This window comes from Theropithecus gelada, chromosome 9 (genome assembly GCF_003255815.1).
Source record: "Theropithecus gelada isolate Dixy chromosome 9, Tgel_1.0, whole genome shotgun sequence".
Classification (NCBI taxonomy): Eukaryota; Metazoa; Chordata; class Mammalia; order Primates; family Cercopithecidae; genus Theropithecus; species Theropithecus gelada.
In genome coordinates, this window is record NC_037677.1 from 24727798 (window position 1) to 24871976 (window position 144179).

Genomic DNA, 144179 nt, shown 5'->3' on the forward strand with positions numbered 1-144179 from the left:
ATTAAGAATGACTCAAATAATCTTTAATGAGTTGTAAATGGTGTTTTATACTTCGTATAATTCATTTGGTCATGCGCGAGTGTCTATGAATGGATGTGTTTTGCATATAGAAAAACATTCATATTAAATGCCATGGAGCAAATATTTGCCATGTGAGGAAAGGAACATTACTTGGTAAAGTGATGTTAGCAGGAAATTACTACCTGGATGAATACATTATGATTCGAAAGAAGTTTAGAGGTGTCTACTCCAGGTACAGAACAAGTCCTTCTTTAGTCTTAGACTCTTTTCAAGACTCTTGCTTGGCTATAGCTGACCCACAGAGGCCATGTCTGGCAGGAGAATGCTCTGGGAAGGAGGAGGCAAGAAAGCTAGAATGGTTAACTTAAATTATCATGCAAAGGAGCGCCTAGACTTTTGCTAGTGAGCTACAGGAGTCTAAACAATTATATCAGCTACATTGTAACAGTCATTCTGGAACTCACCTAGAGATAGGCTGTACAGAAAGGGAAAAACTGCAGGTTACCAGGATCTGGAAAAAGTTCAATCAGAAAGGAAAAGTTATAAAAATTTGGGGGAGACGGGATTCATCAATGGGCAGATGTGTGTAAAGAAATTAAGTAAATCATGATTATAACAAATGAGCGAAAAACCACTAGGACATAGGGAAACTTGTAGCATTGAAGACAGAGTGCTCTGTCTTAAGTAAGTAAATGTCAGGAGGGCCCACGGCTTAGTAAGAGCTTAGTGCCGTGGAGAAATCCTGAAACCATTCTCACTGCCGTCCTCACATTGCCCTGAAGACACAACCCACACTGTGCACCGTGGAGGGGAATGGAAACCATGAAATTGACCACATCAGCCACGCAGACTAATCGTTAGACTTTGAACCTGTGAATGTTCCTGTGATGGTCTCCAACTTTCTTATCTTTTTGTCATGGACCTTGTTTGCCTGCCTAGACTTAAAAATTGTAAATGATTAACTGGTAGAAACGAAATTCCTAGTCCTTTTGGTGGTTTCCCCAAACAGACACTTTCCCTTAACAGCCAATAGTGGGTTTGTGTTTGTGTGTGTGTGTGTGTGTGTTAGTAACTTATCTTCCAAATTGTTAAAATTGGTCCTTTTGGAAAAAGTATATTTATTTATTTAGCTCAAGGAATTGTTGTTATTGCTTCAGGGCAACACAGAACAGCATAGTCACAGTTCCTCAGCGCAATTACCACAGTCCTATTTGGAGCCTGATTTAGCAACCAGCGTGGAAGCCAAGGCAAAGAGAAAACCATGAGAAGATGCATCCCCTTGGGGAAGAAAAAAAGGACACATTTTAGACATTGTGAGAGGGAAAGAGACACTGTACTTCATATGGCTGGAAACCCTGGAGAACTGGAGCTATCACAATCATAGTGCCCCAAATGGGAACTGTCTGTATTACAGATTCTCTGAGGAGATAGCATGTTTTTGTAAATGTATGACAAGAAGCAGCAGCCCAACTAGAAGGGACATGTTGAACATCCCTAATCTGAAAGTCCACAATCTGAACTGCTCTAAAATCTGAAACTTTTTGAGCACCAATGTGACTCTACAAGTGGAAAATTAAGAATCATGTGATGAATTCTAGTCAAAACTCAGTCAGTACTTTGTTTCATGCACAAATTATTTAAAATGTTGTATAAAACTACCTCCAGCTTATGACATAAGGTGAATATAAATCATAATTAAATGTTGTGTTTAGATTTCGGTCCCATCCCTATTCCAAAATTTTAAAAAATCCAAAATCTGAAACACTTCAGCATTTCAAATAAGGAATGCTCAACCTGTGTTAAGCCATTTACTATGTCTTAATTAGACTTAGTAAATTAGCCAAAACAACCTCTTTGAAGCCACTGTTTAGGATATTACACCTTCCATATTATTTGAATTCCAAGCCTTTAAATTTTTTTGAATTAATTACTTTTTTGAATTAAGTACTTTGAATTAAATACTTAATTAAGTACTTTGAATTAAGTACTTAATTAAGTACTTTGAATTAAGTACCATAAGTACTTAATTTTTTACTTAGGTACTATAATATACTATAATACACTTAATTCAAAAAAATTAAGTACTATAAATACTTTGAATTAAGTATTAGAGCACAGAAAAACTTTCAACCATGCCCACTGTCTTAGCTCAGATTACCTAGCAGATCCTGAAATGAGGATTCTTATTCAAGTGATTTATTGGCTTGTACCCTGAGGAAAGGAAAATAAGGCCGGGCACAGTGGCTCATGCCTATAATCCCAACAGTTTGGGAGGCCAAGATGAGTGGATCACTTGAAGTCAGGAGTTTGAGACCAGCCTGACCAACATGGTGAAACCCCATCTCTAATAAAAATACAAAAATCAACCAGGCATGGTAGCACACGCCTGTAATCCCAGCTACTCGTGAGGCTGAAGTAGGAGAATCACTTGAACCCAGGAATCAGAGGTTTTAGTGAACTGAGATTGCACCACTGCACTCCAGCCTGTGCAACAGGGCAAGACTACATCTCAAAAAAGAAAGAAAGAAAGGACAATAAGAGAAAAGGGGAGGTTTGGGGTTGGGGAAGCTAAGCGAGAATGTAGTCTCAGATGGAGACCGCATGGGGACACCCTGGAGTACATTGCACCAGAGCTGCATCCTACCTCGAGGTGAAGGGGCTGCCTTGGGCTTGTCCAACGTCGGCCAAGGCCTGTAAGGGTGGGTGGGTGGGTTATGCAAGGCTCCTAGGTCTGACAGGATGAATGGAGAATGCTTTAGAACGGAGGCAGCTGTGAGTTGTTGGAAGATACAGGCTGATGAGCTGGCACATGGAGAGAATGTAAGTGGGGCGGCAACAGCCTCTACTGTATCAAGCAGCCGTCATTACGAAAGCATCAGGCTGTAAACCAAAAAGTGTCTGAGACAGGTCTCCATCAGTTTACAGGTTTATTTTGCCAAAGTTAAGGATGCACTGGGGAGACAGGTCTGTCCCTTTCTCCACAGATGAGTTTGAGGGTTTTAGTTTTAAAGGGGAAAAGCAGGCTAGAGGAAAAGCGGGGGGGCGGGGGGCATGGGAATCTACATGTTGCAAGAGAAAAGGAGCAGGTAGGGGAAGAACCAATGACACATTGCTCCTGTGCTCAGTAAATCGGTGCTTCTCACAAGATAAGATGAACATAGATTTGCTCCCTGTGGAGACAGTTAACCTTTTATCTGTAGCTGTCTACTTAGGAACAAAAGGGAAAGCAGCTTCTTGCATGACTCAGCTTTCAGCTTACTTTTTTCCTTTTGGGAGCATGAATTGGGGTCCTGGGTTTTTATTTTTCTTTCGTAAGTCTGTGCCCTGATGGTGGCTTGGCAGAAGAGCGGCTGAACATGATAGGAAGCTACTGTAGACATTCGCTAAAACCCGTTCCTATCTTACCAGGAAGTCCTTCCTGTCCTGGCAGTTTAGAAAATGAAGTTAAAGCCACAGTAAGATTCTCAGGGAGTCAGACAGCAGTAGGAGAGGTGCTTGCTAGGCTCTTCCAAGCTTAGTAACATCAAACAAGTTACTCACTTTCTCTTAACCTCGATTTCTCATTTGTAGATTAATAAATGTAAATACCTGTATTAGTAGAGATAATAACACTACCTTAGTATGTGGTAAGTACTAAGCAAGACCTTATATGTTAACGAGTTTAGCCCAGTACCTAGCACATAGTAAAGGCTCTATAATTAGGCGTTATTATTAATTTGGAAATCAACGTTTCCAATAATATTGGAATTATTGATTGATAATTGACCCAGGCCGGGCGTAGTAGCAGGTGCTTGTAATCCCAGCTACTCGGAAGTCTGAGGCAGGAGAATTGCTTGAACCTGGGAGGTGGAGGTTGCAGTGAGTGGTGGTTGGAGGCGCCACTGCACTCCAGCGTGAACAACAGAGCAAGACTCTGTCTCAAAAAAATAAAAATAAAAATAAAAAAGATAACTGATCCAAATTGAAAAGTGATGTCACATCAACAGGAACTCTATCAATGATACTAATACCTCCCATAGCGTATCTTTGGTATGATTCAGATTAGCATGCATTTTCGCATGTGTGGTCCCATTGTCCCCATTTTACAGCTGAGAAAACCAAGACTCAACTGAGAAAGCCCATCAGGAAAAGCCTCTGGCATCACAACCACATGGTAGGAGTCTCTTGAAGATCTCTCCTTCCTGCTGCTCACAAAGTTCCATCAGCTCCAAGGTGACAGATTTATCAGTTTTTCCAAAAGGTTGAGTGACATCTAAATTTCTTGTTGGAAAGTACTCCCCATACTTAGTATTTTATCCATCCTGAAATGAATGAATCACGAAATCACAAGGGAATGGCAATGTGTGATCATCACACCCTGAATGGCTTTCCCGAGGTTGAAATGTTGATTTATCTGTGTAGCGAGGGAGCCCAAGCTCCTCGCCCATCCTTACTCACATAAACTTCGCACATGGACTGGAGAGAATTATGTCTGTTAGTCTGAAAACCAGGATCCAAAAGCAGCAAGAAGCAGGAGGAGATTCAACCCAAATAACCTCTGCCTACTCTTCCAGCTCAGAAATTGGCCAAGTGCAAAAAAAAAAAAAAAAAACTAAAAATGTGAGCACACATTGCTTTGCAATGTGCCATTGAAGTCACAGCACAACCATTTGGAAAAAGTGAAATGGGTCCTCATTTTCTCTTTGTATGGCTAGTTCAAAGGCAAAAAAAATTTTTTTTTAATTTTTTTTCTTTTTAAGACTACATGAGAGTAAACAACAAATTTAGTTAACTGTTTTCCCCTACTGAAGTTGTGTGAGTGTCACACGGTCATTTGTGTAGTCAAAGCACAAATTAGTCCACATTGGGGGGTAATTTTTTTGAAAGTCACAACTTTCCTTTGCAATGTGTTCCTAAGCTCTACAATTTTCTCTTCCAGGAATTTGTTCCTCATATTGGACCTAGACCATTTCTCTCAAAATATTCTCTTACTTTGCTCTTAATTAAAGAAAGAGCACTACATTACTAGATACAATAGAATAATACACCTTCGCCTATGTGAAAATGCTGGTCTACTTCCTCAAACTTCTCCTGTGTCATTCAAATAACCTCCAATTCTGAACTTCTTCATCTCTTCCCCATACGTTACATATAGGTCACCCTCCTTTACTTCCAAAGCTCCATATAGTCCTGAGATTGTGTGCTCCAGGACTGGTGTGGTCTTTTCAGGTTCTTTATCAAAGATCTCCCACAGAGAGCCGGATTCAGGGCCACCTGGGTAGGGCCATTCAAGATATTTGGGAGACCCCAATCTCCTCTGAGTACAGTGGTTAAGATTGTGGTGGGGTAGGGGAACAGACAGATCCGGGTTTAAATCTCATTGCCATTTACTAGTCATTCCTACTTGGAACATCTCTATGCTCATGAAATTCGGCTAATAGTTGTGTCTATTTTATAAAATTGTTATGAAGGTGGAATGAGACAAAACTGTGAAATAATAGGCATTCAAGGCCGGGTATGGTAGCTCATGCCTGTAATCTCAGCACCTGGGAATGTTGAGGCAGGCAGATCACCTGAGGTCAGGAGATTGAGACCAGTCTGGCCAACATGGTGAAACCCCATCTCTATGAAAAATGCAAAAATTAGCCAGGCATGGTGGCAGGTGCCTGTAGTCCCGGTTACTCAGGAGGCTGAGGCCTGAGAATCACTTGAACCTAGGAGGTGGAGGTTGCAGTAAGCTGAGATCATGCCACTGCACTCTAGTCTGGGCAACAGAGCGAGACTCTGTTTCCAAAAAAAAAAAAAGTCAAACAGTAATATTACTGATAAAGTAAAGGTTAGTTATTGCTATTGCTATGACCTCATCTGCTGTTTGCCTCACTTCTATTGATGAATGAAATATTATAATATTTTGAGTTCATATATATTCCTTCCTAATCTTTCAATTTTCCCTTTTGAATGTGTTAATGTAATGAATGTCATTGACATTCTTGGGCTGAAAATATATTCTGTCTCCCTTGAGTCATTCAAAGAACCTTCTGGCTAGATCACACCTAGTCCAGAGTGTCTGAGCAGCACACGGAGGCTTTAGGACAGGTAGGAGACAAAGTCAGTCTTTTGAGGAAGCCACTCTTCTGATAGCTTTATAATTGATCCCTGGATCATGCTCTGAAAGAAGTCAAGAGTTCAGAGGGAAATTCAGCACACAGCAGGTATAATTTCAATTTAGAATAATAGAGTTCCCCAACGTTACTGGTAGAAGAAGTCTTAGAGTCCATCTTTCAACCCAGTGTACAAACTGGCTTCGCAGTGCCCTTGAAAAGTGATCATTCGGTTCAGTCAATTTTAGGTAGAATTTAGAAAGTTCTTCCATATTTTGAGCAAAAGCATTCTTTACCATGACTTCTATTCATCAGTTCTCACTCCACCCTTAACATCGTACATCTGCCTCACATCATCTCTCAGGGTTAAATCCCTCTGTTATGAGATAAATCTTTCACACTGAAAGCATCCATCAGGTCCATTCTACACCCTCTTCATCACACTCCAGATGATCATTTTTTCAAAGTAAAGATCCCCAATTCTTTTATTAAAGTTTAGAAAAACCTTTGCACTTAAAGTAATTGCTGTGAGTACATTGTCAGCAAGAAAAGGGTTATCAAAAATCTGATTCTCTACACATAATACACACAAATATTTATACAATACATGATCATATGTATGTACACACACAATTACACACACACATGATTACACACACACGATTGCACACACACACTTTTGGACCTGACCCCAACTACCGTTCTGTAGCAAAGAGCCTATAGTGGTTTCCCTCCATAGTCCTTTTGCTTTCTTGCTTTCTTACCCAGAAATTTACTTATTGAAAGAGAACTCAGATATTTGAGGATGAGAAATATAACAGAAGGCACCAAATATTGCCATTCTGTAGGTAACTTCCCATAAGTTGTGTCTCACATGGATGATAGCTTACTTGGATATGCCCAAAATTTCCAGGGTCAATGGAAGTCACCACACCATTGTCAAAGATCTCACCTTCCCCACTCCAACCCCCTCCCCCAAACCCTATTTAAAGCAAATAATCAAACAGGTAATTTAGGAGACTAGTATGGTTTTCTACAATTACAGGAAGACATTTGGCTGTGTGCCTTCCTTAGCTTGACAGATGTTACTGGCTTCAGGGAGGAAATTATTCCATGGAAAGAAATGACTAATGTATCTACTTTAGATATTAGGATGTCACATTAATATAGATAAGTATACTTTAGAAAAAAATAAACTAAAAAGAATCTATTATAGCCATAGTGGGCATTAGTAACAGGACACAGAGAGCAACAACAGAATGAAGTGTTTCTCGGTTGCAATGGGGAGTTTTTTATGTAGCGTTTACCTTAAAATCTCTTAAGGGATGAATAAATTAACTGGAAAGACCTAGATGGCATGTATAGTCATGATCCTAGTGTCTTGGATGGGCAGAGCATGTAACTCATACCCTGTAGAATAGAATGGTGACCAAACAGACCTAATTCATTTTGGATCTTTACACTGACTCATTTGGATTAATGTAAAGATGCACCGATATATTTCCGCCTAAAAGGTTGCACCATGTCGAATACTTAAAGCTTAAGGCTATTTTGATTCAGAATAAGTGGTAAGTAATTCACGCATTTGACTTTCTCATAGCTGCCACTATTTTATTCTCATAGGATTGCTTAATTTAAGAAAATTCTAGACTCTCAAGCATTACCTCCAGAGAAGTTGTTATAAATTCAAAACTAAAACATTATTCCTCAAGAAGAATTACAGGATCTTAAGGCAAATTTTCAGGCAGACCTTGACTATTAGGGTTTTCCTTCTTCTTATCTTCCTCTTCCTCCTCTTTTTTTTTTTTTTTTTTGAGACAGAGTCTTGCTCTGTCACCCAGGCTGGAGTACAGGGGCACTATGTCAGCTCACTACTATAGTCTATGCCTCCCAGGTTCAAGCAATTCTCCTATCTTAGCCTCCCGAGTAGCTTGGATTACAGGCGTTCTCCACCACACCCGGCTAATTTTTGTATGTTTAGTAGAGACAGGGTTTCACCATGTTGGTTGGCCAGGCTGGTCTCAAACTCCTAACCTCAAGTGATCTTCCTACCTCAGCCTCCCAAAGTGCTGGGATGACTGATGTGAGTCACTGAGCCTGGCCTCCTCCTTCTTTATAAACAAGGAATTTTTTAAACTAAGTCTATCTAATGCCAAAAAGGCAAGAATTGATATAACACAGTTGTTGTTTTGTTTGTTTGTTTGTTTTTTAGCACATTCTGTTTCTCTGGTTAAAAACATTGTAAGCCTGACATTCCCCTAGGATTTCTTAAAATTATTTCATTAAAAAATCACAGTAACATATAGTTGTGAGTGAGGCACCCTTATAAGATTAATTTCAGTATCCAGCTGCTCAGATACTTAATGTAATTTTATTCATTCTATTGTTGACACCGCATATTAGAAAGGAAAAGAAAAATGGAATTTCAGTGTAACAAGATTGAGAATATTATTACCTTATCAACATTATACAACATGAAATATTTTTAGGAACCTAATGGAGTTTATTGTGAGCTTGTCCTAAGCACCATGTGGTGCATATTTTTCAAATAATGAAAGACCTGCAGAAACCCCATAATGGCTTATTTTTGTCAGTGGGCCATGAATCCACTTAGTTATACACAGGTTTTTGCCAGGAATTTTAATCTCCTTAATGTGATCCACAAGGTGTGACCAATTGTCAAATTCATCATGAAGAACAAGAGCATACTTATAGTTTGTTAAAGCCAAGCAAAATTCTTAGGGTTAAATGTCAGTAAACCGTGTCTCTACATGGCCTCAAGTGAAGCCAAGATATAGCCAATGTTCTGTTCTTATGTCCAAGACAGAGAGCCAAATCAGATCAGTATCAAATCGATTCAAATCTATTTTGCTTGGAAGTATCACATTTTAGCTGCCTATCTTGGTCTTCGTTCTACCTGGTGCTGAAAAGAGGCATCCGTATTCTTAAAGCGTAGCTTCCATTCTATCTCAGATCCTTACTCAACTGATACAGAGAAAAATCCATAAAGGAATGAGGAAAAAGTATGTATGGGAGATAAATACTTGGAGTTACCTGGTTCTTTCCTAAGGTAATAGATGTCTCTCTGTATTTCCAAAAAAGCCTCAGGAAAAAAAGGAAAAACAATATTGCTAAATGTTTACTACAGTGCGGCCATTCTCTGATTTTGATAATAAAAATGGCAAGATCATTCTAGATGAGTAGATTAGATCTGTTTTTTACCTATTCACAAAATACAAAGTCTGTCTGCTTAGTGGAAAGATCCCCATTGTGTCCCGCACTGAGTGGAAAGGCTTGTTCCAGAGACAACATGGCTAGTTTCCTGGTTACATGGTCTGAAGACAGTTATGGCTTGCGAATATTCCCATTCAATCATCAATTGGCTACTGTAATTGGAAAAAGTAGTCTGGGCCTTGGATTTATTGGAGGTTTGACTATTCTCTGGAGGCTTTATAACATTTTTTTAGCATTTAATGAATAACACTGTGAGGTTAGAGATTTAGTTCAGCTCAAGATTTACCTGACTTTTGGTCTTAAAGCCGTTTTTTGTTAAAAGCCATTCCGGTTTTAAAACCAAAATGACCTCCTTGGCCATCCCTGTGTTTTCAGCAAGTAGACCTAAAATCCAACAATTTGATATGAATAATTTACAATTATCTCCATTTCCCAACAGCCAAGCAAAAGCCTCACAGAGTATGTCATCTTTCAATAAAACTGCCTACAAGTACATATATAAGTAAGGAACTGATCAAAAAGAGATACAGATCATTCGAAAACTAAAAAGCACACTTAGAAGAAGAGATAAGGATATTAAGACATAGCCTCAACATGCAATAAAGCCCAAATATTCATGGGAAACTGTTTCACAGCCCTTTATTTCTCATGTGGAATTGTCACGCAATGTTAGAGACAAACACCTCGTAGGCAAATCTCTTATCAAGTGGATGAATACAATTTACCACACTACTAACCTCTGCTGAAATAACTTTGGAGAAATACCACTGAAGTATTTCTTTCCATTTTTTGGTAGTCACAGAAGTGCTTCTATATATTAAGCAAAATTCTATCTGTAATTTCCAAATCAAACTCAGTTTTCTCCTCTTCCCCCCAGCTACCATTCAACCATCGGGCAGGATGGTAACTCTCAAAGGCCCCTCCCGAGGGGTCTCTGCTTGAAGACGTATATCCCCAGCTAATTTATGCATTTGTTCATTCATTCAACATTTCTTGAATATCTATTATATACTAGGTATTGGGGACATAAAACAAACAAGGCATAATTCTTGCCCTCAAGGAGCTAACAGGTGAAGATTAACACATAAAAAGAAATTAACCATAGAGTATGGTACATGCTTCCATAGAAGTTGGTCAGGCTTTTTGATGGCAGAATAGGGATTTAAGGAGGTGACCAGAGAAACCTCTAAGAAAGGAAGACACTTGAGATGAATTTTAATGATCAAGTGGAAGTTAACTAGGTGATTAATAATAAAAGCAAAAATGATCACATTTTTCTTGTGCAGGCACTGAGCTCCTTATAAACATAATCTTACTGCAGCCTCTACCTCCCAGGCTCAAGAGATCCTCCCACCTCAGCCTCTTGGGTAGCTGGGACCACAGGTGTGTGCCACCACAGCCAGGTAATTTTTCATTTTTTGTAAAGACAGGATCTCCCTATGTTGCCCAGGCTGGTCTCAAAGTCCTTGGCTCAAGCAATCCTCCTGCCTCGGCCTCTCAAAGTGGTGGGATTACAGGCCACTGTGCCCAGCCTTCTTGAAAGATCTTGAACAGTACAGGAGAAACTTGAGGATATTTATATGCTAAGGCTCTAGTTTATATATCTTTTATTTTCTTTGAGACCTGGTGTTGCCAGTTTGACCATTCCATTGAACAGGGGACTAAACAGCAGTTAGTGACAGGTAGTCACTACTCAGTAGGTTTCACCACTCATTAGCTGGTGAAAGTAAGACTTAACGAGCAGGCACAGAAACTGTCATTCACCTGTTGATGTCTAGTCCTGCTCTCTGATCCTGGACACTCTGGTAGGCACCTCGCACCAAAAATGCACATCAAAATGCACACTGCAATGGAGTGCCACCATATTTTAAAGACAGGACAACAGGGTCCTACATGCAGTATGAAAGAGGGGATGTAGGGGCCTCAGGAAACATGGGGCTCTATGGGAGTATTGTCTTTGACTTGCTGCATTCTTAAACCTTGTTCCAGCTGGGGTGGTAGGAAGCACACTCTTTCCAGCCAAACTCATCCCTTGAAAACTACCATTCCACCAGGGAAATTTTTACTTCCACCATCTCTTATGCTAATGAACACACCCTTCGTGGGGTAGATTTCAGTAACAATATTTGAAGTGCTAAGTAACTCCCTCCTATGTGTGGATCCCTAATTAGGATGTTTCAAATGCTAACTAACAACTCTTGGAATGTGGATGCCTGATTAGGGTACTTCAAATACCTCCTCCTTCTTCCCTCCTCCTAGGGTGTCGATTGCACCAAAGTATTTTAAAGTAAATCAGCACAGAGATGATGTCATCCCTACATAGGGCTTGCTAGTGAAAACAAGAGAAAAAAGTGTCCCTTTATGTGTGTGAGACACTCGTCACGAGGACAAGTAGAGACAAGCTTGGTGTGATGTGGCCCCAGTCGTTTCCTCTTCCTGAATGGGTGCGCAGATGATGAGTTAGTAAAGCATGAGTATCTGTCTGTATCCCTTCGTCTGAAAACCTACATGACACATGCTGGCTCTACCAACACCACCATTATCCCTCATGACTTTTCCATAGCTGAGCAGTGCTGACGTAGAGGATTCAAGGCGCAGACAGGCTGCCACCCTGAAAAATGAGAGCACTACCCGAAAAAAAGGCCCTGGGTGGTATCATGATGTTATGTGGCTGAGCTTGATATAGATGGCACATTTCCTGGGCTCTGCTTGGGAAAAGGGACTTATTCTGGGCTACAGAGAAGACCCTGGCACGCTGGGCAAGCTGACCGAGCCAGGATGCCTCCCCCTGAGCGAGATGTGGCCTGTCTGTATTTCGTTTAAGTGTGACACCTTCAACTCAACATCGCACTTCGGGGATAGTACAGAATCACTGAGGACCCTTAGGTGCCCCATAAAAGCTCTGGACCGAATACACAGAAAAAAAAAAACATGAAGAGCACATACACATATACATACTTTTGTACATAATTTCAGGAGGATTATGAACTCCCTCATCCCTTTCTAAAATATGTTTTTTTGGAAATAAAATCTCGATCTGTTGCCCAGGCTGGAGTGCAGTGATGCAATCTTGGCTCACTGCAACCTCTGCCTGTGGGTTCAAGTGATTCTCCTGCCTTGACCTCCAGAATAGCTGGTACTACAGGTGCTCGCCACCATGCCCGGCTAATTTTTGTATTTTTGTTAGTAGAGACAGGGTTTTACCATGTTGGCCAGAGTGGTCTTGAACTCCCGACCTCAAGTGATCCACCCGCTTCAGCCTCCCAAAGTGCTGGGATTACAGGCATGAGCCACCATGCCCAGTGCTTTCTGAAATATTATGTCTTTCAGTGCAATCTAAAATTATTTTCTTTGAGGGCAAAATATTGCAATAAAGTAAATAAATTTTTCATAATGTCAATTCATTTCAAATTGGGTTTTAGCTTAAAATAAAGAATTTTCTGGCCTTGGGAATGTCCAACAGTGGCCTAAATGGTCCTGATTTCCTTTTACTGAACCAAACTTGGGTCCACGCACCGGGCTCTGCAAAGCCGATACTGACATCAGGATTGTAGCAAGAGAAAGCGGGAGATTTATTGCAGGACACCAAGGAAGGAGAATTGACAGCACGTGGTTAAGATGTGAATTCCCTGACAGCTTACAGGTAAGGGACTTCAAAGGTAGAGAGGCAGTGGTGACAAGCAAAGCCATAAATTAATACATGAAGGTGACATATTGGTTTGACCTAAAAAGGGGGAACATCTCAAAATAGGTATCTAGGGGTAATAGGTAGATTCGAAGATATTTTATTGTATTTTATTGTATTATATTTTGAGATGAGTTTGGCTCTTTGTGCCCTGTCTGGAGTACAGTGATGTGATCTTGGCTCACTGCAACCTCTGCCTCCTGGGTTCAAGTGAGTCTCCTGCCTCAGCCTCCTGAGTAGCTAGGATAACAAAAGCATGCCACCACTCCTGGCTGCTTTTGTATTTTTAGTAGAAACGGGGTTTCACCCTGTTGGCCAGGTTGGTCTCAAACACCTGACCTCAGGTGATCCGCCCACCTTGGCCTCCCAAAGTGCTGGGATTACAGGGATGAGCCCATCACGCCCAGCCAGGTTCGAAGATTTTCTGATTTGAGATTGGTTAAGGAGCTGAAGCTTTCTCTAAAATTTTGAGGCCAGCAGAAAAGAATGTTAGCTCTGGCTCATGGGTGTGACCTCCTCCAGGACCCCTAGGAAGAAATTTAGAACAACGAATGGTGGTCAGAGTTCAGTCCTCAGCTTCCGTTTCTCTGAGGTCTATGTTCTAGCAGATGGTAGTTTCCATTCGGTGGCGTCTGGGTTTCTGAAAAACAGCTCAGGGACATATGTTAAGATGTCATCTTTAGCTTCTATAGTTTTTACAGTCACAAAACATTTTGTGACTCTAACTTCCTTGGGGATTGTTTTAAGCTATTCACTTTTTAAATGTTTTGTATTGTTTTTTTCATGATGTTTTCTGACAGAGGGTTGATATAATCTTTTTTAAAATTTTAAGTTCCCGGGTACATGTGCAGGATGTTCAGATTTACATCCTCAGCAAACCTTCTCCATTATCAAGTTGCTCATCTACTTCTCAAGGCTAGCTAGTTTCCTGGAACTTCCCTTGAATGAACTCAAAATTTTTCTTTCTTTCCTGGAACTTCGATTGAATGAACTCAACATTTTTCTTTCTTTCCATGCTTGGGAAGATTGTTGGGGTGACTGGCAGGCCCCTATAGGGGATCCCTGCTCTGTCTAACCTTGTTCCTGGTAATGTTTGGCTGAGGTTGTTGCTGCCTGGCAGGGATGTTAAGGAATAGATTCCTATACAGGGCGGGAGGATGGGAGAAGATGCCCTGCACATGGGCCTTTCAACTCTAAGAATCTATGAGCTTCCACTTTCAGGCACTCTTACAACCCCAGGGAAGGAGCATGCTAGAGAATCTTCCGGAGTCATGGAGAATATGAGTCCATCTCCCTACGGGTGGGTCAAAGGTTCTCTGAGGGTTAGGTCTGTACATTAGGATCAATTCCAACATCAAGTTCAGTAGCCTCTTCCTGTGGAAAGTAGAGTAGGGACTTGGGGATGGAACTCAAGGGCAGAGAGAGCAGAACATGGGCCTAGGGATCAGACTTCTTCCAGGTCTAAGAAGACACAGATGCGAAATTAGGGGCAGTTGAGATTTCAAGCAGAAGTGCGGTTTTCCCGTGGAATTTCTTTCTTCCTTACTACCTGTATTAATCTGTTTCTATGTTACTATAAAGAAATACCTGAGATGGGGTAATTTATAAAGAAAAGAGGTTGAATTGACTCACAGTTCTGAAGGCTGCACAGGAAGCATAGCGGCTTCTGATTCTGGGAAGGCCGCAGGAAGCTTCCAATAATGGCGGAAGGCAAAGGAGGAGTAAGTGTCCTACATGAAAGGAGCAGGAGTGAGAGAGGTGGGAGGGGCCACACACTTTAAGATCACCAAATCTCACGAGAACTCACTCACAGTTGCAAGGACAGTACCAAGGGGATGGTGCTAAAGCATTCACGAGAAATTCACCCCATGAACCAGTCACCTCCCACCAGGCCCCACCTCCAACACTGAGGATTACAATTCAGCATGAGATTTGGGTGGGGACACAGATGCAAACCATATCACCACCTCCTATACGAATCACCACCTCCTATACAAATCCCCAGCCCCAGACAGAGAGGAAGTCAGTGTAAAACGATTCTTATTTGAAGAATGAAAGGGCCAGGCGAGGTGGCTAATGGCTGTGATCCCAGCACTTTGGGAGGCCGAGGCGGATGGATCACCAAGGCCAACATGGTAAAAACCCCATCTCTACTAAAAATACAAAAATTAGCCAGGTATGGTGACAGCTGCCTGTAATCCCAGCTACTTGGGAGGCTGAGGCATGAGAATTGCTTGAACTCAGGAGGCAGAAGTTGCTGTGAGCCATGATTGCACCACTGCACTCCAGCCTGGGTGACAGAGTGAGACACTGTCTCCAAAAGAAATAAAATAAAATAAAATAAATCAAATATAATGGTAGCCTTCAGTGATTAAAAAAAAAATCCCTTCTTTGCTTGGAGCTCTGTTTCTTTGGTCACCCTCTCTTTATCCTGGCAAAATTTTACCCTTCCCTCCTTCTATGGGAGATAGGAGAGGTTGCAACCAGTTATCTGGGCCGCTCCTTCTATTTCTCTCCCCGTGGCAGCCTAGTCTGGTCCCCATAGTCTAGTCTAGTCCCTGTAGCCTCCTGGCTGAACTACAATAAGAATCTCTTAACCATTCTCTGCCTCTGTTTCTCCTTCCCACTAAGTTTCCATCATGCCATTCCACCTTGCCCTGTGAATCAACACCTCAATCTGAAATTCAAGAGCAATGACAGGTGCAGTGGCTCACACCTGCCATCCCAGCATTTTCGGAGGCTGTGGCGGGAGGATCTCTTGAACCCGGGAGTTCGAGACCAGCCTAGGCAACATAGGGAGACACCTATCTCTACAAAAATAAAAAATAAAATCCAAAAAACTTAAAAATAAAGTGCTCTTAACTGCAAGTACTGATTTTCAGTGCAATCTAAAATTATTTTATTAAGCTGTTTCGAACATGAGCTAGTTCATATAGAAGGAGCCAGGTAAATGACAAGCAGGAATTTCTTTATTTGAAAACATTGAGTGATTCTCCCCTTGCCACCACAGGTCTGCCATTGGTGATTCATATGTTCTCATTTCAGCCACGTTCTCTTTTGGACGAGGCTTTGTGGTCTACAGGAGTGGAGTCTATGTCTTTTACCCCTGTTGAATCCTCCACTTCATTTCTTATAAAGCTGAGCACTGAGACAGGTACTTTATAAAATCTTATTGACATGCACACAGTGGCTGAGGAAATCAGCTACTCTTTCAATGGCGGCATCCCCTTCAAACAATAATCAGTGTTCTTGAAGGCCGGTGACAAGACCACTCCAACCACCAAATATATGGCAAGAATCTTTCTGGGAAGAGCAAACAGATTTTGAGGGGGCTTGAAGATGGAGAACACTCCAGAATTACAGACTTTGCTCTCCAACCATCTGCGCATGTCTGACCTATTGAGCCGGTGTCACTTGTCCCTTGCAGAATGTGTCTGCCTTGTTCCACAATCTGCCCATGAACATTTAGTGAGTGTCTGTTATTGGCAGCTCCTGGTTAGGTAAAGTGGGAACAAAGATGGACATGGGAGAGCCCCGGTCCTCAAGTAATTCAAATCTGCTGGCAACTGAGTCACATCAGAGCAACTATGACACAATTTAATAATTGTCTACAGAGTGTGGTTTGGCACAAAGGGCTTCTCAATTGCCAGGGGGAACAGGAGAAAATCTCCAAGGGGAGAAATATTTGAATGGGGTTTTGATGCACAAGGAAGACCAAAGCAACACAGATTTAAGGGAGGAGCATTATAAGCACAGGGAATGACGTGTGAAAACACAGGGGCCAGGCATGCTGGCTCACAGCTGTGATCTCAGTGCTGTGGGAGGCCGAGATGGGAGGATGGCTTGAAGTCAGGAGTTTGTGACCAGCCTGGGCAACATAGTGAGACCCCATGTCTACAAAAATTTTTTTTAAACACTTAGTTGGGCATGGTGAACGCACCTGTAGTTTCAGCTACTCGGGAGACTAAGGCAAGAGGATTTCTTGAGTCCAGGAGTTTGAGGTTGCAGTGAGCTGTGATGACACCACTGCACTCCAGCCTGGGCAACAGAGCAAGACAATGACTCTTAAAAAAAAAAAAAAAAAAAAACAAGGCTGGGTGCCGTGGCTCACTCCTGTAATCCCAGCACTTTGGGAGGCTGAGGCAGGCAAATCACGAGGTCAGGAGATTGAGACCATCCTGGCCAACATGATGAAACCCCATCTCTACTAAAATACAAAAACATTAGCCGGGAGTGGTGGTGCACACCTGTAGTCCCAGCTGCTTGGGAGGCTGAGGCAGGAGAATAGCTTGAACCCGGGAGGTAGAGGTTGCAGTAAGCCGAGACTATGCCATTACACTCCAGCCTGGGCGATAAAGCAAGACTCCATCTCAAAAAAAAAGAGCACAGAGGAGTGGGAAGCAAGTGCCTGTGGTGCAGGGGTGGAGCATATGGTGGGAAGGGGAGGGAGGTGATGTGCAGGGGGATTTCCTCTCCTGGCCCTGCCTTTCCTGTCAATTTCGGGCAGCCCAGGTGACCAGGCCCTCTTCCACCACTGTGTGAGTCACCACCTGTCTCCTCCACCCAGGCCTGAGTGTGGCCGATCAAGGTACGTGCTGTTACTAGCATGTTCCTCCGAACACAGCGTCAACAATTAGTAATGAATGAGGCCAGACCCGCTGTGTCACCGGCTGCCGGAAAGCCAGCTCCAGAGGTGCCATCAGCCCCAGCTCACGGCCAGGGCTTCCTTCCCAGCCATGCCTGCAGACAGGCTCCTGCTCCAGGAAATAGGACCACATTCTTAGGAGGGACATGCGGAGGGGAAAAACAGAAAGAAAAACTGCAGGAGGAGGCTGACCCAAGGCTGCCCAGACAGGGAGTGGCTGTGAAAAAGTCCAAGGTTTTCCTCAAACATTCCACAACGGTCTATAGACACTGAAAAAGCAGGCATGTTTAACTTTTTCTCTCCCTTGAGAGAGAAACACGGGTGGAAAAGTGATAAGACAGCAACAAGTCCCACTTGCTCAAGAAGAGAAGGATTAGGCTTATAGGTAAGCAAGGAAGGAGTCCCTCCAAACAATGTCATGCGTGGGGTTCCAGGGAAATTTCTGTACAAAACCACATCAAACGTGAGGTCATCAAGCTGTTAGAAATGCCGAGATCCTGCTTTTAGACTGTGTAAAGTGACTAGTAAACGGCAGTTAGCTAGTAGTCGTTATCGTTATGTTATTTCTCTGTGCAAATACCCCCAAGAGACTCAGCCGGTTGCACACTTTCGCAGTCTGACTCAGCAAATATGTACTGAGTGCCTTCCATGTGCCAGCAACTATCCTACATATAAAGACCATAGCAGTGAATCGCTGGGGTTTCTAACGCACCCATTGATGACGCATCGGTCACACCTCAGACTGAAGAGACAGAGACGAAGGGAGAGAAGAACGTGCAGGCCTAGGTTTGGGGAAGGTGGGAAGTGCCTCTAGCTGCTGGAAGTCACCCACTACTGGGATGTCAGGTGGAGAAGGGCAGCCTGTAGGTTGGAGAGAGGAGAAGAAAGGGGTTGTTGGAAAATCTGAAGAGAAACATGTTGATTTTTCCCATTTTTGTTTGAGACTGGGTTTAGCCATAGCCAGCGTTTGGAAAACCACCTAGCTGCTCTGGTTATGCTGCCCAAAGGAAAAGTCACCCAAAGTTTGTAGATCACCAAAGTTTTTTCCTTTTTTTCCTGAAAATAGAAATGTCGGGGGTGGGGGGAGAACAGTAGGCTCAGGCAATGAGGAGCAGAAGGAGGGAGAGATTCAGTTTGTGTTGGGAGGTTCCACCTTGCCATCTGTGCACTGTTGCTCCTCCTTCCAGAGCCCATGAAGCAAAATGGAACAGAAGGAGCTACACCCAACAGAGCAGGTGGCTGGAGGAGCGGCACAGGAAAGCCTGGGAGAAAGCTGATTTTCTATTCGGATGTGTCTGGCAGCATCAACCATACAGCTGCAAACCAGGATCGATTTCAGAGCTCAGGGCCTGGCCACACGTGTCACACACCTATGAACTTCTCATGGAGACTGTTCACCAAGAAGCATGAAGACAGCGCAGGTGACTGGAGGTGGCCCCCCAGGTAGTACTGACATTCTTGTGCTCACAGGTTTTGCATCTGGGCAGCCAGCTTAATAGGGGGCCTTAGAGACATCCTTGTCTCATCTAAAGAAACATGAGGGCCAGGCGCGGTGGCTCATGCTTATAGTCCCAACACTTTGGGAGGCTGAGGCGGGAGGTTCACTTAGGGTCAGAAGTTCAAGATCAGCCTGGGAAACATGGTGAGATGTTGTTTCTACACACACAAAAAAGTGTTTTTAATTAGCTGGACATAGTGGCACACACCTGTAGTCCTAGTTACTCAGGAGGCAGAGGCAGGAGGATCGCTTGAGCATAGGAGTTCAAGGCTGCAGTCAGCTATGATTGTGCCACTGCACTCAAGCCTGGGCAACAGAGTGAGACCCTTTCTCTAAAAAAAAAAAAAAAAAAAAAAAAAAATGCGGGTTTTCTATCATCTTTCCCTATGCACTGCTTGTGGGGGGTCTACCCTGCCAACAGAGTGAATTCTCTAGCATTCAGTTTAGGTTCAAGCACCATTCAAACTTTATAATTGAAGATGACAGAAACTGGAAAAGTTCCCTCTCGGAAAATGGCATCGTCTTTTTGGTGTATTTATGCTTATGTGGAGAGTATGTGGGGAGAGGATAATGTACTTCTTCAGTTTATTTGTAACTAAGGGACTTTCAGGTATTATTTTTCTTCAGTAGACTTTACTTGTTGAGGATGAGAACTGTGTTTTCTGCTGCTGATCTATTTGAGAAATTAGAGCAGTGTGGATCAATTTCTGGTCGCGGTATTCTTTGGCTCCCTGTTGGAGTGTGTGTTATGAGAATGGAGACCAGCATTCCTCCTCCGGAGCCTGTTCCAGCCCAGCCAAATTCCCCGGGAGCCTGGCACCCGGTCTGCTTACACAACACATTTTTAGAGTCTGAGTCACCCTCGGGTTTTCTTCTTGGTATCACATTGAATTCAACTCCACAGCATCCCATTACCTTGGCCTCTCCTTGTACAGACAGGTCGGCTTCACAGGCTTCCCAAGCACCCCGCCTTCAGGAAGCAGAGAAGCCCAGGCAGATAAAAGGGTTGCATATATTAGACACCCACTCACCTGGGACAACCAGGGATTAGGAACAGCGATTATCATTCCCAACCCCAGAGAACGCACACAAGGCTGCCCGAGGCAACATGGTGAACCAACTCCAATTCATCCAGGAGGTTTTAGCCTCTCCTTATGTCAACACCAGCTGGCATAGTCTTCTATCCCCACTAAAATGTAATTTCTTTCCTTCTTTGTTTTTAGAGACTGATCTTGCACTGTCACCCAGGCTGGAGTACAGTGGCACCATGATAGCTCACTGCAGCTTCAAACTCCTGGGTTGTTCAAGCAATTTTCCCACCTTGGCCTCCCAAAGCTCCGGGATTACAGGCGTGAGCCACCATGCCTGGCCCTAAAATGTAATTTCATGCAACAAGTGCTTGCTAGCATTTTTTTTGGAGTGGGGAGGGCCCAGTGGGAGTAGCAGGCACTGGTCTGTGTGCTGGCGCTATGGTAATGAATGAAATAGGTGGGTGGGTCTGCTCCCTCATGGACGTATTGAAAGCTGCCTTGATGTTTGTTATTTTTACCATATGAATTTTTTCTTTATGCTATATACAGATCTCCGTACATAGTATAATACTATACTAAGAAAATTAGGGCAAGGTTGGGTGTGGTGGCTCATGCCTGTAATCCTAGCACTTTGGGAGGCTGAGGTGGGCGAACCACCTGAGGTCAGGAGTTGGAGACCAGCCTGGCAGACATGGTGAAACCCTGTCTCTACTAAAAATACAGAAATTAGACAGGTGTGGGTGCGGGTGCCTGTAATCCCAGATACTTGGGAGGCTGAGGCAGGAGAATCTTGAACCCGGGAGGCGGAGGTTGCAGTGACCAGAGATTGCGCCACTGCACTCCAGCCTGGGTGACTAAGCGAGACTGCTTCTCAAAAAAAAAAAAAAAGAGAGAAAGAAAGAAAGAAGAAAGAAAATTAAGACAAAACAAACATCAGTGAAGCATCCTCTTAAATAGAAAATTAGACTACAAAGGGGGAAACTACAATCTGAAGGTTGCGCCAGTGGGGAGGGAAGTGGGCATCTGGTTCTTGGAGCAATGGGTTTGTATCTGAGTTTCAGGTGGGCCCTAGGTCTCCCCCTCCTTACTTTTTTTTTTTCTTTTTAAGATGGAGTCTCACTCTGTCACCCAGATTGGAGTGCAGTGGCACAATTTCAGCTCACTGCAACCTCCACCTCCTGTGTTCAAGTGATTCTCCTGCCTCAGCCTCCCGAGTAGCTGGGACTACAGGCATGAGCCACTATATCCGGCTAATTTTTGTATTGTTCGTAGAGACAGGGTTTCTGTTGGCCAGGCTGATCTCGAACTCCTGACCTCAGGTGATCAGCTCACCTCGGCCTCCCAAAGTGCTGGGATTACAGGCATGAGCCACTGCACCCAGCCTCCCCCTCCTTACTAATTGGCCAGCTATAGGTCTCTCTCTTGTTGGCTATCTCTGTGTCATTTCTAATCAGTATGGGATAGATCAAGGGTGAGAACCAACTTTTGCTCTGTTTAAAATTGAATGAGGCTGGACCCAATGACTCATGCCTGTAATTCCAGTGCTTTGACAGTCCAAGGCAGAAGGATCACTTGAGGCCAGGAATTTGACACCAGTTTGAGAAACATAGCGAGACCCCCATATCTACAAAAAACAGAAAATTTAGTGAGCATGGTGGTGCATGCCTGTAGCCCCAGCTACTCGGGTGGCTGAGGCAGGAGGATCACTTGAACCCAAGAGTTCAAAGCTGCAGTGAGCTGAGATCATACCACTATATATGGGTGACAGAGTGAGACTCTGTTCCAAACCAAGCCAAAACAACAACAACAGAAACATCAAAAATTAAGCGATAGAGGACACGTAGAGGGAGGAAGGTGACAATAGCCATAAGACCTTCCTGAACCAGGAAGGAAACAGATTACTCGTGGACTCTGGGCATAAAGTGTTTCAACTGATAGGGGCTTCCTTCCTGCCACCCTCACCTCCGTCCACTCTTGGGGTTTGGCGTTACTGAGGCTGAGATAACAGAAGAGAGGCTTTTGTGATGTAACTTAAGACATTGTTTTATCATGATTTTATATATATATATAAAATTACTTTTGCACCACCATGCCTACATATTTATATATGTAAATACTAGGTAAAGTTTGCATTGTGAGATTTCCAGTGATCTGAAATAAATATCTAACTGCCCCTTCTCCAAGATTCCCTGGGCAGGGTCACTCAAACACAGGTGCAGGTTGCCTCTTAGACAAAAATGCTGGTCAAGAGGGCAAGAGGAATGGGGCACTAAAATTCAGCTACCAACACTATTGAGAGACAATGCCCTTTTCTGTACGTGCTTGACTGTTGAGTAAGGCCATTTCCTTACCCCACAGAGGTAGTGGTACAAGGGTGATAATTTTGACATGGCAGACTTAGCAGCAATAGCCTGATACTGACTTTTCCAGAATCTAGGAGTCTAGAAGCATTATGGAGCCAATTCATCCATTCAATAAAATGTTATTGTTTTCCAATAGTGGGTCACCAAGCTAATACTAGTGTCCTTAATCTCCCCAGCATTCATAGAAAAGAACTGAAGAGCGATTTAAAGGCATTGTGTGTACGTGTGTGTGTGTGTACCACAAGTGCAGAGGGTTGAGCTGATTACATATCTCAGTCCCTCACAGAGTGTTAGCTGTAAACCACACAAGGCATCACTGTGTTTTGATTTCTTCTGTCTCATTACTTCACTCCCATTCCCCTTCCCTTTCCAGGCAGCCATTTTGATGACTTTAGTTTGTATCTTTGTGGATGTATACCATCTTGCAAAAATATGTGTTACTTTGGACAAATCAATTCTAAATTTATATACATTATGTATTATATGTCTCATTTTCTTTTTATTTTTTCTCACCAACTGCTATTACTTGAGTCTTTAGAGGAGGAGAGATTTATTTCCAAGTAAAATGTGTCTTTCTGACCTTGGAGAAGAATGCTTTGACAGCAACTTTGATCTGGAGAGAGATGAGACCAGTTCTGCTCCAGCTATGACACCTGTCCACAGAGAGGTGCTCAGTGGGTATTGATTCCAGAACCTACCTGGATCACTTCCATAATGGCCACTCTTGGCAACATCCTAGCTGCAGGTGCCTGTCTCATTTAGACCAGGTCCTAGTGCTGAGTTTTGACTTTTCGGCACTTTGCCATTAATACACAGAACAAATAGCCCCTCTGTATTGACACCCAATGATATCACACAGGCCACTAGCCTTTGGGGACACCAGTCATTTCCTAAGAGTACATTAGGCACTAATGTTTCAGTATGTCTTGCAGTCCTTTACTCTTATTTTTATTAGAATTCTAGCCCTTCCAAAAATCGACTGCTGGCTTTCCAGGTATATTTCCCTCGAAATAACACCTGTCAATCACCTTATCTTCGTACCTACTTACAATTACTAAACACTAAGTACGTTCTCCCAACTCGAGACTTAACATCTGTACATTCTCTTTACCAAATGATTCCATAGTGATAACTGATGAAGTTCTACCTTTTTAAAGCCTTCTCAAATCCCTAATTTTCTCAAAATATGAATGTGTCTTCCTGCATGCTCATAAGAGATGTTCCTAGTCCCTCTATAGAAATTTACATGACTGACCTGCATTGGAATTGATTCTGTGTGTGCTGTTTCCTTCCCATTGAGCTGAGAACTTCTGGGGTATAAGGCAGGTATTGTCATCTCTGTATCTAGCCTATAATGCATGGCATATGAGTGACATAAGTGCTTCACAAAGGCACTGCTCATTGCAGAGCATGGGCTTTGATTTCCAACAGACCTGGATTCAAATTCTGACTCTATCACTAACAGGGTGAACTCAGGCTAGCTGATTAACCTTCCTGAGCCTCAGTTTTCTCATGTGTAAAATGGAGATAACAATATCCTGAAGGAGATAAAGAGAGTCAGGAATACAGTAGATACTCCAAATGGCCCTTATAATGACAATGATGGTGATGACCATGACAATGACAATGGTGCGACATTCTTACCCACTTCTGAGTATAAGCAATACAGTGCAACCCATGGCAGCAGAAAACGATTGCAGAAGAATTTCATAGTCCTCTTCATACCTGGCATGCTGGAGTTGCTTCAGTTGCTGGCTTGAATTTCTGTAATGGAAAAGTAGACATTTGGTTGGTGCCTCAGGGATAAACAGATGCATTGTAACATTTTAAGAGTCTTCAGTAAAAGTATAAAGACCAGCTGAAAAGATTCACAATGGAGCTTCACCATGTCCTTTCAGCCGTCACTATAAAGGAATAGAAGGTATCCCAAATTTAAAAAATCGAAGATAATTTTTTGATCATTGCCATTTCTGTAGAATCTTCTGATTGTTGAAATTATCGTTCCAACTTCGACCAAATTTAGAGAGTCATCTGATGGGCAGTCCCTTTTTTTGTGGCAATTTGTTTCCTCCCTGAATGATGTATGAGAATTTCATGTCTGTGGAGAGAGACTATACTACAGGGGAGCAACTTGGCATGTTTGGGAAGTATAGGCCTTTCACAGAGCATTGGGTTAGGGCTATGCCTGAGCCCAGAATGCAGGCCTTTAGCCAGGAAGGAAAGTGGATAATACCAGTGAAAACTAGGACCTTTTTTTTTTTTTTCTAGAAGTGGCCTCTACAGTAAATCACCCTTTATTTCTTCTGCCTGCTCAACTTTTGCATGCAAGCAAAATCAGTGTAAAATAAACTTGATACTTGGCATTTAAATTGAAATTAAGTCACAAGAGGGCAAGGAGAGAGGAGTGAGAAGGAAGGGCCATCACTGATTCTTGGTGATTTTAATGGGGGAATATGGTGGCATCATTGTGGGATATTTTAACAAAGTGACCACAGAACTTGGAATTAAAAGATTTAGATGTGAGTTCTGGCTCCTTCACTTAATAGCCAAGAGATCTTGAGATATTTACTCATCACTCAGAACCTCTGTTCCCCACCTCTAAAATGGAGAAAAAGAATAACCCAGCCAGGCGCAGTGGCTCACGCCTGCAATCTCAACACTTGGGGAAACCAAGGCAGGCAGATCTCTTGAGCTCAGGAGTTTGAGATCTGTTTGTCAACATGGTGAGACCCTGTCTCTACAAAAATACAAAAATTAGCCGGGCATTGTGGCATGCACCTGTGGTCCCAGCTACTAGGGGGGCTGAGGTGGGACCTGAGCTGGGACCTGAGCCTAGTAGGTCGAGGCTGCAGTGAGCTGTGATGGCGCCACTGCACTCTAGCCTGTGTGACAGAGTGAGACCCAGTCTCAGAAAAAAATAAAATAAAATGAATCACCCACATCATAGAAATGCTAGGGAATTAAATGAGGTGAGAAATAAGAGAGCACCTTCTGTATGAAGAAGGAAGGAAGGAAGGAAGGAAGGAAGGAAGGAAGGAAGGAAGGAAGGAAGGAAGGAAGGAAGGAAGGAAGGAAGGAATTAAATGAGGTGAGAAATAAGAGAGCACCTTCTGTATGAAAAAGGAAGGAAGGAAGAAAGAAGGAAGAAGAAAGAAAAGAGAAAGAAAGGAAGAAAGAAAAGAGAAAAAGCACTATTCTATTTATTTATTTATTTGAGACAGAGTTTCATTCTTGTTGCCCAGGCTGGAATGCAATGGCATGATCTCCACTCACTGCAACTTCTGCCTCGCGGGTTCCAGTGATTCTCCTGCCTCAACCTCCTAAATAGCTGAGATTACAGGCATCCACCACCATGCCCAGCTAATTTTTTGTATTTTTAGTAGAGATGGGGTTTCACCATGTTGGCTAGGCTGGTCTCAAACTCCTGACCTCAAGTGATCTGCCCACCGCAGCCTCCCAAAGTGTTGGGATTATACAGGCGTAAGCCACCATGCCCAGCCAGTACCATTCAATTTAAAGCAACTTTTTATCCCCAACCTTTCTACAATGAGCATGTGTTACGTTTGCAGTCAGGAAAAGTTATATTCAGAAGTTAATATATGTGTGGCTTGGAGTTACCCAACCAGTAGTGACAATATAAAGGAATGCAGAATGATAAGCACCGATGTCAGGACATGACCACTGGTATAAGCAAGCAGCTGAGATTGAGAAGGATGCTTGGGGGCTCCAACCATATTGGTAAAGTTTACTTTCTCAAGCTGGGTGGTAGGTGCATGAGTATTTTTTTAAATTATTTTTTATGCCTTTTCATGTGTCTTAAATATTTTAGCATAAATTTAAAAAAAATCAGTGCTGGGTAAAAAGATGTATGTACAAGAATGCTCACTGCAGGGTTATTTACAGAATTTGAAATATTTCAAACAACCTGAGTGACCAAGAATGGAAAATTCATTGAATAAATTATGGTACAGTAAAAAACCCAAAGGTAATATTGTTAATATTACCATTATTGTCCTATGAACCTGAAGTCACCTACTTTCATTGAGCTAGCTGCTGCATCTAACTATTTATGATAGAAAATTAGTGCCCATAGAAAGACAAATAGGGCAGGGCCTGACATAAGCAAAATCTAAAACAGTGAACTCCTAGGAGCAGAGTAGAATAATGAGCACTGGAGGCTGGAAAGTGGGGGAAATGGGGAGATATTAGTCAAAGGGTGCAGTTTCAGTTAGACAGGAGGAATATGTTTTCTGAGATTGATTGCATAGATTGAGACTATAGTTAATAACAATGTATTGTATATTTCATTTGCTAAGAGAATAAATTTCAAATGTTCTCACCACAAAAAGGGAGAAGTATTTGGAGTGATGGATTATGTTAATTACTTGATTTAGCCATTCCACCTTGTGTATATATATTGTAATGTCACTTTGTGCTGCATAAATATATATAATTATAATGTCAATTGACAATAAAATTTTAAAAAATAAAAAAGGTGCCTAACTGAAAAATAGTTTCCTCCCATTTTATTTCCTCCAGTACTTTTTTTTTTTTTGGAGACAAGCTGGGCACGGTGGCTCACGCCTGTAATCCCAGCACTTTGGGAGGCCAAGGTGGATGGATCACCTGCGGTCAGGAGTTCAAGATCAGCCCAACCAACATGGTGAAACACTGTCTCTACTAAAAACACAAAATTAGCCAGGCATGGTGGCACATGTCTGTAATTCCAGCTACTCAGGAGGCTGAGGTAGGAAAATCACTTGAACCCAGGAGGTGGAGGTTGCAGTGAACTGAGATTGTGCCATTGCACTCCAGCCTGGGCAACAAGAACAAAACTCTGTTTAAAAAAAAAAAAAAAGAGAGAGAGAGAGAGAGAGACAGAGTCTCACTTTCTGTAACTCAGACTGGAGTGCAGTGGCATGATCATAGCTCACTGCAGCCTCGAACTCCTGAGCTCAAAGCAATCCTCCTGCCTCAGCCCCCTAAGTAGCTGAGACTACAGGTGCTCAGAACCACACCTGGCTAAATTTTTATAAAAAATCTGTAGAGATGAGTTCTCACTATGTTTCCCAGGCTGGTCTCAAACTGCTGGCTTCAAGCGATTCTCCCACCTTGGCCTGGGATTGCAGGCATGAACCACTGAGTCCCGCCTCTAGTACTTTATTAAATCCATGATTAGTGAAAATGTATTCACTAGGTGACTATTCCTGAGGATTTAGAAATGTTCAGTCAACATTATATATCTTGCCATAATATATAAGAATATTTAATACTTAAACAAGAATACGTTAATGAAGGAAAAATTTGAAAGGCCCGAATGAGGCCATCTCTTATTGTGATCCATAAAACGCAGTGTTGAGCATACTAACCTCTTTACTTGCCAGACGGCCAGGGCTAGCTTTCGGGTTACTTTTCGTTTGCTTTGTCTTATCAAATTGCTCAACTAAGGTAATCATTTCTCACTTATTAGCATAAAATGCCCTTCACCTTTTTTGAAACTTAAGTAGGGCACATATATATTGTTTGATAATCTGACTTAACTCCACTTATTTGTAGTTCTCATAGCTGTTCCCTTGTTCTTTTTGACAGCATTACCTCCTTTTAAGAAATTCTCCACAAACCACAGTATCTAATCCTGGGTTTGACTGTCTCTTCTGCACATGCCTGTCACCCCAGCTCCTTGTCATGACACTAACACGTTTCTCAGGATGAAACATGATATGGTTTGGCTGAGTCCCCACCCAAATCTCAAATTGTAACTCCCATAGTTCCCACGTGTCATAGAAGGGACCCAGTGGGAGGTAATTGAATCATGCTGTTCTTGTGACAGTGAATAAGTCTCATGAGATCTGATGGTTTTATAAAGGGCAGTTCCCCTGCACATGCTCTCTCTCTTGCCTGCCACCATGCAAGATGTGACTTTGCTTCTCCTTTGGCTTCTGCCATGATTGTGAGGCCTCCCTAGCCATGTGGAACTGTGAGTCAATTAAACTTCTTTCCTTTATAAATGACCCAGTCTTGCATATGTCTTTATTAGCAGAGTGAGAAGACTAATACAAAATGGTTTCTCTTACTACTTGATATGGTTTGGATGCTCGTCCCCTCCAAATTTCATGTTGAAATATGATCCCCAGTGGTGGGAGGTGATTGGATCATGAGGGCAGATCCCTCCTGAGTGGTTTGGCACCACCCCCTTGGTGATAAGTGAGTTCTTGCTCAGTTAGTTCACACCAGATCTGGATGTTTAAAAGCCTGGGACATTCCCCTGCCCTCTTGCTCCTGCTCTCATCATGTGACGTGCCTCCTCCTTCATCGTCCACCTTGATTGGAAGCTTCCTGTGGCCCTCAGCAGAAGCAGATGCTGACACTATGCTGCTTGTACAGCCTGTAGAACCATGAGCCAATTTAACCTCTTTTCTTTATAAATTACCCAGTCTCAGGTATTCCTATATAGCAGTGCAAAAATGGTCTAATACACTACTCTCTCCCGGGTACACTTACTCTTCCTTTTTTAAATTTTAATTATTGAAGTCTTGTTTTTTTTTTTTTTTGAGATGGAGTCTCACTCTGTCAGGCTGTAGTGCAGTGGCATGATCTCGACTCACTGCAACATCCACTGCCCAGGTTCAAGTGATTCTCCTGCTTCAGCCTCCTGAGTAGCTGGGATTATAGGTGTGTGCCACCACACCTGGCTAATTTCTGTATTTTTAGTAGAGAGGAAGTTTCACCATGTTGGCCAGGCTGGTGTTGAACCCCTGACCTCAGGTGATCCACCTGCCTCAGCCTCCCAAAGTGCTGGGATTACAGGCATGAACCACTGTGCTCGACCGAAGTCTTATTTTGATACAAACATTACTTTTTCTATTTCCCCAACTTAATTAGTAGAGTGATGATCTCCTGACATCTGTAACTCAAGTTGACTTTTTTTATCTTCCATAAGTTTTGATTTACACACCCTTATTGAGATTTCCAAATTCTGTTCACTTATTACCTCCTGAAATTGTGCATTTTGTTTATCACAGTTTCCCCAGTACCTAGCAAAGTGCCTAGCACATTGTGGGAGAGCAATACTTATTTGAGAGAATGTAACCCTAGAGAATGAAGTAGCATCTAAAATGTATTGAGCACCTACTTTGTGCAAAGTACTCATCTAAGTAATTTACAGTTAACCCTCCCAACAACTTTAGAGAAAGGATATATTATCATCTTCATTTTACAGATGAAATGTGAAGAGGATCAATAACATGCTCCCCTGGTCACTCAGCTAGCAAATAGTAGTGATGTGGTTAAAATAAAGGCATCACGACTTCAAAGCCAACCTTCTTAATTGCCCTTCTTTGTATACAGCCTCCTAAATGCACTGAATGCCGTCTCCTTCCTCTTCCCTTCTGATTTCCATTTCCATTTCCTCCCTTTTCCCCATAACATTGGACATTTCCAAGTTGATCTGTATCTATCTTCAAGAAAAAAAAATGAAGTTTTACCCTTACCCCAAATTTCTGGGGTAAAGATACAAAAAGACCTCAACTGCAAGAGATTCCACCATCTGAGAATGACTTTGGAAGAATCCCCTGCCTCTCTGGACTCCCAGCATGCCCTGAAATCCTAGCCTGAGCACACCCTTTGCAAAGTCATAAAAGCAGGGCTGAGAACAGCTATCTGAGACCTTGGCTCATGGACTGAATCTCATTTGCTTTGGCTGTTGATTTGGGCCATTGCTTGTGTAGGATTCTGCTTCTCATCAGCAGCTTCTGCTTGGTGTGAACTCCATGACTGGGGCTTGGTTTTCTTTCTGCTGGACTGTGCTTCCCCATGGAGACCTTGATGCTCTGACCCATTGCCCGTCCCTTTATATCTTAGAATGCTCAGATTCAGAACTTGGCTTTGCTTTCTACAACTAATGAGACTTACCTGCCCCTTTTATGTTCATGAACATTCTGGACTTGAACACATATATCACCTACAGGCTTCATGGATATAGACCCCTAGTTTTCATCATCTACTGTTCCTCTCTTGACCGTCCCTATAACCTGAGGCTAACATCTTTACCCTAGGTTTTCTTGTTTTCCCACTTATCAATTAGAAGTCCTCAGTGTATTCTCTTGGCTTCTCCCTTGCTTCCACTTCTTACTGATACTCCTTGGCTTGCTTCCACCCCATGACCTGTGGTTTCGTGAGAGAACCACATGTAGGCGTGGGATTTTCCAAATTTTTCCCACAGACGCTCTTCAGAGGAGCCGTGGTGAAGCCCTTTTTGATAACAGTATGATCCACTTTTCTCTGTGGTCTAGAGATTAGGGTAAGGGAGTACAGGACTTGACCTTGAAGAATGCTTCGGAAACTGTATGTGAGGAACCACAAAGATAAAAGGCAGAAACAATGACAATAAAAAAAATTGTGACCAACTGACCATTCTGTGGGAAAGAAGACAAATTAAAATAGATCTAACCAACTCCATTATACACTTTCTTTTTGTGCTATGTATGTATTTTAGGAAAACTGCCGAGACCATCTGTTAAATGTTTATTTCCTTTGTTACTTCTGAGGTGCTAAAAAAGACTATAAAAAGCCTATAATGAGAAGAAAGGGGAAAAGTCGCCTTTAAAATTGTTGGAAAGTGATCAAGAAAAGGAAAAGCTAGAAGCCAAACTCAAGCTCAAGATCTGGCTTCCTTTTTATAATCAGAAAGTTCTAGAAGAGGCAAGTCTACCTTATTCATAAAATTATTGCCTAGACTTGTGCTTTGTTTCTAATTGTTGATACTGCTTTGTTATGGCAGAAGAAATGGGGCACTTGGGAGGGAGATTTATTTGTCAATACTTTTCTGAAAGGACAGAGGAAATTGAGCAAAACCAGGAAACACTGTTCTACTTTACTTGTTAGTTCTTCTGAAAAACAGAAAAAGTTTGAGAAGCAGGGTGAAGGAAGTCTTCAGCCAAAATAAGGTACAAGAGCTTGTCTGTACAATTCAATTCTTCATGCTTTCCCTGTTCACAATTAGTCTGGATAATCAAATACTGAGTGACCTAGAAAGAAAGAGAGACAGTGGAACATTTTCCAGTGGCCTCACATGCTCCTGATGTTGAATCCCACTTGCTGACATTCAGTAATAGCCTCATCATGGAAAAATTGAAGAGGGTAATTAGCATCCCTGAACAAACCTTGAGAGTTTGAATTAAATTTATAAAAGGAAAAATTGGGTTTTTCCGTTCTGTGGACTATAAGAATTTGGATAGACAATGCCCAAATGGCCAGCAGCCTCAGAGTCAATTACTCTGAAGTTTGTTGCCAAAAACTAATTTTATTCGTTGAAAAGCAAAGTAAGGGTCCACAGGTTCGACTGACCACAAATTAACTTGCAAATGACAAATTCTCACTTTTTCTACCTAAATAAAATAAAATGCTTCTACTGAAACATTCTGAATTTCTAGAGGATGGAAATTAACACAGAGGGCTTACTTTCAAGTACAGTCACCATTTAACAAAGTCCTTGGGGTGCTTTAGTAAATAAACTCTTTGGCTGGGATACAATAGCAGAGGTTGGTTAAAAACAAAAAAAAAAGTCAATCTGTTCATGAAAAGTTATAGTGAGATTTTAATATTTTATGAAACAAGATTATTTTAGGTTCATTCTATGAAAGGGCCATGATTTTGTAGAAAGCGAAAAATTATAGAGCTTTATATGCACTATCTCCTGTCATCCTCACAAACCAGGAAAGCAGGTATTTTTATCCTTATGTTCTAGATGAAGAAACAAAGGCACAGAGAGATTAAGTCACTTGCCCAAGGTCTTGATGCTGGTGATAAAGCCAGGATGCGGATGCACGCAGGTGATCTGGCTATAGAGCGGCTTCTATAAAGCATATGGAAAGTTTTGCATCTCTATGGTGTTGTAGAGATTATCAGATGCAAGAAAAAAAATTCAACTATGGAATTAGGGCTTACTACCCACATGAGAAAATGAAGGCAATAGTTCTAATGATTGACATAATGTGTTCATCAAAAGCCTGAAGGTACTATTGGTTGTGAATTTTTTTTAATCAGTGAGATTAATTCTGAACTTGATAGAATGTACTTAAGCGTTTAATAGCTCATTCTGGCCTTGCAAAGACAGAATTTCTAGTATCATTCTGATTGTTCCACCAGGAGATATTCCATCTCCTCAGTGAAGAAAATAGCCAGATTGATTATAATAATTGATAAACCTCTCATAGCATTTGCTAAGCTTTGATTGATATATCCTCTTGCAGTTTTGTTTTTCTTTCAATCCTGTTACCATTGACAAAAAGGATAATGAGAACATTTTGATTTTAATCAATGTTAAGCCAAAGAATGACTTAAATAATTTCTGGAAATTATATTTGAATTACGAAATCAGGTTCATTGATTAGAATTCTATCAGTCATGTTTCTGTCTATATTTATATCTATATACATATCTTTTATTTTTTCTCTGAAGACACCTTTGGTAGAATTGCTGCACACAGTTACTTCAACTTGATAGGACAACTGGTTCTGCCCTTAAATGTCACCATAAGCTTGCATTTTAGGGTGCTTGAACAGTTTTTAATGAAACAAAAACACGGCTTTTAACATTGTTTGTATTGTCTTATTATAAGCAGAAGAGAAGTAGATTCTTTTGTCTCTTATTTATTAGTCATCAATGTCTCAGTTTCAAATTTAAAAGTCAGAAAATAGCTTCTGAAATACAGAGAACTACTTTTCAGGGGATGGTTAGCCTGCAGATCTTATGTGACTAAAACTTAGATGTTTATATTTTTATGCGAATATATTTCATGCATATTTGAAGTTGTTTCATTTCTTGGAGAATTCCTCTTTTTTTTTTTTTTAGAAAGAAACTCATTATTTTTCTCACTACTACAGCTTATATTTTAAAAATCATTATATTAATATCATATTATCCTCTTACCTTTTCATAACTTGGCAATGAATAGAAATCTGACCCTCAAAAGAAAAGCATAGGGCAGGATGGGTCATATAATAAGAATACACTGGAAGAAATTAACTAGTTGTGGTCTCATCTTGTCCATTCTACCAGCTTCAGATAAAGTAAAGAAACTTTTATCAGATTAACCCACTTAAAAATATAAATTATGAACTCTAGACAAAATAAAAATAAATCAAACAGCCTCTTAAAGGTAACGGACCGTGAATAAAAGTCAGCAAAAATGAAAAGGATTTCAACTCTTGAAACAGGGATGATACATTGGATGAGGTCCACATGTACTCACCTTTTCCCTGAGAGCACTCCTCAGATGGTAAGGCATAAATGGATAAAGTGTAAGTGAAAAGCAGCTACTTTGCTGACCTGACTCCCTCAGAGAGGGAGTCAGGAGCTGCCCAAGTGGTTAGAAATTGAGGAGAGAAATTCCATAAAGGGAGAAATCCACAGTCAAGATGAGCCCCAAAAATCTGGGCATAAATTACCTTTAAATACTTGGCTGATTCTTGAACGCAGCATGTACAAGGCAAGACTCTAAGGATACTCAAGGGAAAACAATAACTAGAAACTGGAAAGAATGAACTGAGCAGAGCTTTTAGCAACTGCATATTGCAGGAAAGACAAAGGGAGTTTAAGACCTGACCCAGCAGGGCATGGTGGCTCATGCCTGTAATCCCAGCACTTTGGGAGGCGAAGGCAGAAGGATTCAAGACCAGCCTGGGCAACATAGCGAGACCATGTCTCTACAAAAAACAAAAAAATTAGCCAGGCATAGTGACATGTGCCTGTAGTCCCAGCTGCTTGGGAGGCTGAGGCAGGAGGATCGCTTAAACTCAGGAGGTTGAGGTTGCAGTGAGCCGAGACCGTGCCATTGCACTCCAGTCTGGGTGACCGAGTGAAACGCTATCTCTAAGAAAAAAAAAAAAAAAACAACCCTACCCTAACAAGGGTCACGCTTTAGGACTAAAATCTTCCTCCCAATTCTAAAGTATTTGCCTTAGAACTCAGAGAAAAACTGAAATACACCTACCCTAATAAAGCCTAAAAACCAAACGTTCACAAATTCAAAGTTATATGCAACAAATTTAACAGCCTGCTAGAATGGAACTTAACATTCTTTTAGAGAAGATAACAGAATTCAGAATCTTTACAGTGATTTATCCATGATGTGAGCTATATAATAAAAACTTAGTAGGTCTGAAAAGAAACAGAAGAATGTGACCCACAGTTAAAAGAATAATCAATCAATAGAAACAGTCTTACACATGATCCAGATATTGAAATTAGTAGACCAAGACTTTAAATAACTCTAATAAATATGTTTTAAATCTACAGGAAAAATGGGGCTGCAATGGGTGTGAATATTGTGAATATTCAAGGAATGTGGGAAGTATAAAAAAGAATCAAACAGAAATCCTAGAACTAAAAAAAAAAAAAGAATATCTGAAATTAAAATTTTATCAGATGTGATTAATAACAGATTGGACACAACAGAAGAAAGAATGAGTTAACTAAAGACTAGTCAATGAAAATCATCTAAATTGAAGCTGAAAGGAAAAAGACTGGAGAAAAAGAACAGAGTCTTGAGGACCTTAGAACAATGCCAAGTGGTCTGATGCCCATGTAACAGGAGTCCCAGTAGAAGAGAAGAGAATAGAAAAGAAAAATTATTTGAAAAAAATAGGGTCTGAAAGACCTCCAAATTTGATCCAAAACATTAGCCTGTAGATCCAGGAAGCTCAGCTAACTTAAATCAGGATAAATATTTTTAAAAAATTCTTAGGCATATTATGGTCACACTTCTAAAAAGCAAAGACAAAGAGACTCTTGAAAGCAGCCAATATAAAAAGATATTATGTACTGGGGGAAAGATGTTATATACACAGGAACAAGGATGGGAAAAGGTATAAATGATGACTAATTTTTAATTAGAGATTGAACAATTAAAAATTAATTATAATTAGAACATAAAAAGCTTTCACACAATTCTATTGATATAAAAACATGCATAACTAACAATATTTTAAATTTATTCCACTACATCTTCTTATAATTTTATTTCAGTGGCTTTGAGAACTCCCGGAGTAGAAAAATTTCAGAGTAGTTTTATTGTTAACTAAAACTAAAAGCACTTCCTTTTATTGTGTGTAGAAAGGGGGAGAAAAGATGGTAATGGCAATTACATTAATGTGGTGGAATTATATTCCTTTCCTCGATATTTTGTCTTCTCATATTTTCAAACCTAATTTTGGTGAATTGGTCTCCCTTAATACTTCAGTGTTTATTTCTGAAACGTAATGCCACTGTCACATATAACAGTAACATAATCTTCAAAATCAGGAAATTAATAGTGATATCTTATTACCACCTAATCCAAATATTTCTCTCAAATTTTGCTGATTGTCCTAATATTATCCCAAGTAGGTTTAGGATTAAGTTCAGATCATGCACTGCATTTACATTTCTTCCACCTTTTCATTTTTAATTTTTAAATTTTTTTGAGACAATCTCACTCTCACCCACACTAGAGTACAGTAGTGTGCTCATAACTCACTGCAGCCTTGAACTCCTGAGCTCAAGCAATCCTCCCACCCCAGCTTCCCAAAGTGCTGGGATTATGGGCATGAGCCACCACGCCTGGCCCAGGTACTCTTCCATCTTGTACAGTTTTCAGGTCATTTCTTAATTTTCATGATCTTGAGGATTTTTTTAACTTTATATTTTGAATTAACTTCTGACTTAAAAATTTTTCAGGGCCAGGCATGGTGGCTCATGCCTGTCATCTCAGCACTTTGGGAGGCCAAGACGGGTGGATCACCTGAGGTCAGGAGTTTGAGACCAGCCTGGCCAACATGGTGAAACCCCATCTCTACTAAAAATAAAAAAAGTAGCTGGGCGTGGTGGTGGGCGCCTGTAATCCCAGCTACTTGGGAGGTTGAGGCAGGAGAATTGCTTGAACGTGGGAGGCAGAGGTTGCAGTGAGCCGAGATCATGCCATTGCACTCCAGCCTGGGCGACATACTATCTTTGAAATGATAGTACAGAAAATTTCTATATGCTGTTCATCTAGCTTTAATCCTTCTCTCTCTCTCCCTATATATGTACATAAAATAATTTTTTTCAGAAATATGTCAGAGTAAGTTGCAGATACGATGCCTCTTTACTTTCAAAAATTTCAATGTGAGTTTCCTAATAACCAGGACTGTCTCTTACATAACTGTATCACAGTTATCGAACTTAGAAAAATTAACCTTGATTTAATACTCCTATCTAAACTACAGACATTCAATTTTGTCAATCACTTACTAATTTTGTTTCTGTCAAAAGAAAACGAATGTCTGGTTCAGGGTTCAATTTAGGATCACAAGTTTCATTTAGTTTGTCATGCATTTTTTTTTTTCCTTTAATCCGAAATGGTTCTGTAGTCTTTTGTGTCTTTCATGACCTTGGCATTTTTCAACCATACAAGCCAGTTATCTTATAGACTGTCCCTCAAAAAATGGGAAATCTCAGCAGACAAATAAAAACAATGAAAAGAACCAAATGGGAAATTTAGAACTCAAAGAGGTAATAACTGATATAAGAAAATCACTGGGTGAGCTCATAAGAATTGGGATGACAGAGGAAGAAGTTAGTAAACTTGACAATAGAGCCATCAAAATTATCCAACGTGAAGAACAGAGAGAAAAAGGTTGTAAAACAAAATAACAGAGAAAAAAATAACAAAGCCTCAGGACCTGTTTGACAACATGAAAACATCTAACATATATGTAACTAGAATTCTAGAAAGATAAGAGAAAGAGATTGAGAGAGAAAAAAATATTTGAAGACATATTGACCAAAAGCTTTCCAATATTTGGTGAAAGACATACATGTATAGATTAAAGAAGCTTAGCAAACTCCAAATAGGATACATTCAAAGAAAGGCATGGCTAGGCATATGAAAATTCAACTGCTGAAAAGAAGGCACAGAAAACAACCCTTGAAAACGGCTAGGAAAAAAAGACACAGGACATACAAGGAAACAATGATCTGAATCACGGCAGTTTCTCATCCAAATCATAGAAACCAGAAGACAGTGGAACAAATTCTTTTCAGAAGGGCAGCATGAAACATTTTAAATATTCACTCCCTTTATCTTAGAATTTCACTTCTAGGAATTGGTCGTGAATAACTGAAAAAAAAAAAAGTGACTAAAATGTACACATAGGATGCTATTTACAGTATTGTCTATAACAGCAAAAACTGTAAATAATAAACATTTTTCAGAGGAAGGGTTCAATATATTATTTGGTACCTATATAAATTACTAGGCAGCCATTACAAATCTTACTCATATATTTATTGACATGTAAAGATGTCCACAATCTTGCTGAGTGTTAACAGCAGACTATTAAAAGGATGCACTTATGTATGTTTCTGAATTTACACAGCAAGTTCTCACTAAGGTCAGAAAGACAATAGCCCAACTTTGTCTAAGGAAGAAAAACCAAATGGTCAAACTACTGTTAGGTTCAGAAATTAGTATTCTTTTCAACATTATTTCATCTTAGTGTTATAATTCTCAAATCGTGACCAAAAAGCCATGTCTTCTTGATTGAAATGAGTTCCTCTTGAAAAGCCCATTTAGGGCTGGGCGCAGTGGCTCACGCCTGTAATCCCAGCACTTTGGTAGGCCGAGGCGGGCAGATCACGAGGTCAGGAGATCGAGACCATCCTACCTAACACGGTGAAACCCCATCTCTACTAAAAATACAAAAAGAAAATAAACGGGTGTGGTGGCGGGCGCCTGTAGTCCCAGCTACTCAGAAGGCTGAGGCAGGAGATTGGCATGAACCTAGGAGGCGGAGCTTGCAGTGAGCCGAGATAGCTTGACGGCACTCCAGCCTGGGCGACAGAGTGAGACTCCGTCTCAAAAAACAAAAAAAAAAAAGAAAAGAAAAGCCCATTTAATGTACCTCTGGTAGAGTGTTTAAAGTGGCATCAATGAATTGTGCCTCCCTAGTCCACACACCTTTGTCATGTGACTTCACCTACACCTTCTATCAAGAAGTGGAATCTGTTTCCCCGCACCTTGAATCTAGCTGGCCTTGTGGCTTGCTTTGACCACTAGAATGCAGCGGAAATGATGTTCTGGGATTTTTGAGCCTATACCTTAAAGAGCAGCCTTGTAGCTTCTGCTTCTGCTTTTGGGACCCAGCAATTATGTAAAAGCTACTCTAGTGGAAAGAGAAGGCAAGTGAGGAGAGAGGCCCCTGAGGATGGGAGACCATAAAAGAGAGAGGACACACAGTAAAGAACAGAGTACTAACCACAGCCAGCAGCCAGCACCAAGGCCCAGACTCTGGAGTGAAGCTATTTTGGATCCTCCAGCTCCAGTTGAGCTTTCCTGGCTGAAACCACGTGGAACAAAGATAAGCCTTCTACACTGAGTTCTGCCTAGATTCCTGATCCATAGGGTCATCAACAAATGGTGGTGGTTTGAAGCCACTGTTTTGTGATAGTTTGTTATGCAGCAGTAGATGACTGAAATAATACTTTCAGTTAAAAATCTTAACAACAAGGTATGCACTGCACATAGCTAGAGAATAAGCAATGTCAGAATAAGCAATGACCACTTTGTTTTTGTTTTTTTTTGTTTTGTTTTGTTTTGGTTTTGGTTTTGATTTTTTTTTTTTTTTTTTTTTTTTGAGACAGGGCCTCACTCTGTCACCCAGGTTGGAATGCAGTGGCACGATCTCCACTCACTGCAACCTCCACCTCCCGGGCTCAAGTGATTCTCTTTCCTCAGTCTCCAGAGTAGCTAGGAGGACAGGCATGTACCACCACACCCTGCTAATTTTTGTATTTCTGTAGAGATGGATTATTGCCATGTTGCCCAGGCTGCTCTCAAACTCCTGGACTCAAGCGATCCTCCTACCTCAGCTTACCAAACTGCTGGGATTACAGGTGTGAGCCACCATGCCCGGCCTAGCAATCATTTTGAATGACAGTACAACAGCAAAACTCTCCTTATTGAAAAGACTGAATTGAGGTATTCAAACAAAGCTTAATGAATTTGATTTCCAAGCGGATATCCGTCACCAATATCCTATTATAACAAAAAAAATGTTTAAAGCTTTGTGATTCTGACACTTAAAGTTATAATGTAGACTTAAATTCATTTTACAAACGTATATTTGAAAATCCACAGTAACAGAGCAAATAATTTAAAACAATGTTCTGCTAAAGTGACTATAATAATTCATGGCAGTAAAAATTTTGAGTTCAATGTAGAGACATCTACCATGCAACAAATTATCAAGGTGATTGCAGTAATTCTCACTGTATACATTTTTATTTAAATAACTCACACAACCTTTGACAACTATTGAATCTTTCTCATTCCAAGTCCTAAATAAGCAACTTCAGGTCATTTCACATAGTTAACATTATGAGAAACAGATACCTTTTACCATTCATTTAAAAACATAGTATGCATTTAAAATCATAGTCTCCCATTCTGTTCAGGTGCTGATAACTGGCGTTCATTTCAGACATCAACCTAAAACAGGATTGTAGGGATTCTTCCCGGTTATATTAAAATCATTCCCAGAAAAGGAAGCTGCTATTATTAAAAAGATCACAGATTTCCTAAGATGAATTCTCTCCAAATTTGACAGTAATAGCAACAGCACTCATAAGAACAATATGATGTATCCTTTAAAACCCTCCTTGCACGCGTTATTTTATTAGATCCTCATAACGGGCATATATCAATTTTATAGAGTTAGAAACAGAGGTCTGTGCAGATGAGAAGGATGCTTGCTGTCACTATAATGAAGTTAAATTTTAAGCCTAAGCCTCCTAAAAGTAAAACGAATGTCTAATGCTTAGTTCATGTATTATCATAAGTGGAGATAAAACATACAGGCACACTCAGCCCTGTAACACAGGTAGGGAAGTGAGGACATAACACAGTTCCATGTCTACTTAAAGTGTAACTTTCATGGAAATCTTTCAGACAGTTATCAGACTTCAGTCACTTTTCTTGATTACCAAAAGAGTCAAACAACAATTCCTTTTAAAAGGAAACCATCATTTCCTATGATACCCTATCTTACAATAAACAAAACAATTCACAAAACAATTGAGAGTAGATATTGAAGACAAATGGTACCTAGAGAGAACCAGAAGTATCCTATTATAGTATGTACTTTAGAAAGCGACTACAAATTAAAATGTTCCATTAAGGCTGCTCAATAAGCTTAAAATTCAGTGGTTTATTGTGGGATCTATTTTACTGCTAGTTATCAGAATGAAGCATAACAAGAAGCCAATTAACTGAGAATTTACCCTTTTAAAGAAATTTATGATTAAATTATGAAAATGATAAGGAGAAAGAAATCCAGGATCTTAGCAAGTTAACCAGAGAGGAGTCATAAACGGCATATAAATGCTAAAGCTGAAATGAACAGGGATGGCGTCTGCTCAGGGAACAATGAAGTGAAGTCAATCCTGAATTCCAACTTGAAAATGTTTAAAGTAAATTGGCAGGATCTAGGAGGTCATCTAGGAGGTTGTTTTAAGGAAATGATAAGAAAAGACAAGAGGAAAGAAGAGCAAAACAGCTTTGTAAGTTAGTTATGGGCAGAAATAGGAATTCATTTGTTTGGAGGTTAAAGTTCTCCAAATTTCCAGATGCTTTCATTAGTAATTGAGTCATTTTGCTTTCTCTTCCTGGAAGAGGGTTTGGAAATCATTTATTTTAAGATGCAATGGGAAATAAAAGTGAAAATCAAATGTTTGATGAGCTAGACATGCAAAACAATCAACATCTCTTCCTTACTCTGTTCCTCATTTTCCAAGCCAGAATTTCTCTGCATGCTTTTCTCATCTAATTTGTCACCAAATCCTATAAAGCTATTTTTAAAATATTTCTTGACTGACAACTGCTTTCTGGTTCCACCTCTTAAGTCCATACTATGTCCTCCTAATTGGTCTCAGGCCCATGAGTCTAATTTCTCCATCACTACTAAGTTGCCAAAATGATCTTTCTAAAATAAAGAGGATTATGGTGTTCTACTTAAAATCCTTCAGTGACACCTCATAGCTTTCAAAAAAGTGTACGCTCATGGAACCTGCTTAATTTTCTAGCTTCATCTTCACGACTCCATACAGGTACTTTTTGTTCCAGGAAAGTGAACAGCACATACTCCATGCCATGCTGTCTCCTTCAGCCATCAATTTGCCTGTGTAACTATCACTTGGCTTTACATTTTGGTTTGCATGGGATTGTTTCCTCAGAATGCCTGCCTTCTTTAATCTCTCAGTCTGATTTTGATGTTTCTCTTCTTGGCTCCCCTCCAATAGCCTCAGGTGTAAAAACACCATCATAGCCTGAAGGGGATTAGGAAAGCACCAGCAGGCAATTGTCCAGGGCTCCAATCCTCAAGAAAATGTAAACATCATTAGGAATGTTGCAGATCAATACTCTATGTAGCTGGGAGACTGCTTTGACAAGCTTCTAGGAATTAGAAGTCTAAAATGACCCAGGAATATGCTTCAATAGTAATAAATCACTTTTAAAATACCTTTCAAAGAGGGTTTGGTTACTTTCTGTTTTTGTTCTGCTAGGTAGGTATGCAAGTTTGAAGTCAGAGCTGAGCTGCTTAGAACAATACTCTGTTAGCAGACATCCTTCCTCATCCTTCACTGCACTGTGCTTGTGGTGCAGTAGTCTGTGCAAAACTGTGATCTTTCCCCAAAGAAAAGTGGAACAAATACTTTAAAAACATCTGTTTGAAGGGGAACTCTGTTAGTCCATTTTCACCCTGCTGATACAGACATACCCAAGACTGGGTAATTTTTAAAGAAAATGAGTTTTAATGGACTCACAGTTCCACGTGGCTTGGGAGGCTTCGTAATCATGGGGGAAGGTGAAAGGCACGTCTTACATGGCAGCAGATGAGAGAATGAGGACCAAACAAAATGGGTTTCCCCTTATAAAACCATCAGATCTCGTGAGACTTATGGGGAAACCGCCCCCATGATTCAATTATCTCCCACCAGGTCCCTCCTGCAACATGTGGGAATTATGTGAGCTACAATTCAAGATGAGATTAGGGTGGGGACACAGCCAAACCATATCAGAAACCAAATACCTAATTAGCTTTCTCAGGCCATGCTATGTTTCTGTCTGGTCCTGATCATAATATTTATCGCACAATATTGTAATAAGTTGAATTACTAAGGTCTCCATAAGCTTCACAAGGACAAAGGCCAAAACTTTTTTGTTTTGTAACAGATATGAAAAACATGTTCACCCAAAGTGTGTGATCTTTAAGTGCAATGAACTGACACCCAAAGATCAAGATTTAGCAGCGCATGTTCAATGCTGTCCAGAGAAGAATGACCTTGAGTCAAACAGATAAGAGTATTCTGTTCATTAAAGAGGCATTCTTTATTGTGAGTCAGATACCAATCATTGTGAGAGAAATGTCCCTTAAAATTATTTTTCTCTTTTTGGTTTATCTTCATATTCACCACATAACTGACTGTTCATTCCATTTCATAGATACTATCATAGAAGAAATGAAGAATATTGGAGGGAGAAGACCAAATTTCTGGTCACTGGAAAAATGCAACCATTATAAATCAATAAATTTACACTCTTTTTTTTTTTTTTTTTTTTTCCTTGAGACAGAGTTTAACTCTTGTTGCCCAGGCTGGAGTGCAATGGCGCAATCTCGGCTCACTGCAACCTCCACCTCCCAGATTCAAGCAATTCTCCTGCCTCAGCCTCCCAAGTAGCTGGGACTACAGGTGCACACCACCATGCCCAACTAATTTTTGTATTTTTAGTACAGACAGGGTTTTTCCATGTTGGCCAGGCTGGTCTTGAACTCCTGACATCAGGTGATCCGCTTGCCTCAGTCTCTCAAAGTGCTGGGATTACAGGGGTGAGCCACTGTGCCTGATTGATAAACTTACATTCTATCTTGTGCATTATTCTCTTACAAGTAAGATTAGCAGGCGAGGAGGTCTTAAATTTGACCAACTGAGTACATGGACAAAAAGTTACTTCTAGATCTTTCACTTGGCACTGTCACCTTTCTGAGGTCTTGGGAAAATAAAATCCAATCATATATGTGTAACTGTTTTCAAAATTATAAAGCTCCTATATATTTTCTTCTTTGACAAAAATGACCTTCATATTTCAAAGGATATTTTAGCTTTGATTGTTGTCTCTCTAAAATAAAATTTTATCTTGGTACTGCTTTTGGCCAGCCAAATAATTTTTATGCTCTTGACCTGATTTAAACTAATATTTTCCTTCTTTCTGCTGCCAGTAAAATATTGTTATACTCAACTTTTCTCAAGAGAAAGATGTTCTGTGTTTCTTCATAGTAAGCAACAACATTTAAGGGAAAAGGGGGTCTCTCTTGAACTGATGACTCTTTTTCTGGAAAATATACAGAATACTGTGAAAAAATAAGCTGTAATGATCTGTTAGGATTAAATTTCATTACTTTAATGGAGAAGAATCCTACACATACGCGGAATTTACAAGAAATGGTGTTATTTTCTGGTAATGACCCATGTTGACTTGGCAGTTGTTTAAATATAATGTCAACCAATTATGTTTAAAATCTCAAGTAAATTGGAAAGATAGTTCCAGAAAAAAGGTAATATCAAGGGCAAGTAAAATTACTTTCTGAAAACTTCTGTGACTTGAGCTTTATAACATTTAAAACAAATATGGATAATCTTAAATTTCATCAAATTGGGAAACTGAACCATTCAGATTAGGCCACTCAACCCAGTAGAAATACTATTTTTTTTCACATCTTTTTGGTTAGATTAGAAAACTCTGTTATGCTAAAATGAACAGGTCCACAATTGCTTTTCTAAAATCCATAGGGTAATTGGGTTGTGGAATTCAAATATTTTCAGATTTTAGAAAGGTAATATCATGTGTTTGCCACATAGTCAGTGCAGTGGTAGTAAGTGGCTCTCTGAAAAAGTCTGCATGAGTACATACAAGTTTATTATAAATTTTACTGATATAAACAAACTGTAACACAAAATTACAAATAAAAATAAATAATACATTTTACTGTAAATTATTTTTGATTTCACAGAATACTTTCATTAATTTTTGCATAGCTTTCACATTCATAGTTAACCTATGGTTGTGACTGATGTAGAAATGTACTTTAGTCATGAGTGTTTGTCGGTGTTTTCCTTTATTCTTACATCTGTATTTGGGTTTACTAGTCCTCCTTTAGTTTCTTTAACTAAATACTTGCTCATTTATTTTAATACACATATATATAGAGAGAGATAGGCATACATCCACATCCAGATAGAGATAGATGATAGATATATAGGCATACATACATACATATATACATACTAAATGAACACAGTTCAGGCCATACATTTCTAAATTCCACTATGGCTGCATCTCTACAAATTTTATGTTGTACTTTCCTTGTTTTTTTCTTGATTTTAAAAAACCAAACATACATAGTTTAGAAGCCCTATTTTAGGACCCATTAAACTGCTCTAAATTCTCCAGCTTATATTCACCTATTCCAATATTTTTGAACTGTTTCCTGCAAAATATTTACAAGTTTTCCTTTCCTTGATAAATAAGTTTGGGAAGAAAGGGTTAAGCAAAGTTTAAATGAGTTTCCTTAATGTAGGATTAATATGCTAATAAATCCTATAAAAAGGAAATATAGAAGGCACATTTACTAAAAGTATTGGACCACAAGTTTTTTTTTTTTTTTGAGATGAGGTCTTGCTCTGTCACCCAGGCTGGAGACCTGTGGCACAATCATAGCTCACTGCAACCTCAAATTCCTAAGCCCAAGCAATATTCCTGCCTCAGCCTCCCAAATAGCTGGGACTACTGACATGCACCACCATGCCTTGCTAATATTTTAAATATTTGTAGAGAGGTCTATGTTAACCAGGTTGGTCTTGAACTCTTGGCCTCAAGCTCTCCTCCCAAAGTGCTTGGATTACAGGCATGAGCCACCATGCCCTGCTGACCACAGATTTTTGTTTTTGCTAAAACTATTTAAGTTTAATGAACCAACTTAAAAATGTTTACCTACTCTATAGTAGTTGGTGTCAGTATCGCTACTTTTACCTGTAATCATCATTTAGTACTATATTAATCAGGGTTGTTAATTGCAAATAATAAAAATAACTCTCAACAAGTTTAAGTATAAAATAAATTTATTAAGAGATAAAAAATGGGCAAAATATTCTCCAGGGAAGCCAGGGATCAAGTTTAGAGGCTAGCACCAGAAACAATTCCCAGGTCACATCACTGGATTGCTGTTTTGGCACCACTAAAATGGCAGTAGATCCATGAAAAAGGAAAGTCATAAGCTGACAAATACAGCAGGGGAAGAGACCAGCAGTAGCAGTTTGGAGGCCAGAAAGCAAATAAATGACTGCTTACTACTTTAATAGATTAGGGAAAGTTGAGTTCTATGTCTCTAGTATGAAAACTTCAAAATTACGCTGATTAGCACGTCAAGACCCTAAAATAGTTCAAGAATTGGAAGTAACATTTAGTTCTGAACCCGGAGATGGGTTTGGGGGAAAGGAGTATAGGACTAAGAACAAGAGAATTCATCGAAAATCTGTATGAAAAGCAGTTATAGCCTTGGAAACTGTTCCCCACCTCATGTAGTAGGCCGACTGCTGAATAAGCGCTTATTCTGTGGAGAGACTTCAAATTCTGGGATACTAGGCATAGGTGAGAACAGAAATAGTACATGCCAATACCACAAAATAGTGAGAGGTTCCATAATGAAAAACCTACATGTTGAATGGTAACAATTATAACCGCCCCTTTCTTTACTCTGACTCTAATTCCCTGGAGGATTTCTTTCCAGGAAGCCTAAAGAGGCTAAAAGAAAAGTCCTACAGATAGAATTGAGGGTACCCACTGAAATAGCCCAATTCATAATCATACAGTGAAGTCCAGCAATTGATAAGGCCCATCCAGGATATGGTTTCCAATCAATTTCTTGCTGCTTGAAAATTAAATGTGAATAAGAGAGGAAGATTACTAAACACTTGAGGAATGTCTCAATAGGAAATACAGAGACCAAAACAAGCAAACAAAAAGTGGACTTCAGAAGAAACAGAAACAAATTTCAAATGAATTTTCTAACTATAATTAAATTCCTTAGCTGACCACAGTGGCTCAAGCCTGTAATCCCAACACTTGGGGAGGCTGAGGTGGGAGGATCACTTGAAGCCATGAGTTCAAGGCCAGTCTAGGCAACATAGCAAAATCCCATCTCTACAGGAAAAGAAAAAGGCTTAAAAAATTCCTTAAAAAGTTTAAAAAAAAAAAAAAAAAAAAAAAGACTTTTGTATCCATGAAACAAAAACAGAAAGCAACTAAAAAATTTAAAAGGCACAAAAAAAAGAACTAAAAACATGATAATCATAACTTATAATAGAAAAGTTAACAAAGAAATAAACCCAAGAAGTGGAATCCCTCCCAGAAAGGATAAATGGATGAATTCAAAGAAAGAAAAAGAAATGGGACATGGGAAAGAAAAATTCTAGAGAATTAGAGGGTGTTTGAGTTATTTAATACTTTATAACAAACCACCCCAAAACTTAGTGGATTAAAACAATTTATTATTTCTCAATACTCTGTGGGTTGAGTGGGCTCAGTGTAGCATGTCTTCTGCTCTTTTGCTTAAGGCAGTCACATAGCTACACTCACCTAGTAACTTGGCTAGGGCTCAATAATCCAAGATGTCTTTTCACTCTCTGAAGCCTCTTTCCACATGACCTTTCATTATGAGATAATCCGCACCAAGTATCTTTACATAAAAAAACGAAGGATGTAGAAGTGTCTAGCACCCTTATGGCCTGGCCTTGAAATCCCATATACCTTCTGCCACTTTCTATTAATCAAAGCAAGTCACAAGATCAGCCCAGATTCAAGGGAAGGGAGTATGGACTTCATTTGTTGATGTGAGGAATAGCATGCACATAAGGTTTGGGAGGTATCATTGAGCACTATCTTTATTTATTATTTTTTATTTTTGAGACAGAGTCTCACTCTGTCACCCAGGCTGGAGTGCAATGGTGCAATCTCGGCTCACTGCAATCTCTGCCTCACGGATTCAAGCAATTCTCTTGCCTCAGCCTCTTGAGTAGCTGGGATTACAGGTGCCTGCCACTATGCCCAGCTAATTTTTGTACTATTAGTAGAGATGGGGTTTCACCATGTTGGCCAGACTGGTCTTAATATCCTGACTTTAGGTGGTCCACCCGCCTCCACCTCAAAAAGTGCTAGGATTACAGGCATGAGCCACCTCGCCTGGCCAAGCACTATCTTTAGAATCAATCTTCCACACTACATAAGATCATTTTAAGGTGTCTAAAATCCCTAAAATAGGAGTTTGAGAAAGAAAGAACAGAAAATATAAGACAGGAAAAAGAAATTCAAAAATAAGTTTTATCATAATTATCAGAACTGAAGGACATAAATTTCCATATTTAGAAAGCCTATCAAAGTGCTCCAGTAGCAAAACAAACAAGCACAAAGACTTATACCAATAAATACTACCATGAAATGTTAGAACCCTGACCATAAAGAGAAGATCCTAAAAGCTTCTACAGGAGAGGAAAAAAAGATTACATTTTAAAAATCAAGAATCAGAATAACATTAGACTTATCAGAAACAGTAAGAGAACCTAGAATATGGTGGAGCAATACCTTCAAATTTCTGAGGGAAAAAATTACTTCCAACCTAGGATTCTATACACAGCAAAACTATTAATCTAGTCTGAAATGGAATAAAGACATTGTTAGACAAGCAATTTCTCAAATAATTAAAAGCACACGCTAAAATCACAACATTATCATAGGAAGCTACTGGAGAGTGAGTTCTACCAAAATTATGGAATAAACCAAGGAAAAGAAGCTGGATCCACTCAGCAGAAAGTGGAAGGACAATGTAAATAGAAAGGAAAGGTGACTAGAGGGACCCTATACGGTAGTCTCCCTATAAATCAACCAGTCTGCCTTAAAACAGGAAAACAGAGCACTCAAGAGGGGAAATCTTCAAGAAAAAAAATAAAATGGTTGTATTACCTAATGAATTTATAGTCATTGACATTTGTGCATCTGGCAGAAAGTTTGGAGATGAATTTGTTACATATGTAGAAAGTTAAACAAATTGAATAAACACCACAACTATTAATCCAAAAAATAAAACAAACCCAAAAATTACAGCATACTATGTAATTCAAATGTGGATAATAGTCATTATAAGGCAAACAGTAATCTTAACCTAATCCAAAATTACAATATATTAGGAGGATGGGAAGTAAGGAAATGAGAGGAGAGTGGGACAGAACAGTGGGAGCAGAAGTAAATATTTAACTTTTTCTTTTTTTTTGAGATGGAGTGTCACTGTATCACTCAGGCTGGAGTGCAATGGTGCAATCTTGGTTCTCTGCAACCTCCACCTCCCGGGTTCAAGTGATTCTCCTGCCTCAGCCTCCCGAGTAGCGGGGATTACCACTGTGTCTACCACTGTGCCTGGCTAATTTTTGTATTTTTAATAGAGATGGGGTTTCATGTTGGCCAGGCTGGTTTCAAACTCCTGACCTCAGGTGATCCACCCGCCTCAGCCTCCCAAAGTGCTGGGATTACAAGTGTGAGCCACCATGCCCAGCCAAATATTTTACTTTTATATAAGAATGTCAGTAGATAATATCTGAAGCCAAAATTCAAAATGGTAGTATAGCTTGTTATCAAGAAATATGGAGGGAAATACCAGAGGAAACTGCTGATTTGAGAGTAATTACCTCTGAGGAGTGGGTACTACTGTTTTACATTTTAGCTTTATAAAACGATTTGACTTCTTAAACTATGCATAAATTTGTGCTCTAAATGTAACACAAGTTTTCACTGGTGGGAATATAAATGGTATAGCTGCTACAAAAAACAATACAAGAGATTCAAAAAATTAAAAATAGAATTACAATATGATCTGGCAACTCTGCTTCTGGGTGTATGACCAAAAGAATTGAAAGAAAGGTCTAGAAAGCCCGTGTGTATTGGTGTTTGTACACACATACTCACAGCAACATGATCCACAATAGCCAAATGTGGAAACAACTCAAATGTCCACAGACCAATAAATGGATAAAGAAAATATGACACAAGGATTGCAAACCTGGACCATGTGCTGCCAAGCAACCCCCAAATGGTATTTTTTACATGGCTTCCAAAGAAAGCCTATAGTTATAAATTAAGTTTTAAGTTATCACAAATATGGGTAAGTCTAATTTAGTCTGAAATAAAATTAAGTCATTAAAAATTAACATATGTTGATATTTGTGCTTTAAGAGCACCAAGAAGACTGTTTGTGGTGGTTATTACTTTTTTAACTTATTCTTATTGTTCAAAATGGTTCCTAAGGGCTTTTTTAATTTCAGTATTTCTCATGAGCTCTGAAATATCTACCTCAAAGTTTTGTTTTGAAAATTAGTAATAAAGCATTTGCTTAAAAAATCCCTTGCAAAGATACTATTAAACTTATGATTAGATGGTATTGAATTGATGCATTTTATAATTCATTCACCAAATAAGAATTTGTTCATTAAAAATAATCCATTGTGAATTTAAAATTATAAACTCCCCTTTATTTGTAAATGAAACTTACCTGCCATTAGCAACTCTGCATTTTGATCATAGGACTACAATCAAAATATTGCCAGCTTGTTGCAGGAAGTCAGGGACCCCAAATGGAGGGACCAGCTGGAGCCACAGCAGAGGAACATAAATTGTGAAGATTTCATGGACATTTATCAGTTACCAAATAATACTCTTATAATTTCTTACACCTGTCTTAATCTCTTAATCGTGTTATCTTCGTAAGCTGAGGATGTACGTCACCTCAGGACCACTATAATTGTGTTAACTGTACAAACTGATTGTAAAACACGTGTGTTTTAACAAAATGAAATCAGTGCACCTTGAAAAAGAACAGAATAACAGCGATTTTAGTGAACAAGAGAAGACAACCATAAGGTCTGACTGCCTGTGGGGTCTGGCAAAATAAAGCCATAGTTTTCTGCTTGCAGAGAGCCTATAAACAGACGCGTAAGTAGGGAAGATATTGCTAAATTCTTTTCCTAGCAAGGAATATTGATAATTAATACTCTGGGAAAAGAATTGCATTCCTGGGGGGAGGTCTATAAACAGCCACTCTGGGAGTGTCTGCCTTATGTGATTGAGATAAGGACTGAAATACGCCCTGGTCTTCTGTAGTACCCTCAGGCTTACTAGGGTGGGGAAAAACCCCACCCTGGTGAATTTGAGGTCAGACCAGTTCTCTGCTCTTGAATCCTGTTTTCCGCTGTTTAAGATGTTTATAAAGACAATACATGCACAGCTGAACATAGAACTTTATCAGTAGTTCTGTTTTGCCTTTTTTCCTGTTTACTCAGAAACATGTGATTGTTGTTTTCCCTTTTGCCCTTTGAAGTATGTGATCTTTGCGACCTACTCACTGTTCTTGCACGCCCTCCCCTTTTGAAATCCTCAATAAAACTTGCAGGTTTTAAGGCTCGGGTGGTGTCACGGTCCTACCAATATATGATGTCACCCCCAGAGGCCCAGCTGTAAAATTCCTCTCTTTGTACTTTTCCTCTTTATTTCTCAGCCGGCCGACACTTATGGAAAATAGAAAGAACCTATGTTGAAATATTGGGGGCCAGTCCCCCTGATACCAGCTGATCAAAGTATTGCCAGATATCAGTTATGCTGATTTAGTTGCTTGCACTTGACCTGTCCCTTTTCCATGACATTGGCGACTTTCTTGGCTTGGCTTTTTTCAGTCAGAAAAGCATATTTGTTTTTGAAGGAGACTGTTTGTTTTTAAAGTAAAAGTTTCAAAATGATAATAAGTTAATGATTTGAGCAATGGTTGGAGTGCACAGATGAGGCCTACACAAACTACTTTTTCATATGTAGATTGTATTCATTTTCCTGGATAGGGACAAAAACAGTATTATGTTTCCATGGGTTTGAAGTTCACATGAAAACAGGTACTTCATATTTTTTTTTAACTAACATTATGTAGTCTGAATTATAAAATGTTTATAAATGATTTAATGGATTGAGAGAAACAATATTTGTCACCCATGATTATTTTTGAAAGTGAATTGTTATTAAAATTTAACTAAAACTTCATACAATTTATTGTCTTCTAAACTCTATTTTGATGAAAACACATTTTATAACTTTCACAAATATATAACTTAAAAATCTAATTTTTCTCAAATATCTTACAAATTCACTACATTTATGATACTGTAAATTAATTTCAAACAGTGAAAGCTAGAGATAACCATAGCCTGAAAATTTATCAATTTTCATTTCATAAACTCATAGATTTTTAATAATGTCGACATAAAAGATGGTTTTACATGCTATTAAGAAGAGTCACAAATGTTAAAAAGTTTACAGTCACTAACTTTCAATATAAATTTTATAAAACAGTATATCTATTTGATACAAGAACAGATAAAAATTAGACAAATGTCCAGTAGTGGGTAAGTGGATTGTGGTGTTCATACAATAGAATACTATTTAGTAATACAATTCAATGAATTGTGGCTTCATTCATCTGAATGGATGAATTTGGAAGCCTCTGAGCAAAAGAAATAGGTCATGGAATAACACATAAAGTATGATTCCATTTATATAAAATTCAAAGAGTCAAAACTAAACAATGTACAACTATGAGAAAGGGAATGAAAAACAGAAAATGTATGATGTCGTTACGGCTGGGGGAAGAAAGTGAATGTAATCCAAGAAGAGTCAAAGGTGAGTCATGTTCTATTGGGTGAGGTGGTGAATACTTACGTATTTAATGCTTATCCTTAAACTGTACATATATTTTACACTCTGGAGAAAGAGAGGCAGGAAAGTAGAGACCATATATGTAGATAACTCTGTGAAGAACTTTATCTTAATTGGAGAATAAAGCAGCACAGATGGGAAAAAGGTTGATGTTCATAGAGATTTTCTTCTTATGCTAAAGTACAAAAAGACTCTAAATGCCATAGAAAGTAAGGTTACACAGGAGGGGAGAAGTTGAAGAAACAAGAGGAAGGTACCTGATGACACACGCCATTTAAGTAGGTTGAAGGGAATAGGATCCAAGGCACATCTAAAGAGACTCGTCTTTAAAAAGAGAATAATGCCACCCAATTCAATCAAAGGGGAGGGGAAAAGGACAGAAATGGGTGCAGCAAACATATACACTTGATGATGGGAAGCCTGAGGTATGTTATGTATGGTCACTTGTTCCTCTAGAATGAAGCAAAGTTATTAGCTGAGAGTGAAGGGCCAGAGTTGGTTTTCAGAAAAAGACATGAAATAACTGTTTTGGCCATTAAGAGAATATGCTGTCCACAAATAAATACACGTGAACTCTTTGGGCATTTCATCTTCCCTGTTTCTCCTGCCTCTGCTAGAATGTTTTCCCCGTTCCTTTTCATTTAGAAAATCTTCCCATCCTTCTAGACTCATCTTAGATTCTATGTCCTTTGTGAAACCTTTTTTGATTATCCCATAGTAATCCTTTCCTCTTAAATCTTACAGCACTTAGCTGTATCATTCATTTTTCATTTGACACACCATCTTGCAGAAACTCTTTTGCTTGTACATGATTTAATTTTTGCGTTGTTTTGTTAACTACAGTTATTGAAGGCAGAAATCATGTCTTCATTTTTTTGAGGCTGAGTCTTGCTCTGTTGCCTAGGTTGGAGTGCATGGTGTGATCTAGGCTCACTGCAACCTCTGCCTTGTGGGTTCAAGCGATTTTTGTGTCCCAGCCTCCTGAGTAGCTGGGACTACAGGTGTGCACCACCATGTCCAGCTAATTTTTTGTATTTTTCATAGAGATGGGGTTACACCATGCTGATCTTGAATTCCTGGCCTCAGGTGATCCACCCTCCTCGACCTCCCAAAGTGCTGGGATTACAGGCGTGAGTCACTGTGCCCAGCCAGAAATCATGTCTTTTTAAAACACTGTTCCTCTTACTTTCAGAAAAATAATGCTTTTTTTTTTTTTTTGAGATGGAGTTTTGCTCTTGTTGCCCAGGCTGGAGTGCAATGGCGTGATCTTTGCTCAATGGCAACCTGCATCTCCCAGGTTCAAGTGATTCTCCAGCCTCAGCCTCCTGAGTAGCTGGAACTACAGGCATGCACCGCCATGCCTGGCTAATTTTGTATTTTTAGTAGAGACAGTTTTTCCATGTTGGTCAGGCTGGTCTTGAATTCCTGACTTCAGGTGATCTGCCTGCCTCGGCCTCCCAAAGTGCTGGGATTATAAGTGTGAGCCACCACACACAGCAAAATAATGCATTCTTATGTATGGTGAATATTTAGATGCAGTTTCTAAATATATCATCTACTGAAATATCCTTAAAAGTAAATGATAAAATAATAAAGACATACATGAATAAACAGAACTTTGAATCTTTCATTTTTTTTCCTGTAACTGCTCCCGATTTTCAATTTTTGGTTTTAGAATCTCCTTTTTAGAAGCTAAGCCAGAGATCTGGTGCTAATATACAATTGGTTTAATTTTTTAAAAAAAATTTAAAACAAATTTCTCTTGTTTATTAAACTATTAAAATGTTTTCTTCATTACAACTTTCAATGTATTGCTTCTTGGAGATTGTTCTCCCAGAATATGAAACTGAATGTTATCAAAGACAAATTATGTTAGGAATGCCATCTTGTGGTTGACAGTAGTCCATTACACTAATTGGTCTTGACAATCTTTAATTCAGAAAGAAAACATCCAGTAAATTCACGAACATAAATCATGGTTAAAATGTACTACGACGAAGGAATACAAATTAAATACATGTATCAGTTGTGTGCAGTTTCAGCTGCCAGAAAAATACTATGTTCACTGAAGAAACAACAAATTACGTAAGAACTGACTCCAAATAATATAGTGAAACTGCTGTCTATAAATACCCTCCTATTGAGACTACTCAAGTACTCTTAATTTTGGAAAACTTTTCTCTTTAAATAGATCATTTTATTTCTGTATTCACTTCTAAATAGTTCTGCTTACTGTTTCATCCTGGACTTCAGTTATGTCTTGATTTTCAAACATCATCACCCTAACCATAAACATCCAAAAGACAGCGAAGGACAGAGTACATATTTAATTTGGACAGTGTGAGAAACACATTAGTTGTAGTCCAAAATGGAATTTGAGGAGGGTTAAAAACACTGGCCATAGTCAGGTGCAGAGGCTCACACCAGTAATCCTAGCACTTTGGGAGGCCGAGGTGGGTGGATCACCTGAGGTCAGGCATTCAAGACCAGCCTGGAAAACTTGGCGAAACCCCATCTCTACTAAAAACAAAAAAATTAGTCATGCGTGGTGGTGCATGCCTGTAATCCCAGCTACTTGCGAGGCTGAGGCAGGAGAATCACTTGAACCTGGGAGGCGGAGGTTGCAGTGAGCTGAAACTGCCCCAAACAAAAACAAAACAAAACACTGGCCCTAATCCTAATAGAAGAGTTTACTACTTCCTCCATTCAAGTTAGCCATTTTGAGTGGTAAATTAACTTTCTAAACAACAGAGAACTATTCACTAGTTACAGATGTAGTACCTGAAAACTGGGCTTAAATATTTTAATTGCCAAATAGTATAGCAGACATTTTGGTCCACGTAACAGTGAGGGTGTGCGAGTGGAAACTGATATACCCCACATGAGCACAAGGCAAAGCATGACAGCTCAAAGGTCCGTGCACTGTGTTACCTTTTGTCACTTCTAGATTAAAGATCTGAGGAGGTGCCATGGAGGTCTAATGTCAGCCCTAGAGATCAGACTATTGAAATTACAAACAGATATAGAGATATTTACATAAAAGACAAAATGCTACTGTACTCCAAATCAGTGTTTGAGATTTATTATTGCATGCTTATAGCCAGAAAAAAAAAAAATTTACTCTGAAAGCTTTCATATGAATTGATTTTGGATAAGTTTTTCCACATGACTCTTCAAGACATTCATATCAGCTGCACAGACCGGGTACTCCATCTTCTCTTGCTGTTTTGTTCTCTCTAATAAAGCCTCATGCAGTGGAGGTAATGCATTGTATGAACCCAGTAAATACAGCTGACTTGATGAAGTCTCATTGATTTCTTTAATCTTTAAAGCCTGCATGATAGCAGGTGCAAACTTTGAGTAATGGGCTGTAGATGAGACAATCACAGGGCAAGTTTTGTCTTGCACCCTATCTGCAACCACTTTTGCAACAGCAGTGTGTGGATCCAAAATATACCCTGAAGTATTATAGGTAGAGTTAATAGCTGCTAGGCACTCTCCCTCAGAGCACCAGTCAGCTACAAAATCCTGCTGAAGTTTCTCAACTAGAACCTTTTCTATCTGGAAGTGATGCTGACTTTCTAATTGATTAAATAATTCTGTCATTAGTTGTCCATCTTTATTAGCCATCAAGTGTAAATGTCGTTCTAGGTTTGAAGATTTGAGAATATCTATCGACGGTGAAAAAGTCTGTGCTAATTTTCTTTCCCTTAGATCATAATGTCCTGTTTTTATAAAATCAGTCAAAACACGGTTCTGATTAGAGGCACAGATAAATTTTCGAATTGGGATTCCCATCATTTTGGCATACACTGCTGCTAATATGTTACCAAAGTTTCCTGTGGGAATACAGACATCGACTGGGCTTCCAAAAGAAATAAATCCTTGACTAACAAGATCGAGATATGCGGAAGCATGATAAACTACCTGCGGAAGTAGTCGGCCCCAGTTTATGGAATTAGCCGAACTTAAAATTGTTCCATATTCCACAGTAAGAAAGCCAGTAAAATCAGAATCGTTAAAAATTCTTTTTATAGCTGTCTGGCAAAAATCAAAATCTGACTCAACACCCACTGCCCATCCATTTTCTCTCTGACTGCCAATTATTTGTGCTTTTTGAAAATCACTTACTCCATTCTCAGGAAAAAATGTGACCACAGCTATCCTTTGCTTATCATTCTTATTAAGACGACTAAAACCATTTAAGACTGCACTCCCTGTGTCTCCTGAAGTAGCTACAAGTATCATATAATTGCAACTTGGTGGGATACAGTGTGCAAAAATATGAGGCATAAGCTGTAAAGACAAATCTTTAAATGATCCTGTTGGTCCATGAAATAACTCCAGGATGAACTGGTTGCCTGAAAGGTGCCTGACAGGAGCAATTTTTGAGCAGGCAAAGTTTTCCCCATAAGCAGTTTCAATCATTTCTCCCAACCTGGCAGCAGGTATGTCTGCAGGATGGATACATCTTTCCAACAGTATCTGTGCTCTTTCTATGTAGGTTGCTCCTACTAGGCTTTTCCACTCCCCACAGCTTAATTTTGGAAACTCCTTCGCAGGAACAAAGAGTCCACCATCAGAAGCCAACCCCTCAATTACAGCTTCACTAAAAAATTTTGCTGAAACCTTCTGTTCACAGTCTTTAGGCCAAACGTGTCTTGTTGAAATGAATGTTTCCGAGTCCGTATCTTGGTATCTTTTAATTGCATTCAGCACTTTGTCAGCTACCTCCTCTGGGGAAGCCCCACTTTCACAGAAAACACGAGCATCATACCACTTCTTATAATACTGTCTTCTAAATTTAAGTAAGTCTTTCATAGATGTTCCAGAATTCTGACCTACAATCCTATCTATCTTCATTAATTTCAGACGATGAATTAGATCTAGTAGAGGTACATCCAGGTATACAATTACTCCATTTTTCTTCAGATGCCACATGCTAGCATCATGCATTGGATTGGACCCAGTAAGGGAAATCACACTTCCAGATGCAGAGAAGTTTAACACAGCTTTTCCTTCCTCTTCTAAAAATTGCTCATTACCAACATCCTGTAATTTTTCAGACACACTCATATTCCAGGTTTTTTCAAGGATATCATCATCTACATCTATGACACAACAACCTAGTTTCTGACCTATTATTCTGCCTACTGTTGTTTTCCCAGCACCAGGAGGTCCCATCAGGATAATATTTTTGTCTCCAACAAGAGAGTGGGTGGAATACCATGACTTCCTTAATTCCGCAAGTGCAAAGGTTCTTGAAAGAAATTGCTGTGCGTGTTTATCCATTTTAACATGTATACTAGAAAAACATTTCTGTGTTATCTTTTTCAGATGCTGACATCGGTTAAAGTGGAACATTCTCTTTTCACTTTTCTGCCCACACCAACCTAAAAATGGGCTTTAGCCCTTTTCAAAACACAAAACAAACAAACAAACAACAAAAGATAATTTGGTTACTAATTTCAGTAGATTGTTAAAATCCCAACAGGATTGAATATAACCATGCCCATGGTACATAAACTGTTTAAAAATCTGCCAAACTTATGGAATTTAAAAAAAGTATTCCAACCCAAATTCTTATATATTGCATATTATCCTTCTTAATGATATCTTTTAAAATCTCAAGACACTGAAAAATCAAAACTTCGACAAAATTTGTAACTATAAACAACAGAAACTTGTATTCACAGAGTGCCAGATTGTAGATGCTTTTAAAAGTATATATATACTAAATCAAATTACTATTTCTTTTCTTATTGAGATCTTTTAATGGAAATTATTTCATGGTTTATCTGTTTATATCACATATAAAGATGATTTGGAGTTGGAGTGCTATCTACTTAGAATTCACAAAAGTTGAATAATATTCTTTATATTTAATTTCTCTTCAGTTATATGAACATCATGATAGACTATATTACTCATAAATTTCTTACAGAATTCATAACAGGAAACCAGAATAAAAGAACATATTTGCTTATAAAATGCTTAGTTTTCCAAACTACAGAACAAAGGTATGATATTTTCTTTTTTATGTGCCTTTTACATGCATATTAAGAATCATTGTGACATATTATTCATACTGAAGGCTTTAAAAAGAGCCAAAGTGAAAGGTATACTATTATACAAATAGTTAAGAAAAATTAATAATCAGCAATGAGGTCAAAGGCTACATATAACCTTATCTGCATGGAACCATCATTTTTGTTTCTAATCCTATAATCTTCAGTGGATTTAACTCAATTTCCAGGCCCAGGGCAATAGCCAAGAACCTCAGGAATGTTTCCAATGATGAGAGAAAACAATTATTCTGGCATCCAAAGAAGCTCCATAATTTCCCATATTGACCAAGTCCTTGTCTTTGGAAATATACTCACCATTAAAACAAAAATGTATGCCAGACAAGTCAAGTCTTTGGTTATGTAAAATGCAATATAATACCTCTGCAATGTTCATGTAAACTGCCTGAAGTAATGTCACAGACACATAGTGGGGCTTATCACGTGTTCTCTGGTAGAACCAATATGCAACTAAAACATATTAAATACTAGATAATATGTTTAAGTATGTGCTGAAAACTTTTAATCATGTAATACTGACTTTCTATGCTACTTAAACTCTGTTTTGTAATTAAACATTTAAATGATTTTAAGCTAACTCTGAATTTAACTTACAAGTAAAATTAGAGCCGTCAACGGAAGTAATTCATTTCCTTATTTGACTTTTCAATTTGTATGTGCTGTGCTTAATTTCCACTGACTTGTAAACACAGGACACACCAGAACCAATCTGAAGAGTTGGTTGACTCTGAGGCAAAACTGATCTTTGCAAAACGTGGAGTCTATAATGGAAAAAATTTTAAGTTAATTATAACTGTATACAGTATCATAAAATTCTACATATAGACTAGTCTATTATTTGAAAAGCTCATCTGCAATTTTAAAAATACAGAAAAGTTGACCCTTTTCATGTTTCCCCAACTCTGTTATTAGATTAAGATACCGTTTTTAAACATGTGTGTCTCATTATAAAAATAATTTCACTAAACAGTACTGAAGGAATTTCTACCATCAAGCAATAAAAAACCAAATAATAACAAATACAAAACCTTTCAGAAGGATACCTGGAATTTTAACGATTTTGCTGTATAATGATCAGAGGGGAAAAAAATCAGTGGACTACAGCTATGAAATTAGTGTCTGAATTGTTTTTTAGGCTGTATTATCTATCAAAATCACTATATATTCATATGTAACAATATCCACTATAAAAAGCCCAAAAAAACTCTTGCCACAAAAAGATCTCTCTTAGCTATATAAGTGTCTCTATAATAAAACCAAAGCACATATCATAGTGGTTAGCACAAAATATTTACAGTAAGATTAATCATTGTCACTCACTGACAATGAGCTAGGAATATATAAATTGAATCCAAATATGTAGGTACAAGGCAATGTGCATTTTTTTTTTTTATGGCTTGGTTTATAAACCTTCAGAGAATACAGTGGTGTTCAACCATGAATCAAGAACTGTTTTGCCACACACAGTCTAATCCTTTCCCTGAAGTAAACCAGGGACCAGAAAGAATTATATACTTGAATCATAACATCAATTTATTTTATTAAAGGGTATTCTGGTACTGGACTTTAAAAGCACAAGCTGCTTTTAGGGCACTTATGTAAAACAGTTTGATTAACCTCCTATTCAGGAAGCTTTTGCTTGCAACATTACAGTCTCTTCTTTTTGAGTTTGCAATACATAACTTCCTGGTATCTGTATCAGTAATAATTGTATATAATCTGAGTGGCTGGTTTTCAAGTGCAGTAATTTTTTTTTTTTTTTTTTGAGAAAGGGTCTCCCACCGTCACCCAGGCTGGAGTGCAGTGGCATGATCTCAGTTCACTGTAGCCTCAACCTCTTGGGCTCAGGTCATCCTCCCACCAGGTGTGCACCACCACACCCAGCTAATTTTTGTAGGTTTTGTAGAGACAGGGTTTCACCATGTTGCCCAGACTGCTCTTGAACTCCTGAACTCAAGCAATCCTCCCACCTTGGCCTCCCAAAGTGCTGGGATTACAGGCATGAGCCACCACACCGGCCCAGTAAATCTTTCATCTCTTCTTCTGCTTTATGTTGCTTGCTACCATGCCTAACATCAACTTCATTAAAAGTAGATTGTAAGGCAAACATTATGTTACCTTCACCTTATGTTTTGCAATCTTACTTTTCCTATATATTAGTTCCCCTCTACCCTCTCGTTTTAAAATTTTACTTCACTTCCCTTTTTCAAGACTTTGGGGTAGAGATATATATATATATATATATATATATATATATATATATATTTTTAATTATGACAGTTCAATTTGTAAATTCTGTATCAGTATTTCCCAAAAACATGTTCCTTAGACTAGGAGAAGGCAGTTAAGTACTATATTATTTCTAAAGAACAATAAAGATATATTCTATTTTAAGATACATACTAAATTTTATTTTGTAACATTTAACCACAAATTAATTTTAGGGGCTCAACATTTTTTAACAAACCAAATGAGGAAAAGATATCCTCATTTTCTTTTTGAGAATGTCTGCTGCAATGGCCAGTCAGGAATATACACAGAAGGCATATATATGGACTTCACCAAAGCATTATCCACGGTTCACTAAATATTTGTTCAATTCACGGAGAAATGGAAAAAAGGATTTGAGGATATTGTTGATCATAAAAAATGGTTCTGTTGAACAGAGGGAAATTTCTGGTAGTGCACTCCAAGGCTTTCGGTCTCGATACTCTTCTCTTTAATGTGTTTAACAATTATTTGGATTAAGCATTGAGAGAGATATTGGAAAATTAGTGGTTAACAGGACGGACTTCAGAGAAAAATCTGCAGATGTGCAAGTCCTTTATATAAAATGGTGTAGTATTTGCATATAACCTGTGCACATCCTCCTGTATACCTTAAATCATCTCTGAATAACTTATAATACGTAACACAATGCAAATGCTACGTACAGAGCTGGTATACTAATTTGCTTTTTTATTTGTGGTATTTTTACTGTTCCATTATTTTCGTGTTTTTGTTTTTCAGACAGGCTCTCACTCTGTTGCCCAGGCTGGAGTGCAGTGGCACAATCTTGGCTCACTACAGCCTTGACCTCCTAGGCTCAAGCAATCGTCCCATCTCAGCCTCACAAGTAGCTGGGACTACAGGCACGCACCAATACACCCAGCTAATTTTAGTATTTTTTGTAGAGAGGGAGTTTCGCCATGTTGCCCAGGCTGGTTTCCAATCCCTGGGCTCAAGCAATCTTCCTGCCTTGGCCTTTGAAAAGTGCTAGGATTGCAGATATAAGCCACTGCGCCCAACCAAAATACTAAAATATTTTCAATCTGTAGTTAGTTGAATCTGAGAATGGGAAATTCACAGATATGGAGATCCAACTGTGTATCAGGACACAAACTAGCCAAAAGGAGGTTAAGCTCTACTGCTTCTGACTTCTAATCAAAAATTCTCTCAAACCCTTCTTTCAAAGGGCCTCCCACTTGCCATGAAATAGAGGTGAAGGTGGAAGGACCACACAATCCAGTATTGTTCTGTAATCACAAGGATCTTACAACCAAAACAATTAATTTTGCAAGTTCATCACTTAAGTCTTTATATTACTATCAAAGCTAAGCCTTTTCTGCCGTTAAGACTTCTGTTAGACATGTTCTTAATGATCTCAAATATTTAACTGAAAAAACTTAAGTATCCACAATTCTGTAACTTTGAGAATTATAAAGACCCTGTCCCATTCATGTGCTCATACATTTGTTCATTTGTTCAGTATTGTCTTTGGCTGCTTTTGAGCTACAGTGGCAAAAGTGAGTAGTTGCAACATAACCACTTGGCCCGCAAAGGCCTGAAATATTTACCGTCTACCCCGTTACAGATAGTTTGTTCATCCCTATAGGTATATACCAGTTAATTCCCTGTGGACATGAGGTGGACACAGGCATTTTTTTTGAACTGTCATTTCAAGAGAATTATAAAAACTAGAAATAATTTTGCTTAAACACACTTTCGAAAGGCAAGGAGAATTGCAGATCAAATGTCTAAGAAAAAAGAAAAGTTCTTTTCCAAATGATTTAACAACCTGCTCATGACTGTACACTAACCATACTACAGTGAGGTCTAGCACAAATTGTTTAGCATTTTTTAAAGCATAATAAATATACAGACATCAGTTAAATTATTTTATTTCAATAACCCCAGAACATCAAAGCTACCTAAGGCCAGTTAGTGCTAACTGCAGAAATCATGTTTTGCCCTTACTTGCTATTTCAGGAACTGATTAACACAAATAGTCTCAAGGTGTTCCTTCTAATTAGAAAATTTATAAGCTTTAGTCTTTGACTATCCATTTGGCTAATGGTGTTGTTATTCCATGAGTCCTTGGTTTGAATCTTCGTAAATACAGGAAGTTTCCTGCCAAAATTTTTCTCTACGCTTGCTAAAACAGAAATCCCAAACATAAAATAATCAAGGGCGAAAAGAAAAGGACAAAGTGATATAGATTTAGATCCAGATCTAAATATAGATCTATAGATCTATCTATCTAAAATGTTTTGGAAGACAATCTGATGTGAAGAAATCTGGAGAATTTTCCCTAAGCGTTTGGGACAAAAATTAAAACCAACTGTATACAAAAAAAAAAAAAAAAAAAACCTTACTGTATTCTTATCTAGTGCAATTCAGTAACAGCCCAAAATAAGGATCTTCACATTCAGTAAAGCCTTTTTATACAAACTAAAAGGTTCACCAGGCCATTGTGTTGTTTTAATGTCTCCACCAGGCAACCAGGCAGTGAGAAACCCAAACTCGTGTGTTTTCTCTCCTCTCCGGGAAGCTTTATTTCCTTCGGGCAGAGTGGCCTCTGTACGGGTGGCTCAGAGCCATCCATCTTCCTCCCCAAATCCTATTACCAAAATGTCTTTTAAACACTCAGGTAAAAGCGTCTACATGACTTTCCTACGGCAGTCCTATGTGCGTAGATTTACGGGTGACTAGGTGGAGCAAAAAGGAATAAAACTGCTTCTCAGAAGACAGTTTTCAACATGGGACGCCAAAAACTGGACAAAAACGTAAAGGCCCACTTAAAAGGCTCTCCTCTCAGTTTAGGATGCTCATTTACAAAGAGCAGGTCCACTGGTTCCTGGAGAAGGACCTAGAGGAAGGGTCCCGACCGGGGGGGGGGGGGGGGGGGGGGGGGGGGGGGGGGAGAGCAGGCGCAGAGCAGACCCCGAGGGCCGCCCAAGAGGCTGTAGCGGGCGCAGGCGTGGCAGGGCGGGCGCAGGCGTGGCAGGGCAAGCGCAGCAGGCGGAGGAGGCCGCGGGCCCCGGGCGCGCACTCACACAAGTGTCGGGCAAGGCTGCGCGGGGTTCCGAGGGGCCTCGACCAGAATCGGCAGGAAAAATGCGCGCAGAGTTAAGATGACCACCGAGTAGCGGAAAGGGGAAGGGACGGTGCAGGAAAAGGCATGCGATGGGAGCGGGGTGGCTTCTAGTTTTCTTTTCTCTCTCCTCCAGTAACTCACCAAGGAAATCTCACTGAGAAGACGGGGAAAATGAAAGGAAATGGGGAAGCAGTTTCCACGAACCGCTAAAGCCGATACAGGAGACGGAGCACCGTACCTCCGGCTAGTTCCCCGGTCCCGCCCCCGCGCAGTGGACTCTGCCTGTGCCTGCGGCGGCCAGCGTACCTCCGCTCCACGCCCACGCCCGGAGCAGCCTCGCGCAGGGCACGTGACCTACTCTCTCACTGTAGCCTATCCAAGCACTCCGAGCTCCTCGGGCTCCTCCCCTTCCTCGTCCCGCTGGCCGCCTTGGCCGTGCGTCCGCGTGGTCTCAGCCGATCGCTCCGCCCACACCGGGATTGGGGCCTGCTCACAAAAACGTTATTGTGTCACGCCTGCGCACCAGCTGCGCTTTGCTGTGTCTGCAGTAGGATTTTTTCTTTCTCCCCAGATACACAGAGATAGAATTCTAAGAGCACAGTTTTTAGGGGGACACCATTTTCACCCCGTTAACTTTCAAAGGCACGTAAAAACAGTGACTTCCAAATGAGCTTCTCCAGTAGAAGGCGATACAGAAAGGGGAGACCTAGTTTGCAGTGCCGCCGTCTACTTCCTCGTTGCCTAGTAACGGTTTCCACGGCAACCGCACAGTTAACGACGCTTAGCAATCCCGGGAGAAATAGGGTGTTTTCTTCCCGAGAGAGGACTGCTAAGAGGGGGTCAAAGGGGGGACGATGTGAAGGAGAGAAACTGTGGTCCTTGAGAAGGCGAAGAAGTAAGAAAGGGGAAGCAGTGAAGAAGGACAGAGATACTGGGACAGGGAGAAAAAAGCTGAGAATAGCTTTTAAGGAGTCATTTGGTGACCATGGATCCAACGTGCCCTTCTGAGTGCATTTATAACCTCATACCCAGTGACTTGAAGGAGCCTCCCCAGCCTCCTAGGTATGTGGATAAGCAAAGACCATCACTTGAAACAAGAATGGGGAATAGTCAGTATTAATTAAACATACATATACTGGGATTTTTAATAATGAAATGTATTTATGCCTCGATGAAGTAGCCTTGGAGGATAACTTGTTAGAGAAAAGGTCGAAATATCTAGATATGTAGCATCTCACAGTTTTACAGAGAGGGCAGTCCGGCACTGTGAGATGACCATTTGATTATATTACACTTAACCTCTTATTAATACTGCATATGATTATTGTGTAATTTAATTATATGTGATATGTATACAACATAGCACGAAGTTTCATGTTGAAAAGAGAAAAATAACAATTCTGTTATCTTGTTTAAGTATACTTGATGTTTGGTTTCAGGAGTTCGGTGTTGTATTTCTAACTGCACTACTTCTCCCTCTCTAATGGGATAGTACTTATCTTTTCCCCCAAGATTTTTATGAAATATAAATTTACATTTGCTCTTGAACCTCAGGTTTTTGATCAGTGAAACGAAATATCTACTACTATTAGGCAGTTTCTAAGGACTTTTTCAGATCTAATGGTTTAATGGAACGAAGACTTGGTGGATAATGAACCAAAAAATATGTAATTGAGTTGAAATTTTACATAGGTCTTAGAACCTCTTATATTCTCCAAATCTCAAAAACGTGCAAAGGAAGCACTTCAGTTACTCCCATCTGTAGGGACTTCTTAGAACTTACTTAAATCTGTGGGGAGCAAAGAAAGTAGTGGAGACAATCTCAGCTCTCCTAGGACTTGAAATGTTTCTTGTCTTTTACCATCACGCTTGTTGGTATACCATCACCTTGTCGGACTGAAAATCAGGCCTAGCGATTAATTGTCTTTGTGATCTTGGATAAAGTTTCATTGGTTTACTGATCTGTGAAATAAATGTACTAGATAATATCCAAGGCCCCTTTTAGATCTAATGGTCAATTATTTTTACTAGTATTAGGGTAATAGCTCAACAAGTAGGCAGCTTCTTTAACTTTAAATATTTGGTTTAAACCAGAGCAGTCACTATGTTTATTACTTTTCCATCAGCATATCAAAATCTAGAGATTGGAAAGAGGAATATAAAGTAAGTTATTGCACGGTTGCAGAATTTATGAGTAGAGTTCAAATTGTCTATTGTTGAACCAACTTTTGGTTTCAAATTCCTGCATATTACACGAGATAAAACTCCTCCTCTCTGTAACACATTGGTAGATTGTATTTCTATAGAATATTGAATTTGAGTGTTATTTTGTTAAGCAGGTACTCTGTTCTTTGGCAAATTGAAAAGTTTTACTGCATCTAGACGATTTTTTTTTTTTCGAAAACATTTATAGGAACAGTCTTTATTCATTTGGCAAGCATTAATGGAGCCCCAATTATGTGTATAATATTGCACTAGTATATCTGTTCTTGGTGCTGTTGGAGTGATAGCACAGACTTCTTGGTTTTACTATGAAGAAATGAGTAGAAGAAAGATTTGGGATGAGAGGAAATAGAGGCACCCAAATGTGATGCCACAAGAATCATTTCTGTTAGGTTAAAGTCAATTTACACTGTCAAGATTCTGACAACTGCCCGCCTTTTGATCTCCCACGCCTCAGAGTTTACAGTCTTTTTGGGGAACTGAAATATGAACACTAAAATTTATCTTTGAAAACCCTAATGAGAGATGAAGATACTAACTGAGAACTTAGAAGATGAATGTATGTGACCAAAATCGGATGAAGGGCACTTTTCTGCAGTTGAACTATTGGCTGAGACTTAAGTTATGAAAGTCTCAAAGTCAATGGGAAGTCATGATTCAGTTTTCAAAATCTGAGTTACTCATGATGCATAAGATGGTTTCCAAGATTTTCACCAAATCTGTCACCCTTTTTTTTTTAAAATTAATTTTCTTTGAGACAGAGTTTCACTCTTTTTGCCCAGGCTGGAGTGCAGTAGTGCCATCTCGGCTCACTGTAACCTCTGCCTCCTGGATTCAAGTGATTCTCCTGCCTCAGCCTCCCAAGTAGCTGGGATTACAGGCCCCTGCTACCATGCCCGGCTAATTTTGTACGTTTAGTAGAGACGGGGTTTCACCATGTTGGCCAGGCTGGTCTTGAACTCCTGACCTCCAGTAATCAACCCACCTCTGCCTCCCAAAGTGCTATGATTATAGGCATGAGCCACTATGCCTGGCCTATCACCCTTTATTGATGTCTGCAGTTATTGAATATCTCCAGTCATTCCCTCTTTCCATTTTGTTTAAAGCAATATTCCAGTTATGGTCTGAACATTCCATGAAACCATTATCTCTTTTCCATAATTCTTGGCACAATATTTTCATCCATTCAGCCTAAGCTTCCATAAGCATTTTGACAGTTGTGTCCAACTGTTGGCTCACATTGAAATACCCTGTATGGATTTTGACTAAGGTTGGTCTCTCCCATCCTCTAATTATGTAGCTGATTCCTTTTTATCTCAACTCATTAATCTATGGAGATCATTTTGAATTTGAATCTTTTATACATTCTGTTAACCATTCTTTCCAGCTTTGTGTCATTTGCAAATTTAATAAGTTTGTCTTTTGTATCTCTTATCTATCATTGAACATGGTATATTAGTCTGTTCTCACACTGCTAATAAAGACATACTCAAGACTGGGTAATTTATATTTAAAAAGAGGTTTAATTGATTCACAGTTCCACATGACTGAGGAGGCCTTACAATCATGGCAGAAGGCAAAGGAGGAGCAAAGTCACATCTTACATGGTGGCAGGCAAGAGAGTGTGTGCAGGGGAACTCCTCTTTATAAAACCATCCGATCTCATGAGATTTATTCACTATCATGAGAGCAGCACAGAAAAGACCCACCCCCATGATTCAATTACCTCCTACCAGGTCCCTCCCATGACATGTGGGAATTACGGGATCTCATCAATTCAAGATGAGATTTGGGTGGGGACACAGCCAAACCATATCATTCTACCCCAGCCCCTCCCAAATCTCATGTCCTCACATTTCAAAACCAATCATGCCTTCCCAACAGTCCCCCAGAGTCTTAAATCATTTCAGCATTAACTCATAAGTCCACAGTTCAAAGTCTCATTTGAGACAAGGCAAGTCCCTTCTGCCTATGAGCCTGTAAAATTAAAAGCAAGTTAGGTACTTCCCAGATGCAATGGGGGTCCAGACATTGGGTAAATATAACCATTCAAAATGGCAGAAATTGGCCAAAACAAAGGGGCTATAGGCTCCTTGCAAGTCCAGATTCTAATAGGGCAGTCATTAAACCTTTAAGTTCCAAAATGATCTCCTTTGACTCCATGTGTCACATGCAGGTCACACTGATGCAAGAGATGGGTTCCCATGGTCTTGGGTAGCTCTGCCCCTATGACTTTGCAGGGTACAGACCCCCTGCTGGCTGCTTTCATGGGCTGGCGTTGAGTGTCCGTAGCTCTTCTGGGTACATGGTGCAAGCTCTTGGTGGATTTATCATTCTGAGGTCTGGAGAACAGTGGCCCTCTTCTCACGGCTCCACTAGGTGGTGCCCCAGTGGGGACTCTACTGGGGGGCTTCAACCCCACATTTCCCTTCCACACTGCCCTAGCAGAAGTTCTCCATGAGGGCTCTGCCTCTGAAGCACATCCTTGCCTAGACATCCAGATATTTTGATACATCCTCTGAAATCTAGGTGGAGGTTCCCAAACCTCAATTCTTGACTTCTGTGCACCTGCAGTCCCAACACTATGTGGAAGCCTCCAAGGCTTGGGGCTGGCACCCTCTGAAGCAATGGCATGAGCTCTACGTTGGCCTCTTTTAGCCATAGTTGGGACTCAGGGCACCAAGTCCCAAGGTTGCACAAAGCAGCAAGGCCCTGGGCCCAGCCCATGAAACAATTTTTCCCTCCTAGGTCTCTGGGTCTGTAATGGGAAGGGCTGCTGTGGAGACCTCTGACATGCTCTGGAGACATTTTCCCCATTGTTTTGGCTATTAACATTTGGCTTCTCCTTATGCAAATTTCTGCAGCTGGCTTGAATTTCTTCTCAGAAAATGAGTTTTTCTTTTCTATTGCATCATCAGGCTGCAAATTTTCTGAACTTTTATGCTCTGCTTCCCTTTAAGCATAAGTTCCAATTCCAAACCATATCCTTGTGAATACATAAAACTGAATGCTTTTAACAGCACCCAAGTCATCTCTTGAATGTTTTGCCACTTAGAAATTTCTTCTACCAGATGCTCTAAGTCATCTCTCTCAAATTCACAGTTCCACAAATCTTCAGGGCAGGGGCAAAATGCCACCAGTCTCTTTGCTAAAACATAGCAAGAGTCACCTTTATTCCAGTTCTCAACAAGTTCCTCATCTCCATCTGAGACCACCTCAACCTGGATTTTATTGTCCTTATCGCTATCAGCATTCTGGTCAAACCCATTCAACAAGTCTCTAGGAGTTCCAAACGTTCCCACATCTTTCTGTCCCTTTCTGAGTCCTCCAAACTGTTCCAATCTTGGTCTGTTACCCAGTTCCAAAGTTGCTTTCACATTTTTGGATATCTTTATAGCAGCATGCCACTCTACTGGTACCAATTTATTGTTATTAGTCTGTTCTCACACTGCTGATAAGTATGTACCCAAGACTAGGTAATTTATAAAGGAAAGAGATTTGACTCACAGTTCCACATGGCTGCGGAGGCCTCACAATCATGGCAGAAGGTGAAGGAGGAACAAAGTCACATCTTACATAGTGGCCAACAAGAGAGTGTGTTCAGGGGAACACCTCTTTATGAAACCATCAGATCTTATGTGGCTTATTCACTATCCCAAGAATAGCATGGGAAAGACCACCCCCATGATTCACTTACCTCCCACTGGGTCCCTCCCACAACATATGGGAATTATGGGAGCTACAATCCAAGATGAGATTTGGATGGGGACACAGCCAAACCATATCACACGGCAAGTGCTATATACTTCACTAGGCTACCAGACACCTCTCTCGGCTGATAGCAATACTTTTGAGTGTTCAGTCACCAAAGGGAGCCTATTAACTCATATTTCTCTACCTTATCAACAAGGATTTAACAAGATTCTCCACTAACATCAACATGCAAATTATTATGTCTAAAATATTTCCCTAATCTATTTATCAAATAATCTTATTTTTTAATTGATTTTCATTTGTGGTGACCTGAAACTCCAAATGGCCTTATGCAATCATTGCTTCTCTATGAATGTAATAAAAATTCTCTCTACAACTCTTACAGAGATTGTCATCAGGCTCTATAGTGTAGAATTTCTGCATGCATACTTTTTGAAAATGAGAATATTTAATGCAGTGAACACCACTAGTTTTTGTTTAACGTGGTTCTGTTTTTCATTGTGATTAATTGTAACACATAATCAGAGTTTCATTTTTGGAGCTTCCCATTCTTCTTGGACTACCTTCTGCTTTATGCAGTGTCAATATTGTTAACACTTATATGTTCGGAAGTCTTTATAACGTCTCTTTGTTTCAAGTATGGTTGTGTATCTGACTTTGCTGAGAAATCTGTTCCTTGACTATTAGGAACTCTTCGGTGACATGGTCATTTTCTTCTGATCCAGAGTTTCTTGTCTTACCCGCTTTGCTAACTAATTACAGCCAAGAATTTAATCAAGGAAAGCAGTAACCCTTTTAATTAACTTATATTCAAAGAAAGTCTAGACTATTCCAAAGTCTCTTTTTGTTTGGCATGATGACATTTTATGCTAAAATTCCCGTTGCTGCAATATATGGTCTCTGAGCATTATGATTAGTGTTAGTAGCTATTTTAGTGTTTTAGTGTTTAGTGTTAGAATTTAAGTGTTAGAATGTGTTTTTCATCTGGCTAGGCAGTCTCTGCAGACCCACAATAATACTTCTCTTCATCTCTTACATTTTGTCCAACTGCCCTTCTCATGCTTATGTATCTTATTTATTCATATTATGTTTTATATATACATATATATATATATCACAGGCACACAAATGAAGATGTGTTATAATTAATAGAATTACCTGAAGAATGTAGAAGAATTGAAGGCCTGGAAAACTATGTGGTTAACAGGGTAATTCAAAAGGCACCTTTCCCTTCAGGCATACGGATGAGGGGACAGACAACCAGATACAGAATTTTTTTCAGCAAGGAACATTGTGGCTTCCATCTGCATTTACTGGCTTAATATGTATTTTGAGTTACTGCCTCTAATTTAGAAACCTATACATAATATAACATGTGGTAAAAGGTATTAGCTCACCTCTCTGGCATTTGATATATACACAAAAATGTTGAGAGAAGAAAATATGACAACAATATTTCTTAAAATCAGTTGCCAAGGAAATGTGTAAGTGAGCTTTTGCGAATGTTAGACTCATTTTTTAGATTATTCCATTACAGAATAAGGTTTAATATCTTAAGCAATACTAACAATATATTGTATATGAGAATTCACTTTTGCAGATCAGGGAAATATGTCAGTCTGTTATAACCACCTAGACATGATGACTCAAATTTTACAGAATAAGACTGTGTCTTCCAGGACACAGGTAAAATCAAGTAAAGGGTTAAACAGTTTCAGTTTTAAAACATTTTATCAGGATGGATATCCAATAATAATCATAACCACAAGAATACTATTACTATTAATAGCAGTATGTTCAATGTATTAGAATTTAAAATATGCCAGTTATTGCTCTTTTCACAAGAATCTTATGGGATACGTAGTAGTATCCCCTTGTTACAGAAGAGAAATCTCCGGCCCAGAAGTTGAGGCAATGATGAAGAACAAGGGCTGAGATGGAGACACAAATCTAATACCAAAGCTCATAACTTTAATTGGTTTGCACAGTCTTTTAGCCTGAGTCAATTAAACAAACTGAGTCTTTTTTGTTTCAGTAACATCTATAATTGTTTAGTTTTTGATAACTTATTGTATATCAACTACTATTTGGTGTTTATACACAACCTTATTCTAATGCAATAAGTGTTTTTGATGAGGCTATCAAAGCAAATGGGAAATTTATGATAGAATAGTAAAGTAAAGCTACAAATGAGGACCTACATGAAATGTACGCTTTAAAATCATGTACAGTTGCTTAAAGTCTGAAACAAATTTGACTCTATTAGTTAAGCAGCCAGCCCACAAAGGAAGAAAGATGCTTCCCATGCTTCTTTAAAATTCAATTACACTCTCAGTCACATTGTCCAAAGACAAAAGCAAAGCAGTAGCCAAAGAGGAGCACAAATGTTCTAGGTGTGCTGCCACAAATACACTTCCTCCAGGATTCATGGAGAAAGGAGACCATGTGTGTAATATAATAAAGATTTCAGCTGCACTTTTACACTAAATGTACTGAGTTTCATAAGTCTAATATTGCCCTCATTATAGATCAGTATCCCAGTACAATAACATAACTTAACCAAAGCAGTTTTGGAGACAGCAATGTGTTGTACTCTGGGTATGCAGCTATCTGACTATATAGTTTAATTCAAGGATAGATTTTCCTGCTATCTAGGTCGGCACAGTATAACAGAAATGTAATGAGAATCATATATGTAATTTAAATGTTTCTAATAGTCACTTTTAAAAGTAGAAATAACAGGAAAAATTTACGTTATGTAGTTTATTTAATGCAATATATCTAAAATACTATGATTTCAGCATGTGGCACCAGCCACATTTCAAGTGCTCAATATCCACATGTGGCTGTATTACACAGCACAGATGTAGATGAATACATTAACTACATAGTCTTTTGATATTCCGTGTATTATTTCACTCAACAGCTTGTGAGAGGTATTGAGCAGCACTAAGATCATCATTATACTCAATGACATATGTCTGTGTTGTCAAGTAAGTGCAGAGCAGAGCTATGACAGACAACCAGGCTGGGGGAGGAATTGGCATCCATTTTTGAAAATTTAGTTACTTGATATAGACATGAGCCTGAATTGAACACTCTCATTTCAAGTCTGTAGGGGGTCTTAAAGGGTATCTGTGTACATCTAAAAATTCTCCTCAAGAAATAATTTGGATAACTTTCTAGCACAGCCTAGGTTCCAGAGTTCAGAGTTCCACACAATAGTGTAATGCTGCAGTAACACTGGCCAAAAATTGAAAAAGAAAAGTTGTTAATCAGATGCCCATTTTGCCCATTAGAGGAAAAAAAAAAAAATCTCAATTAAGCACTTTCAAACTATCCCAACTTTTTGGGCAGTATCATTTATTTGTGTGCCATTTAAAATAAATGGTTTTAAAAATGTAAATCTACTATCTTAATGATGGGACTTACTACATGGTAATTATTGGCAGTAAAATACAGTTTTGATATGTTTTTTGAAGATGACAGTTTTAGTTTGAGAATAACTTATCTTTAGCCATATCTAATAATTCTGATAATAAATAGAAAATAGAGCCAATTATCCATCACACTGCCTGACTTCAAACTATACTACAGGGCTGCAGTAACCAAAGCAGCATGGTACTGGTACAAGAACAGACATAGAGATCAATGGAACAGAATAGAGAACCCAGAAATAAAACTGCCCACTTACAACTATCTGACCTTTACAAACCTGACAAAAACAAGCAATGAGAAAAGGACTCCCTGTTCAATAAATGGTGCTGGGAGAACTGGCTAGCCGTGTGCAGAAGAATGAAACTGGACCCCTTCTTTAACCATATACAAAAATTAACTCAAGATGGATTAAAGACTTAAATGTAAAACCCAAAACTATAAAAACCCTGGAAGAGAAGCTAGGCAATACCATTCAGGACATAGGCACGGTCAAAGATTTCATGATGAAGATGCCAAAAGCAGTGGCAACAAAAGCAAAAATTGACATATGGGATCTAATTAAACTAAAGAGCTTCTGCACAGGAAAAGAAACCATCAACAGAGTAAACAACCTACAGAATGGGAGAAAATTTTTGCAAACTATGCATCTGACAAATGTCTAATATCCAGCATCTATAAGAAACTTTAACAACTTTACAAGAACAAAACAAATAATGCTATTAAAAAAGTGGGCAAAGGACATGAACAGACACTTCTCAAAAGAAGACACACATGCAACCAACAATCATGTGAAAAAAAGCTCAACATCACTGACCATTAAAGAAATGCAAATCAAAACTACAATGAGATACCATCTCACACCAATCAGAATGGCCATTATTCAAAAGATACTGGTGAGGTTGTGGAGAAAAAGGAACACTTACTGCTGATGGGAGTGCAAATTAGTTCAACCATTGTGGAAGACAGCGTGGCGATTCCTCAAAGACCTAAAGATGGGAATATCATTCAACCCAGCAATCCCATAACTGGATATATACCCAAAGGAATAGAAATTGTTCTATTATAAAGACACATGCATGCCTAGGTTCATTGCAGCACTATTCACAGTAGCAAAGACATGGAATCAACTAAATACCCATCAGTGATAGACTGGATAAAGAAAAGGTGATACATATACACCACAGGATACCATTCAGCCATAAAAAAAAGAATGAGATCGTGTCCTTTGCAAGGACATGGATGTGTGCATGTAAAAATTCTCCTCAATAAATAATTTGGATAACTTTCTAACACAGCCTAGGCTCCAGAGTTCAGAGTCCCATGCAATAGTGTAATGCTGCGGTAATACTGTCCTTAGCAAACTAACACAGGAACATGAAACCAAATAATGCTAGATTCTTACTTAAAGTGGGAGCTAAATGATGATAACACATGGACACATGGAGGGGAACAACACAAACTGGGGCCTATCGGAGGGTGGGGGGGGGAGGAGGGAGAGGATCAGGAAAAACAAGTAATGAGTACTCGGCTTAATACCTGCGTGATGAAATAATCTGTCCAACAAACCCCCGTAACACATGTTTACCTATATAACAAATCTGCACATGTATCCCTGAACTTAAAAGAAAATAGAGCCAATTATCTAATAAAGTCACCATTAGATCTTTGTAATAAAACCACACCATTCAGAAAATGGAATAAAATGCAGCTATTTAACAGAAAGAATAAGCTTTATGTGTATTAAGATATCACACTATATTAAGTTTTTTAAATCTGGTTGCAATTTGTACAAAAATAGAAACATAGGCTTGGCACGGTGGCTCACATCTGTTATCCCAGCACTTTGGGAGGCCAAGGTAGGTGGATTACTTGAGGCCAGGAGTTCCAGACCATCCTGGCCAATGTGGTGAAACCCTGTCCCTACTAAAAATACAAAAATTAGCCAGGCATGGTGATGCGTGCCTGTAGTCCCAGCTACTCAGGAGGCTGAGGCACGAGAATCATTTGAACCCAGAAGGCAGAGGTTACAGTGAGTTAAGATCACACCACTGCACTTCAGCCTGGGCAACAGAGCAGACAGAAAAAAAAAAAAAAAAAGAAGGAAAGAAAGAAACACTGAAATTGAATTTATTCTGGAAAATTTGTTGGAGAGCTGGAGGAGACCTAGATTTTAATTTACTTATTAATGTTATTTTTGTAATTTGGAAAATATCATTTATATGAAATAGAGTATCTTATTTTCTATAATAGATGGACTGGCTTTCAGTTCGTATACCTACACAAAAACATATTGAATCATGGGTTTACAAATTTAAAAGAGGTGGGAGTAGAGACACCTTTTTTTAATCCCAAATGAAATTATCTTCTTAATCACGAGACCGTATCTGCCAACCCCAACTTCTATGGGCATTTTAAGGCACAGATTTGGCTTGAACATTATTTCTTGAAAGTATCTAATGAGCTCATTCAGTTTGGACTATAATTGATTCCCAGCCTTTAAGTTCAGGATTGAGGCAAGGCTCCTAAAAGGAAAAAAACAATAATGTGTCTCCAAATAAGTCTATCTACATAAGGAAGAAGGTAATACAAATTGTTACAAACAGTATCGCTGAACTTTTGCTTTCAACCAAAGATGGGATTTATCTTCTCGACTTAAATAACCAGAACACCAGAAAAAAATATATGAAACAATAGTTATCAGACACTGAACAATAGACAACACAGAGCAGTCATCCATAAGAGAAGAGAAACAAGTGAGGCAAACCCTACAATTGCCCCAGCATACTCTCTGGAGAGAATTTCCAGGCCAAGATCCTGAAGGAAAAATTAAAACAAAGCCTAGGAGTCTCCCTGAGTTGAGACAGAACTCAGAGTTTGTGAAGGCCAAAGCTGCTAGAATTCACAGCACGGAGTACCAGAGAGGAGAGCTGCATAGAGACAGGACTGTGGAAATACGAACAAGGATTTCCCTAAAGTCTTTGGTTGATGGCACACGTATGTAATGAAACAACCAAGGCCAACGAAATAACCAACAGAAAGCAGTAGCGCCAGGTAAAGTTCATGTTCCCACCAGCCCAGGTGGAGACACCTCCTAATACACAGGGCATTGAGTAGTGCACTCAGAAGCATATTGCCTCAGTAGTGGGGCCAAATTCAAAATAGACTGAAAGCACTTGTGGAATTACCCTAACACTTAAAGCAAGCTTTAAAATGATCACCCTGTTTCCAACTATCATAACTGAATCCCAGAAAAAGGCTAAGGAAAAAATTTAAAGAACACCAGAAAAGAGAGAAAGAAGAGAAAAATTCAGCAGCAAGCAATGTAAAATTCACAATGTTTGGCATCCAATCAAAAATTACCAGACATACAAAGAAGCAGGAAAATATAATGCATAACCAAGAGAAAACATAGTAAAGACAGACACAGAAATGACACAGATGAGAGAATCAGCAGAGAAGACCTTAAAACAGTTATTTTAAATATTCATCATGTATTCAAAAGGTACAAGAAAGCATGAACCAAGATGGGAAAAGAAATGGAAGGAGAGATCCAAATCTAACTTCTAACCATAAAGAATACCATGTACAAAATGTAGCTATAAGTAATAGATTGGATTGACAGCAGCTAAGACACTGAAAAAGAAAATTTAGGTGAATTTGAAGACACAGTAATATAACAATGCAAAATGAAATACAGAGAAAAAATAGACTGAAAAGGAAAGCAGAGAATCAATGAGGCTTGAACAATATCAAGCAGTCAAAGAATCATGGAAGAGGAGAAAACGGATGAGGAAACAGAAGAAATATTTGAATAAAGGTTAAAAATTTGTCAAATTTGATGAAATCTCAAAATCCAAAAATCCAAGAATCACAGTTAACCCCAAGTGGAAAAAAAAAATCATACCAAGAGACATTATCATCAAACTTATTAAAACTATTAATAAAGAGAAAAAAGTTTAAAACAGCCAGAGGAAAAAAAGAAAAATTATATAGAAGAAGAAGAAAAAAGGACAGCAAATGTATCATTAGAAACAATGGAAGCCAGAAGTTTAAAAAGGTCCTTTATGGAGAAGGAATGGTATCCTTTGGAAATATGGGTTTATACAGCAGAATAAAGAACACTGGAAATGGCAAATATATGTGTAAATATTCAAGATTTTTTCAAATATATTTAAAATATAATTATATAAAGGGAACATAATCACAATCATTTATGGATTTTTATACCACACAGAAAAGTAAAATATATTACAACACTAGGACAAGGGTGGGGTTGGATGCAAGTATTCTTTTGAAAGGTTCTCATACCATATATAAAATGCTATAATATTACTTGACAGTAGGCTCTGATAAGTTAAACCGGTATACTGGAAAGCTACAGTTTCCACAAAACCAAACCAAACAAAACAAAAAGCAAGATAGAAAGAATGAGCAAGGGTATATTTAAAAAACAGCAAGCTGGAAAATTTAAGCAGAAACAAATTTTTAAAATCACATTAAAAGTGAATTGTATAAACATACTAAACAAAAGTAATTGTTGGCTGGATAAAATTTCTATGCAGTCTATAGGAAAACTCAGACAAGTAGAAAGTCCAAGAATGGAAAAACATATACTATTGCAAGTCAAAGGGATGCTTGAGTAGCTACCATAATATCAGACAGAGTAGAATCTAGAGCAAAGAATTTTAAAAGGAATAAAGAATGTTATTTTGTAGTGATGAAGTGATCTGTTTTTCAAGAAGATATAACAATCCTAAATGCTATGCACCTACAAACAGATCTTCAAAATACATAAAGCAAAAACTCTTTTAATTGAAAGAAGAAATAGCCAAATCCACAATTACAGTCAGAGATCTTAACATCTCTTTTTCAATAATTAATAGAATAGACAAAATCAGGAAGGATACAGTACATTTGAAGATACTTTCAGTTTGACATAATTGTCATTTATAGAACACTCCAGCCAACAGTGGCACAATATACTTTCTTTTCAAGTGTATACGGAACATTTACTAAAATAGAACATACTTTGTGCCATAAAACAAATGTCAGAAAATTTAAAAGAATTGAAATCATACAAAGTATATTTTCTAACCACAATGGAAATATATCTGAAATCAATTAGATATCTGGAAAATCCCAAATCTATGAAAACTAAACATGTATAAACAAACTTCTAAATCAAAGAAGACTTCAAAAGTATTAAAGTTCAAAATAAAAAACCTAAACTTGTACCTTAAGAAAGTAAAAAAAGAAAAACAAATTAAAACCAAAGTAAGAAGAAATAGTAAAAATAAGTGCAGATATCATTGAAATGGAAAACATGAACACTGGAAAATATTAATGAAATTCTGGTTCTATGAGAAGATTGATAAAATTAATAGACCCCTCGCCAGACTGATCAGCAGAGAGAGAAAGAGAGAGAAAGACAGAGAACACAAATTACTAACATCAAGAATGAGAGGAGTGACATCACTATCAATGCTACAGATGTTCAAAGGATAATAAGGAAATACTATGAACACTTTTGCCCTAGCACCTCTTTCTTAGAGCAGAGCTTCCATCTAGTTTTTCTAAGCCTGATGGACAGGGCTCAGGTAAGTGTGTTTTATGATTATGCTTCTCCATATGAATATAGACTTAAATAAATTAAAATGTGAAATTTAAACTTTAAGTAATTTTTACTAGAAATATAAATGCTACAACTTTTTAAATTTAATTTTAGGTACATATCCATTTTTAAGGCAACTGTAAAAGATGACATGCAAAAAGCTAAAACTGCAATGAAAACTATGGGACCAGCAAAAGTTGAAGTACCTTCTCCAAAGGATTTCCTAAAGAAACATTCAAAGGAAAAAACTCTACCACCCAGTAGGTTTTATCATGCTTTCTTTTTAATATTAAAAGCTTTAGCAGGTGATTTAACTATTATTGTATTGTTGATGAATATTAAACGTGCACAGGTGATAGCAGCTTTACCTCATATTAAACAGAATTTGACTAGGAGAAAGTGGAAGTAGAGAATGGAGTAGAAAAAGAGAATGGAGAATGATAAATTGCCCCCCCAAATAGACTTTTGATTGGGTTTGGACTATCCAATGAAGCCCACATGCCGAACCATCTTAGTCCCTAGCTGTGGGGCTTCAATTATAAACAACAATTATAGGAAGAGTCAAGACCCCAGAGACAGTATCTGACTAATGGGCAAGATTGCCCAGCATCTAAACCCTGTCTGGCCTTTTCTCCAACAGATGAAAATTACAACCATTACTACCGGTTGTTGAAGCAACTACTAGACTCACTTTTGAGTATAGGCTTTTACTCTTCCAGACCTCTAAGATCAACTGGACTGTAATGAGTTAGATGTAATGAAGGAGGCTTCATGAATAAGTGGTAGAACCAGCTTAGGGCCCCATGCCTATTTTAATGCTGTACTCTTGCTGTACTAAAATTTTTAAATTTTGATCAAGTAGACTCGTGTTTTTATTTTTTACTGGGCCTCAAAAATTAGAGTTGATCCTAGTTGTGGAGTCTTGAATGATTTCAGGAAAGAAAGCTATCAGGGAAAGGGAGAGTAGACTAAATGTGATCTGTGACAGGTTTGCATGGAAGCAATTTCTTTACAACCCAAGTATGTCTTCCCAGATGTCTTAGGATAATAAAGAAAAGAGAGCACCTGGGCAATACAGCAAGACCCCGTCTGTACAAAAAATTTAAAAAAATAATTAGCTAGGTGTGGTGGCATGCACCTGTAGTCTTTGCTACTCTGGAGGCTGATGTGGAAGGATCGATTGAGCCAAGAGTTCGAAGCTGCAGTGAGCTCTGATCAAGCCACTGTCTTCCAGCCTGGACAACAAAGTGAGACCCAATCTCAAAAAAAAAGAAAGAGAGAAAGAGAGAGAGAGAGACAGAAAGAAAGAAAGAGGAAGGAAGGAGGGAGGGAGGCAGAGAGGGAGGGAGGGAAAGAAGGAAGGAAGGAAAAGAAGGAGGGAAGGAAGGAAGGAAGGAAGGAAGGAAGGAAAGAAGGAAGGAAGGAAGGAAAGAAGGAAGGAAGGAAGGAAGAAGGGGGGAAGGAGAAAGGGAAGGGAAGGGAAAGAAAAAGAAAAGGAAAGGACAGAAAGAAACGAGTCTGTCTCTTCAAAATGTTGGCTTTTTATGTCTGCTGGCATCAAGGAAATAATGCAACATCTCAAGCCCAGCTAGAGATGTACATTTTAATAAAAGTGAAACTACTTCTCTTTATGGCAGTATTTAATGTCCCCAAATCCTCTCTCAACCCATATCTCATGACAAAGGGTAAGGGCACTATGAAGCAAGATGGCAAGATGGAAGAAGCAAGTGTGAAAATACAACATTCATCCTTCATTCGTGACTTCAGAAGTCTCTTTTGTATCTTCCTCTAGTCTTGGCCTGTTGTGCCCCAGCATTCTATGACTAACAATACCATTTGAGGATATAGGAAAATCTTAAAGTGAATTTGATGCTTTCAATGCCTTAGGACCACTGGTATCCCTTGGGTCTTCATATAGCCTCTCTAGGGTTAAACATATGATATAACACAACTATATATATATATATATATATATATATATATATATATATATATATATATCTCCTTTGTGTCAAATAAGAAATAAAGGAAGAAACCTATCATTTTATAAACATTTTAAGGCAAAAGCAAACCCAAAATTCCATTGACCTTTAGAGTAATTCATCAATTCGGGGTGTTAGGGCTGGGCACAGTGGCTCATGAGTGCAATCCCAGCATTTTGGGAGGCCAAGACAGGAGGATTGCTTTAGCCCAGGAGTATGAGACCAGCCTGAGCAACAAAGTGAGACCCTATCTCTATAAAAATATTTTTTTTAATTAGCTAGGTGTGCTGACACACGTCTGTGGTCCCAGCTATATGGGAGGCTGAGGTGGGAGGATCACCTGAGCCCAGGAAGTTGAGGCTGCAGTGAGCTATGATTGCACCACTGCACTACAGCCTGGGTAACAGAGTGAGACCCTGTCTCAAAAAAAGAGAGAGAAAAAAAGGAAGACATGCAGGGTTTTGCAAGAGCTTTAAAAACTCAGTCCAATGACAGTTCTGGAGGACAGTTCTGGAGAACTAGAAGTCCAATATCAAGGTATCAGAGGATTAGTTGATTTTTGCTTTCCTTTTTGGGGGGTATTTTTATTTGTTTTTATTTTTAGAGATGGGGTCTATGTTGCACAGGCTGGAGTGTGTGGTGGCTCTTCATAGGCATGATGAAAGCACACTGCAGCCTCACACTCCTGGTTTCAAGCAATCCTCCTACCTCAGCCTCCCAAGTAGCTGGGACTGCAGGCATGCAAGACCACACCCAGCAGGGTTGGTTTCTTTAAAGCATCTCTCATTGGCTTGTAGATGGTTATCTTTTCTCTGTATCTTTACACGTTCTTCCTTATATGTATGTCTGTGTTCAAATTTCCTCTTCTAAGGACACCAGTCATATTGGATCAGAGCCTTCTCTAATGACCTCATCTTGACTTAATTACCTCTTTAAAGACCCTTTCTACAAATACTGTTACATTCTGAGATACTGGGGGTTAGGGCTTCAACATGTGAATTCTAGGAGGACATAACTCAGTCCCTAACAAGAGGCTAATCCAGTTTATAGACTTGACAATAAGTATTGGCTTTGCTGATAATAAAAGTTATATAAACTCATAATAAAGGTCAAATTATGCATAAATGAATAAAGTCAGTCCTTAGTAATGGTGATGGGGTTAAAATTGGAATAAGGCATTTTCAAGATAGCTGTTGCTTTCAGTTCTTGAAAATAAATTATTTCACATTTTTGCATTGTGGCAAACCATTTGGCTATATCAAAATAGATCAATGGGAATGATCAAGCTGAAGAGGCTATGTAAAAACGGCCAATAAGCAAGAAATACTTCTTCCGTGTATTTATATACTGTTCATATGTATGTGTGCGTGTGTGTGTGTGTATGTGATCTTTTTTGAGACAGAATGTCACTCTGTCACCCAGGCTGGAGTACAATGGCACGATCTCGGTTCACTGCAACCTCTGCCTCCCAGGCTGAAACAATCCTCCCACCTCAGCCTCCTGAGTACCTGGGACTACAGGTGCACACCATCATGCCTGGCTAACTTTGCATTTTTTGCAGAGATGGGGTTTCACCATGTTGCCAAGACTGGTCTCGAACTCCTGAGTTCAAGTGATCTGCCCGTCTCAACCTCCCAAAGTGCTGGGATTATAGGCATGAGCCACCGTGCCTGGCCTTCTCAACATACTAATTGATTATGTTGCCCTTAATTTCTTTCCATTTTAATTACTGACTTTTTTTCTTTTTAAAAAATTATTTTATTGAGGCATGATTGACAGGTAAAAAGCTGTGCATATTTAATATCCACAAGTCAATGAGTTTCAGGATAAGTATAAACTTCTATCTTAAATATTTAAATATATGATGGCTAAAACTTAAATATACAAGTGGTAAAATATCTGGATATTATAAATAGTACTGAGTAGCAGTGTTTGTAGTTTAATATTAACAAAGAAATGTTATATTTAACAGTAAAAAAGTTTGATCGGAACATGCCCAAAAAGCCTGCTGTGCCATTGAGAACTGATCATCCTGTCATGGGAATACAGAGTGGAAAAAATTTTATAAATACAAATGCAGCCAATGTCATCATGGGAGTGACTAAAAAGCCTAAACCAATTTATGTTGATAAAAGAACGGGAGACAAACATGATGTTGAGCCTTCAGGACTAGTTCCAAAGTACATCAATAAAAAGGTAGCCTTGTGGTATATTAATGAGAGGGCTGAGATTCAAATAATTTAAATATGGTGTTCATGGTGATCATCTATATTATCATGATTAGTGCTCTCATTGGACACATTGTCTACGTTGCTGATTCTCATTCTTCTGCAATCTGTGTTTGGTCCAAATCTAATGTGATAAAGTTACAAAGAACTCGTAGTAAACAATTCCGTATAGTTCAGTAGATAAAAGTTATTGTTGTTTTCCTTAATTTTGGTTATCAATATATTTAACAATTTCAATAAACATTCTCTGAAAGATAGTTTTGGTTAGGTGGAAATTGTCACTAAAAGCAGTCATTACTGTAAATCTAGAAGGAATAAGCTGTCAGATGGTCTTAAGATTTAGTCATTAATTGCAGTAACTTGGCAGCTGAATAAGAAAAATGAAGCAGAATGCAGCTTTAGAGCCATCCATCTCATCAGTGTAGTATAAATAATTCACATTCCTATTTTAACGTGAATATATTTATTTGGTTTTGGGTTTTGGGTGAAGACTTGAAAGTACTGTGCAATAATCTAGTCATTTTGGGTCCTTCATTTGTATCTGAAAAGGTGTATAATTTCATTGGTGAACATTATAGTTTAAATATAGATTTTTTTTTTTGAGACATATTCTCACGCTGTTTCCTAGGCCGGAATGCAATGGTGCAATCTCAGCTCACTGCAACTTCCAGCTTCTGATTCGAGTGATTCTCCTCTCTCAGCCTCCCAAGTAGCTGGGATTACAGGCATGCACCACCAGGCCTGGTTAATTTTTGTATTTTTAGTAGAGAGGGGGTTTCACCATGTTGGCCAGGCTGGGCTTGACTCCTGACCTCAAGTGATCTGCCCACCTCAGCCTCCGGAAGTGCTGGGATTGCAGACATAAGCCACTGCGCCCAGCCAAATACAGATCTTTAAAATAAAAAAGCTTACAAAAATCTTATTTAATCCTACTTTATTTTGCATACTTATAAAGCTTAAAAGTGCTTGAAATACACAAAATATGAATGCAGGCTGGGCACAGTGGCTCACACCTGTAATACCAGCACTTTAGAAGGCCGGGCGGATTGCTTGAGGTCAGGAGTTCAAGTCCATCCTGGGCAACATGGTGACACCCCATCTCTACTAAAAGTACAAAAATGAGCCAGACATGGTGGTGTGTGCCTGGAATCCCAGCTACTCGGGTGGCTAAGGCACGAGAATCGCTTGATCCCGGGAGGCAGGGGTTACAGTGAGCCAAGGTCGTGTCACTGCACTCCAGCCTGGGTGACAGGGCGAGACTCTGTGTCAAAAAACAAACAAATAAACAAAAAGAGTGCAAAATTCTAAATAATAAGTTGCATCAAGAAGAAATGAAGGAAGGGAGGGAGAAAGGAAAGGACGGAAGGAAAAAGGAAGAGAGAGATAAGGAAAAAGGAAGAGAGATAAAAGAACAAAAGAAAAGAAATTGCAATAGTGATGTACAGGGGCCTTGAATTAAAGAGTCCAACGATCTACCATGATGAATCCAATGCCAGAGGAAAATCAAAACAGGACCCTCAAGGCTGTTTTCAGAGGACACTGTCTTCTCAGGAATCTAGGAGTTTGCAGGATAAGCCAATAAAGTTACTTTAGGCTTCTCCAGGTACTTCCTCCTTCTGTGGCCCCTGGAAACTGTTTTATACTCCTTGTCCCACAGGATAGGGAAAAGTGGAAAACTCACTCTCCTGGCTCTTAAAGCCACTTCCAATCCATTTTTTCTCCATGATTATATGAAAAGTCTTCGATGGTCATGCCACCACCTGCCACACACTCTGCCCCTCCTTCTGGCTGCTCTCTAAGCTGTCCACTTTATTGCATTTTCTAACTTCAACAGGAAATTTGAAGTATCCATCCTGGAAATAGAAAAATACCAGATCTGTCTATGCTCATTTACCAAGCCATGAAAGCACCGTGCACATAATGTCCTTTTGGTGTTGCTGACTAGCAATCAGTGCTCACAAAAGACTTACTCAATTTACTTTTCCCTTATCAGAGTTAAGTTTTAAAGATCTATTATTGGTAGGTGAGATAGTAAATAAATTCTTTTAAAGTCAATGTCATATTTTTATAAAATGAGTGAACTCCTGTTTCAGTTCCAAGTGAATTATATGCCATTCGTACCATGAGAAACGATTTCTGAAAACAAGCAAGGACAGATGATCACATGAGGTATTTAGCAATAGTAGTAAAGACATTATTTCAAATTGTAACTCTGCCACTTAGTAACCGTGATTTCCAACAACCCATTGGATTTATCACAGGGTCGTAGTGAGGATTAAATAATATAAAATATATTGAGCACTTGGCACAAAATATGACACCTAATAAAAGAACAAAGAGTGAATATTATAATATATGCAATTTTATTAACAGTATGCATTAGCCTCTGGTGATTCAGCCCATAGAAATATTTCAGATCATTGACGCTTTTGCTCATTTGTGAGTTTTTTTTCTGAACTGTATCATGCCATTCCCTTTCTTTTTAAAAGAAAATGTAATTTAAATTTTTTTAGAGATGGGAGTCTCACTATGTTGCCCGGGCTGGTCTTGAACTTTTGGGCTCAAACAATTCTCCTGCCTAGCTGTCCCAAAGTGCTGGGGTTACAGGCATGACACTGTGCCCAGTCATTCTCCTTCTTAAACAGAGTATGCCAAATATAACTTAATCTTTTTGTGATCCTGCAGAATCATCATGATGAAGCTCCATTATTGTTATTAAGTTGTAATGAGGTGTTTCCCTCAGTGTTTTCCGAAGTGGATTGGCCTGTCTCACTGCACCAACTGACCAGAATACTGGGCTCCCAGAGTCTATTTGTGTTGTCCTCTGCAGCTTCCAGAACACACTTATATCTAGGATTTCTATCCCTTGTTCAGTCAGGATGGGTTAAGTTACACTGCGATGACAAACAACCCCCAAATTTCAGTAACTTAAAGCCACAAAGTGCCCTTATTTAGAGATGGAGTCACACTCTGACACTCAGGCTGGAGCGCAGTGGCACCATCTTTGCTCACTGTAACCTCCGCCTCCCAGCCACCTGAATTCAAGAGATTGTCATGCCTCAGCGACCTGAATAGCTGGGACTACCAGTACATGCCACAATGCCCACCTAATTTTTGTATTTTTAGTAGAGACGGTGTTTCACCATGTTAGCCAGGCTGGTCTCAAACTCCTGACCTCAAGTGATCCGCTCCCCTCAGCCTCCCAAAGTGCTGGGATTGCAGGTGTGAGCCACCATGCCTGGCCAATAACAACTCCATTTTAAAAGGCAGAAATCTACTAGCTCTCAACGAGGGGTGGGGGGAATCACTGAATTTTGTCAATTTACAGGGTTTTGAGCAAAGGCTTTAAGTCTGTACCATTTCTTTTTCTCCCATCATCGGTTGATATGTACACATATATAAGATTGCATACAAAATATTGATTACTTTTTTCTGCAAAATCTTCTTAGGATTATGGTGTCACACCTGAATACATACGTAGGCGAAACGAGGAACTAAAGAAAGCCCAAGAAGAATATGATCGCTATATCCAGGAAAACCTTAAGAAAGCAGCTATGAAAAGGCTCCCCGATGAAGAAAGAGAGGCGATTCTGCAGGTGTGTGTTCTGCCATTTACATTCATCTGTAACTCTTTGGATCACCTCTGAAAGAAAGGTGTACCATCACCTTGATGATTAAAGTCAGCACTTTGATTTTGAAATCAGAACAATCTCTTTGGATTACAGTTAAAAACTACATACAGCAAAGCTTACTCTTTGGAGAGAGCAAAAAGTTATAATATAGGGATTCATTGAATAATATTTTATTTCCAATTTGGTGAACTGTTTTTTTCCTGAACTACGGTTGTAAGGAAGCCTACCTTCCTCTACAATGAGTACGCATGAAATGAGGCAAATAAAGCATTTTTATTTTCATTTTTATGCCCCTGAGTTTGTGAAGAATAATAAATTAGATATTTTTCACTAGATGGAGCTCTAGAATAATTGAAAGTGTCCTTAAAACAACTTTTTTTTTTAATTTCCTATAAGCCAAATGTCCAAAATTTTAAATAAACAGGTGTTAGGTTTCACATATGTTTCTCTTGTTTTTAATTAAATAGACTTAAAGATATATTTATATTGGGTTTTTTAATGCAGGACTTTTATCTGAAGCATTTAAAATATTAGGGGGCATAAGCAGGGTTTCAGCTTCATCATTTGTATGAGTGTTTAATCAAGCACCTCTTTGTAGTTTTTATAGTCATACTTTCTCTTATAGAGGTAGAAATAATACTTAATTGTTTGTTTTTTTTTTTTCATTTTGAAAACATCCCACGAAGCCATTTCTCGTGTCTTATTAATCTGTTGAAAAATGGATTCATATGCTGTTATAAATTCTTAACAGTTTATCAATGTCATCATAATCCTCAATAAACATTTCTTAAATGCTAAACCCTGAGGATATTTTAAAAGGCATAAGATTTTTTTAAATGTCTACTATGGAGAATTGTGCAATTTAATTAGTGAGAGGTACTATGGATCTATGTACATGTATAGATGTGAATGTGCGTATGTATGCAGCTCCTAAGTTTCACAAGGTTCCAAGGCACTAGTCCCCCCCGAGGAGTATAGATCATTAGCTGGGCCTGAAAATGTAGAGTGACGGCGTGTCCCAGACATTAGGAGTGGCTCAAAGGCAAGGACGGTGTCTCTTTGCTGACAGCAGCATCCCCAGTGCCTAGCACAGTGCTCAGTGGAAACGCAGATGTTCAGAAATGGTCTGCTGCAAAGGAGGAAGGCAGACAGGCAGGAAGGAAGGCTGGCAGACATGGAAGTGAGAATTGGCATGTCATTTTCAGGGAGAGCTCTGGTCTGTGGCCCATTCTGTCTCTCTCATTTGGATATTTCCATTTTCAGAAAGTATATGCCTTTGTGAAAGCCAGGATTTTACACCTAAATGATGCTGAAAAATAGGAATATGACGAAGAACTCAGAAGTGACAGGTCCTTCCCTTCTGTGTCTTTTTGGCTGCAGGAGATAAGCAGCCCTCAGCTTCCTATTACGGTCACTACAGAGTTACCCTTTGATGTGACAATAGCAAATCCTCCACTGGATGCCTTATGAGCCAGGGAGCAGAGCTGCCATAGTAACGAAGCCACTGGCTGGCCTCCTGATGAGCCCTGATCCTTCCCTGGGCAAGAGTTGCGTGTAGTTCGATGACAATCTGATTGTGTGCCCCTGAGTAAGCCACATTCTGCTCATTCTTCATAAAATAACAGTCTCATTATACCTGGACAGGATCGTCTGGTCTAGTGATTCCAAATTTCTCATTTTTAAAATGAGGGATATATATATATATATATATATATGCTGTGTCACTCTACATTTTCAGGCCAGCTAAAGATCTATAATCCTCCAGTGGTGACTGGTGCCTTGGAACCTTATGAAACTGAGGAGCTGCATACATACACACATTCATATCTCCACATGTACATAGATCCATAGCTCCTCTCACCAATTAAATTGCAAATTTCTCTATTTATACATATTTTATATATAAATTATATATGACGTATATACAATATATACAAATAAATTTTATTTATGTATATAAATATATATATACATATATATATAAATTTTTTTTGAGATAGAGTCTTGGTCTGGCACCCAGGCTGAAGTGCAGTGGCATGATCTTGGCTCACTGCAACCTCCACCTCTCAGGTTCAAGTGATTCTCATGCCTCAGCCTCCCAGGTAGCTGAAACTACAGGCATGCACCACCACGCCCACCTAATATTTTTTGTATTTTTTAGTAAAGATGGGGTTTTGCCATGTTGCCCAGGTTGGTCTAGAACTCCTGGCCTCAGGTGATCCACCCACCCCGGCCTCCCAAAGTGCTGGGATTACAGACATGAGCCACTATGCCCAGCCCTTAATACTAATACATTAAGCAGGCCCCTTTGTTCATTCATTTATTTATTGAATATCTACTGTGTTCCAGCCAGAAGGATACTGTAGAAAGCAAAATAAACACAGTCCTCAGTGTCAGTGAACTTAGAGTTTGATTTTCATTTGTCCTCAGTCACAAAACTATCAAGTGCATCAACAGGGACCAAAACTCATTTACCAATTGCCAGGCTGGTGTTTCCCCCACTACAGAACACATACTTGCAGAGGAGGTAGCAAAGGGAGGCTGCATTGGTCAGGGCTCCAGCAGGAAATCGAAGGCACACTCAGCTAGGACTTGGAAGAGAACTTATGTTTGTTTATTTATTTATTTATTTGAGACAGTCTTGCTCTGTTGCCTAGGCTGGAGTGCAGTGGCACAATCACGGCTCACTGCTAGCTGGGATACTACCATGCCTGGCTGGTTTTTTTTTGTAATCTGTTTATTTCATTTTTTTTTTTTTATTTTTAGAGAGGGAGTCTCACTATGTTGCCCAGGCTGGTCTCAAATTCCTGGCCTCAAGCAATCCTCCTCCCTCAGCCTCCCAAAGTGTTGGGATTACAGGCATGAGCAGTGGCCACTGAAGAGAATTCATGAAGGAATTATTGACAGAAGCGAAGTAGGGTTAAGGGAACCAACAAGAAGCACTGAGGCACCCCAGGGGTAGGGACAATAGGAATTAACCACCACCTAGGCTTGAAGGGCAGCAGGCACAAGAAGCAGTGCTCTCAGAATCCAGTGAGAGCTGGAGCTGGGCTGAGGGTCACAGTCATAGATGAATGCAGCTAGAACCCGTGTCCAGACTGTCCTAAGAGAGGAGGAGAAATGCCCCAACCTCACTCTCCGCCCTCCAGGGCTTTCTGTGGCTGAACTGGGGCCAAAGGGTGAAAGAGCTGGGAGCACCCCATAAGGTGGAGAATGTTTGGGGGTGGCGGGGGGTGCAAAAGGAGCATGAAACTGAAGGCCCTTCTTATTATAAGATCACTTCTCCCTATCTGAATTTTTTCCAAAATGAACGATATTATTTCAGCATTAAAATAGAAGAGAGGAAAATTAAGAAATAAAAATAAGGGAAAATCGCTATTGCTGCAACACATGAAATATCTTTTTAGATGAAATAATGAAAAAACCTCTTAAAGTCAGCAAGTAGCCTATTTCAGTATAATATGAAATATTTGCTACATTTAGTTTCCATCCCTGACTGTTGACTTTGATCCAAACGTTATTGTACACACTGGAAGATAAAAGCAAACTATCCTTTAAAAGAAAATACAGAGGAAAACTGTAGCTGCTGTGACTGCAAGTAATATGGAAATATCACCCAACTAGCTATGAAAAACCTTTGATATCCGCAAGTGTACAAATACATAGACTTCCTCTCTGCAATAGACACCCCTGTGGAGCACTGTGGGAACCTCTTTCACATTCCATAATGAAAGGCTGTGGAGAAATAGAATTCTTTTGAGGGCTTCTTTTTGGAATACATCACATACACTATCAAGAACTGTGTAGCCTCCTCTTCTTAAATTTTAACCTGGATACTTTTTCTTCTATCCTTTCCCTTTCCCAGATCCTTAGCTCACTCAAGAAGGTCTCATAATTTGTTGCCCCATTCCCCAACCAACTTCTTCTATACAGTGTGCCATGACCTGTCATCAGCCCTTTCATCGAAACATGGAAATAAATCATTGAAATTTTATTGTCCCCGGAAGTTTCTACAAGATTAAATTTGTACCGTGAGAGCTTACGATGAAGGCATTATTATATGAGTCACTTCTAATCCTCTTTTACACCTATATGTACAGCCATGGTTTTCAAGGACCATGTTTTCTAGGCAGTATTTTCAGTTTTGGGGTTTGGGTTTTGGGTTTGCTGTCAGGCAGGGTCTCACTCTGTTGTTCAGGCTGGAGTGCAGTGGCGCAATCATGGCTCGCTGCAGCCTCAACCTCCTGAGCTCAGGTGATCCTCCCACCTCAGCCTCTCAGGTAGCTGGGACCACAGGCCCATACTACTATACCTGGCTGTTTTTTGTATCTTTTGTAGAGACAGGTTTTTGCCATGTTGCCCACACTGGTCTCGAACTCCTGGGCTCAAGCAATTCATCGTCAAGGCAGTATCTTAAATTGCACTTTCTGTTTTGCTTTTGTGTAAATAAAATAATCTATGTGCCCATAATGAATAATTAAAAAGTGCTGACTTATAACATTTCATTGAATTAATTTAATTAGTAGTTTAAGACCATTTTGTCCATGGAGCCCATAGGGCACTGTGATAAAAAATGGTAATTATGCAGAAACAGAAATAACCTTTATGGCTCCTAAGAGATCCCTAATTTTGCATTTGTTGATTTGTGAGACTCGAAAACGTTAGCTACATTATTGAATTAGCATATGTGTTACATTTAATGACCTTTCAATCATTTATAGAATACATTAATAGAAACTATAGATCCCTTAACTATATAGAAGGCAATTGGTTCTTTTTAATATATTGAAAAGACACTTAGAAGATCGTCTTTTGTGCAAGTGAATTTCAGCAATTTTACAAATCCCATTTGTTAGAAATAAGAAAATATGGCCATGAACATCAGAATTAGGTCTTTTGATGTGATTTCTCTGTTGAAGAATGAAGATAAAAAAGAAAATTTTACAAAACAATTTCCTGTTCAAAAATGTTGTTCTAAGTTGTTTTTTACCCACATATTTGCTATGAGCTTTAGCTTCACACTACTCATAACTCTGCATGCACATTTTTGACGGTAAAAACAAGTACAGTAACAACAAAAACAGAGCAAACAAATACTCCCAGTGGGAACTGAGCACACAGTCAAGGATGGGATTTGGCCTCTGTACAGTATTTTTGGTTACTGTGGCCAAGTACTTGATAAATACATTTCATTTTAGAAGTTATTTTTGTCAGTTTCTTTTACCTATTGACATTTTTCATTACCGATTAACTTTTCCAATTTCCTTTACTTTTGCAGTTTGCTTTGGTATTTACAAGTTTCTTTGACCATTTGCAGGGGCTGAAAAAGAACTGGGAAGAGCGGCATAAAGAATTCCAGTCCCTCTCGATCTTTATAGATTCCATATCAAAGAAGATCCGCAAGCAGAGGCTGGAAGAAGAAATGAAACAACTGGAACGCGACATTGGTGTAATTGAAAAGCACAAAATTATTTATATTGCCAATAAGTAAGAATGGATCTTTAAAGTATAGCAATTTCAATGCAGGGAAAAAAAAACATGGAAAATATAAAAATAAAACTCCACGTTTTTCAAAAATGAAAATACTATGAAGAGAATAAAAATAGACTTAATCAGAATGCTTAGGCAATGTGCAAAGAATAATTGAGTTATTCACTTACACAAGAAGAAATTTTGTTTTTACTAGTGTCACGTTTTCCACATATAAACTATTACATTTGAGAATATGTGTTCCAGTTCCACAATGTAATTCATTATTATTACATGTTTCACATAAACATTAATTTCTAGGTACTGAAAAATAAAGTCAGCACTCAAAACTTCACTTTTTTTTTTTTCCTGCAGTGCATGATACCAACAGCACAACTTTGAAAACTGTTAAGTATTTTGAACTGGAAATGGTAACATGTGCCTTCTTACTACTCTAAGTGTCTCCAACACGTTGTTTCTGAGCTCCACAAATGCAAAAGATGTATTTTCCTGTGGCCCATGACATTTGCAGTTATTCCAAGTGATAAATATTTTCAGTATTCATAACACTGTGTATGATGAAAGGCTTCTATTTGGAGGAAGAAAAATTAAGAAGACAACTTACAAAATCAAGACTACAACTTGTAAAAGGCATCATTGAGGATGATTAAGGAGAATAGCCTCCTTTCTAGCCTACTAACTTCGATATTCTTGTTTTATTCCACAACTCACTATGCATATCTTATTTAAATGTTTTTTTCCTTTTGGTCCTTTCTACTTATCTATTTTATGAATTCTAAAGTTACATTTGTAAGATTACATAATCTATTAAGCAATAAGTTTATGTTAGTAGAGCTGTTTTCAACCCAAAATAAGAAAAATAGCTCTAAATATCTAAGAGGAAAAAGTTATTTTATGAAATTTTAAATTAGAAAAATTGGGTAAAATATATGCAACTATAAAATATCAGAGAAGTAACCATTCCTACTACTTACACTGGTTTTTATCCTCTGGACAACATAAAAAACAAAATATGGGAGTCTTTCAAGCTTTTTTTGCAAACACAGAATTTGGAAGCCTTATAGAAAAGCTTATTTTGGTTACTTAAAGAAAAATAGTTCACATACAATTTTTTTGAAGATTCACTTGAAACTTGTCTGTGTGAGTATCTTTATTCCTTTATTAACTTAGGGTGGATATAAAATAAAGGATAATATATGATACGTTCTCACTTACCAAGAATGGTTGGTTGCTATTTAGGGTAGGCTAACAGCTGTGATAGTACACTCCAAAATGTATAATTACATAAACATATATTCCATTCTTGCTAACATAGCAGTACTTTGCTGTGAGCAGGTAAGCAGGAACTCTTTTCTGCAGTCACTCAGGGACCCAGACTTACAGAGTGGGTAGGATGCACCTGATCCAGAGTTAGGGAGAGGCATGTACAGGCCAGGCCTAGAAATGATGCATATCATTCCCGTTTGCATCGCTAAGTAAGCAACTTAAGTTACTTTAACAAACTAACTCCAAATCTCAGTTGCCTGATACAGATACATTTTTCATTTACATCACTGTGCAATGCGACTAAGGGTGGGGGTATAACTCTGTTCCCTCAGTCACTCAGGGGCCCATTCTCCTTTTGTCTGGTGGCTCTGCTGATCCAGGCTGCCTTTCTCTGCCAGTTCAGGATGAGATGTTTAGGTAAGTATTTTATTTGTGAAATGATTGCTATACATACTCATTTTTAAATAATTCAAAATCGGTAGCAATGCAAAAATATTCTAATTACTTTAGCCTTATGGATATTATGCTTTGAAGTCATGAGTGGGAGTTGCCTTAAATGTTAAAATCAAAACTTTGTGGTTTTAACAGCTAATTCTTTTGCCTTCTGTAAATGTCTACTGAAGAATCTAGACTTTTCTCTATGGTCTACACTGTTGTCCTAGATGGACATTGTTGCTTTTCTTTCACACAGCCTTCAGAGTGAAACATTCCCATCCATTGTTCCTGGGAGGGTGATCCCTACCATGGGATCCCAACTTTGGATAAAGCCAGTTCAACCTCCCCCAATCCATACACATACATATCTGGGTCATCCTATCACCCAGGAGAGGGACAAACACCTGACTTGGACAGCTGGCCAGTGACTGATCAGATTCTCTCTCTCTTGAGAGCATGAATTAAGAGACATGGAGACTGCAGTCACTTGGGAGTAGACACCTGAAATTAAAAAGTCAAACTTCATTATGCAGCTAGTTTGACTTGGTTTCTCTTCCTGTTCAAAGGAAGAATGGGTAGAATAAAGATTTGATGTGGTCTGGCCCCTTGTCTATGATCTTTTTAGCTTGATTTCTTGAAATGCTGCTTCTTTCCTACCCACTGTAACTGGCATTCTGATAGTACTGAGGTACTAGAGACCTCCCAGATCTGCACACATCGTTCCCTCTGCCCAGAAAACTGCCTTTTTCTTTCTCTCATCCTACATAGCTGCCTGGCAAATCCCTAGTCTTCATCAGCTTACATCACATTTCCATGACAATCCTCTTTGATTCCTCAGAATCTGGCCTTCCTTTATGGCACTGGTCATATTGTATTGTGCATATCTGGTTATTTGCCTGTTTTCGATGAAATTGCAAGCTTGTGGGGGAGAAGACACTGTGTATCTTTTCATCTACATTCCTTAGAATCTGCAGGACAGCTGGTATAGAGAAGATACTCAAAAAATCCTTAATGAATAAAGTAATGGACCGTACCCAAACATGTATTTTAATGATCTCTTGACATTATTATCATGACATAAGTCAGAGTTGGAGGACAGAGAATTTGACTACTAAACAAACCAGATGATGCCATACCCATCAGTTAATACATAATCAAAGTAGGAGGAGGCAATTTCACATAGTGCTTAAGAGCTCAGGTACTGAAGTCAGGCGGCCTCTGGTTTGCATTCCAGCTCAGCTGCTTACTAAGTATGCTACATAACCTTTCTAAACCACGTTTTCCTTTTCTGTAAATGGGGTTGCTAACCCATTCCATGATCTGTAGAGTTATGATAAGAATGAATGGAACAATATGTGCATAACAGCATAGTCCCTGGCATGTAGAAAGACAACTTAATACTATGACTTACTATTAAGAACTCTCAATTCCGTAGTCCTTTTGTCCAGTTGGTGCTAGGCCCATTAACATCAATAGAATTTCCCACACCCATAAAATCTGGCTGCAGAAAAGGACTTGTTTGAACTGCTTAGAAGTTCTAGCCTGAGATTAGCCTAGCCTGGTTAATCTCTTCAGTGGCACACACAGATGATAACTATATTTGGTAACTTTTATCTCTAGTAACTGGCAAAAATTTGGCAATACATCCTAAGTTACTCAGCACAGGCATTCCAAAAAGATAGATAAGCTTAAATCAGTAACGATGCCAGAGAGTCACTGAGAAAGGTCTGCAAGGTTGTGTCCAACAAAGCCTCATGGGTGATATTTATTAGTGAATTAATGTGGCCCAGGACCTGACCTGAGGACCCAGGCTTCCCTGTTCTCAGGAACTCAGAGTCAGACACACATGAATTAAAGTCGATGTGAGCATGAGTTATTGCCCGAACATCGATTTTTAAATTAAGAAATACCTCTCAGCTAAATAAATCATAATAAGTGCATTCTGTCCCAGTTGTCAAGCTATGTGGGAAGAAAAATCATAATCAAAAGGTACCTTGGGCCAGGCACGGTGGCTTACGCCTGTAATCCCAGACTTTGAGAGGCTGAGGTGGGTGGATCTGTTGAGGTCAGGAGTTCAAGACCAGCCTGGCCAACATGGTGAAACCCTGTCTCTACTAAAAATACAAAACTTAGCTGGGCATGGTGGTATGCACCTGTAGTCCCAGCTACTCAGGAGGCTGAGGCAGGAGAATCGCCTGAACCCAGGAGGCGAAGGTTGCAGTGAACCAAGATGGCACTGCTGCACTCCAGCCTGGGTGACAGAGCGAGACTCCATCTTGAACAAACAAAACAAACAAAAAATACCCAACAAGTACTTTGGCTAAAACAGAGCCAAGAGAAAAAAATTATTTTGTAAAAAGTCTGTCAGCTGACATAGCTCACTCATTGTCATTCAACCCATATTGACTGCCATGTGCCAAGAACTGTTCTAGTTGCTAGGCATATAATGGTGAACAAAATAGCTATGTTGGGAAGACAGAAATAATCACACAAATATAATGCATTTATAATTAGAAATTGAAATTAGTGTTTTGGAAGAAAAAAAAAAAAAAAAACCAGGATGCTATGCAAGAGAATATCAAGGGAATCCTAAATCAGATTTTGTAGGCTCTGACATTTTAAATGAGACTGAAGAATTAGTGGAAGTTGGGAAAAGCTGAGAAGAAAAGGGTTGCAGAGGGGAAAGAATTCCAAGCAGAGAGAAGAATGTGTGAAGGATTTGGGGCAGGAAACCCTTGACGGATAGGCAAGACAGCCATGGGGCTGGGGTGAACTTAGAAAAGGGGAGAAAGCTGCAAGCTGAAGAGGAGGAAAGCAGGCACCACTGATGCGTTTTAAGCAGAGAGGTGGCACGAGGCAATCAGTATTTGTAAATGATCATTCGCTATGTGGACTGAAGTGGAAGATCAGATGAGCATGGGGAGACTAGTTAGTAGACTACTTGGTAAAGAAGATAGTGGCACAGACCAAGGTTGTAGTAGTGCAGATAAAGAGTAGCTGTTGGCTTCAATAAATATTTAGGAGGTAAAAATATAACTTGGTGATGGATTGAACGGGGGAAGAGGGAGGTTTCAAAATTGACAACCAAATTCTGATTTGAGCAGCCAGGCAGTGGGGCGGCAAGCGGTGGGGCTGCCGTTTCCTGAACTGGGAAAACCTAGGGGAGGAGCAGTTTAAGAGAAGAATGTGGTAAAGATATCAAGAATATGATTTTAAACATGTTAGGCTTATGAAAATTGTGGCATCTAGTTGGAAGTTTAGATCAAGAAACAGAAAGATACATTGAAAGAGCGAGAGCTTTGTATCAAAAGAGAAGTGGGGTAGACCTGTATGTTTGGAGATTCATCAGCGTGAATAAGATCACCTTGGGACAAACTGAAAAGGCAATGAATGAGCTCTCAGCAACTACCATTTAGAGGTAAGGTGGGAGAGAAGGAGTCCGTAGATGAAAGGCCAAAACAAAGTTTAGTGTCCAGAGAGGTCAAAAGAAAACCAGGAAGCCAAGAAAATTCAAGAAAGGAGCACCTTTTCCCTAAAGTAGATCCTTGACAATGGGAATGGCATTGTCAACACCCTGGCCAAGACTTTCTGCTGGCTCTAGTAGGACACAGGTCAACATCTACACTGGTACCCTGGCCTCTGTTTCATTATTTGTAGTCCAAACTCCTCCATTGAATCCTTTGCTCTTTCGAGATATGTTAATGCCATTAACACTAGTCACAACATTAGTATGGGATCCACCATGCCTATTAACACAGTCCACAGTAATACAGTTTGAATACCAAATTGAAGGAAACTTTTCAAAAGGTCAAAGACATTTTTCAGCAGTTAAGGAGGCCAGTGCTGGTGAACATCATAAGTAACTCTCAAGAGAACCAGCTAAATTTCGCTCCTTTCCAAGTTCTTTATTTGATTTATTTGTAAACACTGGTTACTCCCTGTAAGAGACAAACATAGATCAGGGGGAAAAAAAGAGCCAGATAATTTTTCTGGAGAGTTAGTTTCTTTCTGTTGAAATGTGCTATGGTTTAAAAAAAATCAGCAGGTCTGACTGACAGCAAGTTATGTAACTTTTGGAAAATCACTTAGTGAGTCTCAGCCTCATTTTCCTTATCTGTAATACAAAGAAACAGAACCAGATTTTGTCCAACCCTCCTTCCAGTCTTAATGGTCCATAACTATAAAACTCTAAGACTATTTCAAGTTACTGCAAACAAGAGTTTGGTCTCCAAACTGATCAGAATGCAGGAAAGCCCTGGTGGATACAGAACCAATGATTTGCACCAACACGTGTCAACCCAAGAACATGATTTGACAAACTAGAAAGAATGTTAAGTAAAGCAAGAACTGTCACTAATTTTTCAGTGTTTTCAGATGAAAACTTCCTTAACAACAGTCATTTGAGGTTTTCAACCACAGAGTGTTACTTTTCTAAGTACTTTAAATACATGGTCTCTCTAGGAAGCCAGTGCTATTATTTATAAAAAGAGAGAGAGAGAAGGAGAAGAAAAGAAGAAGATGGAGAAAAAGAGGTAAAGGGAGAGAGAGAGGAGAGAGAGAAAGAGGGAACAGGAGAGAGAGGAGAGAGAGAAAGAGGGAACAGGAGAGAGAGGAGAGAAGGAGAGGGATGGGAAAAGAAAAGTAAAAAAAGGAATGGCATGTGTTCTTTTATCTGGAATGAGAGTTTCCAATGATAGAAGAACATTCTATGCTCTTAGGACAATGTCTGAGGCCACGAATAAAAAAAAAAACTGTGTGTTCATAATTTTAAAAATTGTTGAGTGAAGCCAAAGGGAATAGCATTTTTTTCTTTCTACATAACGTGCTTGATGAGAAAGAACTGAGATTAGCAACAGAGTAAGTGAATACCAATTATACCTGCAAACTGAAAGATAGTGTTTCACAGGACTGGTATAAAAAGGCCATGCACATACTAATTTTTAAAACTGCACATGCAGATATGGCCTTTAGATGTAGATTTTTTATTCTAAAGGAGGTGCCGATACAGGAAACAAGGGTAGTATATTTTTTCTTCAAACTGCCTTACCTTAGGCACTCAAGTCAGTGATGTCTGTGAAGCAAGAACATATACTTACCTAAATGATATTGCTGATGTGAAAAACATCTGTGGAATTCTTTTGGAATAAAAAATATCCATCCCATTCCTGAACTTCTGCTACCACGTTCTCTTTTCTTGAGACAACTAATGTTATCAATTTTTAATGTAACTTTTCTATAAATATTATATAAAAAGAAATGTGTATATATATACACACAAACATATTACACACACATATGTATATTCCTCTCACTTTTTAAAATTTAAATGAGAGCATGCAATAACATTTGCCTTTTTCAGTTACTAATGCTGTAAAGCTCATTTTTTTATTCATACATATTCTTCATTCCTTTTTGTCGATGCATGGTGTTGAATTGTGTAGGTGTATATATTTCACCAGTACCCTATTGATGGACATCTAAGTTGTTTTCATATTTCCTATTAAAAGCAATGTTGCAGTGAATGAGCTTGAACATTGCACTTGTTGATTTTATTAGGAACTATTTTTTACTTTGCTGTTTTTGCCTGTGTGTGATTAGGTAATGTATATACATGACCTAAAATGTATAATTTACCCAAAGGTAAGTAGGAAGAAGACATCTTTCTCATGTCCCTTTCACATAAGCAACCACTATGACCAACTTCTTATTGTTCTAAATGTATACATTCTATGCATATAAGTATCCATAGTATGAAAATAATTATACATGTATCTATAGAAGAATTACACCTATTTGACAGATACTTGGTTTTCTTCTGTCATAGCCTACAGAGATCAGAAGACTCTTGTCATAAAAGGCATCATGTATGAGTGTAAGCCTTTATGTTAGGAATAGCTTTTTTATTGTTTGATTCTTTATCAACCACACACCATCAATATTGTGGATCTCATTAAGAAAGCAATGCTTTCCTTGATTTTCAATGCCTACGTTTTTATTCTGGATGGAAGAGGGGCTATGGATATGGGACACTCCCTGCCCTGTCCTTGGCCACACTGTGTTGAATTTTCCAATTTGGATTCATTGGTAAATTCGTTGGTTTCATCTGGAGAAATGCTTTAAAACAAATTCCCTGGCTTTTTGCAGAATTATTGAGATGACAGGCAGCTGCCACCCACTTAGTAAGATGATGTTCAGTGCTAACTAGTAAGAATGCTTTATAGCTGGGCACGGTGGCTCACTCCTGTAATCCCAGCACTTTGGGACGCCAAGGCAGGTGGATCACCTGAGGTCAGGAGTTCAAGACCAGCCTGGCCAACATGGTGAAAACCCTGTCTCTACTAAAAACACACAAAAAATTAGCTAGGCGTGGTGGTGGGTGCCTGTAATCCCAGCTACTTGGGAGACTGAGGCAGGAGAATCACTTGAACCCAGGAGGTGGAGGTTGCAGTGAGCCAAGACCACGTCATTGCACTCCAACCTGGACAACAAGAACAAAACTCAGTTTCAAAAAAAAAAAAGAATGCTTTATAGATATAGATGATATAAACAGTGAGATGGACGAGTTAGGCTGCAAATTTTAACACTGCAACCATCTGAGTTCTGCTTTCATTATCCCAGTGGTGGGTTCTGCATTGGGTCAGCTGCTTCCTGTGTTTTGTGTTTTTCTCTTTCTTGATTGTATTTTTCCAGTGCCGAGAGTCTACTTGTTTATTAACTCTAGATTGCAGGCTGCATGCAGAGAGACCCTCCCTGCACACACAATAAAATCTCCACTATACACTTACATCTCTCCATGCAAACTGTACACTTCTTGCCTGAGTCCTTCTCTTCCATATGATCTTGCTAACAGGACTTAGGAGCAGTCATTCTAACCCACCACAATATTCTGAGTTTTTCCAATCAGGCTCCCAGGAAGGGGTAGAAAGGCATGTGGCTTCTCTTCTCTGACAGTGCATGTGACAATTTTACCAAATGTTTTGTCATGGAATAATAAGGTCAACAGCTTTACAGCCTGCCTAACAATCTTTCCTATCACTTAGATGTCACTTTATTCAATGACTATCATGAAGAATCAAATTATGATCCTTTCTAAGATGCTGAAATTCTATCAAGTCTTATCTCTCATAGGATTCTGTGCCAAAGATTCAATGTAGCTACTGTATTACCTAAGTAGACATCTGTATTAGTCCGTTTTCGCACTGCTATAAAGATACTAACCAAGACTGGCTAATTCATAAAGCAAAGAGATTTAATTGACTCACAGTTCTGCATGGCTGGGGAGGCCTCAGGCAACTTACAATCATGGTGGAAGGGAAAGCAGGAACATCTTACATGGTGGCAGATGGAAGAGCTGTGTAGGAAACAAAGGGAGAAGAGCCCCTTTTAAAACCATGAGATCTCATGAAAAACCATTATCATGAAACAGCATAAGGGAAACCACCCCCATGATTTAATTACCTCCCATCAGTCTCTCCCTCAACATCTGGAGATTACAATTCAAGATGAGATCTGGGTGGGGACACAAAGCCTAACCACATCAACATCATAACCATGGTTTGCTATTGTGTTCTCAAGGCCACTATTCACCGCTAGAGTTAATCAAGACAAAGTTAACTGTCCAATTCAAGTTTCTTTCAAGCAAGCAAAACAAAAAACAGAAGGACCCAACAGCTGTCTACTTTCCTTTCTATCCCCTGACTTTTCTGAGGCCAATACTGAGGACAAATCTTAATCTTGTGCAATTCCCACCCATGAGCTGTGCTGTTTTGGACTAATGTAGGTTTCTTTTATCTTTATTGGCTTTGAGAATGCAGTTCTTTTTTTTTTTTTTTTTTTTTCTGAATAAGCTTGATGGCTCAACACAGCCAGCAGGCTTAGGCTTTAGGCCCAGAGCACCCTGGAGGCCACATGTGGTTTAATCTGGACAAATGCTTTAAAACAAATTCCCTGGCTTTTTTTCAGAATTATTGAGATGACGGGCAGCTGCCACCCACTTAGTAAGATGATGTCCAGCACTAACTAGCAAGAATGCTTTATAGGTATAGATGGTAAAAACAGTGAGATGGATGAGTTAGGCTGCAAATTTTAACATTATCTTAGAATTTGGATCACTATCTCACTGTACCATTAAATTGCTGTAATTCTTTTGTAATGTACCCAAAACATTATTAAAGATAGCTTTGGCACACCCTTTATGGAATTAAAATACAGTTGTAAATCCTGTGTTTTTTCTAAGTATATTTTATAACATAAAAAATAAAATAAAGAATGTGCCAAGATTCTAAACCTTCAAAATTTCTAGTTATTTCAGTATTAACCAAGCAAGCTGATGACAACTGATCATTATACTTTTTATAAAGTAAAAAAAAAGTTTTCAAAAAGCAAAAATATAAGCCAAATGCCTTAATCAGAATAATCCACTTTGTAAAATCTGCATTATTATATTGTCATTTAGTCTTATGTTCCCAGCATTATCTCATAAGATATAAGGACATTTAAATAGTATCTGGCATTGATTCTTCATAAGACGTCCGCTTTTCTTTAAGAACTATTGTATTTTCCATGTAAATACAATTAAAGTACAGCAAGTGAGTTTTCAGACTGATATTTTACTATTTCCGACTGATGTTTTATTATTACAATCCCCTTAATACACATATTTGGGCTAATTTTCTTACAATAGATTTTTAAACTATATTGCACTTGTTAGTTTTTTTTAAAAAATCACATCAGAATTCAAGCATTCTAGACAATTTATTCAAATGTTTAAAAGAAAACAAATTATAAAATTATTAAATTTACTAGTATTTTTCTGAGGATCTTACGGAGTGTGATTTCTGCCCCATTCTCATCTCATTGAACTTCTGCTCTCCTATAATATGTTCTAATATCATACTGTGCTTATTCAATTTTTTTACATGTCTGTATGTCATTAAACCTAAAATATCATGGTACGATTACAGCCTGTAATCGTAGCACCTTGGGAGGCCGAGGTGGGTGGATCACCTGAGGTCAGGAGTTTGAGTCCAGCCTGGCCAAAATAGTGAAACTCTGTCTCTACTAAAAATACCAAAATTAGCCGGACTTGGTGGCGGGTGTCTGTAATCACAGCTACTCGGGAGGCTGAGGCAGGAGAACTGCATGAACCTGGGGAGTGGAGGTTGCAGTGAGCTGAGATCACACCACTTCACTTCAGCCTGGGCGAAAGAGTAAGACTCTGTCTCAAAAAAAAAAAAAAAAAAAAAAAAGAGTTCTCATTATCTTATATCTTATATCAAAGGGAAAAAAAACCTCTAACAATTAATTGTCTTAATGTTTCCTTCTCTCTTCAAATTTTATACTTGCGGAAAGAGCCCTTTTAGACTTAAGATACAATTTTTTTCATGTATTCTTATAATTTTTTCATGTATTCTCATAAAAAGATTAAGGATAAGGTACAGTGGTACAATAGTCCTCCTGTATCTGTGGTTTCAGTATCTGCAGTTTTAGTTACCTGTGGTCAACATGGTTAGAAAATATTAAATGGAAAATTCCAGAAATAGCAATCCATATGTTTTAAACTGCATGCTGTTTTGAGTAGTGTGATGAAATCTTGCACCGTCCTGCTCCATCCCATCTGGACCTGAATTGTCCCTTTGTTCAGCAGATCCACGCTGTCGACACTCCCTGCCCATCTAGTAGCACTTAGTGGTCTCACTTAGTCTACCAGGCTGTCGGATCGACTGTTATGGTATCATAGTGCTTGGGTTCAACTCTCAGTTCACCTTCATTTTACTTCATAATGTCTCCAAAGTGCAAGAGTAGTGCTGCTAGCAACTCGGATATGCCAAAGCAAAGCCATAAAATGCTTCCTTTAAGTGAAATGGTGAAAGTTATGGACTTAATAAGGAAAGAAAAAGAAATTGTATGCAGAGGTTGCTAAGATCTATGCTAAGAATGAATGCTCTGTCTGTGAAATTGTGAACAGCTTGTTGTTTTAATTGTTCTATTTTATTATTAGTGGCTGCTGATCTCTTATGTGCCTAATTTATAAATTAAAGCTTAATTTAGATATGTACAGAAAAAAATATATAGTATATACAGGATTGAGTACTATCTGCAGTTTCAGGCATTCACTGGGGGCCTTCAAATGTATTCCCCGCTGATAAGGGGGACTGCTGTAATCCTAAAATATCCTTACATTCATAGCTGGATTTATCTTGATCACTATCCCACTCACAGTTGTCAGTGTCCATATTTTACCATATTTTCTGCACTGTCAGGAATGTTCCAACTTTTCACACAAGAGGACTCCAGCATCATCTCTGGGATTTTATTCCAAGCTACCAACTCCTCATCTGCATTTGATATTGGTCTTTCCTCCTAAGACAACCACTTCCTTCAACTAATATCAAATCCTGCCACTCTGCTCAGTTCTGGCATCTTTCTGTATACAAAAAACATTTCCTTTCCCAGGACAAATAGTAGTGCAATTTTTTTTTTTTCTTTTTGAGACACTCTCGCTCTGTCACCCAGACTGGAGTGCAGTGGCACAGTCTTGGCTCACCACAACCTCCGCCTTCTGGGTTCAAACGATTCTCCTGCCTCAGCCTCCCGAGTAGCTGGGATTACAGGCACTCGCCACCACACTCGGCTAATTTTTGTATTTTTAGTAGAGACGAGGTTTCACCATGTTGGCCAGGCTGGTCTCCAACTCCTGACCTCAGGTGATCCACCCGCCTCAGCCTCCCAAAGTGCTGGGATTATAGGCGCGAGCCACTACGCCCGGCCTAGTGTAATCTTTTGTAAAGCTTTTTTTTTTTTTTGAGACAGTCTTGCTCTGTTACCCAAGATGTGGAGTGCAATGGCGCCATCTTGGCTCACTGCAACCTCCGCCTTCCAGGTTTAAGCGATTCTCATGCCTCAGCCTCCTGAGTAGCTGGGATTACAGGTGCCTGCTACCACGCCCGGCTAATTTTTTTGTGTTTTTAGTAGAGACAAGGTTTCAGTATGTTGGCCAGACTGGTCTTGAACTCGTGACCTCAGGCGATCCACCCGCCTAGGCCTCCCAAAGTACTGAGATTACAGGTGTGAGCCCCTGAGCCTGGCCAAGACATTTTAAATGTCAGTTAAACCTAACATGCACAGAACCAACAGTAGACAAAACTCAATTGAAATGACAATAACCAAGTTTGCTCCTGGGTACATAACGTCGCATACATCACAACTGCCCCCTGGTTGATGGTGATGTGAAACACCATTGATTTTAGAGATGTTCAAACATGAAAACAGCACATTGTAAGATAAATGGAATATACTCTTCTACCAAAACATCCCACTGCTTCCTAGATGTTACCTTTTTAAAAATCTGGCTCAAATTCAGCTCACTGTGCAAGCCTTCCATAATTAAAACCTCACTTGACACTTGGTATTGCTTACAGAACTCTATGTATCCACTACACAGTGGTATGTTACATTTGCTCCCTTCTTCGCAATAAATCCTCATAAGCCAGGCTATAATAATCCTCTTTGATATTGCTTGGGAGGCTTTCCAGATAGGAGCTGGGATGATGCCCTCCTAGGAAGTTACAGCTGAATTAAAAAGCAATGGGTGACCAGATGCTGTGGTTCACACCTGTAATCCCAACACTTTGGGAAGCCTAGCTGGAAGGATTGCTTAAGTCCAGGAGTTCAAGACCAGCCTATGCAACATAGGCTCTACAAAAAAATAATTTTTAAAAAATTAGCCAAGTGTAATGGCTTGCGCCTGTAGTCCCATCTATTCAGGTGGCTGAGGTGAGAGAATTGCTTGAGCCCAGGGTTTGAGGCTACAGTGAGCTATGATTGTGCCACTGTACTTTAGCCTTGGTGACAGAGCAAGACCCTGTCTCAAAAAAGAGCAGTGAGTGTCAAAGTGCCCTCTTTGATGATTTGTTTAATAAATATATAGTTTGGCTGTTGGATGTGCAAACGTTTTTTGGAGACAGAGTCTCACTCTGTCGCCCAGGCTGGAGTGCAGTGGCACGATCTCGGCTCATTGCAGCTTCTGCCTTCTGGGTTCAAGTGATTCTTCTGCCTCAGCCTCCTGAGTTGCTGGGATTACAGGCGGGTGCCACCATGCCTGGCTAATTTTTATATTTCCAGTAGAGATGGGGTTTTACCATGTTGCCCGGGCTGGTCTCGAACTCCTGACCTCAGGGGATCTGCCTGCCTAGGCCTCCCAAAGTGCTGGGATTACAGGTGTGAGCCACTATGTCCAGCCCCAAACTTTTTTTTAAAAAAATAGAGACAGGATCTCATGCTGTCACCTAGGCTGGAGTGCAGTGGCACAAATATAGTTCACTGCAGCCTTGAACTCCTGGGCTCAAGTGATCCTCCTGCCTCAGCCTCCCAAGTAGCTGGAACTACAGGTGTACACTACCACACCTAGCTAATTTTGATTTTTTTTTCTTTGTAGAGACAGTGTCTTGCTATGTTGCCCAGGCTAGTCTCCAACTCCTGGCCCCAAGTGATCCTCCTGCCTCTGCCTCCCAAAGTGCTGAGATTACAGGTATGAGCCACCACACCCTTCCCTGGATATGCAAATATCTTAAAGGAAGAATTCTGTCTATAATTCCTCTCTATCATCTGCCTATTTGAAAGAGTGTGTAAATATGCAGTCAGTTGGATTTGACTACCAACCAACGCTTAATTTTTGTAGCTTAGACATTTGTGTGGAAATTTACGACAGTGATTACCCTTCCATTTAACGGGAAAAAATTTTGTTCCTATGGTAACTGTTTCAGAACCGTGCATACTTACTATACTTCTAAAATATGCATCCCACTCCTATGGGAGTACAGATCATCTTGAAAGGATTTTCCCTCCTTCAATAAACATTGATTCCCCCTCTTCATGTGATTTAAGAATAAAATAAAACTTTGTAAGAACTGCTAAAGAAGAGCTTCAGGAAATGAGAACCATGAATGGGGCTACTAGCCCCTTGCAGCTCTCATGGGAGAGTAACAACACCGTCCTCAAGTGGTTTCTGGAAACACATGCTTGTCCCTTCATAGCTGTATTTCTCCCAGACTCTTTTTCTTGTCCATGCATCATCATGTTTGCTCTGTTTGGGATGTTGCTATGCAAAATGATATAAAAGAGTGGGTTTTTTCTAAGGCAATCAAGCTTAGCAGATGCAAGTTCAAGATGATGCAAAAGTTTCTTAGAAATGTTTTAGACTTCCTTAGGGAATATTATAAGAAGTATTCATGATAAGAGAGGATAAATATTGATGAAGGCCTAAAATGTCGTTCTGCATGATAAAATTCATCGGCTACAGGGGCTTTGTAACTACGGACAGCACTTAAGTAGCCGCTTTGAAACTGCCCTTATTTGTATTTCTGCAAACAAAGCGTCCCCTCCAACGTTTTTCTTCAAATTCGCTGCTCTCTATGAATATTTTTGCGTTAAAAACTATATGCTACCATCTTAACAAAGCAGAGAAATAAATACACCAAACTACAGCTTGTAGTATTTGTTAGAAAACTCAGCATTATGATCTCCTTTTTCTTTTTTTCCATGTTATATGATTTTTTTTCTTCAGAGCTCACTTGTAAAAAGAGACCTATTGATTCTGTAGTTCTGTGATGGACATACAGAAAAAGAGTTATGAAACGTTCATAATTCTTAAGTACATAACACTCATCCTGAGCAAACATGACTTACAGACTCTAAAACTGTGAGTCTTCACAGCCAAAGGAGTAGCATGGGCTTACTTAAGGACTGAAAACATTCATCTTGCTACTTATAAAGAAGTCAAATGTGGCTGGGCGCGGTGGCTCATTCCTGTAATCCCAGCACTTCCACAGGCCGAGGCGGGTGGATCACTTGAGGTCAGGAGTTCCAGACCAGCCTGGCCAACATGGTGAAACCTTGTCTTTACTAAAAATACAAGACTTAGTCGGGCATGGTGACACACACTTGTAATCCCAGCTACTCTGGAGGCTGAGACAGAAGAACCATTTGAACCTGGGAGGCAGAGGTTGCAGGGATCAGAGGTCTCACCAGTGCACTTCGGCTTGGGTGACAGAGCGAGACTCCATCTCAAGAAAACAACAACAACAACAAAGAAGTCAAATGCAATAGTTGGGAAAATAGAGACAGAGTGAGTGATCATATGTGATTCGACTTCTGTCTCTCCAAAGGTAGTAAGCTCTGTGTACAACAGAGCCTTGAGTAAGATACAGAATACCTAGGTGAAATTATGGGTTTTCAAACAATTGGTCTGCTTTTGTCAACTTGCTACGGTGTCTGAAATCCCGCCATCAAATCTTTTCAGGCAGTACTGAATTCACTTATCCAAATACGCTAAGGATAGAAAGGCCGCAGCCGAAGGAGTCAGAGGCATACAAAGGAGCAGAAGAGGCAGTGTAGGGACTGAGAAAAGTCGTGGGTGTGCAGCAATACTGTGCAAGGCAGGTCTAGGTACAGCACCACTGGAAGGATCTTAGACAACAAAGGATGCTGTCTAACACCCAAGGAGGATGTTAACTTCTGGATGAGCAAGGGAATGTTGGCACCTGTGAGGTAGAGATTGACTGTAGATTGGTAGATTTCTATTGTTTAAGTCTGCCTCGTTGGCTCAGCAAGACATCGAATTTGTGCCTTCTCAGACTTCACAGGCAGGAGCACCTCAGAATGGCTAGGCTTATGCTTTGTTTTCCTTGTGCATCAGCCCTGGGAAAGGACTTATGTCAGAGACAAAGGAAAAAGGCAACAGAGAGAGAGAGAGTTCTTTCCTCTGGGCCTGGGAAAACCTTGCTCCCTATATCAGAATCAAAAGTAAGAAGGAATGATATAGCCCAAGCTCTTACTGGCAGATAGGTTTTTAAAAATCTATCAGGTAGTGACATTTCCCACTAATATTTTGCACTCTTTGCAGCTTCCCAGTGATGATGTAAGTGGTGGCCAGGACTATCAGCAGCCTGTACACACACACACACATCATACACACACACATATATACACACGCATATACACACATCACACACACATATACACATGTATGCACACACATCATACACACATATACACACATGTATACACACACATCATACACATGTATACACACATCATACACATATACACACATCATACACACATATACACATCATACACACATACACACATGTATACACATAGCATATACACATATATACATGTATACACATACATAATACACACATGTATACACACATCATACACACATATACATACACGTATATACACACACTTATACACACACATCATACACATATATACACACACGTATACACACATCATACACACATATATACACACATGTATACACACACATCATACACACGCATATACACACATATACACATGTATACACACGCATATACACACATATACACACATATACACATGTATACACACATATATACGCACATGTGCACACACATCATACACACTCATCATACACATGTATACACACATGTATACACACATACACACATATATACACACATGTATGTACACATCATACACACACATACACACTTGTATACACACATATACACACATCATACACACATGTATACACATGAATATACACACATCATACACACATATATACATACATGTATACACACATCATACACACATATATACACATGTATACACACATCATATGCACGCATCATACACACACATACATCACACACATACACACACATCATACACACATATTGTATGCACATATACACACATCATACACACATATACACACATCATACACACGTATACACATACATCATACACACATCATATACACGTATACACATACATCATACACACATCATATACACATATACACATACATACATCATACACACACATCATACACACATGTATACACACATCATACATACACACATACACATAAATCATACACACACATCATATACACATATACACACATGTATACACACATCATAAATACACACATACACATACATCATACACACATATACTCACTTATACACACACATCACACATACACATATACACATACATCATACACACACACCATACACACATAAACACACATATATGCACACATAGTACACACACACATCATACACATACATCATGCACACATATACACACATACACACACATCATACATACATGTCATACACATACATCATATGCACACATCATACACACATATACATACATATATACACACATCATACACATACACACGCACATTTACACACACAATACACACACATCATATACATCATACATGCACATCATACACACATCATATACATTTGTATATACATGCACATCATACACACATATACACATACATCATACACACATCATATACACATATACACACATATATACACACATCATACACACATATGCACATTTCATACACACATGTCATTCTCACATATGCACATTTCATACACACATGTCATTCTCACATATACAGACGTACATACACACATCATACACACATACACACATTTCATACACATACATCATACACACATCATTCTCACATATACACATGTACATACACACATCATACCCACATATACACACACATATACACACACATATACACACACATCATTTACATCATACACACATACATACATATATGCACATCATGCACATACATACATCATACATACACACATACCACACAAGTATACACACATCGTATATACATATAGACACATATCATACACACACATCATACACACACATACACACACACACGCACATAGGAGTCATTACTATCCAATCAAGGTCATCAAAGGCATAAAGGAGGGTCAGGATTACGGCGAGACTGATGAAAAATCTCTTGTAAAATTTGTTCGAGGACCTAAACATTGAACTAAGCAAAGAGTAACACAATGAGAACTATAAAGCTTCACTGAAAGAAAGAGAAGAACTAAAATTCCCCATCCTTCCCGCTCTACCTCCATGGTGAGTATTCAGCTCATTTGGGGGTTTATTCTCATTTGTTAGAGCCAAAGCCTTTCATCATTTCTGGGCAGAACATCCATCAAAGGCAGACCAGGTGGTACCAGCTGCACCTGATGAAAGAAATCACACGGTTTCATTATGTAGAGTAATGACAGAAGAACGAGCAGTTTGGACCAGCTGGATCTGTCTCTGCCACTCTTTAGTGCACATACGCACACACACACACATGCACATACACACACACACGTTCACACACACACACACACATACACACACACCAGAAAAAGAAGATTCAGGAGCTCTGAATTCGTGGAAGCCAGAAATTGAACCTGGTACCCATGGAATCTGGAATCTTTCTGGCCTGTTATGATGTGCAAAGCAGCAGGTCTTGTTCATAACTGGCAGTAAATCTGCTTATTTAGTTAGGTAAAAAAATAAATAAATTGTTATGACTTTTCAAAGCCATGAATAGCCAATAAAGTGAAAAACAGAGACACTGCCACATGTTCTTCTCTGTTGTAGTAACAATAGCAAACGTATATAACTCTTACTAGGGTCTGTGTTATTCTAAGTGCCTAATCTAAATTAACTCACTCAGTCCTCATAATAACCTTATGATGTAGATATGATTATCATCCTCTTTTACTGATAGGGAAATTGAAGCATGGAGAGGTTAGGTAATTGTCCAAGATCTCGCCATCAATAATTCATATTAGAGGTGTTGATTTGGGTGGGAGTGTGGATGCCCATAAATAAAGGAATATACTCAGACACCTAAAAGGTACAGGAAGTACTCTTCACTAAGATTTCACTTAATCTCCAGCATCTTTCTTGTGCCATATTCCATCCATTTTAATCCTTACACGTGTAGAGTGACACCTTCTAACAGAGAGCGATTCCATTAAGAGAATAATGAAAACGGTGTTAGGGGACCGGGCTTGCAGCCCAGGCTGCTCAGTTAATGCTGGAAATTGTCTCAGAGAAACTGTTTCTGATGTCCAAAAAAGGGCCCACAGCACTGGGAGAAAGGACTGAAGAAAGCCAGAGGGTATTGTGGTCTCAGCGAAAGTCAGTGCTGCTTTCAAAGTTAATGAGAAAGTTGCACGTATGACACATTGGGATCTCTCCTTTATTAGCCACTTTATTTTTAAGGCCTTTCTTTGCACACATTTCATTTTTATTCTTTAAATATAAAGGTGGCATTGATGCCAAAATGGCAAATTGTGTAAGTGACATATTTGATTTTCCATTTTCTGGATGCAGCAGACAGGTTCCAGTTTCTACTCTCCTTGCACTGTGCTTCGCACTTATTCTTCAGGAGGGAGGTGATGAATCTGGATGTGTTCTTAGCAAAGTATTCTTATGGGCATCCTCTGTTGAGTCAATATCCAAACACTATTGCAGGCAAAGCTAAGTGTAACTTATTTTCTCTGCCAGTTTTATCTCTTATTCTGAAATTTTAATGTTCACACTTCATAAATCGTTTAACTAAAGGATCAGGTCAACCTCCTAAGTTACACAACCTCTACTAAATGCAAGAAACAAGACCAGGTTTCAGGTGATTGTGTGGCTGTAGAATTCGTTTCATTATTTTGTATTTGATGTATTCTCATATAAAATCTTTAAATGCAGCAAGTTTATAGGCCCATGACCTGCTGATTTCTGTAGCTCATTAGTGAACAAGGAAAGAGATGCAACCAGTGTTGTTCCAGAAGAAAAATCAAGAAGAAAGTATACACTTTTCAATAATTAGAACTGCTGAAAAATGAAATGGAGTGCCCTGCAAAGGACTGAGTATCCATCTATAAAGGAATCTTTGCCAATATTCCTCCTACTCAACCCGAAGGCATTTCTGATTATATTTTGCAGAGAACTTAATTTTCCATAGTCATAGACATCTAAGCACTTGGAAATTTAAAGAAATCATTTCAAGTAGTAAGAAATTGACAGAGATAACTTGATGAAGCATGTAAACTTCTTTTTCTGAAAACTCTGCAGAGGTTTGCATGATCTCTCTTTAGGGCTGGGGCTCAGAATCAGGGCTGGGCAAGTCAATGAGGGCTGTGGCCCCTGGAGGCTAGTGGACCAGACACAAGTGGAGAGGAAAGAAGGAAAAGGAGGAAACAAGGAAGAATAAGGTGAGTGGAGGTGATAGTGATACTAACATAATCATCACAACAGTTGCGTCAATCAATTACAGTTGTTCTCATTTTTCACACAAAGGAATTGAACCTTAGGGTTGTGAGTCCCAAGATCATATAGTAAGTGACAGAGGCAGGACATGGTAGATTTCAGGGTTGGGATTCCTGATTCCACGTTTTCCCATAATAGCAGGACAATGGCTTGTTCACCTTAGCCTGGATGGTTCTATTGTTTTAATTTTTAATTTTTTTTTTTTTTTTTTTTTTTTTTTGAGATAGGATTCCACTCTGTCATCCAGGCTGGAGTGCAGTGACACAGTCATGGCTCACTGTATCCTCAACCTCCTAGTCAAGTGATCCTCCCACTTAAGCTTCCTGAGTTGCTGAAACTACAGGTGTGCACCACCATGACCAGCTAAGTTGTTGTATTCTTAGTAGAGAAGTGGTTCTGCCATGTTGCCCAGGCTGGTCTTGAACTCCTAGGCTCAAACCATCTGCCCACCTGGGACTCCAAAAGTGCTAGGATTACAGACGTGAGCCACACTGCTCAGCCTGGACAGTTCTATGTTAAAGACAGGTCTAAGAAGGGGAGCTCACTTCTGGATCCTGCTGTAAGCCTCATGAATTTAAAATATCATTACTGTGGATAGTCATAAGTACGTTGCTTAGTCTCCTGAGAGTCATCTTCCTTTATATGAAATGGAAGTAATATCAATGAATCTTGGACGTCTATTAATATTATAAACTCTGAATTCCAATTTTGAAAGACTAGGAGAAAATGGAAATGATTGATTTTGTTTTTTAAAAAAAACAAAGTGCAGGTCTCTGATTTTGGCTTTGCATTTTGACCTGAGCTTCATTTAACTTATGTTTATCAATGTTTGAAACAATTTATATTTTCTTCGTGTTTATGTTTTTTATTCCAGGAAGCATGAAAGAAAGAAACTCCCTACTCCCACCACAAACTGTTCTCTCGTTATTCCCCATGTTCAAGAGAGCTACAGACCTACTGTCTATGGGTCTAGCAGCTATGAGCCTAACACTTTCATTTACCTCCTAAAAAGAGAGTAGGAAACAGCTGAGGCCAGTATAAGGGGTGTTACTCTAGGGCAGTGATGGTTAAGAATAGCAGGGGATGAGTTTGGGTTATCACCCTCTACCCACAACCACCAGGGACATTTGGCACTTTCTGAAGACATTGTTGATGGTTACAACTGGGGGTGCTACTGGGTCCTAAGGGGCAAAAGAAGCCAGAAATGTTGCTAAACAGCTTACAATACACAGTATGTTTCCACACAAAGACTCACAGAGCTCCAAGGATCTATATTGCTAATATTGGGAAACCCCAATCTTTATAAAACCAGGTAAAATGCATGGCGTTTTACAAACCTGGGTACTTCCTTTGGCAAAATCTTCTAAGCTCCCAAACCTAGAGAATGACAACATGACAGAGCTGTTCACAGCTTTTAACAATGGGTAGAGAAGCCTTTCCTGCACTCGCCACTAATCTTCAGAAGTTCCTAGAGTGTGCTGTGTGAAATAGGCAATGTTTCTTAGATCATTCTTTTCACCATTTTTATTTTTCTCTAGGAAAAAGCAAACTGGCTTTTGGGAATTTCTGGTTGCCTGATGTTTTACATCATTTTTCAGGATTTGCTTTTAATATCAGGGTTTTTCTTTTTATGTGTCTTTTACAAGAAGAAAAAGAAAATATGGAAGGAGATTTGGAAAAAACTTTTAAAACCTGTGTAGTGTCTCTAAGAACAAGAAAAATCATCAGAGCTGTACGTTCCAGGTTTTCCAAACCAGCTGAAAGAGGTTTCTGAATAATCACAACCTCAATAACCATTCTTCATGTTTGCCATTTTCAAAAGTCTGCTATTTTAAAAATCAACCCAGTTGATTAGACAATTGGACTGAACCTGAGAACTATGCCTAAAGCAAGAGCTCAGAAACACAGACTAGTTTTAAGACTTAGAAAATAAATGTTGGAAAAGAACACAGAAAGGTCACAAGTAACACTGCACACACAAAAACAGAATATAAAAGGTAATATGACTTGAGTAAAAAGGTGAAAGGTAATGAGTACGGAGTCCAGGTATGACTTTTACAATTGCTAAGGCATTCTGTCTATATCGCTGAAGCTTTGGCAAAATCCCCAGACCCACAGAAAAGTCTGAGTCACCCATCTCTCATCTCTTTATTCTCTGGAAAAGGTGACCTAGGTGTCAGCTGTACTCTGTGGCTGATTGTAATGAACATGCTGAGAAATCTGAGAATGGAAAGCCAGTGACATCAATCTTGGAGTTAGAAAGAAATTATTATTTCTGAGTTCAGTATCTGGCCTTACCATGCAAACTAGATTTTTCTAGTCTCCCATTCTTTGAATTGCCTTAATTTAAAGTGTGTTGAAAAGTTCTCACCTGTGTATGAGACTTTTAGGGTTATTTGCTTTGTGGGTTTGGTATGAACTGAAGAGAATCTGAAAGTTCTTTCTCAAGCCAAGAGACAATTTGAGAAAATGACAATGTTGTCCTGAGCTTTAGGTTCAGAAGGATCATGATCATTTTGCTGAGCTAAGACGCAGAGGAGAATCTAAGGTAAAGTGAGTTCTAAGGAAAGAAAACTGCTGACCACAGTAACAGAACAGCATATAAAATGGCTACGGAAAGTGAAAACTGCTTCAACCCAAACACCAAATTCAATGCTCACTTCTGCATCGAGGGACAATCTTTCAATATGTATGTTACACTTCTTCTAATCCTTTTTACAGACACTTAGAAAAATGTTTAAATGATTTTAAAAATTTGATCCATTTACATTTGTTCCTTAGAAATAAACTATAAATATTGAGATTTAGTGATGTAGTTATGTTTGCTGTAGAGCTTATTTTAAGTATATTCATAGATTTTGAAGTTAATGTGTATTGCTGTCCTTTATATTCCAAACATTAAGAGCATCAAATCAGACTAATATCTTCTTCCTCATGTAAGATAAAAATAATAAAGCAATAATTTTAAAAATAGGGCTCTTAATTGAGAATCCATCACTATTTATACTAACTAGACAGAGATTTTCTTGTAATTTACTTTTGTTTTACATGCTCACATATAAATATATGATATAACATGTATAGAATGAATTGATAACACAAGACATAAATATAATTTCATAGGAGAATGTTAGCTCATCTACATGATGAAGCTTTTACAGATTGCAGGTTTATTTTTTTAAACTGCTAACTGACCTGTTTATCATTAATAACACAGAACTTCTAACTGACCAGGAATTCCACCACAGTAACTCTATTTTAATATTGGGTAAAATGTTTTGAGCACTCCTTACGTACTCAGCACTCTGAATACATTATTTTCCTTAATCCTCACAGTAACCCTAAGAAGCAGGAACTGGCATGATCTCCATTGTACAGATAGGAAAATAAGGCAAAGAAAGTAAGAAACTTGCCCACAGTCAAAATCAGGTGGTAGGTAGTGGAGTCTGGTTTTAAAGCTGAGTCTGCCTGAGTTGGAGCCAAAACCCTGAAACACAGCACCGTAAACTTTTCATTAGTCTAGGTATTACTTTATGGACTACAACGATAAAACCACATTGTTTTAAAATAGTGTATAGTAAAGAATGAATCACAAATTCAAATTGACTTTTCTTATTAGTTCCAATTACTACGCTTTTAACATATGTTAGCTAATATTCTTTTCCCTCGAACCTCAAAGTGTTTTCACTGTAAAATTTAATTCACTTTCAGCGAAAAATCTTATAAGATTTACTGTATTCTTCCGTTGGAAAAAAAAAGACACTAATATTTTAAGCTAAATTTAGCAATACATATATCAAGAGCCTTAAAATACTTATACTCTCTAACTTAGAAATTCCATTTCTGGAGAGTTTATCCTCTAGAAATAGTTAAAATGCATATAAATGTTTTGTCACAAACACATTTATTTATATATTTATAAAATTAAAATTTGGAAGTAATATATTTATACTGGGGAACGGTTAAATAAGTGATAGCATTGCTATTTCAAATGATGTTTATAAGAGGTGTATTATACTATGGAAAAACACTTGTGTTACATGTTTATTTTACTTAGAATGTAAAGCAGAGAAGAAGGGAACAGAACTACAGCCTGCACACTTAGTCAGAACTAGGTAAGATAAACTTCCCAGAATCACAAAACTGGAAGAAGGCACCAAAATATGTTTAACATGCTTCTATATTTTACTTATGTTTTTCTGTATTTTCCAGTTTATAACAATTTGTACATGCTAATTTAAAACGGAAAAATATATCTGAACTTTCTTTTAAAAAGTTATAAACAGAACGGCTGAAACATAGCAGATTTGACCTTCTATGAGTCAGGTTCAACTTGCCATGGATCCTACAGTTCCAACTGAGGAAGTGAATGTAGTTAAGAGATGCCTAGTTAGAAAACACAAGGAATGGCAAGGTGTCGTGGCTCATGTCTATAATCCCAGCACTTTGGGAGGCCAAGGCGGGAGGATGACTTGAGCCCAGGAGTTTGAAACCAGCCTGGGCAACAGAGTGAGACCCTGTCTCTATTTTAAAAAAAAATAAAAAAAATAAAAATAAAGGCTGGATGCGGTGCCTCATGCCTGTAATCCTTTGGGAGGATTAGGCATGACGAAGGAGCACTTTAGGAGGCCGAGGCAGGCGGATCACTTGAGGTCAGGAGTTCATGACCAGCCTGGCCAATATGGTGAAACCCTGTGCCTACTAAAAATACAAAAATTAGCAGGCTGTCATGGAGCATGCCTGTAATGCCAGCTTCTCGCGTGGCTGAGGCAGGAGAATCGCTTGAACCCAGGAGGCGGAGGTTGCAGTGAGCTGAGATTGTAGCCTGAGCTACAGAGCGAGACTCCATCTCCAAAAATAAAAATAAAAAATAATAATAACAATAAAATAAATAAAACACAAGGAACCCAGTTCCTTCAAGTGCAACCCATAGGACTATTAATGTGAGAGCTGCAGTAGATTTCCACTGGGAGAGTTCCCTGAAAGGAACCATGAGCCCAGTATGCCCATACCTTTGTATGACTTTTAATACCACATCCCAGCTCTGCTTCTTGGTTCACTGGGATATTCCACATGTTGGCAATGTCTAAAAACAAACAATTAGCTTTGCAAGCTACCACATGGTCACTGAGAGAGACAAAAGGGAATTGCCACAATGAGGTGACTTTCATCTCTCTTGCTGTTCAGAAGGCTGATTTTGTTCACACATGAGGGAGAGAAAAATGGCAAAAATGGGAGTGGGGGTGGGGAATGGAGGTGGAGGTAGGGAGGTGGAAATAAGTTCCTCATCTTCTAGGAAAATACCAAGTTGCATACCAACCTGAAGGGTAACCCAAATTGCAAATCCAGGCTATTTCACAAGATGAGAAAGGCCTTAGCCATTTTCATTCAAATTGCTATTATATGTTTTTACAAAGAAAAAATATCTATGCACAGTTTGAAAACAGTATTATATATAAAATATTTAGTCCTTTTAGTGTATCTTTAAGAATATATAAAACCTCTTACTTGGAGATAACATTAAAACCATAAATTTAAGCATTTCATAATACTATAATATTTTTAAAACCTTTATAAAACACCTTCCAGAAAGGTTTGCACAGACAGAAAATAAAAAAGAAAAGCTTGGGAAATATTGCATTTTGCAACAGTTTTCTTGAATATTGGCAGTGCATATTGGCATATTAAATACTCCTAGAAGACCTACAACATAGACGTTGGCTTAACTTTGCTTATTTAATTGTTTCTCAAACCTAATGAATCAAAACGCCATCTTCATCAAACATAAAGTGGATCAAACACGCAATTAGGGAAGTGTTGCTCTATGTAGATCAGTGTTCAATTTCTTTTACTTTCTCCATCTCTCCCACTCTCAAGCCACATCTCTCAACCTCTTTCCCAAGCTCCTCTCACCTTAACTCTAAGACACAACCCATAACCTGGCAATAACTGGATCATGTCTTGGGATATTGCCAGTGGTTGTTATACATCAGCTCTGATCTGAAGAGAATCCATGTACAGCTAAGAGAATAAACAGCTCCATTCCCATTCTAGTTGGTCGTCTCCCCAGGACACCAGCCAAAATTGCTGCTGACTAAGGAGGCCCCCTTGTTATTTTTTGTTTTTGTTTTTGTTTTTGAAGTGAACATCTTTCCCTTAGAAACTCAGCACGGGCTGAGGCACCAATTAATTTTGCATAAGCTGCCACGCACCAACAGATGTTAATCCGTTTGTTCATAACCACAGAATATTGTTTTAGGGTCATGTACGTAACTTCTGCCTCCAGCCCTGTGGATTTATTTACTGCTTAGTCCCTAGTTCCTGCAGCTGTGTCCTTTCAGTGACTGCTTTATGGTGGCCAAGAGACTTGAGGTCGACTGCCAGGACTCTGAGATCTGGAGGAACACGTGGACACATTATTCTTTTGCTCTGAAGCTATCCAATTCCTGTTCCGGTCAGATGGGGAGATAGTGGGAGGATATCTCTGAAATTGCCCAGCACTTACTGCTGATATTCCTCATGTCTGACATTATTGCAAGAGAACAGACTTAGATCTACCCTCTGTGTGTTCTTCAGTGGAAGGTGAATTACTAACGAAAGTGTGATAATACAAAACACAATTGAGTGTAGCCTTGGCTTTATTTGTAAGACCTACTCTGGAGATATTATTTTCTTTACTCCAAGACTACACATTGGATCCAGTCTGCTTCAAACAAGAGACCGGGAAAGACGGGTTACTATGCTAATTGAATACTAATGAAGCCTTTGCTTAAGTTGGGTTTTGTTGCAAGCATTTGCCACTACATTTCTTTTGTATTTATGTAGAGGGAAAAATAAAGTACTTCAAAGGTAGCAAGAGTCTTACTTAGCCTGAGCATTTGCAGACAAAATGTCTTGCTACTCTGTCTTTTGTGCTTGTAACATTTGTAAAGAGTTTTGTTCAGCACTATGGAAAAGCAAAATATCATCATCATTATTACTGGCCTTTGTCCACAGTGGATTTCATCCAGATTCTAACCAGTGACTCTGTGACTAACAATCTGAGTCACTAAGTTTCAGATGTTTATGGATTTCAACACAATTCCCAGACTGAAAGTTTTTTTTAAATTTATTTTCATGTTTCAAGACTCAGAAGGAATTAAATGCCTTTCTGTATTTCCAGTCTAGTGCAGAAAGAAATAAATGCCTTTCCGTATTTCCAATCTAGTGTCACTGAGTGACAGGGTTGGAACAATTCAGTGAATAGATTGAACTGTTCCTTCAATTACAGATTTGTATTGACAAAAGTTAATTACCAAAATGTCAAAAAAAATTAGTGTATACTTCCAGGACAAAAGTCTCCAGGCTGGCAGAGAATTCAGTGAATTATAAATATTTGTGTTTTCACCATGGTAGTAGCACAGGATAATTACAGAATTTAAAATGCAGAGAATCACGGTGCTGGGAAAACTGAATATCCACACGTGGAAGAATGAAACTAGACCCCTCTTTCTCACCATATACAAAAATCAACTCAAGGCTGGATGCAGTGGCTCATGCCTGTAATCCCAGAACTTTGGCAGGACAAAGCAGGCAGATCACTTGAGGTTAGGAGTTCAAGACCAGCCTGTCTGACGTGGTGAAACCCCGTCTCTACTAAAAGCACAAAAATTAGCTGGGCGTGGTCATGGGCGCCTGTCATCCCAGCTACTCGGGAGGCTGAGGCAGGAGAATCACCTGAATCTGAGATTCAGAGGTTGCAATGAGCCGAGATCAAACCACTGCACTCCAGCTTGGGCAACAGAGCAAGACTCCATCTCAAAAAAAAAAAAAAAAAAAAAAAAAAATCAACTCAAAATAAAGACTGAAATGTAAAGCCTGAGGCGATGAAACTACTAGAAAGAAAACATAGCAGAAACACTTCATGACATTGGTCCAGGCAAGGATTTTTTGGATAAGACCTCAATAAAAAGAATGAAATCCTGTCATTTGCAACAACATGGATGAACCTGGAGGACATTATGTTAAGTAAGAAAAGCCAGACACAAAAGGCAAATACTACATGATCTCATTTATATGCGGAATTTTAAAAAGTTGATCACATAGAAGTAGAGAGTAGAATACTGGTTAGCAAAGTCAGCTGAAAGGTAGGGAGGAGTGGTGGGAGTAGGAGAGGTTGGTTAGTAGGTACTAGGTTATAGTTAGATGAGAGGAGTAAGTTCTGGTAGAATACCGGTTATCAGAGTCAGGTGAAAAGTAGGGAGGAGTGGCGGGAGTAGGACAGGTTGGCTAGTAGGCATTAGGTTATAGTCAGATGAGAAGAATAAGTTCCGGTACTCTACTGCAGAGGTCTCAACCTTTTTGGCACCAAGGACCGGTTTTGTGCAAGACAATTTTTCCACAGATTTTTGAGGGGGATGGTTTCAGGATGACACTGTTCCATCTCAGATCGTCCAGCATTAGTTAGGCTCTCAGAAGGGGCACACAACCTAGAGCCCTCCTGTGTGCAGTTCGCCATAGGGTTTGTGCTCCTATGAGAATCTAATGCAGCTGCTGATCTGACATGAGGCAGAGCTCAGGTGGGAATGCTTTGCCCAATGCTCACCTCCTACTGTGCAGCCCAATTCCTAATAGACCACAGTTTGCAGCCCAGTAGTTGGGGATGCCTGCTCTATGGCACAGTAGAGTGATATATTTAACAATAATGTGTTGCGTATTTCAAATCAGCTAGAAGAGACTATTTTGAATATTCTCACCACAAATAAATGAAAAATACTTGAGATAATGGGTGTGCTAATTAGCCTGAGTTGACCATTATGCAATGTACACAGGTAGTGGAATATCACACTGTACCCCATACAACTATGATGTGTCAATTAAAAATAAAACTTAAAAAAACAAAAAAGAAATGTAAGTGAACACAATATAAACACTAAAAAAAATAAAATAAAATGCAGGGGACCTACTGCTAAAAGGTAATAAAGAGAATGATAGAAAAATGCAAGTATATTGGCTGGTTATTAACTTTGCAAAGATGCGCATCTTTATTCTTATAGCTCCTTCAAAGGCATATTAGAAAATGGACAGTCTGACCAGGGTCTACTTGAGGGTGGAGGGTGGGAGAAGGGTGAGGATTAAAAAACTACGTATCAGGTACTATGCTTATTACCTGGGTGACAAAATAGTCTGTACACCTAATCCCTGTGACATGCAATTTTCCCAAACAAACCTGCGTGTGTACCCCTGAACTTAAAATAAAAGTTGGAAAGGAAAAAAAAAAGAAAAGGAAATGGACAGTCTGAGCTAAAATATCCCTTTTTATGGAAAATCTCATTATTTTAATAATGTTATCATTTTTCTGTATTTATTCTCATACCAGCTCTAGATTATTCCTAGACTGTAACTATCGCTGATTGTTCACCTTACATCGATCTTTTATTTTTATTATTATTATTACTTATTTGTAGGGACAGGGTCTTGCTGTGTCACCCAGGCTGGAGTGCAGTGGTGCAATTATGACTCAATGTAGCCTTAAACTTCTGGCCTTAAGCAATCTTTCCAGCTCGGCCTCCCCAGTAGCTAGGTCTACAGGTGCCATGCTACCACAGCTGGCTAAGTTTTTAATTTTTTATAGTGATGTGGTCCCACTATGTTACCCAGCTTTGGTCTTGAATTCCTGGCCTCAAGTGAGCCTCCTGCTTTGGTCTCCCAAAGTGCTGGTATTGCAGGTGTAAGCCATGGTGCCTAGCCCCATCAACCTTAAAAGACAATTCGTTGTCATTTTCACATGGAATAATTTCACAAACATTTGGTCATACATTTTTACAGCATCTAGGGTTAATAATATATTACAGTTTCATAGCATTTTGCAAAGAATTCTCTTGTATGTTATCTCACATTCGTCTCATCATCATATGCAGTAGAGAATAAATGTGTTGCTCCATTTTACAGATGAGAAAATTGATGTATATTACACTGATATAATTGGCTTAGACTCATTGGCTAAAGTAACATGGATTGTTACAGAAAAATAGAGGTCCTAGTCCAAAGCTATTCTACTAGACATGTGATATGGTATGGCTCTGTGTCCCCACCCAAATCTCATGTTGAATTGTAATTACCAATGTTGGGGGAGGGACCTGGTGGGAGGCGATTGGCTCATGGGGGTGGATTTCTCCCATACTGTTCTTGTTATAGTGAGTGAGTTCTCACGAGGTCTGATGGTTTAAAAGTGTGTGGAACTACATCCTTGCTCTCTCTCTCTCTCTCTCTCCTGCTCTGCCATGGTAAGACGTGCTTGCTTCCCCTTTGCCTTCTGCCATGATTGTAAATTTCCTGAGGCCTCCCAGCTTTGCTTTCTGTACAGCCTGCAGAACTGTGAGTCAATTAAACCTCTTTCTTCATAAATTATCCAGGTCTCAGGTAGTTCTTTATAGCAATATGAGAACAGACTAATACGACACATAACAGAAATTTGAGGTTTAAAAAGAATTTTTGCCTCTAAATCCTCATAATGCAAGATTAAGAATAAAGCCTGGACAGAGGAGCTGTTATTTCTGGATACCGGTCTTTGCAAATACTGTTTGGGTTATCAAGTATTATCTTGTATTATGTTAATGCTCTCCAAAGTATCAAAGTATAATCAGACTGCACAAAATATTATCAAAATATACAAAGATAATAAAGAAAATGAATTAGATTTATTAGATTAAAAAACTATTTACTCATCATTCTGTGCCCTTTATAGGATGACCTGTATAAGTCTATGTAGGATGTTCTTGAGCACACATTCATAATTGTTGCCTTTCAAGCAAGTTTCATTTTTCACTGTGAACTTGTTGGATTTTACGTTTAAACTAATAGCCTTTCTAAGGGAAGATGATTTATCTACCATTTCCCTTACATCTTCCATAGTGTCTAGGCTGGAACCAAAGTTGTTGCTTTTTGACTTCTGCATGGCAACTACTCCTGTGACATATTTTGAAGTTCCTTGTACACCCTAATCTGGCCCTGTACCCACACTGAGCCTCATGGCTAAGTTTGATATCCAAGCAGTAAGATGGTCTAGTAGAATCCCCTAAAGCACAGGTCATGAGCCATCCACATCACACCTATCTGGTGTCTCTCAGCAGGTGCAGGATTCTAGGTGCTTCCACAGATCTTCCCCACCCAGTGAAGCTGCATTAAACAGCTTCCCAAGAGAGTCTTGTGAACTCTCAAGTTTGATCACTACCCTAATGATAGCACTTTTCAGCTCCTGGAAATTTTAATGAAGTTGCTCGTGAATATGGTTCCTGGGCCTGGTCTTTGAAAATGAAAACGGAAGATGGTGCTTGACTTTGGGGAAAAGAAGTGAGAGGCAGACTACAAAAATGGCTCAAAACAACACCCTCTGACAATTACTAAGAGAAATGTTTACCTGTGCGCTGGGAAACAACACCCCTCATTTTTGTAAGGCAGTTCCCAAGCAGATGCCTGATTTCAGGATCTCTGGAGCTGCACCCTCCAAGGCACTGGCGCTTAGAAACGACACGAAGAGCCAGCCCTGCTGAGCAGGACCAGGGCGCCAAGTCTGAATGACTAATATTTTTCCAATCTAGAACGTCATTAACCGATTGATAACTATTTTCCCTTTAAACTAGGCAAAATCAGCATTCCTCTCCCCTCTGTGTGCCAGAATCCGAAGATGAACAAAAGAGATTTCCTGCATCAGGAAAACTGTGTTCAGTTCTCTTGGATTCAGGCCTTCAACCCGAATTGGGTTGAGTGAATGAAGATGCTGATGAGATGTCAGGGACCTGGGGAATGAAGATACACCCAGAAAAAGCAGGACCCTGCAGGAGTGGACAAAGAACTGGAGCACAGGGATGTGAGAGGGGTTGAAATGAACAACAGACTCATACGAGAAGGATTTCTAATCAGAAGAGAGTGACTGCTTTAATAAAGCTGCAACCTGGAACAATTACAATCTGACCAGATGTTCTTGCAAAACTGGTAAAGCAGAGAATGTGAAAAAATCTCTCCCCCTCCTCCCCTGAATGCAGTTGACCAAAGGCCGAAAGGCCGGATCCTGAAAGCCCAGATCTGATCCCTGCAGATCTGGGCCACCCTAAAAGCAATCGAGTGTAATCTTTCCAGCTCCAGGCCCTGGGATGAGGGAGGTGGGAGGAAGGCAGAGAAAGGCGGAGGAAGGTGGAGGGAGGTGAGAGGAGGTGGAGGGAGGTGAGAGGAGGTGGAGGGAAGTGAGGGGAGGTGGAGGGAGGTGAGGGGAGGTGGAGAGAGGTGGGTGGCGGCTCCAGGGTTTGAAAACACATCCAGGACACTTGCCCATCCTCCAAGAGCACGCCGGCTCGCAGGCTCTTTCACGCTTCTGCTTGGGACAATCGCGTGCATGAAATCTGGCAGGGAAGAGTCAAGGAGATTGTTAGCCCGAGGGCTAGGACGGTGGATGTGGGAAGCAGGGGCCTGGGGGACACGTTCTCTTCCTGCCGCGGGCTGCCTCGTGCTCCTGAGTCCCCGCGGGGCCTGGCGGCGAGGCCGGGGGCTGCAGGCGACCATCCGGCAGGCGGCGGCGGCGACAGCGGTGGCCGCGAGGGACGCGCCCGGGGCCCGCGCTCACGGGGAGCGGTCGCGGCTTGGCAGCTGCTCCCCGCGCCCCCGCGGCCTCGCCAGGGGAGGGGGCGCCGCGCCGGGGCCCTGGATCCGCGCCAGGCCGCTGCTTCCAGCCGGCGGGCCCGGGGCGGGGCGGGGCGGCCGGGTCCCCATCCCCAAGTCCCTTCCCCCACGCGGCCTTCGCCCTCCCAGCTCCTTCCCGCGCCGTCTTCCCTTCCCGCGTTCCCCGGGAGAAACATGGCCGGGAGCAGCGAGGAGGCGCCAGACTACGGGCGAGGCGTCGTGGTAAATGCAAACTCCCGATTTGGGGGCTCGCCCCCCTCCCCTCCCTCCCTGGCACCCTGCTTGTAGATTAAATGCCTGCCGTGCGTCGGGAGAGAAAGCGGGCCACCGCTTTGTTCTCCCTCCTGGCGGGGATCGCTTCCATCCTCAGACCCTGGCCTCCTCTCCCCGCCCCCAATCTGAGGAAACGCCGAGTCCCGTCCCTTTACCCCGAGTTCCCAGCGTCCCCCCGCGTCCTCCGGCCGGTAACCCGCTCCTGCAGCGTCCCGCCGGCGCCCAGCCGTCCCCATCCCCGCGAGCCACGGGGAGCAGCTTCTGGGAGCCGGCCGGGCCAAGACACCCGCGTGCTGCTCTGTAGGCCTCCTTCTTCCTGGGCCTCCTCTTCCAGAGCGGGCTTCAAGTTTTGTTTTTAAAAAGGGCACTGAGGGGTTTTGAAGGCAGCTAGGAAATGAAGTAGCTCAAGTTGACAGAGCTTGAGCTCTGAAGCCTTTGGTACCCAGGTTGGGGGGCTCTCTGGCAGTGGAGGCCTCTGCAGGAGCTCTGGGACACGCTCCTGCGGGACCCATGGTTTGTCTGTAAAAGGCAGCAACAGCAGGCTGGGCTCTGGAGCGAATTGGGAGGATGCATGTAAAATATCTAGCAGTGTGTCCGGATGGGAGGGTGTGGGATGCTGGTTTCCCAGAACTGAGCCTCCTGGCGGTGTCTGCCAGAGGGTACCCATCTCTCAGTGTGCTAGGATCTAATCCGTTCTTGACCTTGTGGCCACGTCCTCCCTGCTCCCTGAGAAGTGGTTTTCCTAGAAGGTGGTGGTTATAACTTGTGTCAAGTTCAGTGTGAAACTCAATGGTGGTGAGGATGGTGGGTGGAGCTAACTTGCCATCTCTTTCCAGGGATCAGCTTGTCATTCACAGATAATCTGTTTATGAATATGAATGGCCTGAACTAAAGTTAGTGGGCTGGGGAGGGAAACACACTCAGACAGAACCGGTCAGGTTGAAATGTGGGGCTCAGTGCTTAATTTAACAGCAGGCCCTTTCCTTCTTAAAGGATGAGGAGTTGATTTATTTATTCATTCCACAAGTTGATTGTCCTGCTGGGTTGCAGAAGGTGTTGTAGGCTCTGGGGTGCAAAAGACAAAGGCCTTGTCTTCATGAGCTTGCGTTCTAGAGAAGACACAGGCAAGCAGTGTGTAAACAAATAGAGAAAATTTCCAATAGAGATGTGCAATAGGAGGAGGGCAACAGGATAGAGGGTAATTGGAGGAGAAGCGGGGAGTGATGCTTTTGCTCAGGTGGTCAGGGCAACCTCTCTGCGGTGACCTTTGAGCTAAGATCTGAAGGGTACACAGGAGTAGCCATGTGGACTGCAGGCGGAGACCCGCGTATCAAATGCAAAAGAATCATTGTATCCGATTTATGCTTTTACAAAAACCATTCCAGTTGCCCCAGGAGGAGGGGCAAGCCTAGCGGTGTGATGGATGGGAGGGAGACTAAAAGGCAAAAAGGGCAATCATTAAGTTCATTGTGGACAAATTGAGTCTGCAGTGCCTGTAAGGCCCACAGATCGGGCTGCACTGTAGGCAATTTGAAATTCACATTTGGAATTCAGGAGAGCGATTGGAGAGATTTGGAAATCAGCAGAAAGAATAATATTTAATGTTCAGGAATGCTCAGTGAATGTGGAAAAAACAATTAAAGCAACTGTTAAGGATGGAAGCCTGGAAAGTCCCAAATGTAGGAGGCTGCCTGTGGGGGAGAAGCCAGTTGAAGGAACCGAGAAAGAACGCTGAAGGGTGGGAGGGCAGGCAGGGTGATGGGTGCCTTGGGAACGGAGCATTGTCACGAGGTCATCAGAAGTGTCAGATGCTACAGGGACAGCAAGTTGGATACCAAGATGGAAAACAGCCACTGTATTTAACAATTACAAAGTCATTAGTAGGGAGAATCTTTTAAACAACCACTCCATTGGTAGAACAGTTAAAATATAGTACAAGTTGAGCATCCCTAATCCAAAAATCCAAAATCCAAAATGCCCCCAAATCTGACACTTTCTGTGCGCCAACATGATGCTGAAAGGAAATACTGGCTGGAGCATTTTGGATTTCGGATTTTCAGATTAGGGATGCTCAACCAGGAAGTATAATGCACATATTCCAAAATCCAAAGAAAAAAAAAAATCAGAAATTGGAAACACATCTGGTCCCAAGCATTTTGGATGAGGCATACTCAACTTGTACTACCATAACATACTAGATACTTGTAGAAAAGAATAAGGTGGATCTAGATGCACTGATAGAGTAGGTAAATTGTTGAAGTCTAAGAAACAAGTGAGAGAACATTGTAAATAGCCCAGTCTATTGGTGTCAACAGAGGTCCTCCTGGAAGCAAGATGATTTTTTGAAAGATGCAAAGAGGTAGTGAGAGAGGTATAAAGAGAATAGAGGGCCAGGTGAGGTAGCTCATACCTGTAATCCCAGCACTTTGGAAGGCCAAGGTGGGTGGATCACCTGAGGTCAGGAGTTCAATAAAATCCTGACCAACATTGTGAAACCTCGCTGCTACTAAAAATACAAAATTAGCTGGGCATGGTAGTGCATGCCTGTAATCACAGCTACTCGGGAGGCTGAAGCAGGAGAATTGCCTGAACCCGGGAGGTGGAGGTTGCAGCAAGCCGAGACTGTTCCATTGCACTCCAGCCTAGGCAACAAGAGTGAAACTCCTTCTCAATAAAATAAAATAAAGTAAAAATAAAATAAAAACAAAAAAATGAGTATAAACTGGACCAGCTGCCATGGGGCTTGGTGCTTGTATGAGAGCCCACCAAGGTGGGAAATAGTCCATGTATAATGGAGATAGTCCCTGCATTTACATCCTTTTCTCCAGTAGAACTTGGAATAATTAGATTAACCTCGAGTTGGATATAAGCAGGCAATTTCAGAGTCAATCGAAGCTGCTGGTAGAAGGCAACTCATGGCAGGTAAGGCAGGAGGGAAGGGAAAGCTGGAGAGGGTGAGTTTACTGGGAGAATAGAATGCTCTCATGGATGGGATACAAAATATCAAATTAGTACCAGTTTTCAAAAGGGGCAGGTGGCTGGGAGTGGTGGCTCACACCTGTAATCCTAGCACTTTGGGAGGCCGAGGTGGGTGAATCACTTTAGCCCAGGAGTTCGAGACCAGCCTGGGCAGCCAACCCTCTCTCTACAAAAAATACAAAAATTAGCTGGGCGTGGTGGTGCATGCCTGTAGTCCCAGCTACTGTGGAGGCTGAGGTGGGAGAAGCACCTGAGCCCAGGAAATCAAGGCTGCAATGAGCCATGGTCGCGCCACTGCCTTCCAGCCTGGGCATCAGAGTGAGACCCTGTCTCAAAAAAGGGGCAGAGGGCAGGTAATAATAGCAAGCATTTCTTGAGCACAAATCTGTAAGGGAGGTCTAGCATACTCCCCATTTTACAGAGGAGGAAACTGAGGCACTGAGAGATTAAGTAAATCACCCAGGTCATATAAGTAGCAAATGGCAGTAGCAGGATTTGAACCAGCTTTCAATCACTATGCTACATAGGAAACTGTGATTCCAGGATGGAACTTCGGGGTTGGGGCTGTCTGTAGGACTGGTGTGGCTATGTGAATATATTGCTAAATGGGGAATAAAGATGTGGTTTGAGCTAGGTATGTAGTTTGAGCTGGTGGAGGAGCTACAAGATGAAGTTGTTGGAAGGATTGTCAAGGTAGGTATTGGAGTAAATCACCCAAGGAATTGTCCAGGAATGAGGTAGAGAAGAAAATTCTGAGTCGGTAGAAATTTGTTGATAAAGATGGCAAGGGATGTAGAGTCAGATGTTATAAGCATGAAACGAGAAGTAAAGTTTGTGCAAGAGAAGGGAATATTAAGAGATTTAAGATGGCTCTTGCCTATCAATGGCTTTCAGTTGAACTGGGGAGGTGGGACATTTATACCATTAACAATAAATGGTAGCAAATGCTAATTGCCACACAAGAGAGGTAGATCCTAAGGTGAGAAATTTTGCTCGGGGTTGGCTTGCCATTTGATCTGGAGCTAATAAAGTCACCAGATTCCTGGTTGATACCTCTTTGTTACTTCTCAGGGAGAGAGAAAGATCTTCTCTATCCACCTGGCTTTTGGGGATTGGGTTATTAGACATGTTTTTGTTTGTTTGTTTGTTTGTTTTTGTCTGGTTTGGTTTTCGCCAATGGATTATCAAGGGAGCCATCATTAGTACTTACCTAAGTGAGTTTGGTAGGAATCAGGAGAAGAGCAAAAGCTGAAATGATTGTTGTGTTTCTGTTATGGCTGGCTTCCCATCACCCCCAGTGAAAATATGGCAGTAGCAGAGATAAGTAATCAGGTATAGCTCCATCAAAAGCACAGCTCTACTAGGTGGTAATGAGTTTGCCTTCGGAGGGGCAAACCCACCACAGAAGAGGAAGGCATGTGGATACGAGGTGGTTGGCCTGTCGAACTTCCTTTGTTCCTCTGTGAGCAGAACCTGGGAATCTTTTAGCAAACCACTTGTCCCCACTTTTCAAGATGTGTGGTTTTGAGGTGAGGCCCTTCCCAGGGTACCTCCCTCCCTGGCTCTGGGGCTGGGACAGGAATCCCAGAACTCCTGTCTGGGATTCTTTGAATTAGAATGAAGGGACGAGGCCCCCTTTCTCTTGCTGGTGGAGGACAGATGAGAGCTATGGCCTGAAGGAGAGAGCGGGGTCAATCTGTGGAGCTCAGCGGGGGAGAAGAGTAGAGATTAGCTTCTTATATGTGTTTTCTCCCTCAGGGAGAAAAATAATGCAAAAAATAGTCTAAGCACAAAAAAAAGTATTCTTAATGACTTACAAAGTTTTCAGTGCATCTTCAGTGCGAAAAAGAGAATCAGAATGAGTTCTGGGATTTGGATGTTGCATAAAATGACTCAGTTCATGGGTTTGTCACTTCCCCCAGCTTGGCTATGTTTTGCTGTTTTGAACAGAGAAAGCATTGTGCTGAATACACTTAGAGCATATTATCTGTGATACTGAAACTATCTACAGACTCTGGTTTTGATTTTTTAAAAAACACGTGAATAACAATTATCTACAGTTCATAGCAACCTCCATTCCTACAGGTTTCAATTTATTTACAACAGAATTTGCATGCACCATTGAAATTAACAAAGCATAAACCAGTATTTCCATCATCTTGAATTGACTTTCATCTCAACAATGAAAACTCACTATTTCAGATTAATTGAAAATAATGGCCAATTTGGATTATAGAACAGTTTTAGAGAAATATATTTTTTACTTTTATACTTTTTGTTTTGTTTTCTTGAGACAGTCTCACTTTGCTGCCCAGGCTGGAGTGCAGTGACACGATCATGGTTTACTACAGCCTTGACCTCCTAGGCTCAAGCAATCCTCCCGCCTCAGCTTCCCAAGTAACTGAAACTACAGGCACATGCCATCACGCCAGACCAATTTCTTTTTCTTTTTTGTAAAGATGGGGTATATTGCCCAGGCTGGTCTCGCACTCCTGGGCTCAAGTGATCCTCCCACTTCAGCCTCCCAAAGTGTTGGTATTACAGGCATGAGCCAGTGTGCCAGGCCTCAAATGTATAGTTTTAACTAAGATAATAAGACCGGTATATAGGTTTGAGGCACTTCTTTAGATGAATTAACACATATAATTTGTTGTTAAATGTTTAATGTTTCAGTTCATCTAAATGATCAGCATTTATTGCATAAGTACTGTAGACCAGATACTGATACGAGTCTTACATTCATTATCTTATTTAATGCTCACCATGGCCATATGAGGCAGGCACTAACTCCATTTCATAGATGAATACACTAAGACTTAGAAAGTTTAATATGCCCAAGGCCTCATGGCTGGCAGACTTGTCCCAGGTATGTGAGACTTCCACGTCCATGCTCTTAACACAGTACTCTGTGCTGCCTCTGGGCTATGGATCCATGTTACAGTTTTAGTCTATAGGTTTGTTTCATTTGTCATTTTCTTATCATCTTTTCCTATTTTTGGCATTCATTTTTGGCACTTTTAGTCTCTTTCCTTTTTTTGGCACCATGTGTCAAACATCGTGTGTTATACACCATGCAGTGCTCCAGGTATTCTAAGTATATTATCCTTACAATAACCCTATCCATAGGTTTTATTGTGTCTTATTTAAAGCAAGGGGACACTGGATTGCAGAGAGGGTAAGTCATCTCCCTAACATCACAGTAATAAGTGTCAGAGCCAAACTCTTGAACGTGGAGTGGAGAGTATTCTCCGAGATTCAACCAGAGCAGGGGGCAGTAAAGGATTGATGTGGTTGGAGGAATGGATTCAGAAGACCACCTGTTAATAGTGCCACTGGTGGAGGGGCTCCAGAAAGTGGGGTAGATAGTATATGTGGTCTGAAAGGGGATCCAGAAAGTGCTGTACACCTGGGTGAGCCCCCTGGGGCCTGGGGCCAGTCAGGGTTCTCCTGGTCTGGTCTTTGCTGTGGCCTGCCAGAGGCTCTCCTGGAGTCTCCTCATGTACAGCTGGTAGTCTAGACTCTGGCCAGCTGCTGTGGTGTTAGAGGTTATAGCAGGTACAAGGAGTTCTCAGGGTGGCAGCTGGAGGAGCTTGGTGCAAATCCAGCAGTCCCACCAGCCAGTTTGATGGTAGAGGAAGAGCAAATGAGACACTTTTCAAATATGCAGATTGACTGGGCTTGGTGGCTCACACTTATAATCCTAGTGTTTTGGGATGCCAAGGTGGGAGGATCCCTTCAGGCCAGGAGTTTGAGACCAGCCTGAGCAACATAGCAAGACCTCATCTCTGCAAAAAAATCAAAGAAAATAAACTGAGCATCATTGTGCGCTCCGTATCTCCAGCTACTTGGGGGGCTGAGGTGGGAGGATCGCTTGAGCCTAAAAGTTTGAGGCTGCAGTGAGTTATGATTGTGACCTTCCACTCCAGTTTAGGCAACAGAAGGAGAGTCTGTCTCTTAAAAAGTAACATAGGTGATATACATCATTTGGCCACCAGTCAGCCACTGGATATGACACACTGGAATCTCCAGAACCTTGAACAGTGGTGCTCTTTATCACAAGGAGACAAACTGAGAGTTCAGGCTGGAGTTCAGGTTTTCAGATAGCCGGAGGATGGAGACTGTGTCATCCATTCATTCATTTAACATTTTTGAGCACTTACCGTATTCCAGATCAGCATTCTGGGCACTGAGGGATTGAACAATGAATCAGAAAAAGTCTCCGCCAGAAGGAGCTCAGGTTCCGACAGAACACACCCATGCACACACACGTCATTCAGTGGTAAAACAGGCTATGAAGGTCAGGGAAGGCCTTTCTGCAGAGGTGACATTGAATGGAGACTTGAAAGAAGTAGAGGACAGCCATGTGGAAAATCTGGAGGAAGAGTGTTGCAGGCAAGAGGAGGTGCCAGTGCAAAACTCGGGAGGCAGGGGCGTGATTGGCAGATCAGAGGACTTGCAAGAGAACAGCGGCTGAAGCAGAGGGAAGAGGAAGAGTGCCAGGAATGAGTCAGACAGGTAACCCCCGGTGAGCCACAGTGAGGACTCTGGCCTTTACTCAGAGTAAAATGATAAGCCCTTGAAAAAAAATCTAAGCAGAAGGCTGCCATGATAGGATGTCCTTTGTCTATTTTTATTTTTTGAGAGGCAAAGTCTTGCTCTGTCACCCAGGCTGGAGTGCAGTGGCACTCATAGCTCACTGCAGCCTCTAACTCCTGGGCTCAAGTGATCCTCCTACCTTAGCCTCCGGAGTAGCTCAGACTACAGGCACATGCCACCTTGCCAGGGTAATTTTTTAATTTTTTTGCAGAGACAGGATCTTGCTGTGTTGCCCATGCTGATTTCTAACTCCTGGCCTCAAGGGGTCTTCCCGCCTTGGCCTCTCAAGTGCTGGGATTACAGGCATGAGCCACTGTACCTGGCTATGATGTGCATTTTTAAAGGAGCACGTCTGCTTCCATGTGGAGGGGCTGCAAAGTGGAGGCAGGGAGACAATTGTAGTGGCTCCTAGGACAGTCCTGGGAGAAATGATGGTGGCAGTGGACTGGCCTGGGGGTAGGGGAATAGCAGTGGAGGTGCTGAGAGGTGGTCCTGGATAAATTTTGAGGGAATTGAAGATATAGTTTTCTACTGTGTTGCCTGAGGGGGATGAAAGAAAGGAGTCAGTGACAATTCCAAGGGACAGGAGCCTTCTCAAGGATCCTGCATGGGAGCCTTGGGTAGGACAGAGAGCTACCAGGGGCACCAGGAATTTGGGAAAGCAGATCAGAGGCTGGGGGCAGTCAGCAAGCTCTCCATGAAGAAGTGGGGTGTGACCTGGGCTTCTGAGTTCGGAATACAGAGGTAGAGGAGGAAAGGGGGAGAGAGAATGAAGGGGTGCACGGCAAATGAGTGAATGAAACCCAGAGCTGGGAAGGATCCTGACTTGACTGCAAACCATTCTGAAGGCAAGAAGCAAAGATGTAGGGAGTTGGGCTGGGAAATTAGGGTGGGTCTGCACTGTGAAAGGCCTCAGAAGCTCAAAGCTGGACAGAGGAGTCAAAAGTGTACAGGACTGAGTAAAGAATGGGAAACTGAGGCTGGGTGTGCTGGACAACACCTGTAATCCCAGCACTTTGGGAGGCTAAGGCAGGCAGATGGCTTGAGTCCAGGAGCTCAAGACCAGCCTGGGCAACCTGGCAAAATCCCATCTCTACAAAAAACACATAAAAATTAGCTGGGCATGGTGGCACACACCAGCTACTCAGGGGACTGAGGCTGGAGGATCAGTTGAACCTGGGAGGCAGGGTTGCAGTGAGCAGAGATCACACCACTGCACTCCAGCCTGGGTGACAGTGCGGGACCCTGTCCCAGAAAGAAAAAGAAAAAAAAAAAGAATGGGAAACTGGTATACAGCTAGAGTATGATTTGAGTGCATAACATTTCATTGTTACATCTTTTCTTGATGTTCCTAGAGTAAAAGTAACTCCACCTTCCCCTTCCCTTTCTCCCCCACCTCTTTACTATTCTGACCATAAAACTAGTACATCAAGTCCTAAGCAAGAGAGAGACTTACAATCAGTCCATCCACTATGTGAATAGGCCAATTTTCTGGACCATCAGTTTCTAATAGGACAGTTTAAGTGTCCAACATAGTACGTCGTTTTAAAGTCTTTACTGTAGTGACTAGACACTCAAAAGTTTGGGTCTGCTCTGATCCCAGGAGATACATACTTTTAATAAGAAATCTTTTCCAGGCAGATGAGGCACGTACAATAAATAGAAATGTAGTAGTATGTATAATAATATAATAATGATACTGTATGTATTTTAGAATTATAAATATGTTATTTATTATAATATATTTATGATAATTATATAATTTGGAGACAAATTATATATTACACATATGCATTCATAAATAATACTGTTGGGTCAGCTATAAAACACTGACTTCATATTTTTATTGTATGATAGGCCAGGCGTGGTGGCTCATGCCTGTAAACTAGCACTTTAGGAAGCCGAGGCAGGCAGATCACTTGAGATCAGGAGTTCAAGACCACTGGTCTTTTGCCAATATGGCAAAACCCCATCTCCACTGAAAATACAAAAATTAGCTGGGCATAGTGGCACATGTCTGTAGTCCCAGCTCCTCAGGAGGCTGAGGCAGGAGAATTGCTTGAACCTGGGAGACAGAGGTTGCAGTGAGCTGAGATCACCCCACTGCACTCCAGTCTGGGTGACAGAGAAAGACTCTTGTCTCAAAGTCTCCAAGAAAACAAAACAAAACAAAACGAATATTTTATGATGCCAATAGTTGGGAATGGAGTGCTCCATTCTCTTTAGTACTAAGCCTTGTATCAAGTTGTGGAAACAACCTTGTTCCACTCAACTTTTCATACGTTGAGGGAATTCTGCTTTCAAATGATACTCTCTTGTTATGTTTTAAACAGAAATTTCTGATGAAAAAATACCATAACCAAAATAATTTGATTTGCAGATTATGGACGATTGGCCAGGGTATGACTTGAATTTATTCACGTACCCACAGCACTATTACGGAGACTTGGAATATGTCCTCATCCCTCATGGCATCATTGTGGACAGGTGAGTGTGATTTCCTGTGTCAATCTGGGTCCTGCATTGGGCTGGCCCACACTTGTGTGAATCCCACTTTTTAGGACCCTATTCCTGAGCTCCTTTTTATAATGGTAGAGAAAACTTTTATATAGGGCAGTGAATTTGAAATAAAATGAATGTATGCTTAAACCGAACGGTTTACCTGGACATTTGTTCAGGCGGTATGGTAATATGGTAAGAAGGATATACATACATAAGCTACTATAAGTAACAGCCTCAAAATAACAATGTCCTAAGATGGCTTTTCCGTGGCATAGAAGTCCCAACCACCCTCACAGAGGGGGGACAGTTCCGTGATCAAATAAACTTTGGAAATTTTGTTTTTGTATCTCCCATATTTTTGTCTCTCAGTTGACAAATCAAAACAAACATTAGCATATTAAAAATATGGAAATTCCAGCCAAAAGTAAAGAAGAAGAAAGAAAAGAAACCTGCTTGACTTTAACAATTAAACCAACCATTTCTGTGTAAAGGGAGACTCTGTACTCAGTTTACCTATTTATAAAGCTCAGAAGAGATTTCCCTTAACACCAGTTTGGGAAGCTCCTAATTTAAACAACTTCTTGCATTTCTTACCTGAATTTTCTAATTTTAAATTAATTTAAAATCAGTCAGAACATGATTGACTCCTGGGTAGGGTTACCCCAAGCCTTTTCTTTGTACAAGAGAATCCTCCAGTGAACTTGTTAAAATGCATATTCTTAAGCTTTATGTCTAGAAATTTCAAATCGATATTCTAGAGTGGGGCCCAAGAATGTCCGTCTTCACCTTTAAAATAAATTTATAAGCCAGGGGCTATGGCATGCACCTGTAATCCAGGCTACTCCGGAGGCTGAAATGGGGGGATCACTTGAGCCCAAAAATTTGAGACTAACCTGGGGTAGTCTCAAATAGTGAGATCTTGTCTCAAAAAAAAAAAAAAAAATTAAGATGTAATTTATAGGGCTGGGTGCAGTGGCTTGTTCCTATAATCCCAGCACTTTGGGAGGCCGAGGCAAGAGGATTGTTTGAGCCAGGAGTTTGAGACCAGTCTGGGCAATGTAGTGAGAACCCATCTCTACAAAAAAATAAAAAACATTAGTCAGGCATAGTAGCACAGGCCTGTAGTCGCAGCTACTCGGGAGGCTGAGGCAGGAGAATGGCGTGAACCTGGGAGGCGGAGCTTGCATTGAACCGAGATCGCACCACTGCTCTCCAGCCTGGGTGACAGAGCCAGACTCCATCTCAAAAAAAAAAAAAATTCACATATAAGTTTTGTGTGGACATATCTTTTCATTTCTCTTGGATGGACTTCTCAACATGGAATTCTGGGTTTTCTGGTAAGTGTAAGAAGCTGCCAGTTATTTTCCAAAGTGGCTGCATTGCATTGTTACATTGCCACCAGCAGCGTATGAAGGTTTCAGTTTTTCCACATACTTGCCAACATTTAATATTGTCTGTCTTTTTGATTACAGCCATTCTTGTGGCTGTCTAATGGTATCTCACCATGGTTTTAATTTGTGTTTTCCTAATCATTAGTATACTTGTTAGCTATTCATATGTCTTCTTTGGAGAGAGGTCTTTTCGAGTCTTTTGCCAATTTTTAAATTCAACTGTCTTCTTATTGAACTGTAAGAGTTCTTTATATATTTTGGATAATAGTCCTTTATCAGATATATGATTTGCAAATATTTACTCCCAACCTATGGCTTGTCTTATTATTTTCTTACTGGTATCTTTTAAGAAGGATGTATATCCTGCTATTGTGGGGTGAAGTATTGTATATGTGTTAATTAGATTAATTAGATCCAGTCAGTTGATGGCGCTTCTCAGTTCAGCTATATGCTTACTGATTCTCTGACTATTGGATCTGTCAATTACTGATAGAGGGGATGTTAAAGTCTCCAAATAGTGGATTTGCCTGTTTCTCCTTGCAGTTCTATTAGGTTTTTGACACTTTGTTGTTAGGAGCATACATATTGGGAATTATGTCTCTTTTCAGAATTGACCTCCTTATTATTGTGTAATGATGCTCTTTATCCCTGCATATTCCTTACTCAGAAGTCTGCTCTGTCTGAAATTAAAATAGCTATTCCAACTTTCTTTTGATTATTGTTAGCATAGCATGTCTTTCTCCATCCCTTTACTTTTAATCTATCTGTGTTTTTATATTTATATTTAAAGTGAGTTTCTTTTTTTTTTTTTTTTTTAGATAGAGTCTCACTCTGTCACCCCGGCTGGCGTGCAGTGCCGCAATCTTGGCTCACTGTAACTTCCAACTCCTGGGTTCAAGCGATCCTCCTGCCTCAGTCTCCCAAGTAGCTGGGATTACAAGCATGCACCACCACACCTGGTTAATGTTTTGTATTTTTAGTAGAGATGGGGTTTCATGATGTTGGTCAGGATGGTCTTGATCTCCTGACCTGAAGGGATCTGCCTGCCCCGGCCTCCCAAAGTGCTGGGATTACAAGTGTAAGCCATAAAGTGAGTTTTTTGTAGGCAATATAGAGTTAGATCTTTTTTGAATCCACCCTGACAGTCTGTCTTTTAATTGCTATATTTAGACCATTCATATTTAAAATGAGTATTGATATAATCAGTTTAGTACCCTATTTTCTATTCATTGCTGTTATTGTTTCCTTTTTTTTGTCTTCCACTCTGTGAAATTCTACTTTTTTTTTTTTTTTTTGAGACAGAGTTTCACTCTTGTCGCCCAGACTGGAGTGCAATAGCACAGTCTCGCTCACTGCAACCTCCGCCTCCTGGGTTCAAGTGATTCTCCTGCCTCAGCCTCCCGAGTAGCTGGGATTACAGGTGCACACCACCACACCCAGCTAATTTTTGTATTTTTAGTAGAGATGGGTTTCACCATGTTGGCCAGGCTGATCTCGAACTCCTGACCTCAAGAGATCCGCCCACCTCACTGTGTGACTTCTGATGTCTGTGAGGTTTATTTTTCTCCTGTTTTTATTTTTAAGCCCCACTTACTAGGGATCGCCCTGTGTCTGAATAGTAGTGTTTGGCCTTCAATTGGTTAGAAGTTGTGCTCAAATACGTCAAGCCAGTAAGTCTGCCAGTCTCTGCTGATGGGGGTGCATGGGGGCTTGAAAGTAGATTCAAATTTCCAACCATTTTCAAATCTTTCTGACTTTTACTTTCCCCGGAGCTTTCTTGTGCCTTCTCCACACATGTACACAGCCTCCATTGTCCAGGGATGTGTGGGTGGCTTGAACTCGCTTTGCTGTGCTTATGTACAGCCTCTGGTCAATCGAGATGCATGAAGAACTTATTGTGTGCCCCTCTTCTATGACTGTCTAACCTCCTCCCTGGAACTTTCTATCAAATCCCCAGTCAGCCTGCCAGTTCACTGTTCAGTGGGGACTGCACCTCATGATAATGGAGCCCTGCCACCAAGGTGACCATTTTAGCTTACAGTGTTCCCAATCAGTTGAGCTCCCTGTGGCCATGCACCACCTGGATGGAACTACCTGTTTGAACAACAAAGCTGGGGATGGGGGCGGGGACGGATGATAAAAGCATCCCCACACAAGAATGCCCCAGATTCATGCTGTTTCCACCCAGTGTTCAGTGTTTTCAAAATCAAATGCTTCTCAGTTTGTTGTGTGCCTTTGGTTGATTTTCAACATGATGAGATGGTTGTTTTTGGCAGTTTTGACCAGTTTTCTAGTTGCTTTTCTGGAGAGGATGTGTTCACCTCCTTACTTCATCATGTTGGAAACAAATGTTCCTTTTTTTTTTTTTTTTGAGATGGAGACTTGCTCCATCGTGCAGGCTGGAGTGCAGTGGTGCAATTTCAGCTCACTGCAACCTCTGCCTCCTTGGTTCAAGCGATTCCTCTGCCTCAGTTTCCTGAGTAGCTGGGATTACAGGCACCCGCCACAATGTCCAGCTAATTTTTGTATTTTTAGTAGAGACGGGGTTTCACCATGCTGGCCAGGCTGGTCTCGAACTCCTGTGCTTAAGTGATCCGCCCGTCTTGGCTTCCCAAAGTGCTGGGATTACAGGTGTGAGCCACCACTCTTGGCCCAAGTGTTCCTTTTTAAGGAGCATGCCAGATATTCTGATGTACATTTTTTATGATCATATGTCTTCTTTAGAATTCACTAAATACTGCCAGGCGCAGTGGCTCATGCCTGTAATCCCAGCACTTTGGGAAGCCGAGGTGGCCAGGTCACCTGAGGTCAGGAGTTAGAGACCAGCCTGGCCAACATGGCAAAACCCTGTCTCTACTAAAAATACAAAAATTAGCTGGGTATGGTGGTGGGCGCCTGTAATCCCAGCCACTTGGGAGGGTGAGGCGGGAGAATCGCTTGAACCCAGTAGGTGGAGGTTGCAGTGAGTCAAGATCGTGTCACTGCACTACAGCCTGGGCAACACAGTGAGACTCCATCTTAAAAAAAAAAAAAAGAAAAAGAAGACGTATATTTTGAACACCTTATGTTCAACCTTAACAAAGCTTTTCTATCTGCGGGTTTCTGTGTCCCAAGCTTTTCTCCACATTCCCCTGAGTAATCGAATATGTACAATAATACATCATGCATTTTTATTAAAGCAACATAAATACTCAGAAGTAGTTGTGCCTTAATATATGTTTTATCCTTCTTTCAGAATTGAGCGGCTGGCCAAGGATATTATGAAAGACATAGGATATAGTGACATCATGGTCCTGTGTGTGCTTAAAGGAGGTTACAAATTCTGTGCTGATCTCGTAGAACACCTTAAGAACATCAGCCGAAATTCAGATCGATTTGTCTCTATGAAGGTTGATTTCATCAGACTAAAAAGTTACAGGGTAAGTTATTGCAAGTTCCGTTTTATGATATTTCGATTTAACAATGCTTTAGGATAAAAGAATCAATAATGTTATGAAAATGAAGAGTGCAATTTTAAAAAATGGAGATGAAAATGAAGGGTGGTTTTTTTTTTTTTTTTTGAGACAGAGTCTCACTCTGTCGCCTAGGCTGGAGTACAGTGGCACGATCTCGACTCACTGCAAGCTCCGCCTCCTGGGTTCACGCCATTCTCCTGCCTCAGCCTCCTGAGTAGCTGGGACTACAGGCATCCTCCACCGTGCCCGGCTGATTTTTTGTATTTTTAGTAGAGACAGGGGTTTCACCATGTTAACCAGGAAGGTCTGAATCTCCTGACCTCGTGATCCACCAGCCTCAGCCTCCCAAAGTGCTGGGATTACAGGTGTGAGCCACTGCACCCAGCCAGGGTAATTTTTTTTTAATTTGCAAGAATACTGCAACCTAACATAAGAATTCGAACGATATTATTTAGGGTGTGGGGTGGGGACCGTCTCTGTATTTTCACATATATGGGAGGACTCTGCAGTAATGATTTGTGCTTTCTTTTATGGTGATAAAGTGAATGGTTATATCCTGGTGCCCAGCCCCACAACTGAGTGCGGTCAGTGTGAACACTGATTTGTTGTTTCTACTCTGGATGTCACTGTGGGTCCTGGGGACCTGTGGGAGGGTGTCTAGCCCAGAGAGGAGTCTTAGTACCTGGGTGGCTGCAGTTGTGGCCTGGAACTAAAGAAGAAAAGGCTGTAGGGACAGCACATTGCCAGGTGTGAGGAAACAAGGCCAGGAAGCTCCAGCAGAAGGCCTCTCCACCAGTTTACTCCATTAATCCTGGCTTTCTGTGGCCACCACTGGGCAGAATTAATGAAATTATTCTCCAAAGATGTTTCCTAACCAGATGCAGTGGCTCATGTGTATAATCCCAACACTTGGGGAGGCCAAGGGCAGAAGGATCCCCTGAGGCCAGGAGTTCGAGACCAGCCTGGGCAACATAGTGAGACCCTGTCTATACAAAAAGAAAATTTTTAAAATTAGCTGAGTGTGGTGGCATGTGCCTATGGTCCCAGGTACTCAAGAGGTTGAAGTGGGAGGATCACTTGAGCCCAGGAGACAGAGGCTGCAGTGAGCTCTGATGGCACCGTTGCACTCTAGCCTGGATGACAATGAAACCCTTGCCAAAAAAAAAAAAAAAAAAAGCTGTTGTTTCCTTAGTCTCCCTCCTCCTCCCTCTATGATGTTAACTTCTTTGATGCTTTCTGATTTAATGCATAGTAAAACATTAAAAATAACTTACTATTGGGTGAAGAGCCCTTGGAGTCAAACCATGAAAATATTCTCATTGACTAAACTAACTTGACGCATTTTAATTCATGAATCACTCTTTGAATTGGCCTTCTATTGCTGTGTGGCAAACTCACCACAAACGTAGTGGCTTAAACCAACAGACACATGTATTATCTTAAAGTTTCTGTAGGTCAGAAATCTGGGCATGGTGTAGCTAGGTTTTCTGCTCAGAACCTTACAGGGACGAAATCAATGTGTTAGTTGGGATTTTGACATCATCTGAGGCTTTCAAGGTCACTGACTGTTGGCAAGCTCAGTTCCCATTTCCTTGTTGACTATAGGCTGCAGTTGGTAGACTCTCCACTCCTAGGGGTTGTCCTCAGGTGTTTGCTTCAGTTACACACAGATCGTTCACAATACCATTAGCTGTTGGCTTCTTCAAGTCTGATGGAATAATCTTAGCCCTTCTTTTAAAGCTCACCTGATTAGATCATGTTCACCCAGGCAACCTGCCTTTTGATGAACTCAAAATCTCCTGACTAGTCATCTAATCTTTGATGCGAATTCCCGCCACCTTTATAAGTCTTACCCACACTCAAGTGGAGAGGATTATGCAGGGTGTGTACACCAGGGGACCATGTACTTCAGGGCCACCAATCTGTCTTCCACATTCCTTATGTGACTCTCAGTTGGCTCAGTTCTAGAGCAGCGGGAAATTAGTTCTGATTTCTTAAGATACTCTGTGTTTTCCTGATGACCTCTCAGGCCAGAGTGAAGCTGGTTTTTGAAGACATCTTAGCTCTAATTTCTTGGTTTTATCTTCTCCTGAGAATTTTTTCTCTCTTTAGATTCTCTTCATTCTGGGTTAAATCCCTGTGCTTCCTTCTTACCAGATTTTTCTCATTCACTTGGCCCTGACCCTTATTATATTTGTCTCTGGTTAGCAGCATTTTAAAAACCTGTTAACATTTTCTTAAAAATTAAAGTTAGGTTTATTGAGCTATCATTTACATGCAGTAACATCCATCCTTTTTAGAGCTCAGTGAAGTTCAACAAATGTATATAATCATGTAAATCACCACAGTCAAGATATAGAACAGTTTCCTTAACAACACAAAGAATGCCCTTGTGTCCTTCATAGTCAACCTCCTAAACTCCCAAGCCCTGGAAACCACAGATACGTTTTCTTTACCTAAAGTTTTGCCGTTTCCAGAATGTCTTATAAATGTAATCATATATCATGTAGCTTTAGTAAATCCATAAATCATAACATAGTGCATTCATCCATATTGTGTGTGTTGTCAATGAAAAGAGTCAAACTGTAAAATATTTCAACAGGTTTACTCTGAGCCAAATATGAGTGACAAGTAGCCTGTGACACAGCCCTCAGGAGATCCTGAGAACATGCGTCCAAGGTGATCAGTGCACAACTTGGTTTTACACATTTTAGGGAGACAGAAGTTATCCATGAATACATGTACGGTGTACATTGGTTCGGTCTGGATATCTGGGACAACTGGAAGTGGCGGCCTCCAGATCATGGGTAGATTAAAAGATTTTCTGATTGGCAATTGGTTGCAAGGGTCATCATCAATAGAAAAGAATGTCTGGATTATGATAAGGGGTTGTGGAGGAGGCCAAGGTTTAATCATGCAGATGAAGCCTTCAGGTAGCAGGCTTCAGAGAGAATAGATTGTAAATGTTTCTTATCAGACCTAAGGGGTCTATTCTGTCAGCAATTCCTAAAGGGAGGAGGGCAACATGAGGCATGTCTGGCTGCTTCTTCCCATCATGGCCTGAACAAGTTTTTCAGGTTAACTTTGGAATGCCCTTGCTGAGAGGAGGGGTCCATTCCCCATGGTTGGGGGACTTAGAATTTTATTTTTGGTTTACAGTATCAGTAGTTCTCCTCCTCCTCCTCCTCCCTTCTTCTTTTCTTCTTCTTTTTTTTTTTTTTTGTGTGTGTGTGTGTGTCCAGTAGAATTTG

General features: G+C 39.9%; 4 protein-coding genes across 8 annotated transcripts in view; 3 read left to right on the forward strand and 1 right to left on the reverse strand.

The window, feature by feature from the left end:
• The first annotated feature begins 17654 nt into the window (after positions 1-17654).
• ENKUR (enkurin, TRPC channel interacting protein) lies at positions 17655-94935 on the forward strand. 2 transcript variants are annotated; one of them, XM_025397560.1, is made up of 6 exons: positions 17655-18050; positions 18853-19108; positions 82812-83035; positions 86517-86663; positions 92017-92186; positions 92544-94935. In XM_025397560.1, the coding sequence occupies exons 2-6, from the start codon at positions 19072-19074 to the stop codon at positions 92548-92550; spliced, it is 585 nt and encodes a 194-aa protein (XP_025253345.1). In that variant the 5' UTR covers positions 17655-18050; positions 18853-19071; the 3' UTR covers positions 92551-94935. The 2 variants fall into 2 exon arrangements, with proteins under 2 accessions (XP_025253345.1, XP_025253344.1); XM_025397559.1 differs by lacking the exons at positions 17655-18050; positions 18853-19108 and adding exons at positions 64641-64933; positions 78972-79117.
• Positions 54345-64308, reverse strand: THNSL1 (threonine synthase like 1). 2 transcript variants are annotated; one of them, XM_025397556.1, is made up of 3 exons: positions 64110-64308; positions 59110-59276; positions 54345-57841 (listed from the first exon to the last, which is right to left on the reverse strand). In XM_025397556.1, the coding sequence occupies exon 3, from the start codon at positions 57791-57793 to the stop codon at positions 55562-55564; it is 2232 nt and encodes a 743-aa protein (XP_025253341.1). In that variant the 5' UTR covers positions 57794-57841; positions 59110-59276; positions 64110-64308; the 3' UTR covers positions 54345-55561. The 2 variants fall into 2 exon arrangements, with proteins under 2 accessions (XP_025253341.1, XP_025253343.1); XM_025397558.1 differs by having other exon boundaries at positions 64013-64161.
• LOC112631966 lies at positions 64041-66248 on the forward strand. Its single transcript, XM_025397561.1, has one exon. The coding sequence runs from the start codon at positions 64053-64055 to the stop codon at positions 64539-64541; it is 489 nt and encodes a 162-aa protein (XP_025253346.1). The 5' UTR covers positions 64041-64052; the 3' UTR covers positions 64542-66248.
• A 30295-nt stretch (positions 94936-125230) lies between the features above and the next one.
• The window catches only part of PRTFDC1 (phosphoribosyl transferase domain containing 1), a 111127-nt gene continuing 92178 nt past the window's right edge, over positions 125231-144179 (forward strand). The window contains exons 1-3 of one of the 3 annotated variants that reach the window (XM_025397690.1): positions 125231-125259; positions 135961-136067; positions 140709-140892. In XM_025397690.1, the coding sequence (XP_025253475.1) occupies positions 135964-136067; positions 140709-140892 (288 nt within the window). In that variant the 5' untranslated portion in view covers positions 125231-125259; positions 135961-135963. Of the gene's footprint in view, positions 125260-125574; positions 125955-135960; positions 136068-140708; positions 140893-144179 lie in introns of those variants that run through there. The other 2 variants (XM_025397692.1, XM_025397691.1) reach the window with 2 other exon arrangements.

Coding starts and splice junctions, on each gene's coding strand:
- THNSL1 (XM_025397556.1), bottom strand. CDS start 57,793: ATGTTCCACTTTAACCGATGTCAGCATCTGAAAAAGATAACACAGAAA.
- LOC112631966 (XM_025397561.1), top strand. CDS start 64,053: ATGGGGAAGCAGTTTCCACGAACCGCTAAAGCCGATACAGGAGACGGA.
- ENKUR (XM_025397559.1), top strand. CDS start 64,857: ATGGATCCAACGTGCCCTTCTGAGTGCATTTATAACCTCATACCCAGT. Junction 79,118..82,811: donor GGAAAAAACTCTACCACCCA/GTAGGTTTTATC, acceptor TATATTTAACAG/TAAAAAAGTTTGATCGGAAC. Junction 83,036..86,516: donor CAAAGTACATCAATAAAAAG/GTAGCCTTGTGG, acceptor AAATCTTCTTAG/GATTATGGTGTCACACCTGA.